The 109,371-nt window shown below is 40.1% G+C and overlaps 9 protein-coding genes across 11 annotated transcripts; 1 reads left to right on the top strand and 8 right to left on the bottom strand.

The window, feature by feature from the left end:
• Nucleotides 1-14,676: 14,676 nt before the first annotated feature.
• On the bottom strand, nucleotides 14,677-15,831 carry LOC112199461. The gene has a single exon (XM_024340477.2). The coding sequence runs from the start codon at nucleotides 15,829-15,831 to the stop codon at nucleotides 14,677-14,679; it is 1,155 nt and encodes a 384-aa protein (XP_024196245.2).
• Nucleotides 15,832-17,323: 1,492 nt separating this feature from the next.
• Nucleotides 17,324-20,268, bottom strand: LOC112199459 (UDP-glucuronic acid decarboxylase 4). Its single transcript, XM_024340476.2, has 7 exons — nucleotides 19,402-20,268; nucleotides 18,869-19,016; nucleotides 18,550-18,629; nucleotides 18,354-18,437; nucleotides 18,168-18,242; nucleotides 17,837-17,929; nucleotides 17,324-17,749 (listed from the first exon to the last, which is right to left on the bottom strand). The coding sequence occupies exons 1-7, from the start codon at nucleotides 20,230-20,232 to the stop codon at nucleotides 17,531-17,533; spliced, it is 1,530 nt and encodes a 509-aa protein (XP_024196244.2). The 5' UTR covers nucleotides 20,233-20,268; the 3' UTR covers nucleotides 17,324-17,530.
• Nucleotides 20,269-22,158: 1,890 nt separating this feature from the next.
• LOC112200141 (protein pleiotropic regulatory locus 1) lies at nucleotides 22,159-27,437 on the bottom strand. The gene is made up of 17 exons (XM_024341153.2): nucleotides 27,167-27,437; nucleotides 27,037-27,061; nucleotides 26,829-26,946; nucleotides 26,473-26,542; nucleotides 26,117-26,179; nucleotides 25,434-25,518; nucleotides 25,042-25,134; nucleotides 24,604-24,667; nucleotides 24,410-24,495; nucleotides 24,209-24,310; nucleotides 24,002-24,085; nucleotides 23,489-23,549; nucleotides 23,324-23,390; nucleotides 23,132-23,209; nucleotides 22,953-23,017; nucleotides 22,770-22,847; nucleotides 22,159-22,663 (listed from the first exon to the last, which is right to left on the bottom strand). The coding sequence occupies exons 1-17, from the start codon at nucleotides 27,298-27,300 to the stop codon at nucleotides 22,491-22,493; spliced, it is 1,446 nt and encodes a 481-aa protein (XP_024196921.1). The 5' UTR covers nucleotides 27,301-27,437; the 3' UTR covers nucleotides 22,159-22,490.
• Nucleotides 27,438-28,624: 1,187 nt separating this feature from the next.
• Nucleotides 28,625-37,653, bottom strand: LOC112197835 (putative E3 ubiquitin-protein ligase LIN-1). 2 transcript variants are annotated; one of them, XM_024338723.2, is made up of 18 exons: nucleotides 36,655-37,653; nucleotides 36,275-36,347; nucleotides 35,806-36,072; nucleotides 35,602-35,660; nucleotides 34,328-35,452; nucleotides 33,776-33,917; nucleotides 33,407-33,652; nucleotides 33,017-33,311; nucleotides 32,660-32,781; nucleotides 32,208-32,330; nucleotides 31,791-31,922; nucleotides 31,573-31,695; nucleotides 31,295-31,405; nucleotides 31,074-31,220; nucleotides 30,878-31,003; nucleotides 30,681-30,797; nucleotides 29,904-30,562; nucleotides 28,625-29,211 (listed from the first exon to the last, which is right to left on the bottom strand). In XM_024338723.2, exons 1-17 carry the CDS (start codon nucleotides 37,416-37,418, stop codon nucleotides 30,545-30,547), a joined length of 3,990 nt encoding a protein of 1,329 aa, XP_024194491.1. In that variant the 5' UTR covers nucleotides 37,419-37,653; the 3' UTR covers nucleotides 28,625-29,211; nucleotides 29,904-30,544. The 2 variants fall into 2 exon arrangements, with proteins under 2 accessions (XP_024194491.1, XP_024194493.1); XM_024338725.2 differs by having other exon boundaries at nucleotides 32,208-32,327; nucleotides 36,655-37,651.
• LOC112199458 lies at nucleotides 28,933-30,023 on the bottom strand. The gene is made up of 2 exons (XM_024340475.1): nucleotides 29,904-30,023; nucleotides 28,933-29,211 (listed from the first exon to the last, which is right to left on the bottom strand). The coding sequence occupies exons 1-2, from the start codon at nucleotides 30,021-30,023 to the stop codon at nucleotides 28,933-28,935; spliced, it is 399 nt and encodes a 132-aa protein (XP_024196243.1).
• A 20,796-nt stretch (nucleotides 37,654-58,449) lies between the features above and the next one.
• On the top strand, nucleotides 58,450-59,563 carry LOC112197171. The gene has a single exon (XM_024337751.2). It carries the CDS (start codon nucleotides 58,808-58,810, stop codon nucleotides 59,168-59,170), a length of 363 nt encoding a protein of 120 aa, XP_024193519.1. The 5' UTR covers nucleotides 58,450-58,807; the 3' UTR covers nucleotides 59,171-59,563.
• A 1,008-nt stretch (nucleotides 59,564-60,571) lies between these two features.
• LOC112197170 (chaperone protein dnaJ 49) lies at nucleotides 60,572-62,739 on the bottom strand. 2 transcript variants are annotated; one of them, XM_024337749.2, is made up of 3 exons: nucleotides 62,568-62,739; nucleotides 61,267-62,424; nucleotides 60,572-61,068 (listed from the first exon to the last, which is right to left on the bottom strand). In XM_024337749.2, the coding sequence occupies exons 1-2, from the start codon at nucleotides 62,573-62,575 to the stop codon at nucleotides 61,269-61,271; spliced, it is 1,164 nt and encodes a 387-aa protein (XP_024193517.1). In that variant the 5' UTR covers nucleotides 62,576-62,739; the 3' UTR covers nucleotides 60,572-61,068; nucleotides 61,267-61,268. The 2 variants fall into 2 exon arrangements, with proteins under 2 accessions (XP_024193517.1, XP_024193518.1); XM_024337750.2 differs by having other exon boundaries at nucleotides 61,267-62,407; nucleotides 62,568-62,738.
• A 733-nt stretch (nucleotides 62,740-63,472) lies between these two features.
• LOC112196600 (condensin-2 complex subunit D3) lies at nucleotides 63,473-69,792 on the bottom strand. The gene is made up of 9 exons (XM_024336993.2): nucleotides 68,276-69,792; nucleotides 66,925-67,608; nucleotides 65,840-66,334; nucleotides 65,413-65,504; nucleotides 65,229-65,316; nucleotides 65,023-65,137; nucleotides 64,796-64,922; nucleotides 64,543-64,717; nucleotides 63,473-64,313 (listed from the first exon to the last, which is right to left on the bottom strand). The coding sequence occupies exons 1-9, from the start codon at nucleotides 69,767-69,769 to the stop codon at nucleotides 63,612-63,614; spliced, it is 3,972 nt and encodes a 1,323-aa protein (XP_024192761.1). The 5' UTR covers nucleotides 69,770-69,792; the 3' UTR covers nucleotides 63,473-63,611.
• A 14,358-nt stretch (nucleotides 69,793-84,150) lies between these two features.
• On the bottom strand, nucleotides 84,151-84,651 carry LOC112196307. The gene has a single exon (XM_024336627.2). It carries the CDS (start codon nucleotides 84,649-84,651, stop codon nucleotides 84,151-84,153), a length of 501 nt encoding a protein of 166 aa, XP_024192395.1.
• Between the last annotated feature and the right edge of the window lie 24,720 nt (nucleotides 84,652-109,371).

Here is a 109,371-nt window from a genome sequence, read left to right as displayed (position 1 = left end):
GACGCAAATTGGCCCAAGAGCCGATCAGCCCAATCTTTGCAGGGAAGGTGGAAAATTTTGAAGATTGAACTCTTTGAGTGGCATTGTGCATTAAGGCAAGCGAAACATTGGTACAAGAGCGGTTCGAATGCGGTTGATGAGGTATGTATTTGTTGATAAATCATTTAATTTGTTGATACATTATAGTAATTATTTTTCGTTATAATTAAAATAATTAGTTGATAAAAATGTTGTAATTACCCCTCTATTTATATTTGTACTTATTGAGTTTTATTGTAAAACAGTGAGATACGTTCTTATTAAAATTATGAACTTTATATTTTTTGATAAATCATTTAATTTGTTGATACATTATAGTAAAATATGTCTTGATAAATAATGTAGTAATTATAATATTGTTTTAATTGTAATAATTTTTTTCCGTTATAATTAAAATAATTAGTTGATAAATAATGATGTAATTACCCCTCTATTTATATTTGTACTTATTTATTTTTATTGTAAAACGGTGAGATACTTTCTTATTAAAATTATGACCTTTATATTTGTACTTACTGATTTTTAACGGAAAACGGTCAGATAATTAAATCATTTAAATTTATGAGTGTTTGGACCCAAAATAAGCATTTTGGCCTGACAAGGCATGTGTTGGAGAAATTGAGCCAATGTCAGTGGCTCAAGCTATATATTGTCGACAAGTTCGAAATATATTATTTAGAGGATAAATAAAGCCTACTATGGAGAATTATGTGAGCTGTAAGAAAAGGAAATGATAGAAGCATGGAAATGAAAAGTCAACTTTAGCAAATTTTCTTACTTCGGCTAGGAGAAACCGAACTAAACAAGGAAAGAGGGGCGGAAGACTAACCAAACAAGATCCAAATAAGTTGAAACTTTCCAGATTAATACTAGACATCCCAAGGATAATTTCTTATGAAGAGTACAAGATCTAGTTTCAAGTGGAAAGCCTTCATACAATCAGCCCAATTTTCTACAGAAGCAAAACTGGAAAACTGGACCTGTAAGAGGTCCAACAGCATTTCTGGCCCAACCACTATACCAAAAGCTCTGAAATTTTACCAGGATGATCTACACTCATAGTGGAACATTTGTTATGAAGAAGTCACGGTCAAAATCTGAATTCTTGATGGAGATATAATTGAAGGAATAAAGGAGCCGAAAGTGCTTCCTTATCTCCAAAATTCATCATTCCTTATCTCTAATTATGCTTCTTTATCTCTTTATCTCCAAAATTCATCATTTCTTATCTCCAATTAATGCTCCACTATCATTTGTTTAATGCCAACTGCTTTGGCATGGTAGCCTATAAATAGAGGTTACAAATTCATCACAAGACACACATTCACAACATCAAAACATCTCTAAGATGATCTAAGTTCTCTCTAGAGCAACCTCTCTAAGACCAACTCCTCACCTTCTCTTTCTCTTACTGGTGATCACACTCCTAGTCCTAGTTTTCTCAGAAGCCGACTTTCAGTGCCACCAAACCCTCTGCCAACGTACTTCGGTCCTAGTCTCCTCGGGAGCCGACGGTAGTGCCGCAACCACAGCGGTTACAGAACCAGCCAAGCAAGGGTAACGCCCTAGCAACCCAGCCAAGCTAAAGTCACTCTTTAGCAAGTTTTCCTCACTTCCTAGTGGTTCTCGCTCTGCTCGATCTACAACATCGAGTATCAATTGTGATTTTCAAGAAGCTCAGCAAAAGTCCTCGCCACGAGGCACAAAGAATCCTGCGACGAGGTTGGTGCTCTCCACGTCTACAATCGCTAGATAGAATTCAGGTCAAGGGACAACCCCGACGACCGCACCCGACGGTGCTGGCACGCCTGCGCAAGAAAATAGACTGTTGACCAGCTGCAACAAAATTGGAGCCAAACATTTTGGCACACCCGGTGGGACTACATCATAAGCTTTTCTCTTGAAGCATATTCAACCACCGGGCTTCAAAACAAACATTTTGGCACGCCCAGTGGGACATACTGTGAGCTGTAAATCACACCACTATTAAGAAATTGAGGTTAGTAAGGGGTTGTGAATCATAACGGAATAGGTGAACTCTCTTTTGTTAATATTGACCTAAACTCCTTATTGGTGCCTAGTTCAAGTCCCTTAAGGTTAAGGGCGGTTTTTATTAACACTTGTTGAACTGTCTTCACACTTATGATCTTTCTCATCTTAGTAAGTATAGCCTATGTGAAATGGTGTCTAGAAATGGGACAACGTTCATAACAGGTTATTGAATCCAGAAGTGAGTGCAAATGGGCCTAAACCACTATGTGGGAGTAGTTCATGCCAAAATGGATTCTGCCTCTTTTGTTCGCTCTCCCCCACCTGGCCTTTTCAGTAAGGTTGCCCAAAGGATTTGAAAGAAAGTTTGTGTCTAGGCTACTATACTTGGACCGCAAGTCTAAACCTTGATTCACAAAGTCTTATTGAATTCAGCTACTTATACAATACAGCATACTGCCAGATATTCACCATTGGGAAGTTAGACGACAACCCTTACCAAAAGGTTTACGTCAACTGCCTGAAACATAAGACCCCCAGTTACAGATCGCACACGCGTGCAGACTGTCGTGTTCTTTCAGAAGAATTAGTAATTCAAAGATTTTCTCTCCACACGCCATCAACAGAGATGACGACCGAATGAGGAGAAGGTCAACAGCCCGCTACTGAGGGCGAGGCAGTTCTCACCGTCCAGCCTAATGAGGCCGGAAGAGCGTTTGATACCACCAGGGTGGCTGAGGACGAGGTGAGAGCGGATATTTTTGTACCGATCCCTATCCCAGAAAACGCCAGCCTGGAAGCGCAACTTAACATCATGCGAAAAAACAATAGTACATTCTGGGCAAAGATGGCTAAAAGATTCGAGGAGCAGCGACAGATGTCCAACAATCTGATAATGAAAGTCAGGCTAGAGATGGAGCGCAATACGGAGCTATTGCAAGGGCATATAGACCACACGTCATGACAAGCCCAGGAGCAACATGAACAGCTCGTGACCTTGATAAATGCCCAAGCTACGCAGACTAAGGTCGTTCTCATAGAAGTCGCGGCTATTCGCAATGAGGGATCCAATACCGCGATCCAAGTTGCCATGCAAAAAACTGAGATGGATCAGGCAAGAGATGTCCTGAATAAGGTGTTAGGGGACCCCAATGCTATTCTAGGGTCCCTCGGCCAGCCTACAGGGTCAGGTAAGTACATACCAGTGATACCACCAAATGCTCGAGAAAAAGCAAGCGGCGGCAGTACAGCCACATCCGCTACTGCTGTATCAGTTAGAGGTAAAGAGACTACTCTGGCAACGGGTGGGAAGAACAACGCCGCATCATCAGTCACGCAAAGGACCAGGACTTTGAAAATCAATGAAGGGGCCTCTGTTGGTCATAGCTTGTTTCCCCAATATGACAGCGACGGAGTTGAATACGTGCACCACGATCCACCTCCAGCAAGTCATTATGGTATCGACCGGGTTGAAAGTCTAGTGAAGGTCACCGCAGCCATAAAGGGTCAGCCAGCAGTGGGTTTTACGTCGCAGAATTCAACCCGACACAAAACGACCCATGGAGGCGTCATATCTTTGGTTAATCAGGCTTCACAGGCGCCACCGCTGATCTGGCCAGTTGATGATACAGTGGTTCACCCACCTCTTCCTGATCCAAGATATATAAGGAGAAAGGAGGTAGAAGCAATGATCAGGGCCGCGAACCAAAGGCCTAACCTAGAGGAGGCCTATCAGGGGCCTTTCCCACCGCATATTACGCAGGCACCTTATCCTAGAGGATACAAGAGCATTACGTTCTCTACTTTCTCAGGAAAAGAGGTCGAAAATGCAGCAGCCCATTTGGTCAGGTTTCGAGTGCGGTGTGGCCAGTACCAGAATGATGACAATCTGAAGTGTAATATCTTCGCCACTTCTTTGTCAGGGTCTGCCTTCACCTGGTTTACTAAGCTGCAACCAGGATCTGTCGCGAGTTGGCCCGCGATGGAAAAGCTGTTCAAGGAAACCTTCGGGACTATCGAGCCGGAGGTAGATCTGGCTTCACTTACTCAGATGGCTCAGCAGCCAACTGAATCCGCTGTTGCATACCTTCAGCGTTTCCAAATCTAAAAAGGAAAGCTGAATGTGATTCTTCCGGAGAAAGAGCTGTTAAAGTTGGCAATCAAAGGCTTAGAGCCTCGCCAATGCAAGAAGCAGCATGGAAGCATGTTCAACTCTATGGGGGAACTGATCACAGAAGTAGGAAGCTTTGAGCACTTGCTTAGAGAAATGGACGTTGTGAAGAACTCCTCCAAAGGAACATACATTCCGGGGAAATAGAGGACTGTGGCAGCAATGAACCACTACTCAGGTTCCTTCGATCCTTACTATAGGTGTGAGGAATCCGGCCTAGAAGAGGCTGAAGAGTCCGAAGAGGACGAGATAGCAGCACTCGAGCTTATTGGGAAGAAGGCGTCAACGCTAAAGCAACTGAAGCTGTATAAAGAGCCATTGAAACTCAAGTCGGTGGTCTTCTCCAAACCTGAATTCGCAAGTTACACTTATGATGCGAATAAAGCTCATGAGATCTTAGATGAGATGATCGCTACGAAGATGGTGAAGACCGACTTCGGACCATTCCCCAAACCGGAGCAATTAAGGAGGAAAAATATTGTAAGCTCCACAATTTGTGGAATCACAACACAGCCGACTGTGTCAGGTTGAAGGATCAGATTCAGATCTGGTTGAATAATGGTAGCTTACAGGTTGAAGAGCCAGCAACAGCTGCGGCGCTAGTAGATTTGGATCCTTTCCTAGACACTGGAGTCAACATGGTTGAAGTAGTTTGGGACACAAAGGATCAACAGAGGCTGAGCGCAAATCGTACCACTGGGGACTTAAAAAAGGTGATGGAGCAGTCCGTGAAGTGGAGATCAAAGCCGGTTTCACCTATCGTGCTATGTTCAAGGTGCAAGGAGGAATGTGATATCCAGGCGTTGCACGAAGAGGAAGAACAGACCGTTCGCTTTGGTACTTTACCACCAATAAAGTTACCAGCACATTCTAGAAGATTCCAACCAGGTAGTCCGAGAATGCACACTGAGTTAGGAACTTCTTCTCCAAAGGACTCTAATTTGTTCAAGAAATTGAAGGTTGTGAGGAAAGAAGAAAGAGCAAACGAGTGGTCAGACGTTATGACCAGACCGTATATTCCTCCGGCGCCGACGTCCATTATCAAGGAAGGGAGATGGTATACCCAAAAGAAGGGCAAGGCAGTTGAAATGAGCTCTTCAAGGAAGAGAAAACTCCAACGGAGGTTTGGAGAAGCAAAGCGAACCTTGGAAGCGCTGGATCAGGGGTTGATTAAACCATCGCAGTTGGTGAGATCTCCAGAAGAATACCAGAGACAGGTGGAGGCACTGACCTCCAAAAGGTTCATCGCCCCGCGGGTTTTCCAGCGGCCCCCTAAGATGTCCCAACAGGCTTAAAAAACCAGCGCTCGCTAGAAGGACAGTCAGGAGAAGTTCATAGCTCCCGCGAAGCGAGAATCACCACCAACGTGCAAACCTAGCGTTTGGCGGAGAATATCTCTCGAAGGAAGAGAGAGCGAGCCTTCAATCTTTGACAGGCTGGGGGGAAAAGACAATCGGTCCATGACTGTGTAGTGGAGGCCTAAGAAAGTTCAAAGCATAGTGGCTGCAAAATCTGAAGAGGCTTTATCAGCAAAGCAGGGTCCACCAAAGAGGGGATGTCCTTTCACAGCGGATCAGCATGAGCAAGTCATGGTCCAAGAAGAAGGATCGCTGGCGGCTTACATGTCAAGCAAGTTCACAGAAGAAGATGACCTGAGCTCCCCAGCAGCGGAATCAAAAGAGGCGGACATGCCAGACGTTGCTTGTAACATGGTATATGTCCTGCCATCAAGATATGCCTTGCTGGTGGCAGCTCAGGAATGTCAAGCGGGGGACGGCGAATCATCTGACAAACCGTCGCTCGAGATCACCTCAGCGGCATCATCTCTCGCGAAGAAACCTACGCTGAAGGAGGCCGAAGCAGCAGAGGCTGCAGACACCGATGCGAGAGATCAGGACTTGGGTTTTAGCAAGCCGACACCAGCAATGGCGCAACACATGAGGCCATTATATATCACTGCCCATATGAACGGCACCAAGGTTGGAAAAATCATGGTAGACACGGGCGCCGTGGTCAACGTCTTGACCACCAGAACCATGCAGCTGCTAGGAATCAAGAAAGAGAAGATCCAATCCACATCCCTGATACTAAAGAACTTCGCAGGGACTGTGACCAAAACATTGGGTTTGATCTTCCTACAAGTCAAGGTGGGTCCAGCAAAAGGGGTTTACGCCTTCTTCGTCACAGACTGTAATGCGGCATATAGCTCAATTCTGGGCCGCGACTGGATCCACCGGAGTTATTGTGTCTCATCCAGCCTTCATCAGGAGCTGATCATATGGGACAGAGTCGCGGATAAGGCAGTAATAGTCAAAGCAGATCCGCGACCTTTCTCAGTCTCCGTAGTCTACGTGGACGCGAGGTACTATTTAGAACCTATCTCTCCGCTACAGGTCCGTGGAATTGACAACAAGGGCCGCCCCACAGGGGTGACGACCTCCGAACTGGCATAATGGGGGCTCGCAGTCGCAAAGGGAGACCTCGAAAGGCCCGGACACGCGGTGCCAAATCCAGGTCCTAATTGATGGATCAAGACCTCTCAAAGGAAGAGGTACATGCCTTTCATTCTTTATATGATAGATTATCTTCATATTTAATCGAAAAAGAGGCCTACGCACAAGTGGCAACATTGGAATATATTGATGAGGATCTCTCCGATCATAAGGAGGAAGAAGAGCCCATTCGACTGGCCCCAGCATCGTTAGACGATACCCCTCCAAAGGTCAGGGATTCTACAGAGAAGTTGAACTTGGGGACTGAAACCGAGCCAATGGAAGTGGCAATCAGTGCAAACTTAGAGCCGGAAGAAAAACAAGGGCTCATCGACATACTGAAGGAGTATAAAGACTGTTTCGCGGAGAAATATGAAGGAGCTTTTCATCTCAAGGCCCTGGATAACATTTATAAAATCTTAGGGAAAGGAGCTTTTCATCTCAAGGACCTGGATGGAGATGTCCACCATAACCCTATCAATGGCAGATACTTAAAGAAATACTTTCCCAATGTCTGGGACTTGGAGGAGTCGTAGACAGTTTCTTCGCATAAGACATGGGGGGCAATTCTAGTGTTCCCACACTCGAGAAGCTCATTCATGAAGGCTTATTTTTTTAGGCCCATAATCATTTCTTCGCTATGCCTAGCAACACTAGGGGGCAACACTATACAATACTAAGCCCATTTAGCCTAAAAAAAAAAAAATCATAAATACAACTCTTCGGGGGCAATTCTAAGTGTTCCTACACTCGCGAAGCTACTAAGCCGAGTCAACGGCTTCGAAAATTTTTTCCAGCTTTGCCCTCGCAGGAAAGGCTGAGCTCAAGGGAAATGTAAGAGCCACCACCGTGACCACCACCTCCATTGGAAGTAGTCTTCATGTTGCCAAAGATGTCCTCACCGTGCATGGGAAACAGTGGAAGGGTTTTAATCTCCTGGTGATCTTCTCCTCGTTGTTCCATGATGGATCCACCAACACCAGCAAAACTAGTTGACCCAAAATTGAGATTAATGGATCCACCAACAAGCCCTGATCTTTGCTTGGGCACTTGAACATCCGAAGTGAGCTTCTTATTCTTCAGCTTCTCCCGAGCCCTTTGATTCTGGAACCAATAAAAGACATTCTTGTTCTCGATCTATCCGTACCATTTAGCTGGAGAGTGATCCTCTGAACCTACTCTACAGTGGGGGGACTTAACTCCCTTGTCATCGTAAAGCTCCTTGAGGATTCTTATCCGATCTATAGTAGGAAGCCACCTGGTATTACTCTGCTCGCAATGCATGTTAGGACTACTCTCGGCTGCTTTGTTGCTTCCTCCATCCTCGGTGGGATGCCGGTTTTGTGGTTCCATTGATGATGGATTGAGAGAATGTGAGAATGGAAGAGTGATGATGATAAGTAATTAAGAAAGATTGCTGTTGATGAAACGATTTTGGGATTGGAAATTTGGGTTTATAATGTGGAGGAAGATATAGGCATGCAAATGTCCACCCTTGGATGGACGGTCAAAGAGAAGAGTCAAGTGTCAGTAAAGCGTGATTAAAATTGCCCTAAATTTCGGAAAAGAAGGAATTATTGGCACGTGAGGGAACCGAACGGTTTTCGATGATGTAACTATTCCATTTTCAATATTATCTTCTCACAGTGGAGTTTTCAACAGCTAATTAATGCGAATTGAGTTAGGGCCAACAAGTGGATCCAAAAGATAAATATTTTCTCAAAACCCTCGTCGCGAGGCTCGACTTGACGCAGAACATATTTTAAAAGTAAATATTATTTTCAATATACAACTATGGGGGCCTATATTTGAGGCCTTGCGAGACACAATTATAGGCTTCTCACGGATATTGGAATATCAGGATAAGAAAATATTATTGCATTCATAAAGTGGCTGTGCGGCCAAAAGCAGTACATTCATTACAAAGCCAAAAGTGGCTAGAATACAAAACAGGAATCTTTAGATATCTTCTGAATCTTTTTTCAAGTGGAAGAAGCTATGGAATCCAACGTCGGGTTGAGCCGCTCCATTATCTCAAGGAGGGCAGACTTCAGGGAAGGAAAAAGAGGAGTAACGGAGCCCCCTTTACATGGAGGCGGCAGAGGAATACAACATAGGCTTGGCCAACGCCAGTATCCATGAGAAGGGGAGACTCCAGTAAAAGAAAATGGAGCCTCCAAGCCCCCTCAATTGGAAGCAGCTATGGAATCCAACGCCTGCTTGAGCCGCGCCATTATCTCAAGGAGGGGCAGAGAGTGAAGGAACAGAATATCAGCTTGAGTCTCTGCACCCCCTCTAGCCTTGGTAACCACCATTAGTTGGACGTGAAGTATAGGAACAACCATTCTATAGCTTGAACCCATTCCTTCAAAGAGTCCATCCCTTCTCATCCCTCCAAGATTCTATCAAGAAGAGAAAGGGGGAGAAGGAGGTGAGAACCAAAGCCCCTTCCATCTGGAGGGCACAACACGGGTCGGGTCCAAAAGGAAGGGGTTCGAGGAAGGATCTTTGGCCTCAATTTGGCTTCCCTCCCTTCCCCGATTTGCTCCAAGTAGGGGATCCTAATAAAGATGATCTCGCATGATCATGGATCTCACACTCGGAGCCCCCTCGTGTTTCTAAACCAATCTGAAGCCTGGCATTGTTGTTGCAAGATTTCAGAAAGGCGAAACAAGGAGTTGCCTAAGATTACGCCATAAGGCCTAACCCAGGCTTAAGATTATGCCATGAAGCCTACTATTTAGAGGCTAAAGGTCATTTCATGAGGGGAAGATTTGTGAAGAAGGAGAAAGAGAAACAAGGACTGAAAGGCCATTTCTTGAATGTTTCAGAAAATTTGTTGTGAGTATTCCTTGCCCAAAATACAACTATTTAAAGGGACTTCAGGAAAATCCCCACCCTTGGATGGATGGTTAAAGAGTCAAACCGATGTCAGTAAATCGAGATTAGTGATTCCAAATCTCGGGAAAAAAAGGGACTAGTAGCATGTGAGGAGCGGTTTTTGAGGAGTTAGCTATTAAAAGAAGAGATTATTGGCATTTGAGGAGACCGACCGGTTTATGAGGGGGCCTACAAAGATTGGCCCGCAAAGCTCAATTTCAAACAAAGTTCCTCCACGTGGCGTTTCGCTGCAATGGCACCAGCTTCGGCCTGAGTGGCCCGATCTTTGATACGGGCCAGGTTGCGGCCCATTTCTTCAGAAGCAGCCAAAGGTTCATCGAGTTGGGCTTCTTCTGCAACAATCGCATTCTCAACAGAGAGCCAGCGAACAAGGCAGATACTTGCTGCTATACACATGGCAAAGTTACCACTAAGGAAAAGAAGGATCCTCATTCGCGATCAAAAGCAGTCTCATTCGCATGGGGGGCACACTAAAGTTGTGATCTCCTACAACCTGCCCAAGTTCACCAATTCACTGCATACCAAACACCAGATCCATGGGGGGCAATAAAGTTGGCAAAGGAAGCATCAATTCATGACAAAGGCAATTCAGTAGTGGCATTCAAGCTTTATGGCCTATTTAGAGGCCTATATGGAAACAGTCAAGCCAATACAAGTGGCTTTGGAGCAACAACATTATAAGAGTAGTGCTGATTCAAGACCTCTTCAGTCAAGATGAAGACCTTTGACTTTGAGGTCTGGGGGGCAATGTTTGGACCTAAAATGAGCATTTTGGCCTAACAAGGCATGTGTTGGAGAAATTGAGCCAATGTCAGTGGCTCAAGCTATATATTGTCGACAAGTTCGAAATATAATATTTAGAGGATAAATAAAGCCTACTATGGAGAATTATGCGAGCTGTAAGAAAAGGAAATGATGGAAGCATGGAAATGAAAAGTCAACTTTAGCACATTTTCTTGCTTCGGCTAGGAGAAACCGAGCTAAATAAGGAAAGAGGGGTGGAAGACTAACTAAACAAGATCCAAATAAGTTAAAACTTTCCAGATTAATACTAGACATCCCAAGGATAATTTCTTATGAAGAGTACAAGATCTAGTTTCAAGTGGAAAACCTTCAAACCATCAGCCCAATTTTCTACAGAAGCAAAACTGGAAAATTGGACCTGTAAGAGGTCCAGCAGCGTTTCTGGCCCAACCACTATACCAAAAGCTCTGAAATTTTAGCAGGATGATTTACACTCATAGTGGAACATTTGTTATGAAGAAGTCACTGTCAAAATCTGAATTCTTGATGGAGATATAATTGAAGGAATAAAGGAGCCTAAAGTGCTTCCTTATCTCCAAAATTCATCATTCCTTATCTCTAATTATGTTTCTTTATCTCTTTATCTCCAAAATTCATCATTTCTTATCTCCAATAAATGCTCCACTATCATTTGTTTAATGCCAACTGCTTTGGCATGGTAGCCTATAAATAGAGGTTACAAATTCATCACAAGACACACATTCACAACATCAAAACATCTCTAAGATGATCTAAGTTCTCTCTAGAGCAACTCTCTAAGACCAACTCCTCACCTTCTCTTTCTCTTACCGGTGATCACACTCCTAGTCCTAGTCTTATCAGAAGCCGACTTTCAGTGCCACCAAACCCTCTGCCAACGTACTTCGGTCCTAGTCTCCTCGGGAGCCGACGGTAGTGCCGCAACCACAACGGTTACAGAACCAGCCAAGCAAGGGTAACGCCCTAGCAACCCAGCCAAGCTAAAGTCACGCTTTAGCAAGTTCTCCTCACTTCCCAGTGGTTCTCGCTCTGCTCGATCTACAACATCGAGTATCAATTGTGATTTTCAAGAAGCTCAGCAAAAGTCCTCGCCACGAGGCACAAAGAATCCCTTGACGAGGTTGGTGCTCTCCTCGTCTACAATCGCTCTACAGAAGTCAGGTCAAGGGACACCCCCGACGACCGCACCAGACGATGCTAGCATGCCCGCGTAAGAAAAGAGACTGTTGACCAGCTGCAACAAAATTGGAGCCAAACAATGAGCTTTATAATAGATGACCCTTCATAATAGTGTTTATATTTGTACTAATTGAATTTTTTATTGTTTTTTTTAATTACGTAGCAAGATGAAGAACATAAATTGTGGCATGCCGGGATGAAGAGAAAAACTGGGAGGCCGAAAGACAAAATTTTCAGAGCTTTGATAGTTACGCTGTTGTGGAGGGCTTTACACAATTTAAAGACATCCCTAGCCATACATCCGGAGGACCATCAAATGTAGGAAGTCAACATATGCACACACAACCAATTGCTGAAAATTCCCCCATCAACTTGGACATGGATGTAGATGAGGTAATTGCAGGTGAAACTGCAGATCTTAATGTGAGGCCCCAAGGAAGGAAGGCTGCGAAAGAAGCAATACGGAAAGGAAAGAAGCAATACGGAAAGGAAAGAAGCAATACGGAAAGGAAAGAAGGCAGCGAAAGATCAAAGTCATTTGTCAAACAGTCTCGAGAGTATAGCGAACAACCAAATAGAGCCAACCAAGGGCAAGAAAAAACTCGATGACGAATTCGCTCGAAGTCTCCAAGAGGAAGAGAAAAGAGCATGTATCCTCTTGCAAATCGAAATACGAAAAGAGCAACTCCTATTTCAAGAAAGGCAAGATCGAATTAAAGAGAGGGAAGAGTGAAATAAAGAGAGGGAAGAGCGTATTATGGAGATTGATACAAGTAAAATGACACCAAATAAAAAACGTTATTGGTCAAGAAAACAAAAGAAGATAGCGGATAAAGAAGATCTTGACGAGCAGCCGCCACCTTCTATGAGTGGATACTATCCGCAACCCAATTTTGGTGGTGCATTCCCATAACCAAATTTTGGTGGTGCATACCCACAACCTCCTTACCCCGGTGCATACCCACAACCACCTTACCCCGATGCATTCCCACAACCCCCCTTAACCGGTGGATTCCCACCACCTCCCTTCACCGGTGGATTCCCACAACCCCTTACCCCGGTGGATACTATCCGCAACCACCTTACCCCGGGGAATATCCTACACAACCACAATTTTCACCTTTCCCTACGGGTGATTCCACCAACCCTAACCCTAATGATGAGCCTTCAAACACAAATTGGATTTCTAGAGAGGATGAGGATTATGATTTGAATACTTAGGTTATTATGCATGTTTGTAATTGTATTGTACTTATTCCTAGTTTTTCATTTATGTAAGCGACAATTTAAGGAAATAAAAGTTGTATTTGGAAATTCCCCTTATTAAAGCACACACCTTATATTCAAAAGGACAAAATACTGTTTACTCCCTATACTTATAGGGTTTCGACATTTCAGTCCCTGACGTTTCAATTTCACCTAAAAACTCCCTGAAATCTTCAATTTCACCTAATTGGTCCTTGCCGTCAACTTTCCGTCAAAAACTTCGTTATCTTGCTGACGTGGCAGTCCTTCTACAGTAAAATGACTATTTTACTCTCACTGACCAAAAAAAAAAAATTTCTCTATTTTTTTTACTTTCTTTTGTCTGTTTTTTTTAACTCTCTTTTCTTCTTTTGATCAAAAAAAAAAAAAAAACTCTCTTTTCTCTATTTTTTAATTTGTTCCTTTTTTTTGAACTCTCTTTTCTCTCTTTTTTTATTTGTTCTCGTTTTTTTTTAACTCTCTTTTCTGTTTTTTTTTTAATTCTGTTTTCTCCATTTTTTTAAATTTGTTCTCTTTTTTTCTTTCTACTTTTTTTTTTCAACTCTCTTTTCTCTCTTTTTTTTTTAACTCTTTCTTCTCTATTTTTTAAATTTGTTCTTTTTTTCCTACTCTTTTTTCTCTTTTTTTTTTTAACTCTTATTTCTCTCTTCTTTTTTTTAACTCTTAATTTGTTCTTTAATTTTTTTTCCTACTCTTTTTTTAACTCTTTTTTCTCTATTTTTTAATTTGTTCTTTTTTTTCCACCTCCCTTTCTTTGGTGCCAAAACTGTTCAAACATTTCTCTCTCAAGTTACCATCAGAAACAGCCAAAATGACCAAATCATTGCCTTGCGCAGGAAAAATCAAACATCTTATCTTCTTGGATTCTCTCTTGGCTCATCATCCTAGCAAACCAACATCATAGAAATGTTATTGATGTCAAGAGAAAACTTCTGATATAGCTCCAATATCACGAAGCGACAGGGATCTGAAAGGAAGAGAACCCTACCATTCCGGTGTCCAGCGCTGTGATCAGAGAAGGGAAAGAGATGGCCGAAGAGAAGAGAGAAGGAAGAGGAAGAAGTGGTAAAAAGAAAAGAAAAGGAAATATATAAAAAAATTTTTTTTTAAAAAGTGAGAGAGAGAGAGAACAAATAAAAAAATGAAGAGAAAAAAGAGTAGCAAAAAAAAAAAAGAGAACAAATTTAAAAAAAAATAGAGAAAAGAGAGTTAAAAAAAAAAAAGAACAAACAAAAAAAAAAGAGAAAAGAGAGTTAAAAAAAAAAAAAGGAAAAAAGAGAGTTAAAAAAAAAAAGAGAACAAATTAAAAAAATAGAGAAAACAGAGTTAAAAAAAAGTAGGAAAAAAGAACAAATTAAAAAAATAGAGAAAAGTGAGTTAAAAAAAAGAACCAATTAAAAAATAGAGAAAAGAGAGTTAAAAAAAATAGAGAAAATAGAGTAAAAAAAATAGAGAATTTTTTTTTTGGTCAGTGAGGGTAAAATAGTCATTTTACTGTAGAAGGACTGCCACGTCAGCAAGGTAACGGAGTTTTTGACGGAAAGTTGACGACAATGACCAATTAGGTGAAATTGAAGAGTTTAGGAAGTTTTTAGGTGAAATTGAAACATCAGGGACTGAAACATCGAAACCCTATAAGTATAGGGAGTAAACAGTATTTTGTCCTATTCAAAATCATAGCACATAATAAACATAATACAAGCCAAATTCAAATCACATTGACATACAAAACATAGACATTGGCCAAATTAAAAGCACACCAACTTTCCAAAACATAATACAAGCCAAATTCAAAGCACACAAACATAACAAAACATAGATATTAGCCAATTATTCCAATTTTTTTTCATTTATGATCTAGATCTCCATGTTGCCTTGAACGTTCCAGAAATGCTCTATCATATCTTCTTGAAGGTTTGAGTGATTGTTTGCACATCTAATGGCATCGTATCGATCCATGAATCCGTTGAAGTAATAACCATCTCTACCAACAGGATCGAAGTCATCACCACTCGGTCCTTCCCAAACTTGGGCCAACCTGGGCCTCATATTGTTATCCTCTTCTTCATCGGACTCCAAATCCTCATCGCTGTCATCTGGTCTTTCATCCTCGATTATCATGTTGTGTAATATAATACAAGTCAGCATGATGTATCGAAGGTCTTCTCTTTCCCAGCCACGAGCCGCTCCTCGAACAATACTAAAGCGCGACTGTAAAATGCCGAAACATCTTTCGACATCCTTCCTGTACCCCTCTTGAGCCTGGGAAAACTTCAGATCCTTGGGTCGTGTAGGCCTTGGAATTGATTTTACGAAAGTCGCCCATTGCGGATAGATACCATCAGCGAGATAGTACCCTAAATTGTGAATCCTGTTATTTGCTTGAAATTGGATCCGAGGGGCTCGACCAGCAGTGACCTCGTCAAACAACGGGGACTTAGCAAGGACGTTGAGGTCGTTGCATGATCCAGGCAGTCCAAAGAAGGCATGCCATATCCATGTGTCATAAGAAGCGACTGCTTCGAGGATGATAGTGGGCACACGTTTTTGACCGCTGTATTCTCCAGCCCAACCTGTTGGGCAATTCTTCCATTGCCAGTGCATGCAATTGATGCTTCCAATCATCTCAGGAAAGCCCCTTCTTTCAGCTTTGGTGAGAAGTCTTCTGAGGTCGGCCGGATTAGGAGCCCGGAGGTATTCTGCCGAGTACAGATTAATGATTTCTCTTGTAAATCGTTTCAGAGCCTGAATGGAGGTAGATTTCGCCATCCGACAATACTCAGCACATTGATCTGCCCCGGCACCATAAGCAAGCATTCTTAAGGAACATGTCAGCTTCTGCTGGGGAAGTAGTCCGACTTTGCCTGCAGCATCTGATTTCTGGACAAAGTACAGGTCGCTACCACAAAGATCACTGGAGATGCGGTTGAACACATTGTGACTCATCCTGTACCTTGTCCGGAATATCTCTTCACTGAAAACTGGACGCTCCACAAAGTAATCTTCCATCATGTTTTTCCCTCTTGATTCCCTAAACCGCTCTTCATTCGGTGCACGCCCCGGTTGAGAACCCCGTCGTCGTGATCCGGAGGAAGCTTCAGCTTCAGCTTCAGCGATTGCTGCTACCACAAGAGCATTAGTCGTACACAGCTCTTCAAGATCTTCATTTCAAGATTGTCGATACTTAGCCCACAATCTCTTCATTAAAATGAGGGAAGGAGAGGAAATGTGTTGGACCTGGAGAATATGAAAACGAATGAGATTTGTGAATATCAGCTTGTGAGGAATGGTGTGCTGCCTCTTGCTCAATTTATTTACAATTTTCACATAAAACTTGATCAGACTTCGAGGACACGTGTCCACTCCTGGTTCGACGTAATCTGATCTGAAATTTTAGATAAGATTACATCAACAATGACCGTTAGATTGAATAGTATGCAAATGATCTGGTCCGTTCAAAAAGTGTCGGTTGTGCCTTCACTCATTTCAAGGAAATTTGTCCGTTGCCTTCACTCATTTCAAGATAAATTGTCGGTGGCTCATAATTTGTTGGTTGTGCTTTCACTCATTTCAAGATAAAATGTCGGTGGCTCATAATTTGTCCACCTTAAAATATTTTTGAAAAAAGTAAATTGCATAATTATTACATTAATTATCCATAAATATTCATTATTAACAGCAATTTTTTTAAAAAACTGATGAACAGTAAAAGGAACAGTGAATTTAAACAGCGAACCCACTAGTGAACAGTAAAATGTGAACAGTGCTGGCCGGGCAAGAAAAACAACTGGTGTAAACCCATGTCCAGTGACACTGAATAGTAACTTGACCGGTCGAATTCTTGACTTCTCGACTTTGCATTTTCTTGACTACGGGTGAACTTGCTTTAAGCAACACGAACAAGATCTTGTTCGAAGTAGATCGTTTACAAGATTTGTGGTTAAAGGTAATTGATTTAGGGTCGTTTAGGCCTAACCCGGTTTAATGCCACATGCAACATCTAAACAAGCGACCATTGTTTCGTTCTCTAGTCGAGTTTGTAACAATTCATATACCGATGAAGTGAGGATACATATCACTCATTATTTGTGAAATGCATCTATTTTATACACCCGAGGCTTTATACAATTGACCGCTCTTGAATTCGCGTTCAGGAGTTGTATTGTTACACATTCCTCGATCCCAGATGTTAATTTGCATACAGGATTTTTTTTTTTTTTCTTTACCTTCTCTTTTAGTGAGGGAATGACATGCTCTGGGATGTTATATTCAACTGGGTTAAAACTCAATCCACTCCTCCGTCTTAGCTGGAGCAGAATTTGCCAAGAGGTAAGGATATCTATGAATCATGAACAACCCAGTTGCTGAAAGTAAGTTTCATTAAGCTCGCAGTTCGTGTCTCAACCTTTTCTAATTGGCAAGGAAAAAAGAAAAACCAAAAAAAAAAAAAAAGAACAAAAAAGAAGAACATGTAGAAAACAAAAGCATTTATCCCTATATACCATTCTCAGAACAAACTGGACTCCATTGGCATATTTTGCATGCCAAGTTTTTATTCCTATGGAGTAAACGTTACATATATCTATGAGAAAATTCCTTTTTATTCTAACTTTATTTTCCAACTCTATATCTTTTTTTCCTATATATCAGTTTTCCTCATCATTTATATGTGAAATTAAAGTAATCAATGGATTTATGCAAACATTATAGATTAAGCTGCCTCAGCTGCAATGTTGTCCTTGGCGTCGCCAAATATGCGCTGTCTAAAGTCAGTGACCATGAGAGGAAGTCCCTTTCTGAGAGACACAGTAGGCTCCCATCCGAGAAGCTCTTTTGCCTTTGAAATGTCTGGCTTCCTCTTATGGGGGTCATCTTCTGTGTTTGGCCTGAACTCTATCTTTGCATTGGGGTCTATGGTGTCTTGTACAACCTATACAAACAATGTGAATTTAGACATCAACACAAAATCAGTATACAATTTGACTACGCGCGCGGTGGAATTGTTTGCTCTCCATACCTGAGCAAGTTCTAGCATGGTGAATTCACCAGGATTTCCAAGATTGAAAGGTCCTACATGATTCCCTTCCATCAGCCGCATTAGTCCCTCCACCTGTAATCAGACATTGGCATACATAACAAAATCCTAAGTAATATTACTTATATCTACCATGAATCTACAAGTCCGCAGACATACACACTGACATAACACTCTTACAAGCAGTGACGGATCTAGAAATTTTTTTTTGTTAGAAAGGGACGCAGAAGCTCTAAAATAAACTTCAAAGTTACCATCCTTACAAACTTATAACCTCATTACTGTACTGGAAGCAAAGAGAAAAGAAATGTACCAAGTCAGAAACGTATTGGAAACTTCTGGTTTGCTTGCCATCACCGTAAACTGTTAATGGCTCCTTCCTTAATGCCTGAGTAATTCATAGACACAATGACATTAAATTTGTGGATGGACAACAATGTACATTGAAAACAAAGTTATGATCAGCATCATAGGTGCAAAAATTACTATAGGAGCTCACCTGAGCTACAAAATTGCTAACAACACGGCCATCATCAATGCACATTCGTGGTCCGTAAGTATTGAAAATTCTGGCAATTCTCACCTGCGATTCATCATATACTTTTGTTTAGCTTGTTGCATTTCACTGTTAGGTCATAGAAACAAATTACAGTGAAAAAAAATGTAACAGTAAAGTCCTAGAAAGTATATATAACCTCAATGCCAAGGCCTCTATGATAGTCCATGCTCAATGTCTCTGCTGTGCGCTTTCCCTCATCATAACAACTCCTTACACCTGCCATTCGGAATATAATCATGCAAAGAATCAAAATGTTAAAATTATACAACAAAACAAACCATTCTACAAACTTTAACCAGCTTTTATTATCATTATTATCGTGGATCTTAACTTCATTAGTCTTCTTCATGAGTTGTATAGAAGAAAGATTAAGCATTTTAAGAGAAATATTAATGAGGGATTACTCGGGTCAAAGCAGGTGAAATTAAGTCATGCTAGTGAATTGGTTTACTTACCGATGGGGTTGACATTGCCCCAGTAGGTCTCAACCTGGGGATGCTGCAGGGGGTCACCGTAGACCTCACTGGTGCTTGTGAGCAAGAAGCGTGCACCCACCCTTTTGGCTAGTCCAAGCATGTTCAGTGTGCCCACCACGTTCGTCTTGTGAACCACCAAGTCAAGGACCCCAACCATTAACATGTATCACATTTCATTCACCATAATCATCATTGGACATTACTTGTATTTCCCCCAAAAAAAAATAAAGGGTCACATTCGTTGTTATACATTTTTAGCCAACCCATATCTTTTTTTGTGGCTAATTATTTTTTATGTACGTAACTAACACATGACCAAATATAAGAACAAAAACCGCCATAACATACCCCATTAAATTTCACACCAAACTTAGAAATGTGTGGTGTGATTTAATATTTAGTCATGCAACATAACTCATGTGCCAACATTGTCACATGATTTGTCCCGACCGTCGAAATTAAAAAAAAAAAAAAAAAAAAAAAAAAACGTAAAACAAATAAGGAAAGGATATAATAGTCTTGACCGGATTAAACTTGTAATGCACAGGAGAGGCAGGGCAGGCCAAGTGGTAGATTTGGTCAACCTCCAACAGAATCGGCTCAACGACGTCGTGTCTGATGAGCTCAAACTTGGGGTTTCCGAAATGGTGCGCCAGGTTCTCTTTCCGACCCGTAAAGAAATTATCAATGACGATCACACTGTCCCCTCTCGCAATCAAACGGTCCACAAGGTGGCTCCCAACGAACCCAGCCCCACCAGTCACCACAATCCTCTGGCTCTTCGATTTCAACCCCAGCGGCACTTTCCCGCCCACATTCATCGACTCGAGACCCTCCAACAGAACCCGCCGGGTCGGCGCGACAGACGACCCGGACGAGAAACTCGAGTCTCGGGTCGGGTCATGGAGGAGCGGGGAAGATAGCGAGGAGGATGCTAGCTCTGGGTTTGATAAGGGGAAGGCGGTGAAGAAGAGGGTGGCGATGGCAATACCGATGAGGACGAAGAGGAAGCGCTGCTCGCGAAGCATGTAGCGGATTGGGTTCATGGAGAGGTTACGAGGCTTGTTTTGCGGGGTTGATTCGAGGATGGGGGTGTCTTGTAGGTCTTCATTGTGGGTGTGGGTGTGGTGGGTTCTATGAACTAACTGATCGGAGTTCATAGCTTCGGATACTATTTGGATGTGGCCGAGTTTTGGGATATGAGAGAAAAGGTTGAAAGTGAAAAAGAAAGAGAGAGAGAGGGAGGAGGAGGAGGAGGAGAGTGTACGGTAATGTGGAGAAAGAGAAGCAAAATTTTGGGGTGGAAGACACGAAGTGGTCGGTACAGGGGGACTTCCATGCATGAAAAATGGCCGTATAATCGTTCCAAGGCGCGTGCACTTTTGTTGGGATATTGGCTGTTAAGGTAAACGTGCTTATTAATTACTAAGGACGACCACTGGATTTTGGCAGCTATATGTGGAAATGTCAAAAGGTAATGTTTGGTAATGTTTGGTAAAGTTTATAAAATGAGAAAGTTAATTTTGACCGATTTTATTACCGTAAGAATTCAGTGAAAGGGTTTTATCAAACTACGATTATGACATGCAAAATGGCTGCTCACTAAATGGATAATTTTTTTAAGAAATTGTAAGAGACAAGTAAATTTGACGGTTGAAAATAAATATACAGTTTCAAGTTGTTATAATTTCAGCTTTTAAATTTAATACATGTAGTTAAGATGTATTTATCTCTAAGTCTCTAACAGTCTCTTAGGTGAGCATAAATGATGGCGGGGCACAATAATTTGTTATAATTTTAATGGTGAAAAAAAATCTGAGCAAATAGTTAATTTCTCAATATAAAGTATTGTCTAAGGCGATGCAAGCATACCATATTGATTAATACTCAAAATTTTCAACTATAAAATTCTAGCTCCTGTAATGAAAACAAACTAATTATTTCAACAACAAAAAATGAAAACAAACTAATAGAAGATTTTGTCAGAATAAACGTGGTGATCGTACGCTTTTGGCTATAATTTATGGGAGAAATATTTTGTAGAGACTAGTTATTGTGAGAGCATGTAACTGTTTTGTCAACTTTGTAGAATGCACTTTTATTATAGGTTGTACGGGTTGTCATTCCATTATCCTCATATATAAGTATGAGTTATTGTGTCGTCATTCCATTATCCTCATTTAATTTCCTCATATATAAGTCACGTGATGAGTTATTGTGAGAACATATAATTATCTAATTGTCTCAAATGAATTCTTTTTTTCAATAATTGTTGTAAGAACAAACTTGATAATTTTACCCTATGTTTTGGCGTGTGTACAATTTTTATCACTGTGAATCAAAGACCACAATTATAATGTTCTAACGCCCTATTCAACTAGTATAAGATGATTTTCTATGACAATATTTCTTCCCTTGAAAAAAGAAAACAATGGTACATTCCAAAGTGCACAAACCATTAGATTATGAAAAAGAAAATGTAAAAATGAGGCAATGAGTAAGAGAATTGCACAAGATAAGGCCTCGTTTGTTTCACGGATTTGAAGACTTGGGAAAGGAAAGTTATTCCTTTCATTTGTTTGGTAACCACAAAGTCCAGAAATGTTTTCCTCACATAGGGGAAAGTTGGGGGTAAACTCATTTCACTCAAACTTCATGGGATTGAGTTTCCCATCCCATTTCCCAGCATTAATTGTAATAATTTTGGACAATAATACCCTAGCATTAATTGCTTGAGTACTCTTGGTAGTGTTGAAAATTCATTCTAGGTTGTTTTTATTTTAAAATAGAATGGTATTATTGAAACATTGATATATTTTTACTTTTCTTTCCTGCACCAACCAAACATCGGAAGGGAAATCAAATTGTCTTTCATGAATGTTTTCCCTACTTTACCAAACACAGAAAAGGAAATCTGACAGGAACTTTAGTTTCCCTTCCCCACGAGAAAGATAAGGGAATTGATTTCCCTTCCGTGAACCAAACGAGGCCTAAGGGTTTCAGCAAGAAAAGAAAGATCGCGCATTTAGTTTCTTTACTTGAACCGCCAGGGATGCATGGCTTTAAATTAGTTAATTTAGCTTTGCACATTGCTCGTGAGTTTGATGCATTGATCTAAACAGTATTGCATCTCAAGCAACGGCCAAATCCCATTGCAGGACATCCGGACAGTGCGCATTAAACATTAAATCCCCCTAGTCCAAAGTCCCAAGTCCCAACACAATTTTTTTTTTTTTTTGGGGAAAGGATACTCTTCCAAGTTCCAAGAGTTGAGCCAAAACCGAGTTCCTATAAACAATAAATTTCTAGTGCTTCACAATAATTCATTCCAAATCCAAATTCAGCCAATTCTTTGAGATACATTCAACTTTATGAACATAATACAACAAAAATTTCTATCTCGTAGCCAGGAATATCAATTTTGATTAGAACTACGAAGCAATATTACAGGACATAAAAAACAAGCAATGGCTACTGGGCCCTCCTTTTGTCTTGGTGGTTGTCAATTCTTACTAGCCTCTCAAGGTCAGCGATCTGAAGGTTGGTGCAGTTCATTACAATAACCAAGCAGAGCAACAGCAGAGGATTGATGCTAGAACCACTAGAACCGTCTGATATCTTTAGGGGGCTTGAAATTGATAGGATGAGTTTCTGGAGTGGCATTTTCATCTTGTTTCCACATTTTGATCGTCTTGTCAGCTTCACAACTAACAAGCCTCGTACCAGTAACATCATAGGAAAGTGCATATATACCAGCTTCACTATCCAGTGAACCTGTAATAAAACATTTCTAGGTGTTAGCTACCTTCTTGCTACAGCCAAACCCCAAAAATAATGGAAAAGAAAAATACATATAGACAAAACACAACAACAATTATACCAGGCTGTACGATTGTTTGTGATTGCTGAAAATTGTGACCACTCTTCCAATCCCAAAACCACAAGCTCCCATTGTCACCTTAAATAAAACAACCAGCAAACAATTAGAATTACCTTATGAAAAGAAGAAACAACTACTATCATCCTTATTGTACTAGCAGCTAATAATAAAAATAACCCATACCTCCAGTAGCCATAACTCCCTCTTCATTGATAGCCATCGCATTAATTATGGTTTTCTGCTGAGAGCTGCTCAAAGCATCAAATAAATTTAACAATTATTAACAATAATGAAAATCACTAGACAACTAATTCAGTTCACATAAAATTTACTATATGTAAAGATGTTAGGCAAATACTCACAGCATGTTGTGTAAAAATTCCCCTCTTGGAAGGCTGAATTTCTTAATGTTATCGGCTGATGCTGATGCAAAAGCATGCCTAGAGAACAGAACACGTTTAGAAACAATAGCAAAGCATGCAATTTAAGAGGGCAGACACTGGCAGAATAAGTCATTCCATGATGTAAAAAAGTGCACATGTACTAGCACGTACTCTTTAGGATGTTGCGCAATTGCACGTACAGATTTCTTATGGTGTGTGATGGTTGACATCGTTTTTCCTGCAGGAATATAAAGTGATGCTTAGAATTAGTTAGGAAGAAACAAAACCAAACTAAAATGAGCTTGAATGCTCAAGTAAATGACAGAACAAGATTACCATATCGAAGGTCCCAGAACTTGATGGTTGAGTCGTGAGAGCCAGTAACAACTTGTGGATCCTGGAAATATCAGATAATAAAGTATAAGAAACAGTGAATTTATGAAGAAAAAAGTGCACCTAGAAATATATAACTGACAGAGAAAAAGGCTTTTATCCTTATTTGTACGTCCAGCATGAAAATAGAAATTTAGAGTCACATTAAATTCTATTCTCTGCTACTTATATATCAGACGTGCTATAGGAAACGAATAAGATCCAAGGATTGCAGGGATCAAAATCCATATAGAATTATGTAAACTGAAGAACACAAAACGTAAACATTATGTAATCAGGGTGCAAATAAGGTTACAGAAAGCCCAAAATGAAAGAAAAACGGATCCAATTCAGTCAGATAACATTAGGAAAAGTAAAATTGAATTGTATAAACTTACGGCCATATGCATACTCTCACTACAATCAGAATATGCATAGGAATGAAAAAAGAATAAAGGACAAAAAGGATCTTTATACCGTTGGCCGAGTGAAAACCGAGCAAACCGTGTTATCATGCCCGGACAATGCATGAGCTTGCATCTTGCTACGAATATCCCAGACCTGAAAATACAATTACATAAAAGCAAAGATATTATCACTCTTGATACAAATTACAGTAATAATTACACTCTGTGGCTTTCCTTCACTATGTTAGGTCATGATCTATATTGAACTTATACATACCCGGCATACTGAATCACGACCCCCAGTTAGTAATATATCGAGAGTGGGATGAAGAGCCAAGCAGTAAACACCACTTAGATGACCATGGTATGAACGGATAACCTGCAAAAATTATATGTTGTAATAACCAGCATTATTTAAAGCATTATTTAAAGAACACATATTAAGCTCATAAAAAGTTGGTTTAATAGAAATTCCTACCTTGTTCTGCTCAAGGTCCCAGCATTTGACTTGTTTATCATCACCAGCCGAGAACATATAGGTATGCCTGCTGCTAACAGCAAGGCCTGCAAACACCAAAGCCCTTATTGTTACCAACACAATCATAGATACAACATAATTCGAGTTGACCAAAATCGCACAATGTCAGCAGCTACAATTCAAGAGAAACTAACCTCGTATTTGCTCAATATGTCCCGTCAGTGTAAGCTGTAGTGTTCCGGTTCCTACATCCCATATCTGTCAACAAAATCAGAACAAACATAATCAAAAAGATATAAAATAAAGCAAATGTCATAAGATTTCCATGAAAGGGCAAAAAATAAATTATAAAAATAAAACTAATGGCTTCAATCTTACTGAAACATTTTAATCTCTACCTCATCCACTTGCATAACAACAAAAGACCAACAAAAAAAAATTTAAATGGAGGAGATAAAAAAAGAAAAAGGAAAAGGGCAACAACAAACAAAAAAAGGGCAACTGATCTTACAAAAAGTCCTAGAGAGGGGTCAGCCCTCTTTATGAGTTGCTTTATGGAAGAATTAACATGTGATCAACACATAATGCAACTCGGATAAACCAACTTGGATGAACAAGCATAAATTTCATACCTTTATTGTACGATCTGCAGAGCCTGTACAAAACCACTTATTACTTGGATCAAAAGCAATAGAGCGTACCCATCCCAAGTGGCCGCTGATGACCTACACAACGAAAAGGAACAATTTCACAATGCCGTACAAGTGAATGCAACTCATATTCATCCAACAAAGAGGTGCACAGTCCAGGTCAGTCTTATCAACTTGTTAGACAAAAAACAGCCATTCAAAGGACAACAAAATGAAAACTAACCAAGGACCAAAAACAACAGAGGTGGGAACTGTTATAACATGAATTTTACTTTTGGTCCCTGATCATGTCCATCCAATAAGAAATTAGATATTATCCAGACATAAGTCTCACTGGTTTCCCTTCTCCAACTAAACAACTGCAAAATTCTTACCCTGTAAATCTTCCAAGGAGCATGCCACTCAGGACGTGGCCATCTACTGGAAATTCTTTCCATTATAGCTGATGTTGATGGGTTCCTATAAAATAGAAAATTAACAGTTATATCGACAAATGGAATTATTTTCATAGTTGTAACCTCATAATTAGAGAAAATGCAAGAAGATAGTATAAAGCATCATGCACCTTATAACGTTTAGAATTTCTACTGCCCTATAATATCTCAGCAAGAAAATAATAGAAACTTCAATCTTACAACACCTTGGAAGCATATAACTTAGTGCCAACTACTATAAGTCTAACCCTTCATGACAAAACATGCCTAAAACTTAACCAGGAAAGGTATTTGACCCAAAGGGACTGAAACCATTCTAAGCAGATTGATATTAAAGTATCAATATTACATAGTAACAAATATTTTACTCTTCAAGTACATCCAACTCTGAATAATTTTGTCTTTGTAAAAATTCCTACGATTTACCTTACACTGCAGTTTTATATTTCTGTTAACTATAGCACAGCCAAGAAATGCATAATACGCTACTTATCCCAAGTGTTCAAAGCTATTACACATGAATTGCAGTTTCGAATGAAAAATAATGTAAAAGAAAGTAATCACCAGATTAACTTGGATACTATAAAGGCATCAACAATTTCAGAGAAGGACAAAGCTCAAACCTTTCATATGATCCTGGAGCAGAAACCACTAAAGTGCCTTTACCCGAAATTCCAATATTATTCCTGGCAATAAACAAGCACAAATCACATGTCACTACATAATCAAATGTGTGTTGAGTTAGAAATCAGAATAAAACCCATGCGCCCAAGCAACATTAAAACCTCCATAGAATCTAAAACATGATCAAAGATGTATAGTAGGACAACATGAAAATATATTAGAGAAGAGGGCAAATGATTGGCAACATATAGCAATTAAAAAACAAATACAAGAGACATCGTTGGAGGTCTACAATCTTCCTAAAGATAATGCAAAATAACAGAACTGGAAAGCAAGAAAGAAAGAGACTACTTACGGTGCCTTTGGTGCAGATGGACCAACCACCAAAGCATTTTGAGCTGCTTCCGTCTTTATATTTCTAGAGTCTACAAGACACACATGAATAGTTAAATGTTCATCCAAGCAAAGATTTTATGGCAAGTTTCAGTGTCAAAAACACATATAGATGTAACCTCTCAACAAAACAACACTGAACATTCCCTACATCCTCAAATCTAAAAGATCATAGAAATAGGCTGTTTCTTTCATCAAGTATTGTAAAATTCCACCAGGTCATTGTAATTAAACTCTGTCTAACACACATTATTTTCACATGGTTGGTTCAAGCTATGTTTCTTATTCCCTCGAAATTTTAATTTCGACAAACAATACCTGGAAGGGCAAGGGCATTCGAAGGCCCCGATGGTCCCCGATTCGGAGCACCAGAATCAGCTGGGCGAGGGGGTTTCTGACTAGCAGTGGGTACAATTCCTCCATACTCGACGCTTATCTAAAAATTCATTAAAATTCTTATTGTAATGCAACTTCTTACCTCACAGATTCAAAATGTGCAAAAAAATAATACAAAAAATTCACTAACCTTGTGGCTCATGCGAATTTTTTTACTGCGAGACAAAAGATACAGAGAAAATTAGGCTATAAAATTCTTAGGCAACAAAAAGTAAGGCTAAGCTTTTCGAAAAAACACAGGTAGAAGCCAATGGGAGTACCTCTGTGGATCGGGAGGAGCTAATTGGCTATGAAGGGGGGAGAAGAGATCGAGAGCTCGCTTGAGGGATTTGGAAGTGAGCTTCTTCAGCGACTGTGGCTCTACTCGCTCCATCTCTAAGGTGGGACCAGGCATCGTCTTCTTCGTCGGAGAATGGCGCCTAGGGTTTAAGGCTCCAAAGCCCTAATTGGAGGTTTCAGAGAAGAGGAAGAGAGAGAAGAGTAGTCGAGGCTTTTTGAGTGCCTGGTCTATTTGGGAAAAATCCTTCAGCTATGGCGGTGGTGTTGATGGATACGACGTCGTGTGCAATAATTGGGTTATCGGGTTGGCCCACGGGTAGAGCCCAAGTAATAGACGGTTCCAAGCGGCGTTTGGCGGGAGGAAATTCTTTTCTATTTTTGTGCCGCCAATACGGAAAGAATTGGCTTCGGTTTATTACGGTAATTTCAATTACTGAATATGATAGGATTAAAATTGATTGTGGTTACAATCTTAATAATATCAAATATCGCGGCTTGTAGCTCTAATAATCAAGAGCATTTTACTATTGTCCTACATGATACAAGCTGCAACCGGTTTTGAAGAGAGCTGGCTCAAAATGCCAACACCAAAAGATGTAGGTCCAAGCAATGAAGTATAAAAGCTTCAGTCCTCTCTTCACTCTTTACTGGTCACAGTCTTCCCGTCACTCTTCGGTGGTAAAGATTTAAGCAAATGCAAAGAGAGGATTATATTGCGTTTGAAGCATGTAGGTCAACGACGTAGGTACAATGGTTGCCTGAAGCACTGGTGGCTAAAATATGCAGCAGTGTTGAAACACACAAGACGCTTTCATAATCAAACTGGCGAAAGCGATCTTGGCGAAACTAAGCAACTCTAATTCTTGAAAATGGAATGGGGAAGTACATATATTTTGCAGTACACTACGATCAGACTGTACTTGATGTGTAATCAAATTTATATCAAGTGCTTAATATAAAGTGCCTTTTCTCTCAAAAAAAGGTGCTGAATATGAAGTGCTTAAACTACATGTATATGTTCTTTCCTGTGGCAATTGCATCCTATCTGTGAAAACCAACTCATCTCAATTCAAAAAATTTCAATCAACCATGCACTTGAACTCCCTAGTTAGTGATCACGATGAAACAGAAACAGTAAAAACGTTTGTCCATATGCTAAGGTTATCTGGAGTCAATTTATCAACAACAAAAAACCCCACAACCGTAAGATCTGGAATACTTGAACTAACTACACTGACAAGTTGAAGCAAGCTCAAAATCATGAACTGCCCTGTAATATTCTTTTCAATATGTGCACAATCATTCATGGATCATGTAAAACGATTTGATCTTGCATTATCAGTGGCATAGTGTATCCTAAGTTGAAGTAATCTATTAAAAGTACTCCAATTAGTAATAGCATTCATCATTTAATAGTCAAACTACCATCCCAACAGAAGTAACATAAAAAAGTAGTTGCCACTTTCACTACTAATGAAAAAGGAAAATACTCAACATCATCAATGGTTAATTTGCATACGCATGGAACTGTCACATGAATGCTTGTTTTCTGTTATGATTCCGTTTTCTACTTCTGAAATGTACAGGAATGCAGGGTTAAAGTACTTGGCATTAAAGGTAGATACTTTTCCTCAAATTTTGCTACCCAAGTACCTTGTAACCACATCTGAGATTAAATGGCAAAGTTGGTGTGCAATTCTGAAACCACACCGCTTCAGGACGCCACATTCTGTATTGATGGAAATATCTACATGTTTGCTTTCCTTTCCCAACGTTCCTTTGTGTCGAGCCCCCAATGTAACTTCTGGCGCTTCTTTGGTGCATCCTCTTGCTGTGGTAAAGAACTGCTTCCATTATCGTGGCTCTCAGAGTTAGGAACAGCTGAATCTTCAACACTTACGCTTGAATCTTCATTTGTCGAGTCTCTTGGATTGTGGTTCTTGCGGTGAGATTTTCCAGTACCAGCTTTTGGTTTCTTTTCAAACTTTGATTTTGACTTTATCTGTAAACGCTTCCTGTGCAGCTCCTACAATGTGCAAGAGTTTAAGAAGTCAGAATTAATTACCGTGTTCAACAGTGATAAACAAAATGACATCAGAGAGGCCTAAGAAAGTTCATTAAACAAAGAAACCCTAAACCCAGATTTTTTATCCAACATCTTCTGCAGAAAAGCATTTGAATTCTCACTTCAAACACTTGCACCACCTTGGACAGACCGGAAAAATGGTTCCAACTATGGACACTCATAGTAAGACAAGGAGGTCCAATTTTACTTGGAAGAAAATTATAACTTCCAGCATTGTCTGCAGCATCTACGTAGAATAAGCCACTTTTATCTAGTTTGTACTGCCAAATCTATTTCAATTTTTCTGTGCACCTTCGATTGCTATCTAAATTTTCTACCATATTTCCCAAATTGATTCCTATAACCTATTCAAAGTGATAAATCAACAATATCCCCATTAAAACTCCAATACCAGTTCACAAGTTTAAGGTTGAAACCACAGAATACCCAAATACCAGAATTAACAATTTGAACTTAGGATACAAGTCAATCAAACCCAGTTTTGATCAAATTATACTAGTAGTATCACAAAAGTTAAAGACATTCACAAAAAAAAGCACTCAAATTCACCAATTGGGTCTCCAATTCTCCCGACAATTTCCATTAATTAGCATCGAAAGATTACAATTTTCCTATCGCTGCTAAGAGGGTACCTGAAACTTGGAGAGCTGGTCTTGGGTTATGCCTCTGGGCTTGAAATTGGGCTGTAAAACTGCTGTTGATGCTATCGCTGCTTCTTTTCTCTCCTCTTCCTTGTCTACTTCTTTCCCCATCTCCTCCTCTTTATTCTTCTTCTTCTTCTGCTTCTGCTTCTGCTTCTGCTTCTGCTTCTGCTTTTATAACCAGAGCTTTGTCCAAATTACTTATCTGCCCCTTACTCAAAGAGTGGGTCTTTTGTTTCTCACTTTCTGTTTTCGAATTTTACTCTCCTCAAAGATTTTGAATTTCTCTCATAAAAGCGCAGAGCTTGCATTGGGTGGCTAGCTCAGTTCCGAATTCCGATGCCATGCGACGGCGTCGTTTATCCTTTTGGATTTGCAGATGCGGATTATTACGAGATTCGGATTGTAAGGTTAGACTGTTGTTTCCTTTTATTTGAAGCTTGTTATCATAATCCATGCTCATCAATCACTCTCCATTTATCAAATGACATTGTGGCATTGGCGCAGTAGCTCTCTTTACATACTCGCACGCAAAAAGTTTTCTAAATTTAGAAAAGAATAAAAAAAAACCACCGTTGCCATCCTCGTTTGCTCTCTCTCACACCTGCTTGCGCTGGCTGATGAACTTGGTTCTATAGGGGGATCCATCCCTGTTTTATTTTCAAATTATCCGAAAATTAGGATAAATTCCATTGTAGAGAATCATAATAATAAGTGCTAAGTAGTTGGATGTTTTAGAGGTATTGGATGTTTGAGCAATGCACAGACCTTGATTAGCCCGGTTTCGGTACCACACAAGATAATGTCGTTGGCTGTGAGGATGCTCGTAATTCTGCTTCCTGCTGAGATTCTGCCCACTTTCTGCTGTGTCCCTCTTAGCCATATCTGCTTTCGTAAAGTTGGCTCCTGAGTTCAGGTCCTTAATACATGTTGTGTTCTTGTTTATTTTGAAGAGTTGAACTTACCTGGATGCTGTTTGTTGATGAGTTGCAGTTGAGGTAGATGAAGTCTTCCGTTATTCCCATTGCCGTCACCTTTTCTCTTTTCCCGGTTTTAAGTGACATTTGGGGTCTGCCGTGTCTTTTCCACTCCTGCACGTACTTCTCAATCAGTGGGTGTCTTTCTCTCTCTTAAGAGTGAGATTCCAAGTGTATTCCTTACCTTCAAGTTTGAACCTTGCACAATTGAACTTGCACTGTAAAGCCAATCTTTGTATGTGACAACTGCATTTATGGGTCTCCGTTGCAGCCTCCAAAATTTTGATGCTGCTTTGATCTCTTGTGCCCGATTGCTTGTTGTAGACAACTCCTGAAAACAGTGAGAATGTGAGATATCACCTAATGCTGTTCCAATGTGTGCATCAGTTTTGATCTTAAACCAACCTGTATGCTTGAATCCTTGCAACCTGCATAAATCTTCCCCTGAACCACCGCCATACACTTTACCTTTTTATTCGTGCAATTATCTTTGACCTTTCTTGATGCATCAATCACCTGGAAAAACGCAAGTCATTTCTAGTTGAATTCTTTGTTGATCCTAAGTTGCCATGTTTTAGTCTTTGTACGTCTAAATGACAGCTCAAAGTTTTAGATTCCTTCTCTTCAAGGAGGTGTAACTTATAACTGTCATTTCCAATAGCGGAAGCAACCATTCTGATTACCTTAATTCCATGGCCACGGGTAATTGCAAATATCATGTCCCCGCATGTATTCAGATGCCGAATTGGTTCCTTGGTTTCTATCACCTCAATGCACTCCAGTTTTTTGCGGACCACTTGCCAGACCTGTAGAATTAGGTGGCAGTTGCAAGTTCATATCTATTTGTGTGACTATCATGGCGAAGAAAAAAGAGTGTTCCTGCAAGAAAAGTTTTCCATACCCTTATAGTTTTGTCCAGTGATCCACTTATAAGGCTGTCCCTGGATTCAAGTAGTGAAAAGCATGTAACTGCCTTTTTGTGCTCCTTCATGTCCCATACGAGTGTGGCTGACTGACCTTTTATGTTCCAGACCTATTTGATGCATCCGTATGTATTAGTTTAGATTCTTATGCCACTCAAAGTTAAGCATTTTGGCTTCCAACAGCTTGTTGTAAAGGTGCCTCGTGGTCCTAATAAGTAGACCTACCCATCTTTAAGCTTAGCTTTAGAATGGAATATGCACGTAGACTTGTGACCAAGAAACAAGACTACACAAACTTTTTTTCTTTTTCTTTTTTTGTTAGAAAATACATGACATTATAGATGTGCAATAACCAAAAACAGTTGTGTCTGATGGACAGGATATTTCATCCTTACCTTCACAGAACCATCTGAGTAGCCACCATGAAGAAATCCTTTGTAATACATGAGGGCACATACAGCTCCACTGTAATTGACTCCAACCTCGAGAATTTGGGTATGAACACAAGAAATTCGCTGCTTTACCATTATTACATGAATATGTTACTAATGGTAGATATTACACAAACGACTTATTGATGATAAATCAATAGAGGATCTGTTATGATAACCATATAAAATGTTAGATACTACTGTGTTGATTTGATCAAATCAGTGATACTTATTAACTATTTAGTTGCATTTGCTACTTAACAGTATAAAAGGACAGCTCTTATTAAAAGAAAAGATAAATGACTGAAATTTGTGTAGGGTGTTTTTCTTCCCCTTCAAAATCTAAGGCACTCTTAATAGAGAGATAAAATGATGACATATATCCCCGCGCTCTTGAGTCAAGGTTGAGTACTTACTGATCGGTTTGGCAGAACATAATCAGCTACTTTATGTAGCTCCTCTGCCATCCAGGTTACATTTGACAAGCGTCTTAGTGATTCTCTCACTCCTTCCGAGAAATGAATTAACTTTTTCATCCCTACATGATGAAACTGTTAAAGTTTGCATGCAATAATGTAAGTCTCTTCACTGTTATGTTGCTAATTTGAGAATTCTTGAGATATGTTATTTGCTGGATATATGCCCGACTATCTTGTGGCTTTTTATCTAAGCAGTTTACTTTTAGATAACTCCTTTCTAATCAGTAAATTTTCTAACCGCTTAAAGATGTTTAAATCTGGTTTTGTGTACAATCAGTCACAATAGGGCATTACCTTTACCAGAAGCGTAGTTATATATGCAGAGACATGCTAGAACTCGTTCTTCTAGCTCCAATCCAGGATGCAAAAATTGCTCAACTCCACTAAGTAAGATCTCACAGGCAGAATTTCTGATGATATCTGGACTCTTTGCAATTTCAAACCCAAGCCACGCTATGGCTATTAGACAGTCCCTAGAAACCTTCCTTCTTGTGCTCTTTAGACCCTTCACTAAAGAATCAAAGACAGGATTCCCAATGTTAATGATGCTTCTGGAAATTTTGCTGCACCATGAGTCCGTGCCAGAATCCTGTAAATTCGTGCCATATTCTTTTATTGGTTCTTTGTGCTACTATAGTGATAGGTCTAAATATTAGACTACAGCATATTTGATTAAAAGCTCACCTCTAAGCAATCATCCAACCAATGGATAGTTTTTATCATATTCCGTCGATACGAGGAAGTCACACCTGCCTTTTTAACCAACCATGCTACTGTATATGGTTCCCCTGCCCATGAATATGTTCCACCGAGATTTGATAAGATGAATGCAGATAAGTGCTGTGTAGTGGAACCTTCTTCAGATGCGACCAACTTGAGGAGAACCTGCATAGCTTCTTCTGTAAATGCACTCTTACAGGAGGAGTTATCCTGCAGATATCCATTATGTATGTCAATTAGTTCCATTAACAACACATGGTTTAATTACGGATATTTATCCAACAAATGCTCCTACATGCCTACCTATACATAATTTCCAAAATGAGTACTTACTAGTGTATCTAAATGAAGCAGCAAATTTGCTGCCAAAAGTTGGTATTCAGGTTGCAATTGTTGGACACAAAGCATGAGTGAGTTCATAATCTTCGTGCTTCCTTCTTTTTGCAGCCTCTGCAACAAGGCAGTAGCCGATGACCTGTCAAAATGAAAATTCGATGTTGCAGACCCTTATATATGACTAGGATTACCATGCAACAAACTAAGTTAATTGACAGTTCCATCTTAGATCCTCAAACATCAAAGGATACATGATATGACCAAACTTTCTGACAGAAATTACAAGATTGACTATGGGTCATCTAAAAGATTTTAGTTACAACTGTTTAAAGTGTTGAACTAATTGTAGATCTGATGTTATACATATGTAACTCTCATGTGATGTGAATGCATAAAGTTCTGGCAACAAGACCATTAAATGCATGAGCTTTAAATGGTATTCTGGGTCACAAGAAGAAAACCATGCACTTCGAATTTTATTCCTAATTGACTTGCATTGTCATCATAAAACCTGAACAAAATTTTGGAATCTAATGTATATTTTCATACCTTGGAATGCAAAGAACTTCATGAAAAAATTCCAGCGCTATGCACCTGGCATGCTTCATCTTACATTCTAGGAGACGGGAAAATGGAGCCATTGGAGCTAATCTTGATATATATCTTCTGCAGTTTCCATCGTATTGTATGCATTTGACAAGAATAGTGGCCCAGGAGATCAATTCTTCAATGTTACTATCTCTTGCAACATCTAGGAGCCCATGCAGCACATTGGGATAACTGATTTCAGCCAAGTGCACATTATTTGTGGCATGGTCAAATGAAGATACTAAAACTCCAATAATCATTAGTGATGCTGTCAGAGGTGTTGGCACTGATGCTGGCCTACCCTTATAACTGTTTGGAGAGCACACGACCCCCAACAATGCCGGTAAAAGTTCTAAAGTCTTAATTTCTGTAGGAGATGGATTCATTAGATAAAACAGTATTGCTGCCTCATGAACATTTCTTTTTAGAGCACTTGCCAAATCAGATAACTGCAGACCTTTCTTCTTTATGTCCTCGATAACTGACTTATTAGCTGCAACAATAGTAGTTAGTATAGACACTGATACCCTTATCACTTTCTCCTCCTTTGAAGCTGAAATACCTATGAGCAGTTGATCCAATATCATGTCTTTCAAGACAGCACATTTCTCTCCTTTTTTGTTGCATAGTATTTGATATATTGTTGTAACTTCTACTGCATAATCTTCATCCCATTTTCCCAATCCTTCCCACTGAAATAGTTTTGAAATTGCTTTTTCAGTAATACTCAGTAGTTCACTTTTCGAATCTTTTGTGGAATGTAAGCGAAGTTCAATAGAGCTTTTCTGGCTATGAGAACTATGTTTTTTCCTTGCAACACTTCTTTGGTGATCCCTTTGGTTGATCCTATAGTTCCGCTGAGATGCATACTCCTTTTGTACATATAAATTCTGATGGGTCTTTGATCTTTTATCTCTATGCTCTGAAATAGTTAATAAACCATTGATGGAATTTGTGAATCTGCTCGAAAGAATCATAGAGTTATTTACTTGACTGACTTCGTTAGGGACTGGATCCTGACAGACTTGTGAAAAAGATAATGCTTCGTACTTTGGGTCTGATGTGGAGCTAGTAGCCTGCAGTTTCCTGTACAATGAGTGCATTAAGAAAAAAATACTGAGGTTCTGATATTAAGTTGTCTAGAATCTAGTGTAGGCTTAGGTCTCCAAAAGAGAAACAAATAAACATAGGTAGAGTAACTGTAAGTGTCACCAAACCTGTCACAAATTTCTTACTTGGAAAAATCTGCACCTATTGTTGCATCTCTGGTTGAGCACTCACCACCATCAATGACCTGCTTACAAAGAGCTGTGAGAACACTATGCAATTATAGTTCTTGAGTAATTACGTAAATTTACTATAATATTAGTTATATAAAATAGAGTCAGAGACAGAATAATATGACATGCATATCCTAGTTAAGATAGTAATGAAAAGACCTCTGACTCAATGTCATAATCTGAATAATCAGAGCATGAATCCACTGAAGTTGGTGTGTCTGATTGAGAGTCATTCAGCAAATCTTGGAGTCTTTTAATATTTGAATTCCTCTGGAGCTCTCTAGTTTTAACATGAAACTCTGTTGCTTGATTCAAATCATTTTTGGATTTCCCATATTCTTCAAATTCTGAGATGTGGATGGATTGTTTCAGTTCATCTTCGATGCCAATATCTTCTTGAGGATCAAAAGGGTGCACTTTTTCATACTGCATTGAGTGACATAGCAAAAAAGTTAAATTAATGGAAAGAGGTTTTGTTTATGCAAACTATCCAGTGTATCAGAAATGAGATTACATATGTAAATTTGCAACCTATACAGAAGTTCATAAGAGAAGATCTTCTTTCAAACTAATGCTAAATGTGGGAATTATGCTGGTATTAGAGCATCAAATATAGGACAGGGCTTACATTCCATTGAGTGTGCAAGCTGTGGTCATGCTCAATATTATTTGAACAGTCCGACCTAGTGGATTTCCCATGTCTGTTCACAAGAAACAAATAACTCTGTAAATATCATTAATTCTTTAGCCTAATCATGAATAAATAGAGCAACGGCGGTGAATCCATTGTGTAACCGAGTCTTTCATTCTAGAGTTGTGGTCAGAAGATTAATGTGTTTTCTTGAATCTTCTGCTGTATAGGTGTTGGAAGTATTTTTGAGTAGTACATTGATAATATGTTTGGGATTCCACTTAAGACCTCCAACATTAAAATCTATAGTTCGAGTAATTGTGCTGGATTGAATTATCATGTGAATATTATGACAGGCTGTATCTGGAAAAACTTACATTGAATATAGTGACTCTTTGTCAGGGGACAAAATGCCTCTGTATCCTCCACCTTGACTCTGAGAAGTCGCGCCATATAACATGACCTTATAATACATCAACCAATCTCTATATATCCTTGCCATCTGCCTTATTGCTTCATCCTTGTCAATTGATTCCAAGCTCTTACTCGCTCTTATTTCTTGTCTTTCAGAACCGCCGCAAGTCGGGAAAAGACTTTCATAAAGGTCATGCGCAAATTCTGTCTGAACAAGTCTCGGGGAGACCAGCACGGCCTGTAGGAAATGCAGTGCAACCTGCCACTCATCCTCTTGGAGTTTTCGAACAACAGAGAGGTAAAAGTATGAGCAACACACCAAATAACTGTTCGGAATTCCAGCTGTGACTCCATCCTCATCGAGTAGCGCGGGCACTTGTAGCATCTGCTCTGCCTTCCTCAGCTGAGCGGCTTTCTCTTCTGGCCATTCGGCGGTAATTGCAGCTTCTATGCTGTCAATACCCCAGTAAAGATTTGATATGACAGACTGGTCAGAGAATTCGAAGAAATCCTGTTTCTGATTTTGAAGCTTGGAGATACATCTCACCCTTATAGAGTTTCTAGTTTTGTCATTTGCTATGAGTTTGAGAATGCATTGATTGCTTGAAATGACAACCGCCCGAATGGACTTGAGGTCTAATCTCTCTTGATTATGAGACGAAACCAAAGCAGTAGTAGAACAGCTAGCTACAGCTTCCACCGATTCACTAAGCAAGTTCATTTTCATAAGAGAAAAACAGAGGGTGTAGTTTTCTGGGATAAGAGAAAGACATGGAGATATAGATAATGAGAGAGATTTAATAGTACTAGTAGAAGAACTGCCTGTAGAGTCTTGGGTTTAGATGAACAACCCCGTGACTTCTGCTCCAGCCAAGCTTCAATGGGGACCCTTTTTTGTTTGTTTTCTGCTAAAGACAAAAAATTGACCGTTGCCAGTGAAGGAGGGAAAGATTAGAGAGAAAACAATACATTCCAGTGAGCTAACCCTTCACATGTTCTTTAGGTTTTTTTCCTACCCATGACATCATTCACTTTCTTCATTTATTAAGAAATTTTCTACATGACAGGACACTAAAGGTTTCATTCTTTCTTTTTTGAGGCCTTCACAGTTTCAAGGGTTGCTTTAATATGTGTATTTATCTCACATTCTCACACATGCCATTGTGATGGTTTCTAGGACTAACAATACTATTGTTAATGGTCTGCTGACAGTTTTTTGGAAGTATTAACTTGATAGTCGTTCTTAACTTGATAATTGGTTATTATTGGTTCTCGCAGAACTTGATAATTGTGCAAGCAAAGATTGCAGATAGCATATTGACCTGTCAGAGCATGCCACGTTATAGGAGCTGGACCAATCTGATTAGTGAACTAGGGCAATTTTATACTTACTATATTGCTGTGCCCTGATATTATTTTACCACCGAAATGAAGGGTAAATTTGATCTTGAAGATTATAATGCTAATTAAAGTAGGGTAAATTAGTTTACCTGCAGAAAGATCCTAAACTTGTGTGTTATGAAATATTATATGGAACCGAGTGGCAAGTGGCAACTATGTTGGAGATGTTGCCTAGTATCTGGGTGATCATAAATTTCATCTTATTTTGTTTTGTGGGGATATCAGTGATGGTAGAACTGGTGAAGCTGTAATGACAGGGACATTACTAATTGCAGCTGCATAACCTTATCTACTATTGATCAGCACTAGAAAGGAAAAAAAGATGTAAGTAGAGACAAATACCAAGTAATTCTACTTGCATTAATGTTACTTTTACCGTGGCAGAATTAAGAAAATTTTATCATGGATGCGAGCCGAGATATTGTTTTGGAGAAGAAATGAGTGCTTAAATATTAAAGAATCGTATTTGTATTCTCATAAATAAACAAGTCTACAGGATGCTTTGTAACCTTTTTGAGGTACTCTACCTAACGAGGGAACAAACAATAACTTACGAGAAGGAAATCAAATTCATGAGGTCAATTTACCGATCTTACATGAATCCAACAGACTTTTCATAGATCTGATCTTTGTCAACAATATATATATATATATATATGAACAGTAGAAAAATTCTACAATGTGTTAACATATGACATGCATACAATTGCCTTAAAAGTGGTAAAATGAGTCCTCAAAATAGTAATATTAGTCCTCAAAGTAGTAACATGAGTTCTTAAAGTGATAAATTTTCTTAGTTACCACATGAGTCCTCAAAATAGCAAGGTTCGAAAAATCGCTAGACGCTAGTCGGGCGGTGGCCAGGGGACTAGCGCCCAGGCAGCGCCTAGGCGGTTTTTATTTTCTTAATTTTTATTTTATTTTTATATCATATAATTATATATAAAGACTTAAAAAGAGTTTTAAAAACTGCTTAGAAAAGTTTATATTTACTAGAATTTCTATTTCTTTTTCTTTTTTTAAAAGACAAAGTTCAATTCGTCTATCTTTTCTTTCATTCTATCTACCTTCTCAAAATCCCAGATCAATAACTCCTCCTCCTCATCGTCCTAAGCATTGATCATTGAGATCTTTTGATCAATTAAACATGAGGTCATTAAGTGTTTCAGAATTCAAAGTTTCAATGAGATCTCAAATGTAGATGTAAAGATGAATTCCATTTGCTTCGAAAATCATTAATTAAGATCTCAGATCTAAATCATCTGATGAATTTCAACGCCTAAAACCGCCTAGCCGCTTAGGCCGCCCAGCCCGCCTAGGCGCCCGCCCAACCCGCCCAGCCCGCCCAGGCGCCCGCCTAAATCATGTCCGCCCAATGCCTCCGATTACCCATTACTCGAGTCGGCTTGCTGCCGCCCAGCGCCTAGGCGCCGTTTTTTATAACACTGCAAAATAGTAATATTAGTCTTCAAAGTAGTAACATGAATCCTTAAAGTGGTAAATTTTCTTAGTTTACCATATGAGTCCTGAAAATAGTAATATTAGTCCTCAAAGTGATAACATGAGTCCTTAAAGGGGTAAAAATAGTTGATGTATGAGAAATGTTAACATATCATAGCTTTACCCTGAACAGTAATGTGGATGTTAGAATCAACAAGGGATTGTGAGTATTAATTATTAAACTATTGATTAGATCTTCTACAAAGTTGTTCAGATTTAGTTAATCTACTTTTTGTAAAATACTAGATTGCATATCATTAACTCCATGATCAGTTTCTGTGAAGAGATTCATGATCTAAGAGAGGCCCCCAGTTCAGATAGGAATGGACCAATGTCTGTCACGGGCAATCATAGTTCCACAAAGCGTGTACGCATTTTCAACGTTGAGTTAGAGTCACATGCATTTGCCCTTTTTCTTTTTGTTGGTCTAATATTTGCCAATTTAATCTAATTTATCTATGAAGAAAACTTTTTTTTTTTTTTCGTTGGGTCTGAGCTATGAAGAAAACTATGGCAATGGAATGGATGGAGAAATGCAATGTCAAAACTTAAGCAAAAACAGAAAAATTTGTACTCTGCTATTCTATTACTGGTATTAATATTGTCGATTTTGCATGAAAAGAATATGTAGCCAGGCTGGGTAGGCCACTAAGGTACCAGAATCTGCAGTGTTTAGCCTCGATCACCAGAAAAAAGTCGGTTGGGGCCATTCCCAATTTGTCACCTCAAGTCCATATTCTCATCTCTTTCCACTCAAATGAGATCAAGGTTATAAGCTAAACTGAAGTCATCAAAATCAAGGGCACTCATTGAAAAGGAAAAGATATATATGTTTCCAGATTAATTATCACTTTCAATTGTTTTTTTCGATACATTATCACTTTCAATCATTGATCAGGTAAGTTTGATATATGGTTTGAATTGAGAATCTGCAGAACATGTGTTACTGGTGTAGACAATTGCTACCGCTCGAAGTATTTACTGAGATGTTTTGTTTAAATATCTTAAACATGTTTAAGCAAGAGCAACTAGATATTGAGAAAGAGGGAGAAGATTGTTCGACAAATCGTCTCAAAGGAAGTAAGGAACCAAAATAATTACAACCAACCAAACTGGTACGAGCTTCTTTATGTTATTCCCAGGAACTTAAACCCTATATGAATCCAAGGAAACATGAACCTATATACGATTAGAGATGCATGTGCTATAAATCGTCTCAAAGGAACCAAAATAATTACAACCAACCAAACTGGTACGAGCTTCTTTATGTTATTCCCAGGAGCTTAAACCCTATATGAATCCAAGGAAACATGTACCTATATACGATTAGAGATGCATGTACTATTTCGAGCTAGCTGCATATAACTTGGCATGATGATCATGTTGTTGCTATCAGTGTGACCTATCAGCTGCCAGCAATTTGATGCTGTATCTAACTAGGACACCACCACCTACAATTATTTGAATCCTGAAATACAAAGCGAGCTAGACATGCATTAGGGGTTTGCGTGGTGGTAGCACATGTCGTTTCGAATGGTTGATTTTATGAAAAAGCCATGCACTGTGGGGCATATGATGATGTGATGATCAGAGCTAGCCAGGGCAATTGCTTTTGGGACTTGTTTGTATAATGGGTGACTGTGTATATGTGTGTGGTGTTGATCGATCATGTTCAAAATAATGCTCATGATCAGTACAACTGGTCCTAGTTTTGATTTCCTACTTATTGACAGGTGAGTTTTAATTACTACTTGTGTTTTGAGAGATCGATGGTTTGGTCAATGCTTTTTTATAAAGGGCTTTTGAGATTATTGATTGAATGCTATATGATTGCAATATTCTTATTGATTGCATTGATGGCCTAAATTAGTGCTTGCTTATATTTGCTGCTCATTAGAGTGATTGTTCGTGACAAACAAATGCAGGCTTCGTTTGACACTAGTTTGGCTTTAAGCCGTATTTTGGGTGAGTTTTACTTCTTAGCGGATGGTCTTCTTGCTATAGGGGGCCTTTATGGCAAACCTCTCACTCTCCCCATTTAGTTTCTTCAGCTCCTAATTTCAAAAGAAGAAATTAATAGTTTTAGAAGGCTTGTTTCGTAAGTTTGTTTCAGATGGAAAGTTTCGGTGAGAACGATGTAACATATTAGATGCACCAATTATGTTCTCTCATGTCACTACTAAATAGTAAATACTAGTAAATCTCTTGCACTGTTATGAATTGCTGATAAGCTGATGCCAAAAAATTGGCTAGGACTAACTAGATGTTTCTGGTGACTTTCTCCGGGTACCTCACACAGAATGCTATACCGTCTAGGATACCGATCCAACTCCTAAATCCTGAACCAAGAACACAGCATTAGAGGGGTAAACCGTGCCAGACGGTTTACGCCTCTCTGATGCCTGAGTAAGACACTAATATATGTGTAGATCAAATAAATACTAGATAATGGAGTTATTACCCGTAAAAGGTGGTTGTACTAATGCTTTAATACTCTAGCATAGGAATTTAGTTTCCCCCTGTCTTCGATGTGGGACGCAAGCTGCTCTCCTGATGTCTGATCAACCCTCTGCAATGTAATCAGATGGGCTGTGCTAGCCATGCCCCAGGCCCTAGGTGCCTGGGGTGACATCCTATATGAGCCCCGCCCTGGTGGGTCGTGAACCCGGCCCATGGCATAGTACCTGGGAGTCCTGATGGGCCCCAAGCAATAGTGCCAAACCTTGTGAAGTCTTCCCTAGTATGTACAAGTTCCCCAAGTTCCCGTTCAAGATGTTTCTTGGGTGGGGACTTAATATTTTGGTCACAAGGTTTGGCACTAGTGTGCCTATAGGGAGTCCCCCAAGTTCCCGTGCAAGAAATGTCTTGAGCGGGTTACGCTGTAGGTAGCTAATCTACAGTGCTCCCCATTTAACCCATAAAGGTTTAAGGAAAAACCTCTGGGTACTGTTGGAGGTCTTGAGCCTCCAGTACCAACTGGGGTTTTTTGAGGGCTTGAACCTCTGGTACCCGATGGAGTAGGATGAGGACTTGAACCTCTGATACCCGGAAGGGTAGAATGAGGGCTTGAGCTTCTGATACCCGGAAGGGTAGAATGAGGGCTCGAGCCTCTGATACCCGGAAGGGTAAAATGAGGGCTTGAGCCTCTGATACCTTGAAAGGTAGAATGAGGGCTCGAACCTCTGATACCTGGAAGGGTAGAATGAGGGCTTGAACCTTTGGTACCCGATGGGGTAGAACAAGGACTTAAGCCTAGTACCCAATGGGGTAGAAGTAGAATGAGGGATTGAGCCTCTGATACCTTGAAAGGTAGAATGAGGGCTCGAACCTCTAATACCCGGAAGGGTAGAATGAGGGCTTGAACCTCTGGTTCCCGATGGGGTAGAACGAGGGCTTGAGCCTCTGATACCTTGAAAGGTAGAACGAGGGCTCGAACCTCTGATACCCGAAAGGGTAGAATGAGGGCTTGAACCTCTGGTACCTGATGGGATAGAATGAGGGATCGAACCTCTAATACCCGGAAGGGTAGAATGAGGGCTTGAACCTCTGGTTCCCGATGGGGTAGAACGAGGGCTTGAGCCTCTGTACCTTGAAAGGTAGAATGAGGGCTCAAACCTCTGATACCCGAAAGGGTAGAATGAGGGCTTGAACCTCTGGTACCTGATGGGGTAGAACGAGGGATTGAGCCTCTGATACCTTGAAAGGTAGAATGAGGGCTCGAGCATCTGATACCCGGAAGGGTAGAATGAAGGCTTCAGTCTCTGGTACCTTGAAAGGTAGAATGAGGGCTTGAACCTCTGATACCCAGAAGGGTAGAATAAGGGCTCGAGCTTTAGTACCCGATGGGGTAGAACGAGGACTTGAGCCTTTGATACCTAGAAGGGCTGGTGGTGCATGTCAGCCACATGGGGCTAAGTGGGCTCTGCAATAAATGCTCGTCCCATCAACTGACGGTTTCGAGGCGTGGGGAGATGTGTGGGACACGTGTAGTGATCCTACAATTGAAGGCCTTTCGTCTTCAACGGCTGTGATGCTTTGGAGATTGAATTTAAGAGGGAAACAGACTGTTTCCCTTCTCACTATTTGCAAGTTCTCGAAAAATTTCTTCTTTCGGTTACTGTCGCTGTGGAGAAGAGAGATGAAGGGTTTGAAGCTCAAATCTTTGGAGACATCTTGGCCGGACAAGCGATTGTAGCGAAAAAGGTAAGAGAATGTAGTTTTGGTTTGTTTACTTTGATCTATTGCAGTTTATGTTTGGGTTCTGCGTTTCTGCGAATTATTCTTGTTGCACTGAATCTGTTCAGAATGAACTATATGCCAAAGTGTGTAGAAATTGCCTAGTGTGACGATTTAGTATTTTGGTGTGGGTGTTTTTGGGTAACCTGTTTGATTTGCTGGGTTTTGGGGTTTGATTTTCTTGGTTTTGGGAAGTGGAGAATGATCCACGCTTCACTTAAATCCCAGATCTAGACTTGGACTAATCCCTGTGTTTCTGATTCCAGATAGCGAATTACAGGCCCGGGTTGGCGTAGTTCTAGGATGGAATCAGAAACCAAGGCTGGGGATGCGGGGTCATCGTATCAGTCTTCCGTGAGACAAGCGGAGGCAGATATTGATCGGTACCTGGCTCGTAGTAGTACCCGTATGGAGTTGGCAGAAAACACTGGATCCTCAATTGGAGTTTTTTAGGCTAGTAACGATGATACCGATATGACTGAAAGCGAGGACGATGCACGGGAGAAGCAACTAGTTACGGTGGCTATTCCCGAGGGTATACCTAAACCAAGATATACGCTAATAGATGGGACTGTGTGCGACTAGGCCGGGAGAAGTATGACAATGAAGGAAATCATCGTGATGAGGCTGAAGTGGGGGATACCGGATGAGGTAGAACTTAGGCCTCTCAAGGATGGTGAGCTGGTGGCAAATCCTCCCCCGGGATGGGTGGCTCTGTATGAGAACCAATTCCACCAAGGGTTGTCATTACCGCTGCCCCGGTGCCTACAGTATCTCCTGCTGATGCTGAACCTGTCACAAGGGCAGTTGACCCCGAATGCCTGGCGACAAATTTTGAGTATGATGGCTATGTGGGACTTGTGCCAGCAAGGGTGGCCCACCATCAACGAATTTCGAGCCGTGTACCGGGTCCTATACTAGAGGAAACAGTCTTGTCAAGGGACCATGATGTTTGCCGCCCGGGACTACGAGCTCCTCGTCACCGATATGCCTACCTCTTAGAGCAAGAGGTGGAGGAATAAGGTGTTTCTTGCTGGAGGACATTGGCAGATTAGGAATAAGAAATGGAACCTAACGGGTACGTTTCAGGCCATCGGGGACCAGTCCTACTCACTGTCTGAGGTTGAGAGAAAACGGATAGCCTGGATATACGCTGTATGGAGTGAAGAAGAAAGAAGCTCCTATAGGTTCATCCGGTACTCCATACTAGATAGGCTAGGCCTAGGGAGACTCCCCAGTGAGGCTGGTTTCCTGTACACATACATTCGTATTTGTACTATTATATATATATATGCCCCCCCCCCCCTTTCTTTCTTTTTTTTACTTGTGGATTTACTATTCACATTGCTTGCAGTGAAAGTGCCGAAGAGGAAACCTCGGAAAGGCAAGGAAGACGATAAGATGAACCACAACGCGCTAATGGACATGCTTATGAGCCAAGGAGAAGATGCCTTATATATTGATGTCGATCTTACATCGAAGGCTACAGATCGCTCGCTTGATGAACTTCTCCTTGAGATTGATGACGACGGGTACGGGCATCCTGATCCTAAGGCCCCCGTTACCCAGAGCAACCAGCCCCTTGTCGGGGACGTTGTTGCTATTGCCGATACCGGGAGAGGAAAGGCACCGGTGTTGGGCTCCATATCTTCTCTGTCTGTAGGGTCAACTGGGAGCGAGGAAGTTTTGCTACCTGGCGAGAAGAAAAGGCACCATAGGCACCGCCATCGCGGTGGGAACAAGGAGGACGTTACCTACACTGGTATTGATGTTAAGGGGGCGGAGCCAAATAGACAAAAGAAAAATCCTCCGGGACCGGAAGCGTTGCCGGGGCTTGGGCTCTTATCTCCAGGCGATTCCAATAGTCCCTAAGAAGCCCATCAAGTAATTGCTGAGCGAGTACGATGTCGCTGACGAAAAATTCGTGGGCTCGATGCTCGCCTATTTGAAGGATATAGACCTCGATCGAGTATGGACAAAGGACAATACCCCACAAGAGAATCGTCGCCTTGCCCAGGAATCAATGATGTGGGTACGGGACCTACTTCTCCTTATTTCCAACTGTTTGTACTATTCGTGTGTGCTAACGGGGTGTTTGCAGGCACTATTCAAAGTGTACGCGGTTGATGCTAGCGAGGAAGATACTCACTTGAAGGAGGAGGTTAGCAGTCTCTCCGGGCAAGTGAAGTATCTTCATGGGGAGAAGGGCAAGCTGGAGAAAGAGCGGGACTCCCTGAAGAAGAAGATAGAGTCCTTAACTCCTATGGTGACTGAGCTGGAGGCAGCGAAGCACCGGATGGCGGAGCTCGAAGGTGAGTTGTCCGAGGAGAGGGATGAGGTGAAAAGTGCCCGAGACTCTGAGAAGGAAGCTACAGAGTCTGCGATGTCATGGAAGGCGAGAGCAGAAAACCTAGAGGAACGTCTTCTTGTTGAAAGAGGAGAGGCTGTTGCCGAGTACAAGGGCTCTCAAGAGCTTATTGATGTAACGCCCCAAACCGCACCTCACTAGCTTGGGCACGTCACAGTGCCGCGGGGCTCTAAAATATAAACCGAAAGCTCTATTCACATTCTAGAGGACCGCTAGGCATTTTGTTAGAAAACCTTTTTGCAAAACACAGCGAAAGCTACCGATATTTTTGAGGTGAAAAACTTGAGTTGCTGAAATCTATTTCACTCATCCAGTCCTTGGATAAGGATCACACGAGGTATGAATTTCAATGAAAGAGAATTCAACTAAATTTGACACGATGCTAAATAACCACAAGTTCCGAAACAAGGAGTTCGAGAAATGGAAATCAGAATAAAGCCCAGAAGGTGGTTTACCGAACTTGTTCTGCACACCCAGCTCCGTCCGCCATTGTCCCGTCACCAGTGCACAGTACCTGCATCCATACTGTTGTAGGGGGTGATCTTTCGTTCTCGCTGCTCAACAGGAACTCTACCTCAACTAGACTCAAAACCAATAAACAAATATTTGGGCTGCCCAGTATGAAAACATATTTAAACCAAATATTTAAAAGAACGACAAACTTTAATGATTTTCAACTTGAAAAACCGATGCATGATGCTTAAATAAATACGGCGCCAAATCCAAGTATTACCTGATGGCCGGTCCCATAGACCCACTACACGACCTTACCTCAAATTAATTTATCACCAGGTAAGCGTAGCGAGAGCGTCCACTACCTAGCTACACACACGTACCGGGCCCGTCATTACGATCGGAATACCCGGACGACCGGCGTAACTAACCCTCTGGAGGTTAAGGGGATCGAACCCAAGGAAGTCAGAGCCACCCTTCGCTCTCAAGCCATCACATTTCTCACATGGTTTGGTTAGTATGCACTGCATTTGAACATAACCAAACCATACCAACTAACATGCATCATGTAATAACAGTATATAAGAAAATCACCAACCGAGGAGAGTCCTGAATCCCTACCTGGATTCCGATGCGTTTTCTCACGTACTCCGAGAGTTGCGAACCTTCTGTTCCTCGGGTAACTGGAGTCCTAGATTCCGACATTTCGATAGTTAATAACTTTTGAACAGCTAAACAAAATCTCAACGATTAATATATCGTCCAACCCCAACTTTTCCTGGTTTGACCAGAAGTTGACCAAGGGTTGACCACATTTGACCATTTAACCATGTTTGACCAATCGAGGTAGATTCGATAATTACCAAAATTATCGAACATTGACTTGAAGTTACGTTATCGACCAAACATATATTGAACGCACCTGATTACTAAGGCCACCCAATACACGAGCAAACCAATAACGACATCACTAACGAAAGATCTCTAATTTACTTAACCGTTTTGCCGCATAGTAATTCCACAGAATTTACTATGGACACCCAAGCTTTATAGCTTCACCATATTTTTGATTTTATTTTCCACAACCAATTCACAATTTCTTTGCAATAGCCACAACTTCAAACATGCAACACAATACCCATTCAACCATGCAACTACAATCAAGTCAAGGCATATTCCAGCTTGCTAACTACAACACTTAACAAGCTAAACACACATTCTGGACAAACCCGAGCTCCACCACAACTCCACAGTTCATTGCACACACACAACCAATTGACTACAAAGTTCCAATACATGCAACAGATGCAACCAATCTCAGTCCACAATTGCAATATCAACACAGAAACAACAACTCATTCACAAGCTCCAAACACCCAGAGTAAGACAACATGACAGATTCACAGAGAGATATCAACATCACCGTACCAAGCCATTTTCAATTCCCTAACTTCCGATTACTACTCTAAGAGAAAAACTTGAATCAATATCGGAAATACACCAACCCAAATTCACAACTAGAATTCGACAGAAGAACGATTCTGTTTCAGAATTCCAAATTTACCTTTGAGAATTATAGAATCGTTAACAGAGACCAACTTGGGCAAGCCTAAACGTGCAGCTGCCGAGCGCAGTAAACGTCGGGTCGAGTCCACTGAATTTCTCCCTTCAGTTTGAAGTACAGCAAGGACCAAAGCATCACCGAACGCCAATTCAAGGAACCAAGCTTCCCCGGACCTCAACTGTTTTTCCAAGACGCCAGAAACGAAACTAGAAGCCTGGAATCGCTGCCATGGATGGCGGTTCTGTCGATACCCGAACTGACCCAAAACACAAATTCATCAAAACTTAATCGAATTCGAGAACCAGTTAGACCAGCACGTAGAGCGTGAAGAGAGGATTAGTTTTCCTACCTCACACCACCTCGAAGATCGCCGGAAATTACAGAAACATCGCCGGAAAGTTCAAACCTTTCAAGCTTCGAATCCTCTCCACAGTCCGTGCATGGACAATCTGAGGCCACAGGCGTGACGACGACGATGGGAGGAAGAGAATAGTGGTCTTGCGTCGTTGATCGGTGGCCGGAGGTGAGAGTTCCGGTCGGGTTTCCCTTCCCGGTCGTCTCTCTCTCTTTCGGGTCAGAAGCTCCCATCTCTCTCTCGAGATCTCTGATTCAATCTCTGTCCTTGATCTGATCAAGGGCATTATATACCTCAACCAAAATTGTAATCAAGGGCCAGGATGAAGCGGTGGATAGATCAACGGCCAGGATTGCACCGCAGAAAATCCTATTTCTTTAATTTATTTTCTAAAATTCCACAACTTCGGAAAATCACGGTAAATAGCTCGGGTATCCGAAAAATTCCCTGAAAATTTCCACGAACTCGTTGTGACGTGTACTTTATTATCCAACTCCTAAATCAAGGATTTCACTTTATGAAAATTTCCTCGAGTATTTTAACCTTTATCGAAAACGATAAGTAAATTACTGAACTATTTTACTTTAACTCGAAAAACTTTTCCGGGGCTCACAATTGACATGCTCCTTGTTGCCCAAGACAAATCCGTTATTATCAAGTACAAAGAGTGGGTGGCGGCCGGGTATATGGATGAAGCCAAGTTCAGTCGGGGGCTTCTTTAATGGGAATTTGAAAGGAATTACAATTTCTATGATTTTATGCCTCAGTTTTAAGCGTTTGTCCCCTGCATTACTTATTACCGGAATAGAGTAATTGACAATAGCTACGTCCAAGGAACACCCGGTAACTAAAGGTAAAAATGTAAGAAATGGTCTGAATAATTCATTTTTTCATTCAAGTACGACATGGTGGCTAATACAACATAAGTACCCGATGGGTAGCTTGCCATAGCTGGATGGTCAAAAAGCAAAAGCTATGACAAGATGCTGCAGGAGCTATTTGTAATAGTAACGGAGGCGCTGTGTATTCCATGGATGTGGGGAAACGACTCTGTCCATGTTCCGGATGTAAAAGGTCGCGGGGCCTACCTCCTCGACGATCTAGTAAGGACCTGTCCAGGATGGATCAGGTTCCCGGGGTTCTGGGTAAACCTGCTTCATGACCTAGTCCCCCAATTTCAGTGTCCGGGACTGTACCTTGGCATCGTAATAACGAGCGATTCTTCACTTGTTTGCGAGGTTGTGCATGTGAGTCACATCTCTTCGTTCTTCGAGCAAATCAACATCAAGCTGTAGGCCCTCTGAGTTGGTACCTGCGTCGAAGTATTCAATCCTGAGACTCTGGATTTGTGTTTCAATGGGGAGAACCACCTCAAACCCAAAAGCCATGCAGAAAGGGGTCTCACCGGTAGCCTCAGTCACCGTGGTCCTGATAGCCCATAGCACTTCTGGGAGCTAGAAGCCCAAAGACCCTTTGCTTCATCGAGCTTCTTCTTCAGTATCTTCTTGATTATCTTGTTGACAGTTTCGACTTGACCGTTGGTCTGGGGGTGTGCCGGGGATGCATAGAGGATTCTAGTGCCCAGGTTCTTGGTGTAAGCCCTTAGTTCATCGTTATCAAACTGGGTGTCATTGTCCTTGACTATGGTGTCAGGGACCCCGAACCTGTAGTAGATGTTTTTCCACAAGAAGGCTTTCACTTTCTCCGTGGTGATAGCGACAAGAGGTTCTGCTTCTACCCACTTTGTTTGGTAGTCAATGGCTACAATGACATATTTGAATTGTCCTACTGCTGTGGGAAGCTTACCGATCAGGTCCAGACACCATTGGCAGAATGGCCAAGGTGCCAAGAGTATGGAGAGGGCAATGGGCGGTGCCCTTGGGATGTTTGCATACATTTGGCACTTGTGGCAAGAACTCGATATTGTTTGAGCTAGGGCCGACATGGTTGGCCAGAAGTATCTTGCCCTCAGGGTCTTGTGTGCAAGAGATCGAGCCCCTGCATGGTTACCACATACACCAGCGTGTATGTCCTTCATTATTTGGTGACCGTCCTCTGGTGTCACACACTTGAGGTTGGGGAAGCAATGACCTCTCCTGTATAACTTTCCATTCATGATTGTGTATCGAGCTGACCTTAATTGGAGTCGTCGGGCCTCAACCTTATCGTCCGGGGTCAGACCATCCACCATATATTTCAAAATTGGATCCATCCAGGAGGCAGTGTGGTCCACTGTGAATATTTCTGACACCGTCTTAGAAGTGCTCGGCCTATCCAGTATTTCGACCTTGGTGGCCCCGTAGGTAGGACTCGGAGAAGTTGCTGCAATCTTAAGAAGGGCGTTTGCCTTGTCATTTTTTGCTCTGGGTATTTGAGTGATGATGTATGAGGCAAATCTCTGAACTAGTGCCCCGGCTAGGGCCTGGTAAGAGGACATGTGGGGCTCTTTTGCTTCAAAGTTGTCGTTGACCTGGTTCACAACTAACTGGGAATCGCTGAAGATATAAAGGTGTTGGACGCCTAGTTCCCAGGCGATTTGTAGACCTGCTATTAGTGCCTCGTACTCTGCGGCGTTGTTGGATGCCTTGAAGGCAAACTTGAGGGCATACTCGTAGACTTGATCGTCCGGGCTGATTAGCAAGATACCGGCGTCACTTGTCTTTTTGTTAGATGCACCATCAACATACAATCACCAAGTGCTTAGTAGGGGTGGGTCCGGGGATGGCGATTCAGGTGATCATGGGGGCGGATCATGAGAGGGAATCCCCTCAGAAATAAAATATGCCGCTGCTTGGCCCTTAATAGCTGTCCGGGATTGGTACTTGATGTCAAACTCTCCCAATTCGATGACCTATTTAATTAATTTGCCCGATATCTCTGGCTTCTGCAAAACCTGCCTCAATGGGTGATTAGTGAAAACAGTGATTGAATGTGCCTGAAAGTAGTGTCTTAGCTTCCGGGCCAATACTAGGAGGGCCAATGCTATCTTTTCAATGTCCGGGTACCTGGATTCGGCACCAGTGTAACCTTTCCCGCGTAGTACACCGGGTACTCGCAATCAAAATCTCGTCTAATGAAAGCTGAGCTTACCGCTGTAGAAGATGCCGCGAGGTATATGTAAAGCATTTCTCTGAGGACGGGTTTGTAAAGCAGCGGTACCGCTGCCAAGTATGCCTTCAGGCTGAGAAAAGCATCCTCGTGCTCTGCAGACCAGGATATTACCTCCACGTGTTAGGTTTTTAGTAATTTGAAGAAAGAAGTGCACTTGTCTGTGAGTCTTGAAATGAACCTTGATAGGGCGGCCACTTTACCTGTAAGGGACTGGACATCATTTCGGTAAGTGGGGGATATCATGTCTAATATAGCCTGCACGTTCTCCGGGTTAACCTCTATTCCTTTGTGGCTGATGATGTACCCGAGGAACCTCCTGACCTCGACACTGAAAATGCACTTCTGTGGATTTAGGCGCATACCGTTGCGTAATATGATGGAGAATACAATGGAAAGGTTGGTTACGTGGTCTTCTGCGGTTAGACTTTTGACCAGCATATCGTCCACGTATACCTCCATGATGGTCCCGATGACATCTACAAACATGGAGTTGACAAGTCACTGATAAGTAGCACTAGCATTTTTCAATCCGAAAGGTATGACTTGGTAACAATAGAGACCTTTGTCTGTGGTGAAAGCGGTGTGCTCTTCGTCTGCGGGGTTCATCCGGATCTGATTATACCCGCTGAATGCATCCATGAAGCTGAGTAATCTGTATCCATCTGTGGAGTCGATTAATTGGTCAATTCGTGGGAGAGGGAAGCTATCCTTAGGGCATGCTCGATTGAGATTTGTATAGTCTACACCAATGTTCTAAAACTTGGCCGCCCACGCCGCCTAGCCGCTGGGCGGCGAGTCTCCGCCTCGATTAATGTCAAATAGGTGGAGGTGGGCGGTTGGGGTTTAGGCGGCCGCCTCAGCGGTCTAGGCGGGCTATTAGAAGCCTCGATGGTTGGGCAGACTGGCCTGGGCGGACTGCAATTGAAAATTCTTCTCCTTTTCACTTTAATTTGGATTCGTTTCAGCACCGATGGAGGTCGGATCCTCAACTGCGATTGAAATTTTTTGTCTTTCTGAGTTTTGGCTAGATGGGTCGATCTGTTTTTGGGGTGTAGATTGGTGGGATTTGATCTAAAGTTTGCTGATTGGATCTGGTGGAACACAAATTTATCTGTGTTCAATCTAAAATGGTATATTTCTAGATCTCAATCTCAGATTGCAACTTCGTTGACCAAAACGCTCCGATGTCAAATTCGATGAGCTTAATTGACTCGGGTATTGAATCTAAACAAATCAATCATGTACAGAGGAGCATAAACATTGGGGAACTTGGAAGGCTCAATTCATTAGGGAAGTTTATACTGAATTATGAATACAATAAACTCTTTGGGGGTATAGCTCAGGATCTTGGATTACTGACTGAACTTGAGTATCTTGACCAGTTCTGGTTTTCAAGGTTAGGTCTTTCATTCCAACTTCACGAATTCTAGGTGCTTTGAATATCATGATAGATTGGTGAGTTAAGCAAGTTACAACTTCTCCAAATTTAGGAAAACCAAGTTTGAACTGAGGATTGTGATACAGTATATTGGAATTGGAAAGAACTCAAAGAAGTCGCTCTGTTCACGTTCTTGAGCCTGTACTGATGGTTGATTCTTAATTGTACTGATAGTTGTTGGGCTATTATATATCATATAAATCAATCATATAATAATACTATAATAGTACTGATGGTTGGGATTTTTCCTTACTTTTTGACATAATGGGATTTTTCTTTACTTGAATTTCAGTTGGGTATTTGATATTATAATGTTTTTGGAGATTTGAGACAATGGATTGGCGTATGTTGGTATGATATGGATTTAAAATTGGTCAGTAATGTTGAAAAAAAAATTAATTTTATGCAATTATATATTATAAAAAAAAATAAAAAATACAAAACCGCCTAGGCGCTAGTCTCCTGGCCATAGCCCGACTAGCGCCTAACGATTTTTTGAACCTTGGTCTACACACATGCGCTATGATCCCGGCGTCTTTTTTGGTACCATGACCACGTTGGCTAACCACCAGGGATATGTCACTTCTCTGACAAAATTGATGGCCATCAATTTCTTCACCTCAACCTGGATAGCTCAGTACTTTTCATGTGTGAAGGCTTTGCGCTTTTGTCTTACTGGTGCCGAGAAAGGTACAATGCTAAGGTTGTGCATGGCCATGTCATTTGGTATACCAGGCATGTCCTCGTATGACCTGGCGAATGCGGATGCGTTGGAGCGGAGAAACGAGATTAGGTTTTCTCTGATAGCTGGAGCCAACTTAGTGCTTATCTTGACAATTCTGTCCGGGAACTCCTCAGATAACACCACCTATTCAACGTCTTCCACGGCACCGGGCCGTTCTTCGTCAGAGTCGGTATCATCTCTGGGGTCCTCGTACTTGTCCGTGAGAAGGTTAGAAACTATGGGAAACATTTCAGACTTTCCCTTGCCTCAAGATACCGTCAAAGAATAGCATTGCCTTGCCGCAGCTTGATCACCCCGGATTGTCACTATTCCCACTGAAGTTGGTACTTTCATCATAAGCATGTGGCCTGCAATGAATGTCTTCAAACGCCAGAGTGCCGGTTAACCCAAGATAGCATTATAGGACGAGGAGCAGTCAACGACAATGAACTCTGTTTTGATGGTTGAACAGTTTGGACTTTCTCCTATCGTGATCGATAGGTAATTTGATCCGAGTGGCTGGACGATATCTCCTGAAAAGATAATGAGGGGCTCATTATCTTGTGACAGTTTGGCCCTTCCTCTGTTCAAAGCTTTGTATGCATCCAGAAATAATACGCTAACCGAGGCCCTGGTCAGCTTCTTCCTCCTGCAGGAATGTGACAGATTTCCACCCAGTTCTGCTGTCTTGTTGCGGGGCCTTGTCGAAATTGAAAACTTCCGGGTGGCCGAAACTGGAATTTCGCTTCTTCCTCCGTGGAGGTAAATCCTTCTGGACTCCACCGTGGATCGTGAAGATCTGGCCATATACATCGATAGCTCCTATCTATTTAGCGGGTAGGTACCGCTAAATACATCGTGAAGATCTGGCCATATACATCGTGAAACTTGCCCTTCTGAATTAGTGATTCGATCATATTCTTTAAAGCCATGCAGAGGTTGGTATTGTGCCCGACATCTTCATGCTATGTACTAAACCTTCTGGTGTCCTACTGGGTAAGTTTACTCTTCGAGAACTTCTTCGGTGGTGGTCCAGGTATTTCATCCTTGTTCTCGTTCCATATAGTTTCATACGAAATGTTGAGGATAGTAAACACCTCATACCGGGTGGTGTTCGCGGGGCCTGCTGTGCCCTTTCTTCCGGGCGAGGCTAAGTGGTCGCGTAACAACTAGACCTGGACGAGGACTCTTTGCTTCTGTTGCTTGAGGTATGGGGTGATCGATCCTAATTATGGACCCACTCCCTCTTTCGTGGCTCATCCCTGACCACTAGGGCCGGGCTGAAGACCCTTAGCTCTGGTCTGACATTATCCCCATACGTTTCGAATTCGGCTTGAGCATGCCTGATGGCTGTAGCCATCAGTTCGTCGTAGCTAGGCGCCGGGGGGTGATGGTTAATTCCGTAAAGAAACTCTCCGCGCCTTAAGCCCCTCCTGAAAGCCAGCTCAGCCAGCTCTTTGTTAAGGTCCCAGCACTTAGCGGTAGCCGCCTGCCATCGGTTAACGAAGGACTTCAAGGTTTCATTTTCCCCCTGTTGAATCTTTAGCAGCCCCTTCGAGGTATGTATCCCATCAGTACGTAAGATGAATTGAGCTACGAACTTGTTCACGAGCTCCTTGAAATTCCCTACAGAACCGGCCGGCAGTTTGTAGAACCAACTCAAAGCTTCCCCTGACAACGTCTCCTGGAACATATTACAACACACTTCATCCATGTACCCCTTAGCGCTAGTTTGTGAGCGGAAAGCCTGTAGATGCTGGTACGGGTCCCCTACTCCCGTATAGTCTATCTTCAGTGGCTTTGATATGTTTGTTCGAACGACACCTCTAACATGTTGGGTAAAAGGACTCGGACGGTCCTTGTAAGTGGTCAGGGGTCACCAGGTGTCCTTATTCTCTGCCGCCTCTACCCTTTCCTGCAGGGCATGCAAGGAGTTGCTCATTTGCAAGAGTAACGCAGTGTTTGCATCAGTTACCGGTGGGTCACTTTGAGTTGGCTGTGGTAATAGTGGTGGCGGCAAATGCCTCAGGCTTTCCGGGAACAAGTCTACCGGTACCTGGATCATCCGGTGACCACCCATAGACCGGGTTGTAACGAGGCTGGTGCCTCTCGTTACCGGGGCATCACTTGCATCTATTGCTACCTGGGATGCCCTAGCTAGGGCTTGGATGAGTGCCTCGTTATGCTGGTGCCTTCTGTCTAGTACTCAGGTCAGAGTAGTGTTTTCATCTTCCAGCTCCTACAGTCTCTATTGCGAAAGGAGTTTTGTTTCCCTATCGGTTCTTTGTTGTTCCCGATCGATCCTGGCTTGTTCCCTGAAGGCTGTGATCTCTGCTCGCATAGACTCCAACTCTGATACAGGGGCCACTTGGTCTTGGATGCCCGGTGGGTCATCTGCGCTCTGCTAGTTCAAGAATCCGAGACCATGTGGCTCACCTTCGACACTTGGTGTCCCTGCTGATGAAGTACCTGGGGAGAATATCAGTGCCCGGGCGACACTTCTACCCTCACCTGCCGTTTCTTCCGACTCGGTCATGGATAGCTTTTATCTGGCGCGCCAATATTTCTGGTGGCTTTCTCTGAATACCTCACACAGAATGTTATACCGCCAGGGGTACCGATCCAACTCCTAAATCATGAACCAAGAACACAACATTACGGTTTACGCCTCTCCGATGCCTGAGTAAGACACTAATATATGCGTAGATCAAATAAATAGTGGATAAAGGAGTTATTACCCATAAAAGGTGGTTGTACTAATGCTTTAATACTCTAGCATAGGAATTTAGTTTCCCCCTGTCTTCGATGTGGGACGCAGGCTGCTCTCCTAATGTCTGATCAGCCCTCTGCAATGTAATCAGATGGGCTGTGCTAGCCATGCCCCGGCCCCTGGGTGCCCAGGGTGACATCCTATATGAGGCCCGCCCTGGTGGGTGTGAACCCCGCCCATGGCATAGTACATGGGAGTCCCGATGGGCCCCAGGCGATAGTGCCAAACCTAGTGAAGTCTTCCCTAGTATGTACACTAGGCAAACTTCATTTGACTTTTCAACACTCCATCTAAGCATAGTTGGATTTCAGAGTAACTCACATTCATGACAGTTTTCGGGGATACGAACGAGCAGGCATCCTCAAACTCTCAAAGGATATTAACTCATGCGATGAAATACATAGAATCCAATAGTAATGGGTTGACATCAAAGATTAAAGGACCCAAGATTTCAAGAGAAGTACCCTTAGGACTTCATTTTTTTTTTTCCTCAAAGTTTAGCAACTATAAAGAATCAAAAAAGTCGGCTTTGCTCTGCTAGGGTTTCTTTGCCCTAGCCGTTCAACTGATTGAGATCTGCGACGTGATGGCGAAGAGCGATGGCTCCTCCTACACTGTCAGAGGAGGCCATTGTGAGACTTGATGGAGGAGAGGATGCTATCCATGACTCTCTTTTTTTTATCTCTATGGCTGGCTTCTGTCGAAGAAGGTGGTGGTAATCCTATCGTTCTCAGCGGCGATCTATAATGTATGGGGTTTGAAGGAAAGAGTGTTGATCCGGCAGGAGGAAGATGATGTCTTTGTCTTCCAATTCAAGGAGAGGGAGGTGAAGAATGGGATCCTTGCTGGGGGGGCCATGGTTCTATAACAATTCAATGCTTTTGTTAGCCGACTACAACGGCATCTCTGCCCTTGAGGCGGCACCGCTGCACCTCCTTGAGTTTTGGGTGGCGGTGAAAGGGTTACGCATTGCTATGAGCAATGAGAAGGCTCTAACCTTAATCGGCAAAGCACTGGGAGGCTTCGTTTGGGTTGTTCAAGGGGCTGTGCAGCGGAAGGATCCGATTCAGCGGATTCATGTGGTGCAGGACGTCCCACGGAGGATCTGGGCGCGACAGTGTAATAGTTTTTTTTAAGTCACCCAAAGAGTATTTTTTATAATTTTTTTTAATGAAAAAAATTAACAAAGTGACTTAAGTGATTGACAGTGTAATAGTTGAGTGACCAAAGTGATATATTTGAAACTTCAGTGACCAAAGTATCGAATGAGTCATAGTTGAGTGACCATTTGTGAAATTTTCTCATCACGGTAATAAAAAGAAATTCAATTTAAGAGAGGGAGAGGAAAGAAGGGTAACCATATAATTACTCGTTTGAAAAAAAAGATAGGAATGTGTTTATATAATTACTCGTTTGAAAAAAAAAAAAAGAAGAAAAAAATACAGACAGCTAACCTAAAAAGGGCAGAAAGAAACAGATGGGTAACCTAAATGAATTAACTTCGCTTCCTTCCCATGTTCACTTCCCAATTCCCACCTGTTTCGTCTAAATTAAGTGACCCCCGGCCCAACGTGGTGGGAACTTGGAGTACTGCTTCCCAGCTTCATTTCTCCGAAGCTCTTGCCATACACATGCATGTCATCATGTGTGGCATGCTGACAAGCATGCAGTCACTGCATAATACCTTCCTAACAGGTAACCAAGTAGCAACTTCACAGTTCACACATAATATCTCTGAAACTCTGTAGCTCTAGTCCAAAATATTCCTCACACGCTTAGGTCCACAACAATAAACCATTTTCACATCAACTATCCCCACTCAAAAAGTCCTCCTCCCCACCCATTTTGAAATCCAGAGCCAAGAGAGAAACCTCTTCCCTATTCAATCCTCTCCCTTTTTTTCTTCCTCCAATAAAAGCCAAAAAGAAAAAGCCAACCCTTTTGAATTTTGATTATCTTACTCTCCTTCACACATCTATAATACACACCCCATCGACATTTTCCTCTTACAATCTCCAATAATTCATAAGCACCCATCATCCTTCAGACAAACGCGTCCCAAACACACCGGCCTATTTTTATAAACCGCCCCCTACTACTCACTAGCTAGCTCCATCAATCCTAAAGCTCGATCACCATCAACCCTAAAGCTCACCATCAACATAGTCAAACAACAAAACACCACAGACCCCAAAAATGATAGATCAAGACAGGCAAGGAGCAGGAGCACCCCACGGAGTTCTACTCGTAGTTGTGGTGGTTTTGGTGATATTCGTCCCCTTCTTCCTCGGTGAGCAAGGTGAGGCCATAACTGAAGGCATCGCCGAGCTTCTCAGCCCCGTCGGGCTTCTCCTCCTCCCCATCATCCTCCTCCTCACCATCCAGTTCTTGTCCTCGTCTCACGGCTCTTTTGTCTCCTCCATCTTCTCCACTGGAGAGCCCGACACCATCCACAGGGTCAGTGGCTCCCCGGTGGGCGTCGCATTGTTTCTTCTACTCGTCTTGTTTCTTCTCTACAATCGCATGTCGATCTTCGGTGGCGGCGACGATGATGAGTGATTGACATGTACCATGATCGATCTGGGATTTGTGCTCGAGATTGTATTTTGTATACTATACTCCGGTACGTACGTAGGTACTTTTTCATTTCGTGTATCAACATGAAATGGGGTTTGTTCCTTTGTAATTAGAGTGAATACCCAGGTTACAAGTGGGATTTCGGGATGATTGTAGGAGGGTGTTTTGGTTATTTATGAATAGTTAGTCGTTGACTGACTGTAGCCACTGTCGGTGCGCGGAGGCGCGTGTAAACGCGTGTTGCCGGTTTCTCTCCTACAGTAAACTTTTTGTCGACTTGATTTAGTCTCTGATATTAATCTTTCACATGGAAGCTCCTTTATCTTTGGTATCAATTTGTTTTCAATGCAATTTGCCTTTTTACTGTTTCTTAAAGTTGACTGGTTTATTAATAATATAAGCACATAATTGTGATGTGAAATGGGTGATCCAATCTTTTGAATCTGAGGAAATTAAGTGAGCAACGAGAAGAAAATAATATAGAAATTTGGGAGCATTGCTTTTTAATTTTCTTTGGTTCTTTTGAGGACAGAATTGATGAGTAAGATCTGCAATTCATATTTTCTTTAGAAAATCTTTGGGAACAAAAGAGAATATCCCTGTTTCCACGAAATTATATATACAGATGCAGTGGACCACATGTGCATCGTCTCAAACATGTGCAAGGTGATATCTAACAAGTTCTTTATTTCAGCCAGCAAATCTGAGATTCTGAGATATACCAAATACAGGTTCAGGTTTATTTAAGAAATCATTGATCCGATCAAACTCAGGTGCAACTACGATTCGGAGTTATTGCTTTGCCTGAACTCGACCCAAATCCGTTTGTGCTAAATAGAGACCCAAGCCAAATAATGAATCTGAAGAAAATATTGGATTCATACCAGAAGAATATATTAGATAACCAATGTCTCAATTAAATAATAGCACATAAAAGTCAAAAGATGGGATCCTTGACCAAAAAACTGCTCCGCAGAGAATAGCTTGAAGGATCAATTCACTATGAAGTGAGATATCTGATACTCTAAATATCCATGAATTGATAAGTAGTTATATCTCAACTCATGAGAGAAGTAACTGTAGTTACTACTCACAAACATTGAAATTGTAAGATGTTTAATCACTTAATTCCATACCAACAAGAAAGTGAACAGAAATCTACTTGAAAAATACAATCTTTTGCCTAAACTAAATAATTGAACTGCTGCCTGAATTGCTTTTGGGGAAAGTTGTCCTAGAAGGATAGGCCAGTCGGCAAAGGAGGTAACTCAACCTTTCTTACTGGAGATTTCCTCATTGGAGCAGTAAGAACAAAATGTAACACTAGAAGGAAATTGGTCAAGGGAAAAGAAGATGCTTAACAATCATCAAGACACAACAAAATTTCTTTCAACAACGAAACAAGCTACTACTGGAACTGAATATGCTCAAGTTGCATGGGTACTTCCATACAAAGTGACTTCTCAGAACAAATGAAACAAAATGGTAACATCACCTGCATAGTGTATTAAAAGAATGTAAAGGAAATTTACTGTTTCTGAGGGAAAAGTAAATACTCATTATCACAAACCTACTGCTCAACTGTCATTACTATTCTGTAACTCGCATTTACCTCCCGGGTAATTTCAAAAGCTGTATATAATATTATTTCTAACCAAGTGCAATGTCATTAGGGTGCTGAAAACCCTCATTACCACCATCCCAAACGACATTTGAAAATAGCTCCATGGCCAAAACTCCAAAAGTCATATTGGAGAAGAGCAACCTTGGTCACTTCCAAGAATACAGCCCCAGAATTTACAATATGAACCTGATGCACCTTCTGAGTACAGGCTTAACATTGTTGAGGTATTAAAGCTACATCAATTCAGCCACATAGCCTGTTATAACACAAAGCCAATGATTCAAAGTAAGCAACTAAGTTGATAATTCAAACAGAAGGAGTTAAAAACTAAGAATTTTTGGTAAAAAGTGACATAATGATGGTGGATGATGGCTCCATAATCAATCATACAATGAACATATATCATTAACAGCATTTTCCCAAACCAAGGTACCACATGTAACTCATGACTAACCTTCAAGCTACTTCAAGGGCGTTTAACTTATCGCAGTGAGGAGTAGACATTTTCTTATTCCAGTGACGCCTCTGAAGCTCAACACGACAGTAGTGTACAAGCACATTTTTGTAATCCTTGATCACGCTGCCCTCAATTTTAGCTCGAGCGGAACTTCCAAGAGGATAACTCTCATCAAATCTTGGTGATTTAACGAAAAACTCCACTCCATGTCTCTCAGTTGTCTTGGGAATCTGGTAGTTGAAATTCTTATGCAAAGCATATTCGGGCTCTGTGAAGGGCAGATATGCAAGCAATAAAATTACCAAGAAAGGTAATATTTGAATAAGAAGCATAATGTTTGGTCCCCCATGCTGAACCTCCTCCCTATGAAGGCCACCAGCTCCTCTAGTCCTGTAAACTTGACCCGTCCTAAACACGTCTGACTGACCAAAGAATGCCCTGAATATCTCATCGGGGTCAAAATCATCATCAAACATGTCATTCCCAGTTCTCCTCCTCCGCCTCCTCCTCACATCGTGCTGCTGGTTATACTCAAACTCCTCAACCAATCCAGTCTGATCATACTGCCTCCTCGAATTCACATCACTCAAACACTTAAAAGCCTTGCTCACAATCTTAAACGCCTCTTCCGAACCAGGAGCCTTGTTCTTGTCGGGATGAACTTTCAACGACAATTTCCTATAAGCCTTCCTAATCTCCTCAACCGAGCAAGTCTTCTCCACGCCGAGAATAGCATAATAATCTTTATTCCTCTTCACCTGCCTAATCAACTGAACATGCTCTTCGGTGTAAATCCTCTCCCCATTCAACCCCTGCCCCAATTTCTCCTTCCCAACCTCCTTACTAGTCTCACCAACACCCTTTTCCTGAGTGGAAGATGCCGAAGACCCCGAATCGAGCCTCTCGCAGGCAGCCAAGAGCTCATTAACTTGCAAATTCTGATTAAGGCGTTGGGCTATTTTGATAAACTTGGTAGCACGCGCTTTGTTACCGGCTGCAATTGCCTCCTCCGCAATTCGAACACATCTCAAAGCTTCATCTTTGTTACCATCCATGATCAAACAACTACCACACAACCCAAAACTCAATTCCCAATCCCCAAATTTCAATTTTATCCAATCCCTGAATTCAAGATATCCTAATTCAAAAGCAAACCTAGATTAGATTTTGATGAGTCAGTTCATAAAAATTGGGTCTTGATTGTAAACTAGGCATAAAAAATTGCAGAAAGTGAAACAAGATAATGTCTTGATCTCGAAGAAAAACCATGATAGAGAGAAGGCTGAGCTTAAGCTTACCTGATCATAGATCAAGACCTCGAAAAGAGTGAGAGAGAGAGAGAGAGAGAGAGAGAGAGAGAGAGATGGTTTAATTGCAAAGCGCTGAGAGCGCACCGAACCCACAGCTGAGACTGGTGCGTCGACGACCCCGAGGACCCAACCCAGAGTCTAGTTTTGCTCATCCACCATGAATGGTCATCTTACCAATCAGAGGATGCCACGTCAATGTACGATACAAATGACATGGGCGATGGGCTTGAACATAATGACCCAGAATCAAACCCGGCCCATTTAAAAATCAGTGTATTTACAGATATCTTTCTGATCAGGTGCCTAGGCGGCTAGGCCCCGCGTCTAGGCACTAGAATGTGGTCTAGTCGAATCTAGTCAACACCACCTCCTTATCAGGAATCGATTCCTGAATACTCAGGAATTCGATTACGAAGGGGGGAGATGGGTTTAGGAATCATTCCTCCGGAATCAATACCGATTCCTTTCTTCTCTCATTCCACTTGTCTCCGATTCATGATTATTTTCCATTCCAAGTAAATAAACGTGTCATTAAGTATGTCGGATTTAAGAAAAATGTTCAAAATATATTTTCTTTTTCTGGATCGAATACTTACAAGCTAAATTTTAGTTTGTAAATAATTATTATATACTTAACTTTTTCCCCATATTTTCAATCAATTATCACTAACTATAGTTTTTTTTTTTTTTTTTATCAAAACACTAACTATAGTTATTTGTCTTAATAAAACACTTATTTATATGTTATATAATGAAATTAAAATTTAAAAAAATATCCCCCTAGACACCCGCTTAATCTCCACCTAAGCAATTAGATGCTCGGCTCCTCCCCTCCACCCGCCTACCGCCCAAGAATTTTTAGAACATTGTTAAAAATTGATAACTGACAGGTACAAAGTGATAATTATGTGTCATATGAGTTATGTCTTAGTTTATATTTATATTACGGTGTAAATGAACACCAAACAAGCATACAAAATCAGCTTGTTTCACGGTGAAGCTAGGAAACTTTTTTCTGTTTCCGACTTTATTTTAGTTCTCCTCAACAAAGTCAAAATTCTGTCTTCTTCTCACAGATTCTAATACATCCAAGGGCACACCACTTCGAGCGCTCTGCCCTCCCTGGCAGGTCTTGAGCTTAGGCACGCTTAAAGAGCTGAGAGGTGGTGTCTGTCTCCCCTTGTTCATGTCCTTGAGCACTGACCTTGCTATGGCTTCAGCAGCTACATCTCCCATTGCTGAAGATAATCTCACGTCGCCTTGCAATCTGCCAATGGATTTGTTATGTGCCTGTCTCACACTTGCAATCTTGGATATACCGGGAGAGTTGAAGCTAACTGTTCTTTGATGGTTGGCAACAGTCTCGGCAGCTGTAGACTTGACCTTTGCCTTTTCATACTTCTGCATGTCATATATCAGCTCTTTCTGGAGCTGCTTATCAGCAACTAATATGTCTTCGATCTCATTTTTGTAATCCTTGAGGATGATGCGGAGGCATTCCATGAGGGAGCCTACAAGGGGGCTGTTTTTGCTTTCCAATAGCCGCTTCAGCTCTATAAAGATGGGTATTGTGCTTTGGATGAGGCCCTTTTTCAGTGCTTGAGTTATTGCCCTTCCCTTAGCAGCTGCTCCACCATTATCACCACCTTCTTCATCAATATCTCCAGTGTCAGATGATAACCCACGGTTGGATGGTATTCGGATTTCTTTGCAGGCAATAATTTGGAAAGCATCCTGCAACACAATCATGAATAACATATTTCAATAAAGCAAATAGCAAACAGAAACTCATTAATAACTAGCCAAGAAACATACTAGCTATAAAGACCAAAAAAGAAATATGAATAAAAGTCACAGATATCTAAAGGTCTATTAGGTACACAAACTTGTCAATTTAATGGACAGTAGTTCTACAAACAGACAGAAACAATACGGTATTTGTGAACATCATGAGGCAAATTACCTGCAGAACAGCCTGCCCAGTAATATCATCTATATTGAGCATGCCATCAGATGCTGCAGCAAGGATCTCTGTACATAACTTTACAAACGTTTGCAATAAGTGCTCTGGAGCCATTTGTTTCAGCAAAGAAACATAGATGTGCATTCTTCTAGACCTCGAAGCTTCATCATTTCCCCTGGAGACAAGATAAACTAGATATAAAAGCTGGTCCCACTTGCAAAGCTGCTTAACCTTTCACGGTAGACACACCTACCTTATGGAAAAAAGGCGGCTCTCTGCTCGTGAACCCTGAGCACCAGTATGTCCCTTGTGGGCACGGCAGTCATTCAGAACAAAAATTGCTTCTACAAAACTGTTATATCCGAGAAGAGGCGCCTTAGCTGAAAATGAAGGCAAAAAAAAAAGATTCACAGTCACATATCGAAGACAAAAACCAACTTCACAAATAATGAATGCGATAGCAAGAGAAAAGCTTGTAACCTTTCAAGATATTGCTGAAAAGAAAGGTGGCAAGCTGCTTTATCTTTTCTGACTCATCAACAAGTGACAAGAGAAATCTCAGGAAAAGAACTCCTCTCCACTTCACATAATCCCTCTGAAAATGATAGATTAGATTGAAAGATAGAATTAGTTGTCTTCCTGGTTTTAACATCAAAATGGAAATGTATGGTGTTAGACCAACATACCTGCAACAATCTTGAGAGCAGTATAAATGTCTGCCTTCTTACAAGTTCGCATGGATCACGGAGGCATTTTGTGATCCTTGGTATATAACTGTTGACATTGGCAGAAGCTATTTAGAAACTTATAAAGCAAACAGTATAATTCACCTTGATTCTTCGTTCTAAATTACAGTATTACTATTCTTACCTATCAACTAAAGAAGTATGACGAATGCAAAAATCTGCCATCACAACTACCAGATTGTTGCGAAGGGCTGCACAATCACTCTTTTCAAGTTCCTATAAAAATCCTGAAAGATTAGGAACTCAAATAGTAACTAGACACAAGAAGCAAAGTATTTAAAGAACAAATAAATAAATAAATTTGAACCGGCTGACATGCAAGTGTCACAGATTAAAACTAGCTTCCTCTTAATGATCTCTGAGTTTTTATTTTCCAATTTTAACTTTGGATTTGATACTCTAATCCTTAAGGTGAGTATTATATTAAAAACATTTGCAAAGCTGGTCCAATGTGTGAAAGTTTTGTTGACCATTTTGTCAAGTGCAGTGACAATGCTTAAGAAAAACATTTATAGGAGTGAACATGATAAATGCCAAGTCCAAGACCAAACCTGCACAATGAGAGGAATATAAGTCTTTGCAATTTTTTCATCTGTAAGGCAAATCTTCCCCATAGTCAACCATGCTTGAATGTACAAAGAAGGTGCTGTCTGCTTTAGAGATCCGATAGAGCCTGCTAGTTTATTGACTTTTGGATCAGAATTCCCAGAAGTGATGATGGTATATAGTAGTGGAATGGTGGTGCTCATATCAGCAGATGGACAAATAATAACCAAAGACCCAATTGTATAGACTGCTGTCACTACTTTTGACAAAGACTTGGACATGGTTATGGCTCTCTTGCCCATTCTACTCCCACTTATAGGTGGCGTAAAGAAGCCACCTTTTCGGGTTGTATTTGACTCCTTGGATATATACTTATCTAATATCTTGGAAGCTTTTGAGGCAATCTGATGTACGCATCTTTTAACAAGTGTATCAGCCTGCTCTGGATCTGAAACCTTCCGCTTGCACAATGTTCTGAGTGCTTTTACATGAGCATTAACCTGTCATCAAATACAGCAACTGATTTATAAAAAATAAAAATAAAAAGTCCTATGAAATAATGGAAACGTGGGAAGAGGAGGGGGAGGGGGAGGACTATGATTAACCAGTTGGCATCACTAAGCATACGTTACCACACGAAAATTTGTATTTATCTCAAGCTATTTTACATTTCTACAAGTTCTTTGCCAATTGAGTCTTCCATTGAAATGTAAAAACATCAGCAGTTTGCAATTCATAAGGTGAAATGCAATTTCATCTAAGGGAGCAATATATTTGCTATCCACCCTTCTAATCAGTCATGCAACAAGGAGCAACCTTGCCTGGAGTTAAAAGCACAGTTGATTCTAGGTTCATTAATAAAATGGAGGCTTAAAAAATCCAATCCATTTTGCTACAAGTGAATGCATATATGAAAGAGTGAATAAACATCTTGAGCATGTTCATCTCTCACTCCAGATAGGCCCAATTTGATCAATGCATACTTCATCCCTCCAGGCATGCTAAAGGCAAACTGAAGTACTAAATCCAGAAGCATTAAAAAAAAAAAAAAAATTATAAGAACAAATTGCTGAAACCAAAGAATGAGTACCTCTGTTGAATGCATGTTAAAATTTTCAATTCTTTTAAGCAAGTCATGAGCTAACTCTGCACCAACTTCAGAAGGCAGCTCAACAGATACATTAGAAATAGTCTGTAAGAGAAAAACACGATCCCCAGCCCAAGCAACAGAACTGGATTCTATACCCCCTCCCTCTTCATGTGCATATCCCTGTGGAAGTGGACTCTGAATCTCCCCTCCCCCTCCATGCTTGTCAAAAAGCTGCCAATGATGACGGAGAAACTCCCAGTCAACTGCTTTTGCAAGGTATGCTGACACCTCTGACAGAAGAAACCAAGAACCTGGTGGGGCTGTCCATTTCTCTATAGGCATGGATTGACTGAGCCAGAGAGACTCAGATGTCCTTATGATACTCTGAAGTGCAGTAGCAAATTTGTGCTTCAGTCGATTCTTCTTTCCCAAGTTTGTTAAAATTTTCTTCACCCAAGGTGCCACTTCTCCATTGCAAATCTCTTTCAAAAGGCTTAAAATGCCTTCAGGAAGTACTGAGTCAGTATTGATTTCAGAACCAACTGCAGATACCCTTTCCAATACCAGCTCTACAAACAAGTTTTCACATTCTTCTTGAATGCTAGACTCATTATCAGTTATTAAAGCTGGAACAGAATGTAGCCACTCAGTAGCCACGCTATCATCCAGGAATGTTCTAAAAGCCTACAAAGTCAATGCAAATAATATAAGATCCAGAATTGCAAATAATGAACTCAGTTACAGTCACAAGTCAAAAAGGGAAATTAAACTGATCAAGAGCAGAAAGACTAACTTGGAGGCATTCATCTTTTTGATAACTTAAATATTAGGAAAACATAATCAAGCTTGTATTTCATTATATTGGGTTGAAACCATCAAATCTCAGAGCCTAGTGCACTATCTGTTGCATCAGCGGAAAGTGTCGACACTAAAAGAATGTTAAAACAGATTTAAATTCACAAACAATGCAGACGTGCAGAATGTAATTGAATATTTTCTATAAAACATAATCATTCTGAAACTGTTTCTGACCAAGAAACCACTGTGGATTAGGATTTGTGTTCCAGGTGGTTCGACTGTATAAGACTATTCTTAGCATGGAATGAGGGGAGGAAGTTAGCAGGGTGACTTGTTATTACTTAATTAGTACTAAAATCAAGATGAATGGCAAATATCATACAATGTCTGAATGTTTATTTAAGATAGATGAGTTGGAGGCATAAAAAAACATTACAAGCCATAGATACCATAATGTCCGACATATACAAACCTATTAGAATTCAAAATTACTAACTGTAATTAAAAAAACAGTTTGAAAACCATTAGATGAAAAGGAAAACATGAAACTTACCACTGAAAGAGCTGAAATTGCTGCTTTGCGTATGCTAACAAGTGGATCAGAACAAGCCATGCCCATAGTCTTGATCAAGTCTCTATCAAAGCCACTACCAAGAATGGCCATCAACTTGGTAACCAAAAGAAGTGCAGCCTTCCTTACAGCTGCCTTCTCATCCATACACCTTGCCCTCAAAATCTCATTCATCCAACCCTCCTGCCTTTCATCCATTGCATCACCAAACCCCATAACTTCTTTCAACACTTCCCGACTCCTATCATCACCTGACAAGAAGCCAACCAGCTGAGACAAATTCGACAAAGCACGAGCTCGAATCCCAGCCATTGCATCCGAACAGCGCTGAATCAAACCCTCCAAGCATTTCCAACCCAATGAATCCCTCACTTCACTCTCCGAATTCAAATCCATCACATCTCTCAAAGATGTAACCAGCACCAGAATAAGGTCAACAGCCAAAAGCCTCAACCTAGCCTTCCCTTGAGTCATCTTCACCGCATACTCCACAAACACAACTTGCTCCTGAACCTCCATAACTCTAACAATCTCCATTATAGACTCGACAGCCAAAGCCCGAGGCTCAGACTTATCCGGCGCCTTGTGGACCAAGTACCACAGAAAATTCACCATTGCTTTCTTCACCCCCTCAAGATTCTTAGCCACACCCATCATCTGATTCCCCACAAAACTCAACGCAAATATCCTCACCTGCGATTTATGAAGAAGAATCATCGGTGCCAATGACTTGAACACCTCAGCTGCAATGCTGGCATGGTCTCCATGCTCAGGCTTGAACACCTTAAGCAAAACCCTAGAGCACAAATCAGTCAATTTGTTATAATTACCAGAATTGCCACACACCTCAAACCCCATGACTGGAATTTCAGCCACGGTTTGAACCAACGACTTCAAACTATCCGGAAACCGATCCAAATGAACCAAATCCATCACAAGTTCCAATTTTTCAAGCACCGAAAACAAAACCCTAACATCAAACTCCCTCTCTTCGCTCTCGCAATCCTCACTGTTCTTCAAACCCTTACCTTTGCCTCGCCCCTTCCGCTTCCTAGCGGCCGCGTTACCGGACCCAGTGCCGGGCTCGCCGTGACCCGATTCGGCGCGGCGGTGCTTCAGCGACCGGCGAATCGACTGGAGGAGAGAGAAGAACGCCATGGGAGTGAAGATAGTGCAGACGGGGGAATTGGGGGAGAGGAGGAGAGAGAGGTAGAGCTTGGAGGCGGAGAGGGTGAAATGGGCCGGGCCGGAATCCATGGCGGCTGCGATGGGGCGGACCAGATTGGAGAGGGAGAGGGACTTGGCGGCGAGCTCGTTGGAGAAGCGGTCCACGGGGTCGGGGTCATTGGAGTCGAAGAGGGTTTGGAGGTCGGAGAGAGTGGAATCGGAGATGGGTTGGGATTGGGTGTTGGTGGGGTTTTCGAGGTGGCGGAGGTCTTCGAGCTCTGTGACTATTCGGGTTATGGTTTCTTCCATACCTGATTTGGGTTTGAGGTCGTTGTGAGACTGCTCAGGTAGAAATGGATCCCCCTTTCTGGATTTTTGAAATTTTGGTTTTCCCGCTTTTTGGAATTTAATTATATTTTTGCCCCTCATCTTTGTTCTTATTTCTCAGGTTAAAACACTTGCAATGGTATTTAATGGGTGCGGCTATTAGAGCATCTTTAGCAATGTTAGTCATATTTGAGTTAAATTTTAGCTAAAAAGTTATTTTCGCTAACCACTTTAGAATTACGTCTGCATCAATACTCTCTATTTTAGCTAGTTTTGAATTTATATTATTTTTTAAATGAAGATTAAATAGTTTAAATGTATTTATAAATTACATAAAATAACTTAAAATGAATGTTTTAAATTATAGAGAACCTCATCCCGCTCTTTATATTTAGGAGCGTGAGAGCTAAAAGTTATAATAGAGAGCCACTTAGGAGTCTGGTGCAGCTGCTAAAATAGATAAAAAGCTAATCATTCTCTCAAATTAGCTAAGGAGCCAAAATAGAGAGTCTGCTAAAAATGCTCTTACCACCTTACCATTTTCTTAGTTCACCCTTCAAACATTTGAATTATTGAAAGACTATATTACTCAAGTGCAAAATGACTAATAAGTACACTAATTTTATAAAATCCAAATATATAAGTAATTAATTAAATACAAAGACTACTTAGTTTCTCATTGAATAACATTAATCTTTATCTTCTCAACCCAAATTTGAATTTATTACTATTTTTTTTATCTTTTTGTTGCTTCCTCATCATCAATTCGTTATTCAATTCACAAAACCATTACCTTTAACTTCATCAAAATCTTTGCAATACTTTTTGTGAACACCCAAAGTAAAAATCTATCTCTTCTTCATTGATCATAGTTGTAAATTTACTAATCTTTTTTTTTTTTTTTTGAAAGAGGGCCAGGGCCAGTATGGCTGCCCTTAAGCCTTGATCATTAATGAAATTGCAGAATACATTGGGGGGGGCATGAAACCTGAACCCCAAATTACAATAAGCATAGAGAGAACATCCCGAGATAATAACGAGAGTCTCAATAAAAACTATGTATTCTAACATGCACCAATTAGCGAAGAGTGCACAACTGGCTACTCTATTCGTTTTACAAAGGTGGTGACATACCGGAAAGTAAAAGTTTACTCAAAGCCATAATTTACTAATAAGAACAATTTTCCCACTATGTTGCCACCGGAAAACGCATCCAATGACACTTCGTTTCATCCTGCCACTAGGAGGTTGCGACCATTTGGCAAAGCAAGGAACTCGCCGCCTTCCTAGGGCACACAAGGTGTGTAGTCCGGGACAGAGCCCACGTCGCCCTACCACGATAGGGTAGGGACTTATTACCGGCATAAAGCCACGTCTAATTAACATAACAAAATAAACTAAATAGAAGTTATAAAACTTATTACTTAAATAAAATAGAAAAGCAACCCACCAGATTAGGCCCAGCAGCCTAAGGTAGGTCCAAAAGTCCAAAAACCAAGCAAGAGTGCGTGGGTCGGGTTTGGCCCGCATGTGTTGCCGGACCAGAATCACAGCTTCGATAGGATCACGTCGCCACACCAAACTGTAGCCACCAACTGATTTCGCCAGCCAGATCTCCATGGATCTCAATTCCAAAACGAAATCAGATCCAAACCCAATATAGGATCAATCCCCGTAGCCTCCATCAGCCTTGTTCAACCCCAAAAAAGGGGGAGTGACAACGTTAATCCACCTCCACCGATCACCAGCATCCTCCCGCCGCACACCAAAAACCATTCGCCACACCACCCTTGCTCGAAACCTCCGCCGCACATATCCGAAACGATCAAGGAGGAGCCCCTCGGCATGCCGTTCCCTCTCCAAAAGCAACATAGGAATTTCCAAACCCCAGCTCCATCCCCAGAAACACTATCCATCACCGGTGGACTCACATAACCAGTTCACCCGTTCGACGACAACGTCCCATGGACGCGCCGCCGGACAGGGCATTGAAAATTTTTCTTGGGTTTTCGCACTGCTCCGACTTTCTTGGAGCTAATATAAATTTACTAATCTTTTTACATAGATTGAAATAAAGAACATTGAAATTCATAATAAAAATAAAATAAAAAATAACATTGAAATTGAAAGAAATTTTTTTTAAAATGGGAGTAAATAAGATTATGATTTTAATAGGAAACTTTAATAAATTTTAAATTTTTTTATGAGTATAAATTAAATAAGAGATTTTCGTTAAAAATATTTATTTTCTAATTGGAGATGTCATATAAGGATACTCTTGGAAAGAGAAATGGGTTAAATAAGTAAATTTAATAATTGAAATTAAAATGTAGGGTGTAATGAGCAAGTAGGGTGAACAAAGAAAATGGTAGGATGGTAATAATCGCACCCTATTTAATTTTCTTTTTGGTAAGGTCATAATGGTAATTTTAAGTCCAATAGTTTTTAGAAAATCCAACTTTTTTGGGTCAGATTGCAGTCAACTGTAATTCAAAGAAACTTGTAACATAAATCAGTCCCAATTGTCACACTTAGGCTAAACCGAAATGGTCACATTCCCGATTTTAAGTCGAGGTTTATCATTTGGTGTCGGGATGTCGAGTTACGAGATTTTTAGGAAAGTTGGAATGATGAATTTGCATTCTAAATTGATAGAGACTGCAGCATATTTTGAGTTTAATTTTTTCAAAATTTGTAACACTTTTTATTATGAGCAAAGTCACTGTAACTTACCGGAAAAGCTGAAATTATACATTGGTAAGGAGCATATCAGAGCAATATGGTTTTCTTTACCGTGGTTCGGAGGGATTTGTCTATTGCAATGACTTATTGATTTACTCAGCTTTATAGATATTTGCAGGTTTTAGTACACTATTGAGTGAGTGATGATGTCAATGTCTACACTACCAATTCAATTAACTCCCGGGGGGTCACTATTGAACCAAGTTTATCAAAGCTTACTCCTGCTCATTTGTATAGGCGGCCGTTGGCATTCCCCTGTCATTCTGTATACCATCAAAACCAGAAGGAGGAATTATGAAATCACTTGGAATATTGGCATTAACATCATCACTAGGAATTCCCAGGTTTCCATCTGGAACTGAAACCCCATTACTATGACCAGCATGGCCACTTGACAGATGTGTGTTGATACAATCATCACAAATTCCATAACGTAGAGGACTCTCTGTTGGTTCAGATACTTCAGAAGGGCCATTCGGTTGATGATTATTAGGAATACCACTATTGGGGTCTACAGCAAATCTATCTGTATAATCAAAATATTGTTTCAAGTCCACTGTGAACAAAGTGAATTAATTGGTAAGTTAGATCAAAGGTGATATGGAAAGAAAATGAACTTACAGTCCGACAATAATGGATCCCACTGCCTGCAAGTTTCAAAGCATCCATATGTGAGATGAAGACCAAAAGGATACTAATCATCACGTCTAGAATAGTTATTATTATCTAATCTCAATAATTATCCTTGATAACATTGCAGCCATGGATGGTTGATCTTAAGGTTGCTGATGAATATGAACGCAGAGAAGAGAAAATGGAGAAAATATCTAACTGAGTTCTTCAATTATGAAAGCTAAGAACCAATTATTACAGCCACACCTATTTATAGTACTTGATGGATAAAACCCCAACAAACTCCAGAAACTAACTTTTACATAAAGTAACTCCAGCTAGGCAAATGCATTTAACCAACTATGCCACATCAGCACAATGGATTCTTCAGCAAACCTTGATCAAGTCAACATAGCATTGACCCATTAACACCTCCCCTCAATCTCAGTTATGGTTAACCAAACTGAGATTGGATCTATGTGTACTGACTATTGAGCTTGTGTAACCTTTTAGTAAGAATATCTTCAGTATGCTCAGAAGTTGGAGAATGCTCAGAAGTAGAAACATAATGAAGTAACAAATCATACATTTACCCTCTTTCTCTAACAACGTGAAAATGCTTTGCGTGCTAGCTGTTGATGTATCCATACTAGTTTTATCAATTAATGCACAAAAATCTTGAAATGGTTGAAATGTCAGCTTATTGACAGTTACATGTTTGGCTCTGGTAAGCATGGAATGCTGATTATATACTTGATCCATGGTTTCTTGACCATAATTCAATTGAGGCTGTGCCTGGACTTGCTCAGTTCTAGTAGCCACGCGATTAGAGGACTTTTGCTTCTTGGAGCCACCTTTACCAATTGTGTTTGGAGAAAGTTCAACCCTTGAAAGCACCTCCAGTTTACTGCCTTTGTCTTTTTCAATTCCAGTTTTAATTAATGCTTGACCATTAATAAAATCCTTTGCATATCTTTCTTGATAGATGAACACTCCATTATGTCTGTAACTGATCTCTTGCTTCTTAAGGGCATTAGTTTCTCCATTCATAGCAGAATCCCACTTTGATTTTCCAACAACAGTTTTGAACGTCTTTGGTTCTATAGCATCATGGATATCCAATGCAGAAGTAAAGCCACTGAAGTATGCAAACTCATCAAACAATTTTTGTTGAGCAATGTAGGAATAAGCAGAAAAATCCCGAAATGTCTTCTTCTTGATACTCAAACCTTTGGCTTTGGTAAGCATGGATTTCTCATAAATCTGACTTCTTCTTTGATCAAATTGTTCACGAGGTAACTTCAACTGTGCATCAACTTGATCATTATTTATCACATTCTGATCTCCCCCATCAACCACAACAAGAGAGACTCCAATGTGGGTGTTAAGAGAGTTACCCAAAGCAAAACAGATAGGAAGAATAACTTGTGACTAATCCGCACCAAAAGAAGGACGAGGAGAACTAGTACCTGCATATGAGAAACCCTGTGCAGTAATAGAAGCACCAGAAGTACTAGCTCCATTGGTATTATGCACAGTCATTGCAGCAAGAGTAGAAGATGGTTCAGCTCCTTGTAATGCAAAGTTTGACTTGTGATGGCAGTCCAAGGCTGCATGTCCCTTCAGACCACAGATTTGACAAATGATCACAGAGTTAGAGAGATTATCAGGAGGGATGTCATTCCTGTAGAAGCAATATGCAGCAGTGTGGCCTCTCTTCCTACAGATTTGACACTCTGGAGACAACCCAAAATTATTCCAGTAGCCTCCACCATTTTCAAACATGCTGCCAATGTCATTCCTATTGCCATTTAGACACCTCTGAGACACATTCTTCTTAGTTCTCCTAACAGAGAAGGCTGGCATTATATTCAGAATAGCCCTATTTGCAATATCTCTTTCAGCAGCTAGTAATTGAATCCTCAATTCTTGCATTGTAATTGGGGTTTTCCTTGCCCGAATAATTGCTTTTATGAGATTAAATTCTGCAGGCAAACCATTGAGTAAAACCACAACAATATCCTGGTCTTCCATCCTTACTCCCAAAGCATCTAATTGGTTCCTTGCACGTGTGATTTTCATCAAATATTTCTCAACAGAACCATTCCCTTTGTAATTGTATATAGATAAGCTTTTAATTGCATGACATGTGATCTTGAAACTATTGCATATCTATCATTCAACCTCATCCATGCTTCTTTTGATGTCTTGCTGCCCACCACATAATCCATTGTATCAGAAGAGAGTGTGGCAATTAGAATGCTTAATATGGCCTTGTCTGTCTTCATCCACTCTTTGTAAGTTGCAGTTATCTCACCTGTTACTCCCTCATCATCAGTGATCATATACTTTGTAGGACAAAGAGTATTGCTTTCAATATAACCGAAGAGATCCTGTCCTTCTAAAAGAGTTTGAAATTGGTAGCTCCAAGTAATGAAGTTATTGTCATTCAATCTTCTTGTCATCATACTAAGCAACATATAAATCTGAAATGGAGTTTGACTAGTGGCCATATTTTCTCTATCCCGAGTTTGTAGGACACCAAAGCAACTATGTTCAATAATCCAACTCCAAAATGAATCAATGAAACTCCAAATTCACAAATCACCAACTTTTGTTTGTTTTTGACTACCACCAAAATTATATGAAAATTTTGTTTTTGTTGTAGGAGAATTGTAATTGTGTTTATTATTGATAATAGGAGCCCTTTATATAGGGAGTTACAAGGTACACAATAGGTAATAGAATCTGAATACAATTGAATACCTAGAACACTTTCCTATTACAACTCTAAACTCTAGTTTGTAGAGGCACACATTATGTCGACATCCTTCAACACTCCCCCTTGTGCCGCTCAAACTTGGTGATGACTCTTTGATTGTTGCCTCGTTAAAAACCTTGCCAGGTAACAAAAACCCTGTGGGACAAAAATAACCCTGGTCGAAGGACAAAAAGAGCACAACACGTCATTCACTCTTCGAGATCGAACATGTAGACATCATGCCTCCCCTTGATGTCAATATCTCCCCCTGATTGCTACAATCATGGGGGTTCGGATAACTTTCTCAATCCGATGCTCTTCACATATTTCTCGAAGGTGGATTTTGGTAACGACTTAGTAAATAGGTCCGCTACATTATCCTCTAATCGGATTTGGTTCACTTCAATATTTAGAAGTGCTTGTTGTCATTTTGATGGAGGGGAGGAGGAGCACGGAAGGTGGCATTTTGCCTTGTGGGGTCCGATTCCACACTTCCGTCATTTCTTTTCTCTCTGTAAGGATAGAACAAGCCCATATCAATCGTACCTCTCAATATCGAAAGATTGTCTTTATACCAATCTAATGGTGTTGCGTTGGCGCGGGGCTATATCTAGCCAACAAGTTCATAATAATTGAGGTGTCCGGTCTTGTATTGTGCTAAGTACAATAATGCGCCTATTGTACATAAGTAAGCACTTTTGCTATTAACAAGTCTTCGTCATCATCCCTGGGACGAAACGGATCCCTTTTAGGGCCAAGACTACAGACGACCATGGGAGTGCATATTGACTTTATGCCTAAGTATCTATTGACACGGTATACAAGTTCTGAATCTAGACAAAACGGTGTTCTCCCAAGGTCCTTCCTCCCAAACTCGGATTTCAGGTGTTCAACGGTTTCCCTTAGCTCTCAAGGGTTTCAATTATGTTTATCAACATAAACCGCGACAATTGTAAATCCGGAACTTGTCATGGAAACGCATGGGCATAGTTTATCATATCCCTTCCCAATCAAGTAGTCATTTTAGTGAGCATTTCAACCTTGTTGCAAATACGCTCCGTGGTCTAGAGCCACTTGACTTGGGTAAATGAAGTCCACAAGAACCTTCATTATATTATGTATCTAGATCCCTATTGAGATACGTAGTGACCACATCCCTAAGCTGCATGTTCAGTTATTTGGAAACTACCAAACTGACAAGGTAGTGGAGTGCAATGACATCCATTACCAGAGAATATGTCTTCTCGTAGTTGATTCCAGGGCGTTGTGAGAAACCTTGCGCCATAAGGCGAGATTACCATCTCTTTTTCTCATCACGTTATCTAACGAAGACCTATTAATGTCAATAGGTTTTATGTTAGGAGGTGTTGGCATCTCAGGCCTGAAATCCTTCCTCTTCGTTAGTGAATCCAATTCAATCTGGATCGCATCTTTCCATTTAGGCCAATTTTCTCTACGTTGGCATTCTTCAACGGAGTAAGGTTCGATGTCATTGGTCTCAACAATTCCACGTCCTCATGTACACTAGTGTAGTTTGTAGAGATCTCTATATTCTCAGGAATTGGTTCTAACATTGAGGCGTCCCCCAATGATGTCTCTTGGACATAACCACAATCCAAAATATTCTCATGAGACGGATTTTGAGTATCAATGATCAATGGATCAAGTTGTGCCAAACTCGCTCTCTTCTTAGGGCGAGAATCCATCGAACCTATGGGTCTCCTACTCTCTCTAGCGGAACCCATGGCCTATGACGCCATTATGCCACCTTTGTGGCGTCACCATTCCACCATCCATGGTAGTGGCGCAGTACCCATCTTCTCTGGGTGGCACCATGTCCTCTTGTGGGGACATCAATCCTTACAGACATGTTTACAGCAGGTATATGTGATATCGTCACTTTTAGGGGATCAAGATGAGACATAGTGGGGACAGACCACGACAATTCCTGTCGTTCCTGTTGAATATTGACGTTCTAATCTCCCCCTAACGACGGGAAGACTATCTCATCAAAGTGACAATTCGCAAATCCAGCGAAATAGAGATCGCCTGTCAAGGGTTTTACTTAGTGGACTTATAGTTGGAGGCCTATGGCCAACACAAATATATATATATATATATATATATATATATATATGCATTCATTGCAATGACTCATGTTGATGCGCTGTGGCGGCGCAATTGGCACATAAACCGCGCACTCAAATATGCATAAGTACGAGATATTTAGACTCGAACCCAGTCACTAGTTGTAATGCAAATAAAATTTGAGTGGATGTTATGAGTCGTAGACGAATGAGCATAGCTGCATGCGATATTGTATAACCCAAGCGGAAATATTGGTGCGCATTACCAAAGTCCGGGCTACCATCGTAGTCTTTTAATGGTGACTTTTCTGCCAGACCAATTGGGTGTGTACATGGGAATATGATACTTGATATCAATACCCAATTATATGCAATAGTCATCGAAAATTTTCGATGTAAACTTTCTAGCATTATCAAGTCAAATTGATTGAATGGGATGAACTGGGTAGTGAGCCGGTAGCCATATGTTAAGTGCTAGGAGTGTAGTATAAGCAGCATTATGAGTGGATAATGCCACAACACGTGACCAGCGTGTTTGCGTATCAACCAACACCGTAAAACATCTATACGGTCCGCAAGTTGGTTGATCAAATTCACAGAATTCCCTTAGATTGTTTGTGAGAATAAAATTATTTCTTCAATCTCCTTTGCATAGGATGGTCTCAATCCTAAATAACAGGCTTTACAGAATGAAACATGGGCCTTATAATCAACCAATGAAGGTTTTGGTTAAGCCACAATGTCACAATGGACTTGAAAAGTAGGGAGAGGAGTTGAAAGGGTTTATGGCGTCAATGCCATGTATTTGCCGCATGGGGTAGGCGGCGTCGGCCATGTGTGGCCGGTCTTTGCATAATCATGGCGCCATGAGGCTCATGTGCAGATCCTCGAACCAATTCTTGGTTCTTACTTTTCTTTGTTCGGAAAATGGATGTTCGTGTAAAGTCTTTAATACATGGATCATCATGCCAAAGCCTATATGTGTCAGAATCCCATAAGTCGTCTCTCATGACATGGTTGGATTCAATTACTCGAATAGTGGTTGCATACAACCCACTAGAGCGACACATAAGTTTCTCTAATACTCGTTTATATCTGTAGTCATTAGAGGTGATGCAAAGGAACTCTGTTCATTCTCATAATGTGTTTCCACATGAAAACCATTGGCTCTTATATAATAAAGTTCGAATTAAGGTATGTCCAAGACATTAAGTAAAAGAATTGACACTTTATTAATAGCCAATGATTACATCAAAGTTTCCAAAATCTAATCCAAAATAAAATCAAACTAAGACACATTGTAGTCACTCTATCCGTTTGGTAACTCCAATCAAATATGACCAGGAAAGTAGAGAGAGATATTGGTGGAGCGAGGCTCTCTTAAGTACCAATAATCTCAATGACTTTCCTAAACATCACATTTTATTGGGTCCGCTATATAAGAAAGAGTTAATACAATTGTCATTTATTGACTAAGGCATATTGCCATTACAAAAGTTCTTGGAAAAATAAAAGGACTAATCTAATCGAAGTTTGCTGCATCCTTGTGCACTTCATCTTCAGCTTTGAAGTCCTCTATGGTGAGATTGACATCTCCACCATCTTCTTCTTCTTCTGCAAGGTACACTTCTTGCTCTCTCAGGTCCCTGTATGCCCTGTATCTTTCAGCTAGCTCCTCGCTTGCCTTGCATTGCTTGAACCAATGCTCAATTGATCCACATTGATGACACTCATCATTGTGGTTGCCTCCCTTTAATTGAGGTTTACATTGTGCACGTTGCGGGTGTTCCCTAGGAGGGTTGGTGCCACCACCATGACCCATGGCGCCACCATTACGGCTAGGGATACCACGACCCCCTCTCCCACGTGTGGCATTACCACCACGTGTATCCACACCAAACTTGATGTTTCCTTCCTGGTTAGGGTGGTTATATCGGTCCATACGTCCCTCATGTCCCCCATTCTTAGGGTACCGCTCCTTGCGCCCTCCTTTGGGTGCATTATAATTCGCCTCATGAATGCTTTTAGTTCCAATGGGTCTTGAATTATAATTCCTCACGAGTATGTTATCATGTTTCTCAGCTACAGATATAACATTAATAAGCTGATGAAACCTCGTGATCCGTCCAACATTGACTTTAGTACGGTATTGCTTTGATAGCACAATGGCTGAAACGGGGAAAGTGGAGAAAGTTTTCTCAATTAGCTCTTGCTCTGTGACAGGTTGTCCACAAAATCTCAACATGGACTGTATGTGAAGAGCTTCTGAATTTTATTCAACAACAGACTTGAAATCAGCAAAGCGCAGATTGTTCCATTAAACCTTCAAGTCAGGGAGGAGGGAATCTTGGACATTACCAAAGCGCTCTTCTAGCGCTATCCATAGCTCTCTTGCATTCTTGATCGACATATATTCTGATCTGAGAGCCTTGTCCATATGGCGTCGCATCAAGATAACTGCTTGAGCATGCTTTGTAGGTGTTCGTACTAACACAAGATCCGGGTTAGGTGCCTGGATTATGGGTAATATTCCCTTTGAAGTGAGATGGTTCTCAACATCGGTTATCCAACTGTGGTAATCCGAGCCTGTTGAGTCAAGCATGGGAAAGTCGAGTCTAGGTTCATTCGACATCCTGAAAATAAGAAGAGAAGATATATTAGTTTCGGAGTTAAACTTCCACGAAAACTAAAACAATAAGATTTCCGAGCTATGCTACCAAGAAATCAATTTCCAAGAATCTCTTTTGGATTAGACCAAACAATAATGTTTTAATATGGTCACAATTTAATGCTTACGGATGCTCTTAGTCCAAGCATTGTGAACACTCTTAGTTCACACGAACGCTCTTAGTTCGTTTAATTATAGACACTCTTAATCCATACGAACACTCTTAGTTCGTTAAGTGTGAATCCCCACAATTCCACTTTGTTAAATACTCAAAACCATTTGGCAACATATATTCCAATATTCTGCAGAAAATAAAGGGAATTTAAATACAAGAAAGCAGCAACCTTAATTATAAAAACTTACGTGATTGTTCTTTGGGCTTTCCTCTCCTTTTTTTTCTTTTCTTTCTCTTTTTTTCTGGGCCGGCCGGGTCCCTTCTCTTTTTTCTTTTTTTCTGGGCCGAGTCCCTTCTCCTTTTTTTTTTTCCTCTTCTTTCTTTTCCTTCGCGTCTTCTTCTTCTTTCTTTCCTCTGTTCTTCCTCCTCCTAATCTGCAGCGATCGACTGACTAGGCTGAAGTACGTGGGAGGCTGCTGCTGCTGCAGTTCGCCGGTGGTGCTGCTGCAAAGCGGAGGTGCTGGGATCCGGAAGTGCAAAGCGGGGGCGTTGGGTTGTGCGCAGGTAAGGCCGGTTTGGCTGGGCAGCAATGGGCTAGGCTGAGCTGGAGGCAGCGATGGGCGGGGCTGTACTTAACGTTGCGTTGCGGGATTGCAGGTGCTGCTGCAAGGTGGTGATGCAGGAGCTGGGTTGTGCGCGCAAGCGGGTGGTGGCCTGGTCTAGGCTGGAGGCCGGTGGTGTGCTGCAGGCTCGTGTATTGTAGTGGGCTGGGATGCAGGCTGCTGCGCAGGTTGCCGGAGGAGGGAAAAGCCGAGCTAAGGTTTTTTTTTTCTTTTATCTTTAGGCTAGGGTTAGATTATCGTGCTAATAACTTGTTGTAGGAGAATTGTAATTGTGTTTATTATTGATAATAGGAGCCCTTTATATAGGGAGTTACAAGGTACACAATAGGTAATATAATCCGAATATAATTGAATACCTAGAACACTTTCCTATTACAACTCTAAACCCTAGTTTGTAGAGAAACACATTATGTCGACATCCTTCAACAGTTTTCAAAGCCTCCGTATGGCTTGCAGTATGACTTTGTTTTGTTTAATTCAAGACTTTGTCATTCAACATGAGCACTCAACTCTCAGTAACAATACCAATCATCATAACTCTGTTTACTATTCCAAAAGCTTCAGTGCTTCATAGATCAATGCAAGCCACAAGAATAACAGTCCCTTCAACACTAAAAATCAGACAATCGAGCCTCCAAAGTTCATATCCAAAATCAAATATGTACAGTTGAGCCCCTTGTTATCAATCTCTTATGTTATCACAAATTCCACAGCTTATGAGCTAATATATCATCGCACTTCACAGATTACATATCTAGATGATGTACGAACAGTGAGGAACAACTACAATACTCAAATCCATAGTATCAAAGTGAAAATAGGTGATCTGAAGTGAGAATACAGCTCACCAGTAGAAGACATGACTAAAATGAAGCTTAGGATGAAATCAAAGAGCTTGATTCACAGAGACAAAGTAAAAATTGCAGATCTAGGTTTTTTTATTTTTTTCTCACCTGATGAAGAACGAAGCTCAAATGCGGAAGCTAGAAGTAAACGAACACTTCTACAGTATGAAATAGTCCACAGGATCAAGAGCCATAGCTCTGATACCAAGATAACATTGCAGCCATGGATGGTTGATCTTGAGGTTGTAGATGAATATGAACGCATAGAAGAGAAAATGGAGAAAATATCTAACTAAGTTCTTCAATTATGAAAGCTAAGAACCAATTATTACAGCCACACCTATTTATAGTACTTGATGGATAAAACCCTAACAAACTCCAGAAACTAACTTTTACAGAAAGTAACTCCAGCTAGGCAAATGCATTTAACCAACTATGCCACATCAGCCCAATGGATTCTTCAGCAGACCTTGATCAAGTCAACATAGCATTGACCCGTTAACAATCCTGAAAGGTAAGAAATTCTTATTCTCTTTTTACCAAGATATTTCATCCGTCAAATTTACTTTTCTTTTTATTATGGTGATGCGGAAGCAATCTTTATAAAGCCAAGCAATCATGGCACAGAAAATCAATGTCTAAGACAATTAATCAAAGACCAAAGAAATAATGATCATACATCTATAACAATTATTATTAATGTAGATACCTGCCAAGAAAATGTTGTGAGTTCAATGATTCATCACTACATGGCATGATTAGTAAAGTCTATTGCTGTGAACTCTTCATCCATACAAAGATCAAAACAGAAACTTATCACTTTCAGGCCAGACCCAGTAAATCTACATAAATCGAGTCCATGACTGACTGGAAAAAACTTTTAAAAAGAAAATAATAGAAAGAAAGAAAGAAAGAAACGCGAAATATTCAGGCAAGGCATGCCTACAATAAACATCCAGCAAAAGAATCAAACTTTTGAGCGAACAATTTTATACGTATTCATCCTCTGTTAAAATTTTAGCTTCAGATAATCTAATTGCATATGTTGTTAGCAAAAGAAATAGTGCTTTAGATATTTAGATTTCTTAGCATAATACCGTAAATGAATCACTTTAAATGTCACATTTCTAACTGTAATATCTATTGACCTTTCATCGATCAGCCAAATAAGTTTGCGTCATCTATGTTTTAGTACTTCAGCCCACATGATTGTATTTTTTTTGGGAATGATTAACCAGCCCACATGATTGTTGGCTGTCTATTTCACAGTTTTCACTCATAATTACTCTACAAGAGAAGCTGCATTCTTACCAGAAAAAACACTATAAACCAATAACTATACAATCTAATTAAAGTGTACTCATTCATTTATACAATTCCTCATATACTCAGTTAGGAGATCCAAACCCAGATAACCACATACATATATTACACACACCTAAGGCCATCTCCAACCCAAAGGGCTAAAAATGGCCATGGGGCTAAATTTTAGCCCTAAATTCTGTACTATTCATTGATCTGACATCAACCGTCTCCAACCCGTCAAGGCTAAATTATAGCCCTAAAATATATTTTAACATTTTGAATTGGTTATATATATATATATATATATATATGTGCGCTTATTTTTTAAAGTCAATTGACTTATAGTAATTGAAATAAATTATATGATAAAAAATATTTTTTCGGTTGTATTTTTTTTTAAAGATAATTAAAAATATCTTTAGCTAATTTTGAAATGAAATAAAACTGGAATAGAATTTTTAATATTTATTTTATTCATGACATAAGCATTTAAAAGTTACACAACAAAGTAAGAAAATGCAAACACTTGTCAGTGACAACCCTGACAATTATTAAAATCAGAAATTGAAAGCTTTGAAAACTCAATCACATAGCAAATATCAAATTCATGGTGCTTGACCTCGCAGACTCCAGAGGTGTTGGACAAGATCATCTTGTAAATGTCGGTTGCCAACAGGAGAACGTATCATTCTGTATCGAGACATGTATTCCGACATGATGATTCTTCCAGATCTTGGATCCCTTTCCAAATTTTCTCTCGCTTCGTCTAAGATGCGAGCTCGAGCCCTTCTGGACCTATTTGGATCCGGTTCGTCATCATCAGACTCGCCATTGTAGTAATCGGCACGTTCATCCTCAACAATCATATTATGAAGGATAATGCATGCCAACATGATATTGGACAAATTTTCCAAACTCCACCCTCTTGCAGGTTGTCTAATGATTGCCCATCTTGCCTGGAGAACACCAAATGCTCTTTCAACGTCTTTGCGGAAGGCCTCTTGTTTGGTGGTGAAATATGCTTCAGCTTCATTTTGAGGGCGTCTGATTGCTTGGACAAGCGTTGCCCACTTAGGGTAGATGTCATCAGCGAGATAGTAACCCATGCTATAATGATGATTATTGATGTGGTAGTCTAATTGTGGTGACTGACCTTCAATGAGCGCATCAAACAGTGGTGAACGCCCGAGGACTGTAATGTCATTTTGGTGAACGCCCGAGGACTGTAATAGTCCTATATCTAAATGCTTTCAGCTCCTTCCGCTAATAGGAATCAACTTATATTTCTTTGATTGATGTACAATAAAAGGGTATAAGAAACCACACTAGCTACCTCAAGGAGAGTTAGCGGAGAAATCAGATCTAATGAGATGAAAAACAGTGTATAATGACATGCAGGATGAAAGATGACAGATTCAAAGGACATACATGATCACTATGTATCCCCAAGTCATAATACGAAGCAAATGATGGTTCCCCAAGTCATAATACGAAGCAAATGATGGTTTAATAAAACCAAGCAATTAGCGCAAAAACTGTCAAGTTAACGTTATGTGAACTGGGATCATATATAGGTTATATGTTATTTGTCTATTAGAAGTTATGATGTAATAAGGTGGTTTATTTCTTCGTAGCAAACCTAGATAGTCGCTTCACAAAGGAAAGTTAAGAGTTGGAAGTTAATTAGAACTAAGTACAAAGCCGGCATAGTAGATTGAAACAAAATTATGCATGTTTTAAATTGACAGTGGGCATTGCAGGTAGATAAAGTTTTTGAGTGTTAGGCTTAGCAAAGAATGACCGAGTTTTTTTGTGAACCTTTGAAATAACCGGGTTTGTGGTAAGTCGCACTAGAACACGCTTATGTACTGAAAAAGTGTGCATACGATAATATTCTTAAAGCCATTCCACATGCATATTTTCTTGTACAATTTTTCCTATAAGAATTTAAATTAGCTGAACATAGGATTCACTGTCAACTACGTACACTCATCTATCCTAATGAAATAATCCTGGTCAGTGAATCGACTGAAACTTGAAAATCATCATAAACAGGTTGCAAACACTTTACCCCATGTGTGTTGATGATGAAACTCCAAATTTCTAGGTCATACAAACAAATAAGAAAATATCAAAGAGTGTAACGTTCGCAATCGTGCACACAGTTCTTGATCCTTCAAGGCAGAATTAAGAATAGTGTAAAGGACAGAGTCCTAAATTGGTTTAACAAACAGGTAAATCCTTCAACCAATTATATAACTCCTTCCTAATAAATCAAGTCAAAATGAAAAAGAAAAATGGAATTTACTGTTGGAATTTAGTTAGAATATTTCAAAATACCTGCTATTTTTGAAACCTCCTTTGAACCGTTATTTGCACATAGTAATAGCCATTAATTCTTTTTGTGTCATTAACTCTCTTTGATTGTGATTGATATAAAGATTGCATCAATTTTATTCATATACCTTTCATTTGGTCAAATTAACTCTGCAATTATATTGGTTCATTCCTTATTTGATACCTTCCGTTTTGATTCTTCCTAATCAATGTCATTATATTCATTTATGTTACATAAGTTACAAAGCTTAATTGCTATTAGCAAATTATTATTGCATTAATCATTTTTGTCCTATATAATCTCTAGCTTTCCAAATCAAAATATACAACAGAAATTCAATCTCCTTTGTTTCCTTTCAGAGGTCAAAGTATTCATGTGTTTCCTTTAATTTATCTATTTCACCAAAAGAAAGTTTCAAGTTGTTCGATACGATCCGAGTATTGTGAGTGTACACCTACAAGGATCGAGGTTATTGTATCCTGGAGGGTAGGGCGCCATAAACCTACTACACAGAGACATTGTCTTTGAGGGGCGAAATCTACTCTTAAGGGCAGTGTTTACTCGCTTCAACCTTAAACTATTTTTAAAATAATCATTGGGTGGCGGCTCGCAAATCTAAAAGATAAGTGTTGATCTTCTATTTTTAGCTTATTATGGCATTAATGTGATTATATTTATTTACTAATAATATATTGTATTTGTAGAATTTTGTAGGAAACGAAATCTGATGACAAAAATAACATCCATCGACCAAATTTCCAACATTTACAACCTTGAGTTTTTGAAGTAGAAGTTGAATGCATTAGATCAATAGCCAAAGACTAGAGTCTACATAAACTTACATAAGAAATCCGACAAGAAAAGCCGAACTACCTACCTAAGCTAGAGCATATCATTAAAATTTCTGGGATACTCGCATTTAAGCGAGCCTATACAAGAATGAAAAACCCTCGCCTCTAAAGGAAAAAAAATCATTCCACTAGCCCTCACTTACCAATCACGCTATTGTGGTACAAGCAAGATACTAGAAATGTCATAGAAGACTCATAGAAGTTGATATAAAGTATTGACTGGTAAAAACATAAATCAAGTTTTATCATAGAAATAGGCTCTGGAAAGTAGTCCTCATATATGTTTAGGGTTGGGCACTCAAAACTGAAATCCAGGTACCGTCCCGAAATCCGGCGGTACTGGTCGGGATCAAAATCTGAAATTTAATATTTGGGCCCGTCCCGTCCCGCTCCAAAGAAACGGGCCTGATACCGATTCCTGCCCAATCAATACGGGTTAGTCCCGTCTCGTCCCATTTAAATTAAATAAATTAAATCTTTTGTTTTTTATATTACTTGGCTGAGTTTGATTGGGTTGTTTAGTCAAATTATATGGGAACACAGAGGAATGACCACACCTGATCACTAAACCTTTTTAACCTAAACAAACGTTCAAGAACTCGACCCTGCACAATGCATTTGTTTCCTGTCATAATCTGCATGACTGCATTCCAGTTTTTGTGTTATACTGCATAATCTGCATTCCAGTTTTTGACTTGGTTGTTTGCACAAATTGTCCATCTTCATTAGTTTATTTCTTCTTTTCAAGAAGTCTTCGATTCATTTTAGTATTTTACATTGTTTGATTTGGTTTAAGGCTGCATCCTGGAATGATTAAAATTTGGAAAATTTGGAAACTTGTTAAGTACTTAAGTATAGGAAAAAAAAAATTATGTGGGATCCCGAATTGGGCCTGGGCTTGACCCGATCCCGATCGGTTTAGGTAACGTCAGTACCAACTTTGAAAAAACAAAGTCCCGTCCCGGCCTGTCCCGAATAATATTTTCAGTACCGGGCTCAGTATCAGTCAGTAACCGACCCGTGCCCAGCCCTACTCATGTTGTTTCTCAAAATGCAAGTTCTGTTCAGGGCCGTGATTCTCAGAATACCTCCTCCATGTGCCATTTTCATTCGCCCAGCAAATGGGTCATTCCATTGCACCCCTCACATTAAATGCAGAACCAATGCAATCTGAAGAAATGAAAGAGAATGAGATCAAAAAATAAAAAAATATTCCATGAAAAAAAACAAATATTCCATTAAAAGCTTAAATTTTGATATCAATCTAGATAATATAACACCCGCAAGGGTAGGCAGGCTTAGCCGCTTACTATAAACACAATTTATCTTTGCTATAACGAGAAAGCGAAAATAACCGTCTGAGAGAGCAAGAGTCAATTTTCCATCCCTATCCAGCGGCATGCCTTCTCGCCATCGTTGGACGGGCCTATCGACCCCCTGTGGGTCTAGAGCGAGCCCGATCCCTCGATAGACATCCTTGTCCTTATCGGGGGGTCTTTGGTGGTAGTTTGCAGGTTGGGGCAAGAGGAAATCACGGTGGCTATTGAGACTTGGTTTGTTCATCGCTAGCCTCATCAGCAGAAGGGATGGGCAGTACGATTCCGGAGGCTGCTTGGTGGTGGAGGGCTCGTGGAGGCGCGACGTCTCTCTGATCGATTTATTCAGATCTAGATCGGATCTCTTGGATCTGATCAGGGGATAGGGTTGGTTGACAGTAGCGTGCATCCAAAGCGCAAGGGTGATTCGGGCATAATGGTGGTGGCAGTCTGGCGTTTCAGGCGAGGCAGCGCTTGTGGTGATTCGACGGCGGCCGCCAGTGTTGGATTGGGCCAGGCTTGGCTAGCAGCGTGTAATTCTCTTGCTTCCTGTATTAAGGCTTGGGCTCTTCTTTTGGGCCCAGCGGGCTGGCTTCTCTTTTTATTTTATTTTATTTTAATTTGAATTATGTTAGTTGGTTAATGTTGTCGCACGTAATAAATCCCTGCATCTATTTTACAGGGCTAGTCGGGCTGAATGCATGTGTATGCACTCTAAGTGCCTTGTTTGCTCTAGGTAGGCGGCGAGTCAAATGGTTGCTACAGCTTGATGGCGGGGTGAAGCTAACTGTCGTCGGATTTAACCTCCGACGGCAACATAGTAGGAAAGTTTTGTTTATGGTAATTATACTACGTTGTAATCGGGTGACATATCGAGTTATCTTTTCATTATGTCACCGCTATGTCAAAGCAAATAGAGTAGCCAGTAGTGCACTCTTTGCTAGTTGGTGCGTAGTTGAATACATTTATTTGATAGAGACTCTTGTTATTATTTCAGGACGTTCTCTAGATGCTTATTGTAATCAAAGGTTTAGGCTCAATCTTGTATTCGATAGTTTCATTAATAAAGGCTTGAGGGCAGCTGCACCAGCCATTCATTCAAAAAAAAAAAAAAATGCTTAGCCGCTTACTTCAGGAGCTAAAAGAATATACATTTGAAATTGTGCAAAGGCTAGCCAATTCCTTATTTTTAATTTGACAACCTTCCAACATCATGCACGAATGCCTTTTTTCATGGCATTTCATGCCTTGATGTTTAAAACACATCTAACATTTTAGCATCTAAGAGCAGTATAAACCAAGACATATATTGGAAAGTCCAAAATTCATCTGAATTTCTTCAATGGCAATTTTCATAACTCATCCACAGAAAAAATGATGTCAATTATTAGACACAGTTCTCAAATCCCATAACTGACTCTCAACTCAATTCAAGCACTCTAAAATCTAACAACATGCTTTTAAAACAACTGATTCCCATAAATACTTAACCATTTTTCTAATACCCGATTTAAAACAGCAAATTAATTGATATATATATATATATATATATTTTTTTTTTTTTTCTTTTTTTTTTTCTTTTTTCTTTTTGGTACAATGGGGTCCAAGACCCAGAACAGGAAAAAAAAAAAAACTAACAGCTAAACAGCCTCAACTGATATGAAAACTCTAGGCCAAATTCTTTTCTTTTTTTATTATATCAACAAATAGTCTTATGAGTCGAACTCACGACCTCCTACTTATAAAGATGAGATTTATGCCACTAGACCAAATGGTACTGGGCAACAAATTAATTGTTCTTTCCAAAAATTTACCACCAAAATAATAACATCAATAATCATAACCGTTGCACCTTGTAAACTGCAAATTGTACAAGCATAATGATTGCGGACAAACAATGATTTTCTGTAATCGTTTACACCAATCAATATAAACAAATCTATAGATAAAAACCTAAAAACATATATACATAATCATATCCATTATAAATTTATACACACCATGTAAACATAAGCATATAGATTGTGAAACAAATCATAATTTTCACTAATTGTTCGTATCAATCAATACACATACTTATCAATATGCAACACACAATTTTACTATTTACTCACCCAGATGAAAAGTATGCAAGCATTGAAGCGTCACGACCATCCGGCCACAGTCGTTTGAGAGATCATTGAGACATATAGAGCACTCAAAAGTGGTAGAGGCAGAGGAAGTCGAGGCCATTTGAAATGGAGAAAAGAGCGACTGAGAGTGAGGAGTACAAAGACAACGGCAAAAGGGAAGGGCAAAGAGAAACGGAGGGGTTCACATTTATAGTGCCCGTGAACCATTGTGCTCATCCTTATCTGAGATGAGTGCATCTGCTACTTTTGGGAATTTCAAACCCGGGAAGCACCCAAATTCTATAGATGGCATTACACCGACGACTCCATTTATGAGCCTGGTTAATTCATATCTAACGCAAATGGTGAAAACTGTTCTAGTGCGGTCAAGTCTATGTTAGGGGATTTACAATTATAAACATGAACGGTTCAGGTTGGACAAATTCAGTTCGTTCATTGATTTAATCTATTCGATATCTTAACAATCATCAATTCGGCTGAAAATTTGCAAAAATGATCTATACATTAGGACCTAAAAACTGAACGGTCGAGAAATAGATATGCGATCAAAAAGTGAGTCTATCACGGAAATTCACATATTTTAATATACACGGAGGTCCTTAGCAGAGAAACACTGATATATACACACACACACACACACACACACATATGCCAATATGCCACGACCATTCTAGCGAGGGATCCCTTTTTTTAAGGGATTGATTATTTGACCAACTTTTTGATCGCTTATCCACATCTCCATCATTCAGTTTTTAAGTCTATATGAAGAGATCATCTCTACAAATTTTCAGCCAAATTGATGATAGTTAAGGCCTTCAAAACTTTTATTTACAATTCTGAACACAAATGGTTCAGGTTGGATAGATTCAGTCCGTTCATTAATTTAATCTAGTTCGATACTTTAACGATCATCAATTTGGCGTTCAATTTTTAAAAGTGATCTATACATTAGGACTTAAAAACTGAACGGTCGAGATGCTGAAATGCAATCGAAAAGTGGGTCATACAAGGGATCCCTTAAAATAGCCAAAAAAGGGTATCCCTTAATGGAAGGGCCCTTATATATAGATATAATATATATATATATGTGTGTGTGTGTGTGTGTGTGTGTGTGTGTGTGTGTGTGTGTGTGTACACATAAACATGTACACACACACACACAGGCCGAATCAGACGCGAACGTCCCCACAGACGCAAAAGTGAGGACGTCCTTCCTCCGACCTTGATCAAGAGGCGATGGTGGAGCTGCGGTTGCCAGACCCGAACCAGGCTTCAATGTCAAGTCTCTGCTTGTAGGTGGAGTCATCGATGAAGAGTTCGAAGTTGACCTCGATGAGCTTCTATGGTTTCAGGCGAGCTCACTACGCACACCTTTGATTCCGATCAGCTAAGCCTTCACCTTGATGGTGATGTCGTCTGGGATGTCTAGAGGGTTCATCCTACAACTGCAGCGCCTGAAACCGCTGCTTGATTGAGGCTGGAGGAGGGACGTACGCACTTTTGCATCTGTGCGGACGTCCTCTTCTGAATGGCTCCGTGTGTGTGTGTGTGTGTCCTACACATGCACATGAGAGTAAATCTTCTTCCATGTCACAGGTTTGAGTCTCCTGGTCTCCCTTTTTTATATCCCCACCCCACCTCTTTCTCCCTTTCCCTTTCCCTTTTTTTTTTTATTATTATTTTTTTTATCTTTCTTTTTAGGCTTCTTTTCCTTGTCTCTTTGTCTCGTGTTTAACATTATTAAAAAAAAAAAATTTCTCCGTTTCCGTTTCCCCCTTTTTTTTAATCTTTCTTTTCAGGTATATCTTCTTTTTCTTTTTTCTTTGTCTCGTTTTTAACATTATTTGAAACTTTCTTAGTTATCTTGATTAGCTGCATGTTTCAGGATTATTTTTATATTGTTGAATGATCTTGTCATAATATTATTTTATTATATCCATTTTTTTTTTGAAGTCATTATGCAATGTACATAAGGCCTTGATCAAATTTTCTGAGTAGGTCTCTAAATTGTTAGGAAATGCCCTCCTTGTACGCATCTAATTTTCTGTGAGGTGGACTGGAACTTTGGAAAATGGCTTCTTTATCTTTACATGGGATCTCGAGTTGAGTTTTAACATCTTATTTTACAAACTATTGAAATTTGACGATGTAAAAAGACTTTTTAATAATCCTAATGAATGGCTTGGCTTATTTAAAAAGCTATTTATCGTGCATTGACCGAAAATCTCTTGCACATTGCTCGATACTAGAAGCTATTTTAATATAACTCGAGCAAATTGACAACTCGATCAAATACACACACACGACAGCCAACGCAATATCATGTTGTTGCAATTAGTTTGCAGCTGCTTATCCAGCCTTTTTCATGCAATAATAATCATTCAGGAAAATTAAGTACTTTTAACCCACCACAACATCAAATCTTGTTAGAGCATCTTTAGCAATGCTAGCCATTTTTGAGTCAGATTTTAGCTAAAGTAGCTAAAAAGTTATTTTAGCTAGCCACTTTAGAATTACGTCTGCATCAATGCTCTCTATTTTAGCTAGTTTTGAATTTATATTATTTTTAAATGAAGATTAAATAGTTTAAATGTATTTATAAATTACATAAAATAACTTAAAAGGAATGTTTTAAATTATAGAGAGTCTCATCCCGCTCTCTATATTTAGGAGCGAGATAGCTAAAAGTTATAATAGAGAGTCACTTAGGAGTCTGGTGGAGCTGCTAAAATAGATAAAAAGTTAAACATGCTCTCCAAAATAGCTAAGGAGCCAAAATAGAGAGTCTGCTAAAGATGCTCTAATATTGCGTTTCATAAATCAAATTATAGACACAAAACGACCATTTTTTCTAATTATCATGTAGTGGACAGCTAAGATATTGATCAAACTGAACAACTAGCTAAATTGCAGTGTTTACATGAGGAAGGTGCGCGTTTAGAAAGTTTTCACACATGAATTGCGCAATGGACAATGACAAAAACTACATTTAGCTACAAATTATACATGTGTTTGCCATATTACAAATTAAGCATATATATAGCAAATCAAGCAATCACTTTATTCTGGACAACTAATATCTAGGGAATTTCACTGATTGACAATCAAAAGAAACTACTACAACAATCAAAACTCGACTTCATTTCTTCCAAGTCCGGAGTCTCCGCACCACCTGAGGACACATCGTGATGATAATATTTTTTGTCCTCCTCCCGCATTTCACTTTGTTCATTTCCATCTGCGGCACAACTTACTTGCCAGTTATCCTCCTTTGGTATAAAAGTTCACGGCGACACAAAAGTAATAGCAAAGGTTAGCAACACCTATGAATACTAGTCCCCTGTAGTACTTATCCAGACGATTCTTGAATATATCATTAGCCAACCACGTTCGTCTAAACGCGACAATACTAACGGCGGTTAGTAGTGTTCCAATACCCAGGACTAACTCACTGGCGTAAGATCCATAATACCTGGCCTCTCTTTTATCATTACCATCAACTCTATCCGCACAAAACTCGATCAATCCATCTTCGGCTAACCCTCTCATAAACCCTAACAGGGAGAATTGTGGAATTAACCAAAGAATGCTCATGGAAATTTCCATCTGGTCGTCACCTGTATATTCTGTATTGATCTTAATTTTCCTACGAATCTCAACTTGCCAAGCAGCAACCATACATAGCACAGAGCAAACTAAACCACAGCCGATCCTGACCAACGTAGCACTTTTTGACTGATTTGGAACTAGTAACCTCCAGAGAAATGAGATTACGGAGCTTGACAAGGATTCGAGTATAACGAAATATATGATGGGCACTTCAAAGTTCCCGATGTGATAGTCCAGTAGATTCATTTGATCGAAAAAGAAGGTGTTCCCTGTTGCCTCCACCAGACTGTATACAATGAAGGCTAAGCACATGACTAGCATTTGTTTTCTGGAAATATTGGGTTTGAGCCGAGACTTCCAGCTTGCTGTTTCTTCTGATGGTGAGAGACTTTTGATGGCTGGGCAAAGTCCAGTATCTCTTCCTGCTGGATCATTTGATTCATTTCTAATATTTCTGGAATACGCGAAGACGCCATACCAGAACAATAAGTAAGAAACTCCCACCGCGATCATTGAGAGCAGTAGTTGAGTTGGCCAAGATCTATTTACAAGGGCAAGAGGTGCAGCCGCACCTATGAACCAGGGATGGCTCCACAAAGCGGCTTGACGGGTTTCCACACGTTTTCGCTTCTGCTTGTCATCTTCTTCTCTACTGATTGAACTAGGATCTTCTTGTTCTTCCTTTCTGGTCGAAATATAATTTTCTTCTTCAGTACTTATTCTTGTTTCGGGTAATTTGTTCTTGTGATCTGCTTCACTTAAATATTGGTCCTCGAGAAATTTACCCAAAGCAGCCGGCCGTCCAGCCTCGCCTAGTGCTAACAGTAAGCCGGCTCCGTAGAATATTTTATCAGATGCATTCGATTCGGAGCCCGCATAATTGTATGAACTCCACAATATAACTAGTCCCTGCAACAAATATGCCAAACCATATGATGAGTAATTTCATCTAAAGCATATATACATACAAAAGAAATGAAGTAGTGGATCATGACAAGATGGTCTTATGGTCTTCTACGTACATCACCCCCAAACAGAGAGAGGGGAGCAAGGACACCACCAAACGAGCTCCCCCGATCCTGCTATTTGTTTAATAAATTAAAGAGAAAATTTTAAATTTTTTTGGGAACATGAAATTTCTCATAGGGTGCGGTTTTTGTCACTCTAATAATTACTTTATTCACCCTACAAGTTTCTGATTTATTAAAATACTAAAATATTCTAATATGAAATTACAATAAATGACAATATTAGATTAAAAATTACAATTCATTTTTCTTATTATCCCTGTAGAATACGTATTTAAAATTACAATTAATTATACTAGGAAGAAAAAAAAATATATATATATATATATATATAAATCTCAGGGATCTCGAGAAACCCTAATCTCAGCGGCGGCGGCCATTTGAGAAACCATTCTCGTCCGGTGGTGGCCTTGGCTTCTCGGCTGGCCTTGGCCTCGCCAACGCCATGCGGTTTTGCTACCGGACGGGGACTGATTGCTACAACTTCAAGTGTTCCCTTGTGTTGGATGTTGCTCAAGCTTCTGGCGGGAGGTGTTTGGTTTCGGGTGTGGTTGCGACATCTTTGGGAGGTGGTTGTTCTTGTTTTGATGGTGGCTCAAATTGACGGCGCGGCTTGAAATCGAAGGTGGTGTGGATCGGAGTAGCCAAAAACGGAGCAGGTTTGTGGTGGTGTTGCGTGTGGCGGCGAGGTCGTCGTGATTTGGGTTGTGGGGGCGGAGTTTCGTTGCGATTTGGGTAGTGGTGGTCTTGGCTCGGGGCGGCGAAATTATGGCGGTGCTGTCACGGTGGTGGAGCGGCGCTGGGATGGTTGGTGGTCTGGAGGTGGAGGCTGCATCTTGGGCCAAGTTGGGTCTGCCAATCCTTGAGTGGGCCTTCTCTTGGGCTCCCTTGGACTGCACAAGTTTTGGGCTGGGGTTTTCTTGGCCCATACAATTTCTCTTTGTTTTAGGGATACTATGTTAGTAGTTTTACTTTCAATAATTCCCTGAGTTTTTAGGGATCTATGCACTTGATGTGTCTGTAGTGCCTTTGGTGTAGTATTGAAGGAGGATTTACGCTAGTCTCTACGAAATTAATGTATAATGAGTGGACCTATTTCTATGTACCACCATGGGTACTACCACACCTTCTTGATCTGCCTAGTTTAAGGCAGCAGAAGGGTATGTACTGACCATTCTGGCATGCGATGAATACTATTCACACCCAAAACAGGTGTGATTCAAAAAATTACAATTAATTTTTCTTATTACCCCCTTACAGAATATGTACTTAAATTTCATTTTTAATCTTTTCATTCATCGTTAAAGCTGGTGAGATTTTTTTTTTTATTTTTTATTTTTTAGGGCAACGGAAGACTAATCCATTGATGAAAATCATAACGACCTCACTCGGTCAAGCATGAGGGGTACAAGCACCCTTCATTTACAATGCAAGCTCATCAAGAACTCAAAAACCAAAAGGAAATCCAGAAAACAAAGTTCAAAACCAAAGAAAAAAAAACTACCAGCAAAAGCAGAAAAAACTAAAAAGCAATAACCCTACAACTACAGAAGTGTGACACCTCCTTGAGTCAGTTGACGCCTAAGACCCTTATGGTGTACGTCGCCCAAAACAAACAAGCAATATCACACCTAGTAGGTATGGGGGATCCTCTCCTAAACAGCCTGGGAATCTGGCTGAGTCGTCGCCCCCTCAAGTCCAGGCGCATTACCAACCCCATCCTCAGGAGAGACCAAGGACCCCGAACCCTCACTCACAGACATCGCCTTCTTGACCTTATTTCTATGTCCTCGAGGCTTGCCCTTCTTCTTGTACACTTTGGGAGGCGACGTTACCTTCACCTCCACCAAACCCTCAGATGAGAATTCCAGCCGAGGTTCTCCGGTTGCAGAATGACCGGAACCAATGCTAAGCTATGTTTAGCTCGTTTTCCACCATCCTAATCCTCCTCTTCCCTAGGGCGACGCATCCCAACCACAGGGTCAAGAGCAGAGGTATCTTCAGACCCAGGCGAAGATTCCACCTCCGGGAGAGGACGAATCTGCACTGGTTTCTTCTTCAACAGAGTTGGGACCTTGAAATTCGAAGGCAAGGAAAGAGATGGCTGGGAATTAGCCCTAAACACAAGCCCTGGAAGAGCCAGCCTCGGAACTTGCTGCGAACCATCGTCCACCACAGTGTCAGTCGCCTCCACCTCCTCCCTTGAACACCTCTGTCCTCCGTGGTTCAAGAAGGTACACAGTCTGCACCTCCCCAATAGCCGCTCATACTAAAACCTCAAAGTGAGAACATCAGTGGGCGAAACCCTAACACGACGATCCAAACGCACCGGATCATTGATGGCCAAAGTAATCCGAACCCGAGCATCACCACGTCGGATAGCCGTTTGATCAACCTCCAAAACCTCACCGATCGTTCCGCCCACTAGCCAAACAGTGGGTTCCGTCAAGATACCCGGTGGAAGGCCATGGATCCCAACCCAGATCCAAACAAAGTCAAGCTTCACCTCATTAATCACTGAAAAGCCATCGTAGTCATTCAACAAAAGCATAGCCCGCTGAAAACTCCAAGGGCCTCCCTTCTTCACCAGGGCGACATCACGATCAAGAGTGAACGTAAACAGAAAACGATCCCCGCGTGGTTGAACCTCCACAGTCCCCGTCAATCTCCACATTGAACGCACCGCGCTCCTAAAAGAATCCAAAACCACCGCCCTACAAGTGTTGAGTTTCCCCACCAAGTAGAAACGGCGAGCGAGAAATTCCTTCGCCGGAACCCTAAGGTTTCCCAGGTCAACCGGTTCCTCACCCTCTCTGAGCAACAACTTGGTTGCTAGCCTGACTGTCATGGAAGCAATAGCTGCTGCCATGAAGTGGGACGCCGTACAACTTTCAAAAACTCCAAACCCTAACCCTAGCAGAGCGAGAGAGAGAGGGGAGAGAAAGTCAGGATTTTTAATTGATGAGAACTTGTTAAAGCTGGTGAGATTGATTGACTAAAACCATTAAAAATTACAATTAATTTTTCTTATTACCCCTACAAAATATGTAATTAAACTTCATTCTTAATTTTTTCATTCATCGTTGAACTCAGTGAGACTCATTGACTAAGATTCATGAGATTGACTAATAAAGACGAGGAGGAAGCCAAAAACAACTGAGAGAGGCACTGAGGAAGCCAAATAGAAAAAGATTTCGAGTTAAATCTTATATTGGAAAAGAGCATTTTAGGTACTGCCACTACAACAAAACTGGTCTTTTATGACACACAATGTGCGCGGTAAAAGACAACTTTACGGCACAAAAAAGCATGTCGTAAAAGACAAATTTCTCTTGTGGCACACAAAATGTGCGCCGTAAAAAACATTTTATGTGCGTCGTAAAAAACTCTTTTGCGCGCCATGAAAGATCTTTTACAACTTTTATTTTGGGTGCCATTTGCTGTAGTGTGCAAATGGGTGAACAAAATAAACATGAAATTAAGAAAAAAAATTGTAGGGTGAGAAGAGAATGTAGGGTGAACAAAATAGTTAGTAGGGTGACAATAACTGCAACCTTTCTCATACACATTGTTTTTATTTTTGTGGTCAATTTGTACATTAACAACAATTCATGATTTGTTGAATTGTTAATTATAAAAAGGGCAATGATATAGGGTCTCAATAAGGCCTAAGATTTATGGTCTCAATCACACGTGTCATGCCATGTCACCTAGTTGCCAAATCATACCATATAATTCTTGAATAAAAAGACCATCTTACCTCTTTAATGATCAGATCTCATTGGTTAGAATTACGATTTCAATACATTTTCTTTCCATTTTTGTGGATCCAATTTAATTTTTGACTTTTTCTAATTTATTTTTGTGCAAGATAACTAACCTTCCATTGACTTCATTAAATTCATTTATTAATAGAGTCTAATTTTACTTCAATTTATCAGATTTCATGGTTAGAATTACGTTACTAATATATTTTCTTTCTATTTTTGTGGAATTAATTTTTTTTTAAATTTTTTTTATCAATTTTTATTTGACTTTTGTGGGTTACAATTACGATATTAATATATATATACTTATACCATATTAATTCTGCATCATATATATATAATTTTTTTGGACGAATTACATATATACTCACAAATATATATATATATATAATTTTTTGATGAATTATATATATATATATATATATATATATATTCACAAACACACACACATTTATTTGGACGAATTATAAAAGAAAAAGAAAAAAAGTCAAAATAATATACTTTTTTTGAAAGAAAGTCAAAATAATTTAGAGCTATTAGATTTTAGAATGATAAGATAGTCTCTTTACTCAAGAATTACGTCTTGTTTTGGTTCATTGCTTTATTTTCGATGCTTTTGCATCGCTCCATGTACTTTTAGTTTCACTTAATAAAGTTTGTCGTCTTCCTCTCAAAAAAAAAAAAAAAAGATTACATGACATTATTTGACAAATAGCTGATGTGTGTAGGTGACATGACATGACACCTAAAATTGAGACAAAAAATATTAGGCTTCATTGAGGCCACAAATCATTTTCCTTAAATAGCTCATCACTTTGGTATGTAAGGTCTATAACAAAATAAATGGGTTCTCATTTGAGTGACTGAGTCCTTGAAATGATAAGTATATATGTCATAAATGCATGCATGTAAGTTAAATACCACCGTAAATAATCCATCTGACTAGTGAGTAGTGACCCTTCACAAAGCACTTTACCCTCGTAACTGAACTCTAACTTAAAGAGTTCGATCAGAGTGTGTTTGGATGAGGGAAAATATGATGGAATTTAATTGAAAGTGAGGACTTCATAATTCCTACAAGCTAATTCCCTCGTTTGGCATTATTAAACTGGAAATTTTAAATTTCTCTATGGAAAAAAAACGAAGGAATTCATCATTTAAATTCTCCACTTCAATTTCCACCAAAATAGGTGTCATTTACGAATTCCCTTGCCGTATTCAATTTTCATTTCCAAAACAAGGTTTTTTTTCTATTTTATTTTTTTATTTGTTTTAAACTTTCTTAATTTATTACACATTTGAAATCCTAAATGGTTACAACCAAACAACAGAAATTGCAATTAATGGAATTTTAGATTGATGGAGTTAAAGATTCCATCATTTATAAATTCCTATGGATTTCATAATCTTCTCATCCAAACGCACAGAGTACTTACAAGAATATAGGCAGCATTTGTGGTGGCAATCACCTTAAAGGGACCGACCTTGTTTGAGATGTAAGCAAGGACGCACACCATGATGGATGATACCCCATTTAGCACATTTATAGCTATAGCAGCCAGCTGATAATTGTCATTTGATGGCTTCCAAATTTCAACCGTAAGGTACGTTATCAATACTGATATTACCACATGGTTTACAAAGCTATGGCTCAAGACCAAACCTACAGATAAATATTTCAACACAAGTTAGTTTCAAAATTTAAAGCTGTAAATTGCTACGCGAATTTCATCAACGTGCGGAAATGTATCCGTTAACAAACTAGTACCCCGGATGCATAAAGTAGCCTCGGAAAAGTATATGTAGTTTCCGATCCAGTTTCTTACTGAACTGAAGAGCTTCCGCATTTTATACCGAGGGAACTATGTATATGAGCTGGATATATAATCTGCTTTTCCAAGAAAAAAATTTCAAACGTCAGCTTCGAATTAACGAACAAGAAATTATACTTGGTAATTAATAATACCAGGAGTCTAATTCAAATTGATTAGGTTCAAGCAAATAAGATCAACAAAATCATGGTAATAACATAGGAAGATTTTCATAGGATAGATGATTATTTGTGTGCTACGTATATGCCACAAAATTCAGAACAGACGCCTTGGTTACATCTAAAACAACGTAAACCTTATAATTTAGCAGAAGTACTGAGCAGCCTTTTCTGTGCATGCACTGTCTGGAGCTGCAATTGAATTTGAAGAGGAATGGATGGGAGTTGGGGGTATTTAACATAGCTTGGGAAAACAATTGACTGGTGATGGATATACGATTTGAGAGGAGACTTTGCAAGTCTTTCCCACTCATGAGTCATGACTCATGCACTTGAATTTTACGACAATGACAATCAGTAAAAGAATTGAAAAATTAATATATGATCGAGATCATTATTTTGCAACACAAAATAAGGCCAAAGACTTTATGGAGGCGAAGGTTCTCAGAATCCCACTTTAAGCATGCACGTGTTGATTTAACTTCTAGGAAACCAACCATAACGCATATGGTCGCCATCAGTGCACCGACGTGCATTTGCACCGACATAAATGAATGATTAGATTTAGGGTTGGTAAATCCAGCCGAGACAAACCAACCAACCGTATCTGTCCCGAACCAAGTTTGTTGGTAGCCGACAATTTCGGTAATCGAAGTTGTGGTACAGTACAACTGAACCGATCGAGATGGGGTAATTGGTACCGTACTGGTATTGAATTTTGTAGAAATACGGTATACCGTACCGTACCACATATTTAATATAATATGTATTTATTTTAAATATTTTGTATATATATTATCAATTGTAGCCGTTGATTTTCTCATAATCTAACTAACAACTGTTAGATTAAGTTATTAAACCCTAATTCCTCATTCCCTCATACGAAGACCTCAATCTCTCTCTCTCGAACCCGAGGTCCCCAACCCTCAAAACTCTCTCGCTGTCACTCCCTCAGACGGAGACCTCACTCACCTCAGTCTCTCTCTCTCAAAGCCAAGCTCATCAGCACTCAAACTTTGTTGTTGTCACTCTCGCTGTCGTTGGACGGGCTCTGGCCGTAGGTGATGATGGTAGCTAGATGGGAGGAGGAAGGAGAGTTCAGGGGCGCTGAGGGGTGGGTTTTCGGATCTTGCAAACCTAGAGGGGTTGGGATTTGGATCTTTGTTGCTGGTTTGGGGTCGGAAGAGATTGAAACGGATCTCGGCCGTCGGTTTGGGGGAGTTGTGACGACCAAGCCTCGACGAGCAGCAAAGGTTGGATCGTTGTCGGCGACTGAAGCGGCGTACTGGGTGGTGGTGAATTGGGTCTGCGACGGCTAGGGATAGTTTCCTTGTGCTAGTCCGACAGTGGTGGGTCGGCAGAGGGGTCGGTGGGATGGTGGCTGTCCGGCGGTGGAGGAGGGATGGCAGAGGTGGTGGTGTTGAGTTGGGGTTGACTCTGCAAGATCTGGGCTTGCCTTGCCCAGTGGGCCTAAACATTCTCCTTGCTCCTTTGGTTTGGGCTCTGGCCGGATTGTGGTCTAACTATAAACTCGGTTGGAGGTCTAACCAACTGATACCAATCGAGTCTCTCGGTATACCGAGATGTTGGTATATCGACTTCTGTGGTTGGTAATGGGAGAAGAGAGAGAGAGAGAGAGAGAGAGAGAGAGAGAGAGAGAGAGAGAGAGAGAGAGAGAGAGAGAGACAGAGATAGAGTCCTTTTTTATTCTGGTAAAGCTTCGTATCACACAAACACACATCAGTGACCAAATGGCTGCCTCTTTAGCAAATCCCTTCTTCTTCTCCTCGTCTCCTTCTTCTGGGTTTTGTCTGCTTGTAATTGGAAGTTCATGATGAACTGATATTCAAGCCTCAATAACCACAACCCAGAAATCTTCGGAGTTTAATTCCCACACAGGGTGAGGCCTCGTCCAGAGAAGCAGTCGAACCAGAAACTAGGCAGGAATGAATCGAGAACAGCCGAAAATGTCGCTGGTGTCCAAGAACACGGCTGCTCGAGACCAAACCCAGAAACCAAGTCATTAAAACCTGATCAAATTCAAAAATAATTGCATAGGCTTGTTGGGCATGACGAGGAGATGAGATTTCATACCACAGGTAGCCAAAATGGTGGTCGGAATCGCTGGGAATTGCAGAGCTCGCCGGAGAAGTCTCAGAGCTTCCAGTCGTCGTTGCTCCTTCTCCGTTCAATGCATGAGTGATCCAAAGGCACAGGGACGTAGGCGACGCAGAGTTGAAGGGAATGGTGGTTGTGCGCCATCATGGGGTGGCCGGACATCGTCCCTCCAGTCAGATTTCTTTCTCGTGTCGCGGCTGGTGTCCGGGTCAGAGAGCAACTAACTCTTTCTCTCTCTCTCTCTCTCTCTCTCTCTCTCTCTGTTTTTGGTTTCCCGGTCTCCTTGTTGGAGAGGCCTTGGAGGTCGGCTGTAATGGCTTCTTCACTCTTGGTCATCTTGGCTAGAGCTGGCGTAGGGACAAGTGTTATTGGTGAGACCAAAAAATTGGTCTCAAATTTTTTTTTTAATTAAAAAGAAAAAGAAAAAGAGTTGGACCGAATTACCCCTCAAAATATGCCACGTGGTTAGCTAGTTAACGCCGTCATGGACGGCGTGTACCATTGTTGGACCGGGCTTCAAACTTGGGGTACCAAAGTGATAGTTTTGCATAGTTGGGTACTGAAGTTAGGAATCGGCCTAAGTTCGGATACTGTTTGAAATATTTTCTCTTCTTTTTACTTAATACATTGATACTGTCACCAGATGGAATGGGCTAAATTTATTGATACAGTCTACTTGCCCTGTTAATTTATATGGCTGTGACCTTGGAATGTAAATAAATTGATACTGAGCTGTAGCTTAGCGCCTCAGCTAGGGTGATCTAATGATCTATGCATAGCTCCACAGTCTCCACCAAAAATTTGTAGTTACTAAAATGTGCATTTTGTGATAATTCATGTGCTTTAAACTTAATGATAGACTTCGCTTTTTAAATTAATAATAGATAAATTCCCGCCCAAAAAAGAGAGACACAGAAACAAAAATATTTGTACCCACACAATCGGGCCTACCTGCAGAGTCGTACTCGTACCCACCACAGTCATACTGGCCGCAGACGTACGTACACACTGCAGTCGAGGGTGCATGCAAAGCTATTCCCACCATAGCCTTACTCGCTTCCATATAACCCATAGCTGTACCCCATAATAATGCAAACTTCTTGCAGTTGGACCTGTAAATGGACTGGATTTGGATCGGATCAACCTAAATTCAAATCTGTTTACTTAAAAAAAAATTCAATCCAAACCCGCTCTGTTAACTCGACGGATCGTTTATAGCTCGATCCAAATCTGTATCCGCCTGATTAACGGACACCCGATCCGCTAATCCGACCCGTTTATAATTTTAAATAGTAATATTAAATTTATAACATGATACCTCATAAGATATTAATAAAATATTAAAACAACATGAAAAATATCACCCCAAGTAAAATTACATTTTCAAAATTCTTAATGCTCATTAGAATCTTGGGTGACGAACTGTCCTTAGATTTCTGTAAAAAATTTGTATTAGAAATATAAAATATTTTTAAAAATAATAATTTATTAATAAAAAATAATATTTTATTACTACCAAAACGGGCCAAATCATTAACGGATTGGATAGACCTAAATCTGTATTTAATATGTTAAATAAACGTATTAACTGATTCGGATCATTAACGGATCAACGGATCAAAATTTTCAATCCAAACCCGTCCATTTATAGGTCTACTTGCAACAGTTTGTGGATTTGAATATGTGGAAATTATTCTATGCACCGATGATGCAAATGACCCAACACTTATAAAATGATCTTAACTTTTGATATTTATAATTAATATTTTTATTAATAACTTAATAGTGTATTTAATATAATCTAACCATCTATTTAAATCGGTTCACTGAATCAATCAACTCATATCTTTTAGTTATTACGGGTCGTACATATAGCTATACAATTTAGTCCGAATAAATTTCACCGTACATTTATTGGTAAATAAATTTCACTCGTACATTTATTGGGAAATAAATTTCACCAATCGCTTCCCCATATGCATGGTGCAGTGAGTTGTACCATAGACATTACATTCAATGCTTTGTCTGCTGTGTTTTGTAAAGAATCCTTGGGAATCTGGCGCATGCATCCCAATAAGAGGGATCACCTGGGTTTAGGGCTGCACACGGATTGGGTTGGTTCGGTTTTGACTCTAAACCGTCTCTATACTAAAGTGAGCGGTTTAAGCATTTTGGACAACCGGTCATTAAAAAAAAAAACCTTAACCCAATCCAATCTAATCTAATTAAAGATGGTTTGGTTCGGTCGGTTAAGCGGTTTTAACCTATATTATATTAACATACTATTTATGAAAAAAAAAATTTCTAGTAAAATTCAATCTAAATAATAAAAATTATATTAAATAAGCATAATCTAAATTTAAAATACAATAATTAAATCCAAAACTAATATTCAAAAACCAAAATCTAGAATAGATTCAAAGTGATTGAATTATTTGATGGCTTAGCTATAAATACTAGCTTAATATGGTAGTATTAAAGGCTAGAGAATGAGAGATTGAGATATGTGATATGAGATGATCAAATTAATCGTAGCGATTATATATTAGACTTCTAGGCCATTGGACATTGGATTCAATATGGTAGTATATCATTTGAGAATAAAGTTATAATTGGATATTTAGAACTTACTTACAACGACTGGACAAATGAAAAATATATATATATATATATATATTTATATTTAACACTTTTTCTTATTATATTTCAAACTTGCCAGTCGGTTTGGGTTCCGCGGTTTAAGCAAAAGAGAAACTAAACCAACTCAATTCATAAATAGTTTGGTTCGGTATTGAACTGGCTTTCAATTTTTAAAGTTAAAAAACCTTAACCAAACCATATTTACCGGTCGGTTTTGACTGGTTTGCCCGGTTTGTACCGTGTTTTGCACACCCCTACCTGGGTTCTCAAACTCCACCATATCAACCATGTCTCACGAATAATAATTTGACACGTATCCCCAACCTAACACCCCACTAGTACTACACAAACTCTGTTAACTCTTGGTAAACATAAATAATAAAAGAGATCTTAAAAAAATAATTTTTCTAAAATCCAAAAACGCACCTTCCAGCTTTCCCAGTACTCGGACACCAATGCCCTTTCCAACTCAGTCCCACTTTTCTTTAATCCTTCACATTCTTATCCTTCAAATCAAACCCAGTTTCCTTCTTCACCGAGTCACCGAAATTGGACCAAAACTACTCCGCACCGTGGCACATAGACCGAGTCAGACTCAGAGAAGTGAGTTTGGGCTTGTAGGGAGTTAAGTCCATTTTGTGGTGTGCACAGGGAACCAATGCATCTTATCAAGTTGATAAATGGCTCACTCTTCAATTGAATTTGGAAAAATTCAGAGTCCGAAAAGAAAAGGCAAAGGAGATGCTTGAAAGATCGGTGGAGTGGAGTATGTGAGAGGAGCAGACGATGGTGGACGGTGGAGGCTTCAAGCATCGAAATTGAATCCGAACAATCCAAATAAAATTTGATCACTTCGATCCTTTCTTCACAATCAAACCCATGTTAGATTTTCAACATCTATAATGGTTTCTATCTTAAAGCGAAGGGAAGAATATAGAAGGAGGATGGTTTGATTTTTTGTTTCTTTGATTTTGATCTGGAAAAGAGGACACGAAAAGGCAAACATGTAGTCTTTGTATCACACTTTTTCTTGTTACAGTTAATTGTCATTTAAAATTTTTAATAAAATAGTAATAGATTTAACAGAGTTAATCTTCTGTTTACTGAGAGGACATGTGTCAAATAGTAGAGAAGGTGACAGAATTGAAATAGAGGACATGTGTCAAATAGTAGAGTAGGTGACAGAATTGAAGTAGAGAACATTTCCTCGCCATCCCAATTAATTCATCTGGTGAAAATTAATGATAGATGAATTCCCGCCTAAAAAAGAGAGAGACAAAGAAACGAAACCAAAATATTATTCGTACCCACCACAGCCGGGCCTACCTGTAGAGTCATACCAACCGAAGTCATACGGGCGCGCAGACGTACGTACCCACCACAGCTGTACCCCACAATAATGCAAACTTCTATCAGCTTTTATCTTTTAGCTATTACAATTTACAGGCCGTACATACCGAGCCGGCCCGGGGCTGTAGGCGAACTAAAGTTGATCAAATTGAATATCAACATATTCAATTGCGCAGGGGATTCAGTTTCAGAGAGTGAAAAATAGCTAATTAAATTGGATATGAACATATTCAATTACGCAGGGGTCTGGACTCTGGACCCCCTCCCCCCGGATATTTCTACAGATTCAATTTTAGACAGTAAAAAATAGCTAATCAAATTGGATAGGAACATATTTAATTATGCAGGGATCCGGACCCCACCCCACCCGGATATTTCTATAGATTCAATTTCATTAATTATGCAAGGATCCGGACCACCCCCAAAAAATAGCTAATTAAATTGGATATGAACATATTCAATTCCCCCGGATATTTCTATAGATTCAATTTCAGAGAGTAAAAAATAGCTAATTAAATTGGATATGAACATATTCAATTCCCCCGGATATTTCTATAGATTCAATTTCAGAGAGTAAAAAATAGCTAATTAAATTGGATATGAACATATTCAATTCCTCCCCCCCCCCCCCCCCCCCCCCCCCCCGGATATTTCTACAGATTCAATTTCAGATAGTAAAAAATAGCTATATGAACATATTCAATTCCCCCGGATATTTCTATAGATTCAATTTCAGAGAGTAAAAAATAGCTAATTAAATTGGATATGAACATATTCAATTCCACCCCCCCCCCCCCGGATATTTCTACAGATTCAATTTCAGATAGTAAAAAATAGCTATATGAACATATTCAATTCCCCCGGATATTTCTATAGATTCAATTTCAGAGAGTAAAAAATAGCTAATTAAATTGGATATGAACATATTCAATTCCCCCCCCCCCTCCGGCATAAATATGTTAGACACATGAAACTCAATTGGTGAAAGTGTCTCTCTCCCAACTAGCTTTTTTTTTTTTTTTTTTAAGGTTGTGCAAAGTAACTATTTTGTTGTGAATGAACAACATATTGAGGAATTGTCCATACATAAAATGATAGATGAGTAATCGATGGAATTACGAACGGAGTGGGTATTGCGAATTTTTTCATTATAGAGGGTATCAAGTATATAAGAGTGCTTGTATTCATACATCCTCATTTAAACTTTGGACCTCCTTCAATTTTCGTAAAAATTAAATCACCATTTTACTCTTATAATTAACAAAATTAAAAATGAAATAAAATCATATTGCAGCAGTCTTCTCCACTCCCTCATATGCAAGGTTTCAAATTTCAGTTTCGGTTTCGATTTCGATACTTCAAATTTAAGGAAATTTCAGAGAAAGTTTCGATTTCGGTGGAAATTTCTGTTAAAAATAAAGAAATCAAATTAATTGCTTTTATAAAATGATATTTTTGAATGAAACTTTTACATAGACTAAACTAACTTATAATAAACCTATTTACAATGTAACATCTCTAAAATTATACATTTATAATAGAATTATGATATTTTATATAGACGAGTAATTAACTAGTACTGTAGTAGGTTGCTAAACTAGTGTTTTTATCTATGTGTATTGATAATGTGTTGTATATTGATAATGTAAATATGATTTACTTTTCTTAATAATTAGAAAATTACAAGGGGGTGGGGCGGGGCACGTAAAACCAAAACCCCGTGAATAAAAATGAACAAGTACAACAAAAGGAATATAAAAGCTACTATGATGTGGTTTGATGTGGCTGGTTCAACTGCTTTCATTTAGTATCATACAATACTGCTCCCAAGTACATGAATTTTGGAAATGATTTTCGTACTTCATCACATGGTTATTGTATGTGTACGTGTTGTTCCATTTCCACATTCAATCCATATATCGGATATTATGGAAATACCTAATATGATGTTACAGTGTATGAAGCATACAATATTTGAGACAAAGCAAAAAGGAAATCATGTTATGGTTGGAGCATTCAACTTTGTAGCAGATAAAAACAAAAAGGTTTTTTGTTGTATTCAACTTGATTGCAAAAAAAAAAAAAAATCAAAATTTCATATTTTCTCTATAAAAGTATGAAGTAAAAATTTATTGTAGGTGACATAAAAATTTAACAGAAATTGTAGAGAAATTTCGGACAAAATTTCAGTGTGAATTTTTAAATATATATTGTGTGTGTAGATATATTTCGGAAATTAAGAATTTCGTGGAAATGTATGGAAAATTTGGGAAAATTTCGGGAAACTTCTGACGGAAATGATATAGCATATGAATTTCGTTTCGGTACTTCAAAATTACGGAAATTTCGATAGAAATTTCGACAGTTTCGGAGAAATTTAAAACCTTGCTCATATGGATTATGAAGAAAAAATATCACCAATGCAACGGATTATGAAGAAAAAATAATCAGATTGTAAAAGACTTCTTCTCTCTCTACCTTGTCCTGAATTCTCTTTCCTTTTCTTCCTAATTCTCCTTCTCCATGACAAACCCTACAATATCTCCCTTTTCTCAATTTTTCTCAAAAATGAATAATCTGTGTCCAATGCAAATTCTCAAATGTGACACCAAATATCAATCAAATGAATCAAATAAAAAATTCAAACATCTTACATTCCCAAGATTACACCAGTGATTGTATTATTC

The sequence above is a fragment of the Rosa chinensis genome, chromosome 4 (assembly GCF_002994745.2).
Source record: "Rosa chinensis cultivar Old Blush chromosome 4, RchiOBHm-V2, whole genome shotgun sequence".
NCBI classification, from domain to species: domain Eukaryota; kingdom Viridiplantae; phylum Streptophyta; class Magnoliopsida; order Rosales; family Rosaceae; genus Rosa; species Rosa chinensis.
Note: the sequence above shows the minus strand (reverse complement) of the source record. Positions and strands in the feature narration are given on the sequence as shown.

Excerpts from the sequence above, each read along its gene's own strand:
- LOC112199461 (XM_024340477.2), bottom strand. The coding sequence starts at position 15,831 with ATGATGGAAGATTACTTTGTGGAGCGTCCAGTTTTCAGTGAAGAGATA.
- LOC112199459 (XM_024340476.2), bottom strand. The coding sequence starts at position 20,232 with ATGCATGGAAGTCCCCCTGTACCGACCACTTCGTGTCTTCCACCCCAA. Across the intron at positions 17,930-18,167 it reads TCCAATACGTTTCTGACTTG|GTGGAGGGACTAATGCGGCT; the intron begins GTACATTTCTTT and ends GTCTGATTACAG. Across the intron at positions 17,750-17,836 it reads CCATGCTAGAACTTGCTCAG|GTTGTACAAGACACCATAGA; the intron begins GTATGGAGAGCA and ends TTGTTTGTATAG.
- LOC112200141 (XM_024341153.2), bottom strand. The coding sequence starts at position 27,300 with ATGCCTGGTCCCACCTTAGAGATGGAGCGAGTAGAGCCACAGTCGCTG. Across the intron at positions 26,947-27,036 it reads AAATTCGCATGAGCCACAAG|ATAAGCGTCGAGTATGGAGG; the intron begins GTTAGTGAATTT and ends ATGAATTTTTAG. Across the intron at positions 23,210-23,323 it reads ATTGCGCAACATCCTAAAGA|GCATGCTTTTGCATCAGCAT; the intron begins GTACGTGCTAGT and ends TCTGTTCTCTAG.
- LOC112199458 (XM_024340475.1), bottom strand. The coding sequence starts at position 30,023 with ATGGGGAAAGAAGTAGACAAGGAAGAGGAGAGAAAAGAAGCAGCGATA. Across the intron at positions 29,212-29,903 it reads ACCAGCTCTCCAAGTTTCAG|GAGCTGCACAGGAAGCGTTT; the intron begins GTACCCTCTTAG and ends TGCACATTGTAG.
- LOC112197835 (XM_024338723.2), bottom strand. The coding sequence starts at position 37,418 with ATGAAAATGAACTTGCTTAGTGAATCGGTGGAAGCTGTAGCTAGCTGT. Across the intron at positions 33,312-33,406 it reads GGTTGGATGATTGCTTAGAG|GATTCTGGCACGGACTCATG; the intron begins GTGAGCTTTTAA and ends ACGAATTTACAG. Across the intron at positions 31,221-31,294 it reads GCAAGGATTCAAGCATACAG|GAGTTGTCTACAACAAGCAA; the intron begins GTTGGTTTAAGA and ends CACTGTTTTCAG.
- LOC112197171 (XM_024337751.2), top strand. The coding sequence starts at position 58,808 with ATGATAGATCAAGACAGGCAAGGAGCAGGAGCACCCCACGGAGTTCTA.
- LOC112196600 (XM_024336993.2), bottom strand. The coding sequence starts at position 69,769 with ATGGAAGAAACCATAACCCGAATAGTCACAGAGCTCGAAGACCTCCGC. Across the intron at positions 65,138-65,228 it reads TGCTCTCAAGATTGTTGCAG|AGGGATTATGTGAAGTGGAG; the intron begins GTATGTTGGTCT and ends TATCATTTTCAG. Across the intron at positions 64,314-64,542 it reads CTGGGCAGGCTGTTCTGCAG|GATGCTTTCCAAATTATTGC; the intron begins GTAATTTGCCTC and ends ATTGTGTTGCAG.
- LOC112196307 (XM_024336627.2), bottom strand. The coding sequence starts at position 84,651 with ATGGGTTACTATCTCGCTGATGACATCTACCCTAAGTGGGCAACGCTT.